The 132,860-nt window shown below is 40.9% G+C and overlaps 1 long non-coding RNA gene across 1 annotated transcript; it reads right to left on the bottom strand.

Annotated features, from left to right (window-relative positions):
* Positions 1 to 11,941: 11,941 nt before the first annotated feature.
* On the bottom strand, positions 11,942 to 78,704 carry LOC110743273. Its single transcript, XR_002522061.2, has 2 exons — positions 78,249 to 78,704; positions 11,942 to 18,041 (listed from the first exon to the last, which is right to left on the bottom strand). It is a non-coding gene; the product is annotated as an uncharacterized LOC110743273 (long non-coding RNA).
* Between the last annotated feature and the right edge of the window lie 54,156 nt (positions 78,705 to 132,860).

Below are 132,860 nucleotides of genomic sequence, written 5' to 3'. Positions count from 1 at the left end.
GACTGAGCCCTTTAAGGGACTATTCAAATGATTGGACCAGGTGAGCTTTTAACTTGGCTAGGAATAAAAATAATAATAATAATTATTATTATTATTATTATTATTGCCAACCAGTAGAAGTGGGTTTTTAAAGAAGACAAGGAACCTACATTTTTTCTATACATCTATATTGTCCTGTGACTAGATTTGGTAGATAAAATTGGGTACTTATTTTGACTAAAATAAATTCATTCATTATCAGAAATTCAAATTTAACAGGACATCTATATTTTTAAGTGTTAAATCTGGCCTTGCTGTGCCTGTTGAGGGCAAGTAACAGATCTAAATCTCAATTTTATTGGGTTTCAAGCTTGTGTTCATATTTCTTTTCTTTTTTCTTTTTCTTTTCTTTTTTTTTTTTTTTTTTTTGAGGCAGTGTCTTGCTCTGTCACCCAAGCTGGAGTGCAGTGGTGCCATCTCAGCTCACTGCAACCTCTCCTCTTGGGTTCAAGCAATTCTCCTGCCTCAGCCTCCCAAGCAGCTGGGACTACAGGTGTGTGCCACCATGCCCGGCTAAGTTTTTGTATTTTTAGTAGAGACAGGGTTTAACCGTGTTGACCAGGCTGGTCTTGAACTCCTGACCTCAAGTGATCCACCCGCTTTGGCCTCCCAAAGCGCTGGGATTGCAGGCGTGAGCCACTGAGGTCAGCCTGTGTTCATATTTCATAAACAGTTGGGTAGCAGAGAACACTAGTTCAGAATAAAACTCTTCCTACCCACAATCCATAAAGGGGCAAACCCATACACTGTTATACTGCTAGAGCTGCCCCTGAAACATGCCAATCACTTTTTTTCCAGTATATTCAAGATGCAGATATCTACATTTGAATGATCACAATATCCCTAGAAAACAACTTCCAAAATTATGAAATGAGCCTTTAAACTATATATACTATTAGGATATCTGATGTATCCTCTGTCCCTCACCTCTCTGGCCCACCATCATTGACCACTAAGGTTTCCTACCGACTGTACTGGGAAGAGTCCTCAGGGGAAGTGTCAGTCACACAGGGAGACCTCAGGATGTCCCAGAACATGCAGGCTGCAGTGGCCAAGGTCAGCTTTTAAGATTACTTTCTGCCCATGACCTGAAGGTCCTGTCACCTATCAGGGTATACAGTGGTCCACCTATCTATACATACATAGTTCCAACCAATTTGTCACTGAGATTACACCACGGGGAACTCACTCTTTTATGGTAAGATGTTGACAACCTGCAAAATTGCCTTTTAAAATATGAATAGTAGCTTTATTATTCCCATCGTATGTTAGTGTAAGATTGTATTGTTCTCAAAGGACATTTACTATGCTTAGCCATGTCAAAGATTAGTAAATCATCTCCGAGCAAGGCTCCAAGGGAGTAAGAAATGCAAAGGCAAGTTTGGATGAGGAGCCAGGAAAGAGGCAGATGTGGAGAAACAATTCTCAGGAAGGAAAGATTTTAGGGAGACTAGGCTGGGGGGGGGCGTAGTATGGAGGAAGCAGAGAGAAGATGGGAGTAGCCTGAGTGCTTCATTAGGGTGCTATTAATAGCAGAGCACAAAGACAAATCTCAACTTCTTCAGAAGCTATATTTGACCCACACAGAACCCATCCCACAATGGACACAGAGACTTCTAGATCTGTGAATAAGTACTAGTAAGACTAGTACAGAATCTCACCATCAGTTATCAAGCTTCCACTATTTGGAAGAGAAATGATAAAATCTTATTGGAAGTCTCAACTATTCTCTTACAAAATAATGAATGTTCCAACATTTCAATATTAATCAGGCATTTCAACCACTTATAAAATCACAGGACAAACTGTGATTGGAATCAAGCTGTGGGGTTTTGCTTTGTTTTGTTTTGAAAGGAGTGTAGAAAATGATGAGCTTGTGTTCATGTCTTGGTGCACTCTAAAGCCTCTGTCACTTCTCTCTTCTTGCAGTATTGTTTCTCCCATTTCTATTTTTATTGGCATGTAAACTTGCTAATGTCAAATGAGTGAGACAAGACGGGAAGGTTAATTTATTTAGGGAATGTGAATCAACACTACTGGGAAAACAAAAGGCCCCAGTGTGTGCTTTCTTTAAAGCAAAACAAATAAAAGCATTGGCTAAGCCCAACTCCTGTTCTCCCAGAGGCTGAAGAACACATATTGGTTCAGGGATTTCAGCAATCACTGAAAACCAGCTCATCTGAACTAGTTTTTACTGACATAAAAGTTTGGGCTTTTGCATCAGATAGACTGGAGTTTAAATCCACATTTATACATGTATCCCCCTGAGAAGACTGCCCTCTTGCAAGTCTATCTCCTCATCTGTAAAATATAGTAGTAATAATCCCTATTACTGGGGTTGTGAGAAAAAAATCAAAGAATGAAAATGCGTAGACACCCAAAGCTAACATTTTGAGAGCTTACTAGAATTATTTATTTAAAGATAGCAGGCTAAGTTTGCAAATCAAAATTGTTTCCTGTAAGTAGGATCCTGAATTGACACCAATAGGTCCACTTCTTCAGAACTTACTAGGAATCTTATGAATGTGAATGCCCAGTGATCCAGTCCAATCACCTCATGTATATTTAATGTCAAGTGCCCCCATTCTTTTACCCCATTTCTTAATTTTAGAATGTTAATCCCAAGAAATTGTAATTCTAATACCACCCACGTAGTCTGCTCACTTAGGGACTGGGACGGGAACGTGCATGAATTATTACACAAAAGGAAAAGACCTCTCACTGTTGTAGGGCTATCCTGAAAATAGCAAAGATAAGTTTGCTTTTTCTCAGCATTATCTTGAAAGATCCTAAAATTAAATTTGCAGCTAGATGATGCTTTGTAACCCACAAGTTTGCAAAGAGGAGAAATGCAAGACAGATTAAACAAAACGAAAGAAAACACGGTGAGTCTTAAATTCCTGAACATGAGCTCATGTTTCTATTCATTGCTATCTTGTGGAGTGACTCCGAGTTTTTGACTTCTGCCCCTGACTTTGAGACAGTGATGGAAAGGTGACGAGGAATCGTGAAGCAAATATTGAAAGGGCCTTGAATCCAAACACGGCTGGATTTGGTGGGGATGCCACCGAATGCACACCAGCCGCAGCCCCAGGTTGCATTTTTTCAGGAATTCCCACAGACTGATGTTGGTCCTCATGCCTCATCAAGTCAGCACTATTGTTATGAAGGTGTCAGATGTGAAACTCTAAACAGAGTGACATGGAGGCCATTCCTGTTTAGTGACCTGTAGCAGAAAGGCCTATTTTTAGAAACTGCTGCAGGTTGCTCTGCCCTTGGAAAGGTGGCAGGCTGAGAAGTACTGGTGTGTGTGTGTGTGTGTGCATGTGTGTGTGTGTGTGTTAACATTTCTGAGCATTTGGGTTGTGTTCTAAAATGTTTCTGAAGTTCACAGAAATAAAAACCATCCCCAAACTTTATTTGAAGTAGAAAATTTGAATTTTGAACTTTACTTATGTATCAAGGCCAAGAAAAGGCACGATGCTAGAGACTTTCAAGAATAACCATGGAGTTGCTCAAATGGACACTGATCTCATCCTTTTGTCTCTTACATGGGCCAATGAGACAGGGAAGATTCATGGGGTTGACCTCACCCTGCCAGAGAAGAGCCTATCCACTCCCTTAGGGCTAGAGACTGCAAGTTTCAGTGGGTGTTAGAATCACTTGGCATCTATGTTAAAAGGCGGGCCCCCCTCAAGACAGTCTTATGTAGGAAGAAGTACAAAGGATTTGCAAGTTAAATAGACACCACAGCCGTTTTGATGCAAGTTGTCTGAAGTCCACACTTTGAGGAAAGAAAAAAAACTGTTGTAGGAAGAAGCTAGGAAAACTGGAAAGATGTACCAGAGAGATAAGGGAGAATCATTCAACAAAACATGAACATCTCAAATTATCCGTTTCCTGCCATCAGTAAGAGAGAAAATATCATAAGATTAAAGCAAAAAGGAGCTCTGGCTTTTGGAGTTTTACATATTCATGTAAGCCCTGAGAGAGCAGGCTTGGCTGGTGCTAGAAAGCCTGACTTCTCTTCCTCATTCCGCGGTTTACTAGACCTGTGACCTAAGGCTAAGTCCTTTCATTTCTGGGTGCTTTGACCTTCATAAAGCAGGCAGCAGTTTCTCCAAAATGACCTCTCTGGAGGTCAGGAGAGAAGCTTTGCCAGTCACCTCTCACCCATCCACCCCATGCTAAAGTTTTATATCCATTGTTATTAGCAAGTCACCTTTTCCCATTGCTTTTCTCTCCCCTCTGACAAAGTGGATTTCGGTCTAATTTTAGTTTAACTTTCACTGGTGAGAAACATAAGCCCCAAACCCTCCTTGGCTGGATCTGCTCTTTTACTCCATAAAACAACTAACAGTATGAAAAAGCCACTTAGTGAAAAATAGAAAGGCCTCCATTTAGCACATATTTGCTGAGAACTGGTGCCAGCACCTGCTCAATAACTATGGTTGAACTTATGAATGAAATGATTGATAACAGTGTGTCAAACCTAAGGCTGAGTTTTTTTCTATACATAGGTTGTCTTTATAGCTACAACCTCCATATGAAGTGTGGATGGTTGTTTTTACTTCCCAGACAAAAAAAGTGAGAGGTGAAGTCGTTGGCCAAGATCTCACAGAACGGTCAGGGTTGTAAATCAAGTTCTATCAGATTCAAAGCCAGTGCTCCTAACCACTGCACAGCACTGCCCCCTGAGGGGTAGGAGGTAGGAGTATTAGAAACAAATCCAAACCTCCAAATAACAAGGTGACTGCAAAGAGTGCCTATTCCAGTGAGACTTGAGGAAGCTGAGGACACAGAGAAGGGTGGGTCCTGCTACAAGAAGCACCCCTGAAGCCAGGCTCCTGGGGACCTCACTCCCGAACAAGGGCTGGGGACAGGCTACCTTACTAAGAAGAGACACAGGAGCATTAAGGCAGGAGGAAATCAGATCGATCTCATTTCACAGAGGGAAAAACAAACTTCAAATATGATCCTTCTTTGGTAGGGGATACAGGAGAAAAGTGTGGTCAGTTAAGTGATGAAACTATTGATCATATTCCATAGGGAATAGAAGGGAAAATAAGTGCAGACTGCCTGTCCAGCAGCTCTTAATGCAGGAAAAATAACTAACCCTGTTGGATGATGTAATTAAAAACAGCCAAGATTTAGACAGCAATTTATTATACCCATGAAGGGGAAACTGTTACTACCCCCACTTTACAAGTCATGAAACAATGGCAGAGGGCAATTAACTTGTCCAAGGGCCCTCAATAGTAGATGTTGTAAAGCTGAGAGGCGATGTCAGGCAGCCTGGCTCGGAGCTGGCTCACCAACATTCAGTGAGCACATTTGTGTGCCAGGAACCATTCCAAGCACTGGGGATACCACACCGAACAAAATCCCTGCCATCGAAGAACCTATATTCTAGTGTGTGTGAGAGAGAGACAGGTAAAAAATAAAGATTAGGAGGGTGTGAGGATACAGGAGAAAGGGGACTGAGATTTAAAATGGGCTGTGCAGGGGATGCTAACATTTGAGCAAATACCTGAAGGAAGTGAGGGAGCAAGTCAAAGGGGATAATTGAGGAAATTTTTAATTTAGTTAAAAAAAACCCCAAAATCCTTCAGTACCATGTAACCAGCAGTAAAAAACAATGGGTCTCTTAATTATTTGCTTCTTTAAGTTACGAGGGTGAAGGACATATAAAATGTCTCCCGAGAAAATTCCATGAAAGATTGTTTTAGGTGTCCAGGGCTTGTGGGCCCCTACTTATTTACAATGAAAAAGTAATAGTGGCTCATCCCTAAGACACACCTTTAAAGAAAGACTCCAGAGAATCTTTTGAGTTACTTATTTACTTTTTTGAGATGGAGTCTCACTCTGTTGCCTAGGCTGGAGTGCAGTGGCAGGATCATGGCTCACTGTAACCTCTGCCTCCTGGATTCAAGCGAGTCTCTTGCCTCAGCCTCCCAAGTAGCTGGGACTACAGGCACCCACCACCATGCCTGGCTAATTTTTGTATTTTTAGTAGAGAGGGGGTTTCACCATGTTGGCCAGGCTAGTCTCGAACTCCTGACCTCAAATGACCTACCCACCTCGGTCTCCCAAAGTGCTGGAATTACAAGTGTGAGCCACCGCACCCAGCCCCCAAAGAATCTTTTAAAAATGCTCCTTAGCATCACAGTCTTCATGAAAACAACATAGCAACCTTCCTACATAAACAATAAACACACTAACCAAGCAACCGTCCCCGCATTATAATTTTACACATCCCACCCACTAAGCAAACACAGCATCAGACTCAAGTTTGACAGCAGAATATGAGGGGAGTAGAAAAATTGCATTTTTCAAATGCACTGACAAACTGTACTAAGTAATCTGGCAGCTAGTCTACAGACAGCGGCACAGGCCTCTAGACTAGGTAATACAATTAGACAAACATTTTAGCTACTGGCAAAAGCACAAAGATGCTAGTCTTAGAGATATAATTTTGCCAAAGACTAGCGAGGCTCTTTAGCACTGCCACGTGCGAAGATGCCCGAAGCAACAGAACCATGAGGAGACAGGTGGTAACAAATACATATTTGAGGTAGCCATCTTAATAAACAACGATCAAAAGAAAAAGAACCCACAGTTCATCGCAAGTCAGATGGAACCAGGTGTTTCCCTTTGCCTAATGAAGGCTAAGAGCCTGCTTACTGCTCTCAGTAACCCGCAAACCTATACTTTAAGATTCTTCTCCAGGACCTTCATAGGACACTTGTGATCTTAGAGCAGTTAAATTAAATAAAACAGAAAAACAGAACAGGACGCAGCTTGCCAGGACCTTCGAAGATCTGATTTTCCATTAAGGATATGTGGAGGGGGTGGTATTTAACAATCCTTTATGGAAACCATTTCTCTACCCCTTATTCTCAAGAAATGGGGGATTTACGCTAACGCTATGCAAAGTGTGGTTTTTGAAACACAGGGGGCTGATGACATAAATGAATACAGTTGTAGCTCTGTATTCATGGGGGAATTGGTTCCAGGACCCCCTCATAGGTATCAAAATCCATGGATGCTTAAGTCCCTTGTATAAAATGATGTCATATTTGCATATAACCTATATATATCCTCCTGTATACTTTAAATCATCTCTGGATTACTTATCATACCTAATACAATGTAAATGCTATGTAAATCACTGTTGCATTGTTTAGGGAATATGATAAGAAAAAAAGCTGTACATTTTCAGTACAGATGCAACCATCCATTTTTTGTTTGTTTGTTTGTTTGTTTTTGAGACAGGGTTTTGCTCTGCTGCCCAGGCTGGAGTGCAGTGGCCCAATCACGGCTCAATGCAGCTTCAATCTCCTGGCTCAAGCAGTCCTCCTGTCTCAGCCTCTTGAGTAGCTGGGACTACAGGCACGCACTACCATGCCCAGCTAATTTTTGTAGAGACAGGGTCTTGCCATGTTGACCAGGCTGGTTTTGAGGCAGACATGGGCTCAAGGGATCCTCCTGCCTCGGCCTTTCGCTGGGATTACAGGCATTACTGTACCCAGCCCTTTTCTTGAGGAGCTTTTAAAGTTTCCAATACAGGGCCACACCCCCACATCTATTAAATTAGAATCTCTGAGGCTGGGCTTGGTGGTTCACACCTGTAATCCCAACACTTTGGGAGGTCCAAGGTGGGAGAATCATTTGAGACCAGTCTGGGCAACAAAGCGAGTCTCCATCTACAAAAAAATTTTAAAAAATTATCTGGGTGTGGTGGTGTGCATCTGCAGTCCCAGCTACTCTGGAGGCTGAAGTGGGAGGATCTCTTGATCCCAGAAGGTCGAGGCTGTGTTCTTGCCACTGCACTCCAGCCTGGGCAACAAGTAAGATCTCGTCTCAAAAAATAAAGTAAAATAAAATAAATTAGAATTTCTGGAGGTAGGAGTCAGGAATTAGTTTGTTGTTGTTATTGCTGTTTTAAAACTCCCTTCATAATTCCAATGTATAGCCCAATTTAAGAAGCAGTAGCTTTAAGCCATTTTGATTTAAGGATTCAGAGTTCCAAATATTTGGTTCATCTTCTAAATGGGAATCATCCAAACTTACTTGTTCCAGCTAATGCATCCAAATTTAAAATTGGGGGGAAAGATTCCACCACAACTTTTATGTGATCTCAGAACTCAGACCTCATATCCTAAAGGCTCAGACAGATATTTGAGTGCCATTTTTTTTTTTTTTTTTTTGAGACGGAGTCTCGCTCTGTTGCCCAGACTAGAGTGCAGTGGTGCAATCTCAGCTCACTGCAACCTCTGTCTCCCAGGTTCAAGTAATTCTCCTGCCTCAGCCTCCCAAGTAGCTGGGACTACAGGCACCCACCACACCCGGCTAATTTTTTGTATCTTTAGTAGAGACAGGGTTTCACTATGTTGGCCAGACTGGTCTCGAACTCCTGACCTCATAATCTGCCAGTCTTGGCCTCCCAAAGTGCTGGAATTACAGGCGTGAGCCACTGTACCCAGCCTTGAGTGTCACTCTTTAGTGGTTGGGTATAGAGGGTTGGCTTCTGTCTGGAATACATTTGTCTGAAGTAAAGCTGTGCTAGCCCAAGAATGAAACCTCCTTCACTAGGAACAATAGAGCATTCCTTTGTATGAAGCTAGTGTTTAGTGCATAGCCAGTAAGCATACGTAACCCACTGAATAAAAATAGTGGTTATCATTATGGGCTACAGGGGAAAAAAATGTCCCCTTCCTCATTACAGTAAGGGAGTCTCATTGCATACCTCTCCGGAAACCTAATAATGTGTTACATGAATTTTCCATGGGAAGGAACAACTGGTTAGGAAATAAAATACTTACTTCTATACAGTGACATTCAAGCCTAGAACTCCAAAGAAGCCAAAAACTGCTCTGAGAATGGTCCCAGCAGGATTGAAATACCTCCTCAAAGCATACTGAGCAAATTCCCATGATGCCAGGCCTCTTGGAAAAGTTTCTGGGGGTCAGAGGCCACTGCAGCTGCCTCCTTCGTCTCCTCTCAACCACTTGCTCAAGTGGAAAAAATGTTTAGAAGGGTAAGTTACCACAGTTCTCAGTTATACTGATCTCCCCTCTAGGGAAGTCTAATCCCGGATGCAAACTGTACTGCAGTTTGGGATTTGTACTCACGACCCAGGTATCTGCCAGCCCTTTGCCCACATTAAGAACTTCAAAGAGCAGATGACCAGGATGAGTGAAGTAATGATGGGAGAGCAGAGTGGGGCATGGGAGGGTGGTCACAGCTCTTCAGGAGACATGTGGAGGTGAAGGTAACATTTGAGACATGAGACGCTCCCAACACAGAACCACAGAGTGATACTGCCTGCCACGCTGGCTGCCACTTCAGCTCCTGTGCTTTCCTCCTGTGGCATGTGGTGGGGACACACTGCCTTCCTGCCCCTTCATACAAGAGTTAACCACAGAGCACAGCATCGGGCCTTTTTTTATGTCTTGAAAGTCAGTTATTGGAACTCACCATGGCACAAATATATTTCTCATCCGTCTTCTGTGTCCAGGAGAGGTAGAGGAGGCCACACTTTTATGCACAGAGGTGAGTTCCTTGAGCTTCAAGACCAGTTTTGCAATTGCCTATAAAAAGGTCACTGCACCTTTTCTGTTTGTCCTCACCTCCCACTGCCCACCCACTTGATAGTTATCTTTTGATGTCATAACTTTCCCAGAGGCAGCATATTGTGCTGTCTAAAGAACATTATGTTTTCAAATTGCTCAGCCTGGGTCACATGTGCCTGTATAACCTGACCAGTCCTTGGGACAAAAAAAACACCAGAAGGTGCAAATACACTTGTGTAGAGAGCCCCTTCCTGCAATCTGAGCTTCCTCTCCTGGAGCTCAGCCTTCCACCAATGAGCTTCAACATGGTTCAGCATTAGAACTCTTTCAACTTAAATTCTCCAGATAATATGGCCTTTTTTCCAAAATCCCATTGTGAACTTGGGCCTAGTTGGTACTGTCCTTTAAAGCCATATTTCCTCTTAGCAAAAAGGTTATAATCAGAAGCTTTAAAACCTATTTGTTCTCATTTACAAAAATGAGTCACATCAGTGACATTAAATAGAGCAATCATAAGAGAATGTGGTCAGGTAATTTTCATGAGACTGTACAACAGAAGCTCCTCGTGGAATAAAGATTAATATTTTAGTACAATGAAACATTTTTATATACACTATCTTATTTCATCCTTATAGCAACTCAGTATGGAACTGTTCTCCTCCATTTTAGAAGAAATTTAGTCTTAGAGGGATTGAGTAATACCGTAGTACCATGGCCAGACCATAGCAGAACTGAGACTGGAATCCAGATGATAGAGTGTCTTCCTCATGCTGTTTGCAATCTCATATCTGAGAATTGGCACCTTCGTGCTACACAATCTGGCTTGCAGATTGTCAATTTATAAGAAAAAATATGCTTTTTATGTTCTAGAAAAGTTTCAACCCTTCCTTTCAACTTTATTGCCTTAAAAATAGGGAGTTCTGGCCGGGCGCGGTGGCTCAAGCCTGTAATCCCAGCACTTTGGGAGGCCGAGATGGGCGGATCACGAGGTCCGGAGATCGAGACCATCCTGGCTAACACGGTGAAACCCCGTCTCTACTAAGAAATACAAAAAATAGCCGGGCGAGGTGGCGGGCGCCTGTAGTCCCAGCTACTCGGGAGGCTGAGGCCGGAGAATGGCGTGAACCCGGGAGGCGGAGCTTGCAGTGAGCTGAGATCCGGCCACTGCACTCCAGCCTGGGCTACAGAGCGAGACTCCGTCTCAAAAAAAAAAAAAAAAAAAAAAAAATAGGGAGTTCTGTTCCATTTGCTTTTAAAGCTTTTAATAAATTGATTCTTTAAACTGCTTTAAAATAGTCAGAAAGAGACATCAGGTGGTTAACCTCAAACTGCTTTAAGAATGTAGATGCTTTTTCAGGAAATAGAGTCAGGCAGGTGAGGGGGTGGAGAGGTGGCAAAACAGTGTGAAGGAAATGAGAAGGTGGTAGTGAAAATATTCCAAAAAATTATTTTGTTTTATAAACTGTAACCGTGAGCTGGAAAAGGCACTGATTTGCACAACCCTTTTTACTAATGGCTAATGGAGTTAATTTTGTATCCTTTCAGAGGACTTAAAAAAGTTCATTGGATCATTGACTTGCAAATCCTGGGTGAGTTACAGTCTTGCAATTCAATCTAGAAATATAAGGTCACAGAAATCTGACACGGAGGTAGCAAGTGTGTGAGCCAACCGTCCCATTCCATTGTAATAATGTCATCTCACTAGTTTATAAAAAGAAACTATTCTGTTAACCCTCAGAAATGTGGGAGGGTGAATTCAGGGGAGTGTGGGCCCAAGGGTCGTGGTGAACTTAATTTCGTCACCATTTTTGTTAGGAGGGAGGAAGCAGCCACTAATGCAGCACATAGTTTTATTTCCAGAGGCTGATGCAGAGACTCAAGTCAGCTGGGTATCCAGAGCAGTGTAGTGCATTTCCTTCCCAAAGAAAGTTCAAGGTCAGTGGGGAATCACCTCTTCATTCGAAATGTTTTCTTAGATGAATCAAACATAAGCTTCTTTGTTTTTTATTGTTTTGTGGTTTTGTTTGTTTGTTTGTTTGAGACAGAGTTTCACTCATGTTGCCCAAACTGGAGTGCAATGGCGTGATCTCAGGTCACTGCAACCTCCACCTCCCAGGTTCAAGCGATTCTCCTGCCTCAGCTTCCTGAGTAGCTGGAATTACAGGGGCACACCACCACTCCTGGCTAATTTTTTGTATTTTTAGTAGAAACAGGGTTTCACCATGTTAGCCAGGCTGGTCTTGAACTCCTGACTTCAGGTGACCCGCCCACCTCGGCCTCCCAAAGTGCTGGGATTACAGGCATGAGCCACCAGGCCTGGTCTTGCCTTTTTTTTTTTTTTTTTTTTTTTTTTTTATAGCATCGCAGATATTTCTAAAAGGAGGAGGCAGTGGAATAGAAAGCACTAGTTCATGATTTCACTGTTTGAGGGGCCAGAAGTCCCCAAGACTTACATCCTCAAAGACCTAGACTCTCATTTTGGCCACTAGCATGTGGCCTTGGACAAGCCCTTACCTATTCCTCATTTCTACCTCCAGGCAGAGACCCATGGGCTGAAAGTCGTAAGACCTAGATTCTCACTCTAGCCACCTCTACATGGGCAAGTCATATAGCCTGGCATACACATATTTTAGGCAGATGCTTATTGTTTTTTACTTTTTCAATGCTGCTTTCTCCTCAAGCTCTCTTTTCCCAGTAACATATGATCTACCACTACTACTACTACACACGTGTATTCAGTCAAATAAAAGATAAACGTTTCCTTCCAACACATCAACTCATAGAATAAATTGATGGGAAGGGGAAAGACTACATCAAACTTGCAGAGGTGATGGAAAGGTTTGGGAGTAAGAGTCCACTTTGAAAAGGGGCTCAATTTTCCCCACCTTCTGCTCTCTCTGATGCCCAGAAAGATAATTTCCCCATCAAAGTCTTCCCATTAAACTAGGACTGCCCCATTTCATAAGGTGGAACTTAATCTCTAGAACATATCTCTAGTCAAAGAGATAATTTACTTAACAAATATGCAATTTGTTTTCAGTAGATTCATAATTTGATAACTGTACTAAATACCATACCCACATAGTTCTCATTTAATCCTCACAACAATTTTGTGAGGCAAAAATCAGACAGATTAAATTACGTGCCCAAGGTCACAAAGCTGGTATCTATGCCATGAGACTTCAAACCCAGGCCATCTCAAATCTGGTAGTGCTGGACACCACTATCTCATATACCCTCTCTGACTTTTGCCTGGCTTGCACAGCCTTATAAAAAAGTATGAAATATTTAAAATGAAATATACTCAAGCTTTTCTTTGCCAACTACAAGTAAAAACACAAAAAATACATTTATAACAAATTCAGAAGTAGGATAGTATTTGGCAAAAATAGCACCTCCAGCTTTCTTTTGATTAATGAAAGATAAATAAGTAAATAAATAAATAAATAAAATAGCACCTTAATGCAGAAGGCTGGAAGGTTAAATTTGCCAAGGAAATTGGGGAAAAGATCAGAATTGGGATTAAGGATTCATTTATTCTAAGGCCATTCTGATAATCCAATTCAGGATAGGAGTCTGCATCTAAACTCAGGGTAAAAATATGTGTTTAGATGAATACACAGCAATTAACCCCAACAATCTGTTCTGGAGGTCAAATATAGCCTCCTTTTTTTTTTAATTCAAGTTTTAGGTTATCTACAAACAGCAGTGAGCATTCCTTATACTAAACGCACCTTCCATTACTCTCAGGGATGATAAATCTGAAGACCCTTTCCTTTGTCAGTTTCTATTTAAAGGTTACCGGATTCCTGGACAACTATTTTACACATATCTGCCAGATAAAGTCTCTGTTGATTTCAGGGAGGATTTGGAGTATGACTCTCATTTGTGTCCATGTCTGCTTTCCTAATTAACATCCTTTGCACTGTCCTTGCATTCCACAAGGGTTTTCCTGCAACTGGGAGCTGTTTGTTTTCCTTTGGGAATGTTTTTTTCTCTGACCCATTTATTATTTTATCATTTCTTCTCCATTTATCCACTACTAGCTGTTAACCTTCACTCTTCATGTATCAAGCAGCAGACACATGCTCTGTTCTTGCAGCATCCACACCGCCCCCTTCACGCCCTCTTCCCAGAAAGGGCTAAACTCTGCCTTCTTTATGGGTCAGCAGATCTTTGAAAGTCTTTGACCCACAACTTACTTGAGGCTTTGCATTTCTCTTGTCACTGTAGCCTTTTAAGAAGGTGTTTCTACTTTTGATTGTTTTTGGTCACTGGGTAAGACAATCCCAAAACTTATATAAACACTACTACTCTGCTCTGTGTTCTTGACATTTTTATGATGGATGTGAAAGCCTGACATGAGGTGCTGCCCTCGCCCACCCAAAATAACTTTAAGAGAAAAAGAGGCAGGTACAAGGCTGCCAAAATATACATTCTGACTACACAAATGATTTATCTATGAAACAGACCCTCCTTTCTATTATGTTTCCAGGAAGTCACCCCAATCTTTTTTAAAAGTATGGAGGTCACACAGAAAAAAAGAAAGCTAATAAATGAAATGTCCGTAGTCACTCTGTCATGAATAAATCAAAGGAAACACAATCTCAGGACGATGACGTGTGCCAGGGTATAAAGGTAAGACTTCTCAGGAAAGTGACGGCATCACGCAATACAAAGCCAGATTAATCCAGAGGAAAGAGGCTTCCGCCCAGATCTCTGCAACGTAGGGGAGAAATGTCCATCCATGTCTCCTGAGGCTTGTTGATAATCCCCATCTATAAGCATGTGTCAGGTGTAAAGGCATCCTCCTTTTCCTTTTAAAGTTCAACTATAAAAATCAACACATAATAGATGAGATAAGACATATTCAAAAGGCATCTTACGGACAAAATGTTTCCCACACCAGAAACAGAAAGTGCAAGAACTGCTCAGTAACCTTATCGATTGCATTAGCATACCTAAAGAAAGAATGTGTCAATCAGGAAGGGGATTTGGTGTTGATGAGAATGAAAACGGAGAGGAGAAAGTTGGCAGCATGATTCCCTGGGGACCAGAGGGGAAAGGGCCCTTGCTCCTGGATGTAAATCTCCGGTGGCCTGGCAGCCAAGCCCCTAATAGGAAGATGGACCATCTGGCCATCAGAGTGGATCCCAGCACATACTGGTGCCTACAGAACCATTCTCTTCATGGGGAGCTGGAGAGCACTATGCAAACTCCTGACCATAATTAGACTTCTCATTTAGTTTTCTTGTAGGGATAAAGTACTGTATACTGGTTTTTGGTCCATATGGCATACTTTTCCACTTATAGTTGTCTTTTCAAAATGAGTCAATGTAGTAGCATTCTGGTTCATATCCTTCAGTTTCTTGTGAGTTTGGATATTGTGAATTAATACTCCTAAATTCCACAAGCTCTGGGACAGTCGTGACCAGTTCTAGACCTGTAAGTCTGGGTAGCAGCCCTTAAATGGTTGTAAACTCACCAAGAGAATGAAAGGGGGGCCTCCAGATAACCAGGGAGTCAGCATATATGGTATTATGACAATACTTCTCCATATTACCACGTGTCTCTCTCTAGCCTAATCCAGAATAATAATAATCAAATATTGCATATCTACTATGTACTTACACTTAATTCACTAATGCCCTTTCAAGGCAGGAATGATTATTTCCATTTCACAAATGAGGAAACTGAGGCTTAGAGAGCCCAAAGTCACACAATTTGCAAGTAACTAAACCAGATTTTAACCCCATGACTATCTGTTTCCAAAGGTTCTGCTAGAAGAAGTAATTCAAATCTTATATCACCATCTATTAGAAGGCCTACCAGAAGCCACCATGATTATTCTTCATAGCAGGAAACAGAGCAGCCCTTTCCAGAGGCCAATCTATCACCACAGTTATGTTGAAACACATCAGGAGTGTGGATGCTGCCATTAGTACTCAACAGATCAATGCCCAGTGTTCCCAAACTGGGCTCCTGGGTTCCAATGCCAAGGTGAGTTCAAAACCTTCAGCACTCTCTGGAAACAAAGAATGGCCCCGTGGTTCTGAACCTGTCTACCCATCTGTTTGACACATCACCCCATGTTTGAGATGACTGCTTAATTTACTCAAATCTGGATCCACAAGGAATGAGCCTATGCCTAGAGTTGGCCAATAATAATAGAAATAATAGCAGCAACATCTCTTTTTACCTCAGAGTATTTCATCTAATCTTTCCAATCACTTTGTAAAGTATGTTGGATTGCCCAAATATGATTGCCAAAAATTGAATATATTCAAAATGTACAATGTGATGATTTGATATTTGTATACACTGTATCATGATTACCACAATCAAAAATCAAATTAATCAACACACAATTACCTGTGTGGGTGTGTGTGTGTGTAGTGAGGACACTTAAGATCTATTCTCATAGCAAATTTTAAGTAAGCAATACAGTATTACTAACTATAGTCACCATGTTTTACCTTAAGTCCCAGAACTTATTCATCTTATAACTAAAAGTTTGTACCCCTTGACCAAATCTCCCCATGCCCCAGTCCCTGGCAAACGCCATTCTACTCTCTGCTTCTGAGTTTGACTTTTTTATATACCATGTATAAGTGAGATGAAACAGTTTTTATGGTTCTGTGCCTGGCTTATTTCACTTAACAAAATGTCCTCCAGGTTCATCCACATTGTTGCAAATGGCAAGATTTCCTTCTTTTTGTATGGCTGGATAATATTCCTATTGTGTGTGTGTGTGTGTGTGTGTACATAAACATATACACACCACATTTTCTTTATACATTTGTCCTTCCGTGGATACTTAGATTGTTGCCATATTTTGGCATAAATACATATCTTTAAATCCTCATTTAAAAAACAAACAAACAAACATAAATAAATAAATAAATCCTCATTTAAAGATAAGGATATTGAATTTTCAGTAAGGTTAAGTAATTTGGCCAAGCTCACACAGCTAGCAGGTGACAGCCCTGGAATTTGAACCTGGGTCTGTCTGAATCCCGTGCCTATGCTTTGAGCCACTCTGTATCACTGACCACCAGAGAAGCAACTGTTGTTGATGGCCCTGAAGACAGACTGGACACAGCCCAGCACACTAAGGAGAGTCACTAGAGCCTGGAGACACAGTGGGACTGCAGTCATGACTGTGTTTTCTGTGGCTGGGAGGAGGTGCTATTCCCCTGAGCATGGGCTCACTTAGGAAACATTTGAGAAATGAATTAATGCGGATCTTTAAGAGACCATCTGTGGCATGATGAAAGATCAGCTTATTTTCTACAACCTGAAAATGGTGGGGCTTCGTTGATGACTCCTAAAGTCTCAGCCAACTGGAACATTCTCAAATACTGTAACATTAGCTGCTATGTGAGGCAGCTGAAATCTAAGGAAGAAATATTCAAATATGCAAAATATTTAGGCCTAACACTTAGCAGGTCAAGATAATGACGCTCAAGTGGCTTGAAATAGAATCAGGCAATCTAGATTCTATTCTGGCTTTTCAACTTATCAGCTTGGCTACCTCCAGTAACCTATTTAACCTCTTGCTTGTAAAATGGGGGTAGTGATTAGCTATCTCATGGGGTTCATGTGCAGATTAAATGAGCTAAGATATGTAAAGTATCTCAGGCAGTGCTTACTAATAGAGATCAAAAAAATAATTCAATTCCCTTCCCCTTTCCATAAATAATTTCCTCCACCAAGAGTTGGTTCCTGGGAATACAAAGCTTCTGACGCTAAGGCATTAAAATCAAACACAACCCAACACTTTCCCAACAGAGGAACCACTATTGAGACCAGAAAACAAAACATCAAAAGAGGGAATTTGCCTGTTTTGAAGAACCCTCTGGTGTAGCTGTGGTTCCCAAAATACCACTGAAAGTTCCAAGCCAATTGCTTTCTCTAGTCCCACCAGACAAAAAGCTTATTGGAGCTCTGACCACATCTGGGATCAGTGTCACTTTTTATCAGGCTCCAAAATTTAGGAAGTACAGTGAGGTCTATCCCCGACAAACCAATACTTACTGGGAAATGAGTGTTTCAAAGGAGAGCAGTGTCTGAAATGTCTTCACCCCACTTCCTCCCCACATCCCACAAGATAGGAAAGAAAAAAAAAGAAAAAAAAAAAGGCAGGATCCACACATGGAGGTTTAAAGCCAAGCTACCAACCCCGAGCTCTTTTCCTGGAGGTGGGGCAGGACAGGGAAAGAGGTGGGGTGAGGTGGTAGGAGGGACAGGGTGGAGGTCTGCCACCTACCTGCGCACTCCCAGCCTGAGGGTCTTGTAGGATCCTTTCACCAGGGAAACTGCCTCCTTTCTGGAGCTGCTCAGAGTCACCTCATTGATGTGCACGACCTCATCCCCAGCCTGCAGTTTGGAGCTCAGGGTGTCTGCTTTGCCCCCTTCTTCAACCTGCTTGGAGGGAGAGATGCGACGGCCACCAGTGAGCTTCCCCCTGGCCTGCGGTCTGTCGGGTTATCCCAAGCCCAGCTTGGACTCCTGCAGAGCCCAACAGACCAGCTAGGGCCATACTCCAGCAAGTGCAGCCCCAGGGAAAGTTGTGAGAAGTCAGGGACTGGCTCTGGTGTCCACACCCTCAAGCACCAGCACCGCGCCTGCCCAGGGAGGGCGCTCATAAACATCAGCTGAATGAATGAAGGAACTCAGTTTCCACCCAAAGGCCATTATCCCACCGTGTTCAGGATATCACCCCAGCCCTTACCTTACAGCTTCAAAAAGTCCTTTAGACTTTTTTATTCCTTTAGAACAACAGTCCCCAAACTTTTTGGCACCAGGGACCAGTTTTGTGGAAGACAGTTTTTCCAAGGATGGGGTGTAGGGGGATGGTTTCAGCATGGTTCAAGCACATTACATTTATCGTGTGCTTTATTTCTATTATTTTTTCATTACAATATATAATGAAATAATTATACAACTCAGCATAACATAGAATCAGTGGGAGCCCTGAGCTTGTTTCCTGCAACTAGATGGTCCCACTGGGGGTGATGGGAGACAGTGACAGATCATCAGGCATTAGATTCTCATAAGGAGTGTGCTGTCTAGATCCCTGGCATGTGAAGTTCACAATAGGTTTCGGGCTGGTATGAGAATCTAATGCTGCTAGTGATCTTATAGGAGGCAGAGCTCAGGTGGTTATGCAGGCGATGGGGAGCAGCTGTAAATACAGATGAAGCTTCACTTACTCGTCCACTCCTACTGTGCAACCTGGTTCCTAACAGACCACAGTAATGGTCCCTGGATTGGGGGTTGGGGACCCCTGCATTAGAAGTTGAGTTCCTCTGGCTGGGCGCGGTGGCTCACGCCTTTAATCCCAGCGCTTTGGGAGGCCCAGGCAGGTGAATCATTAGGTCAAGAGATGGAGACCATCCTGGCTAACACGGTGAAACCCCATCTCTACTGAAAATACAACAAAATTAGCCGGGCGTGGTGACGGGCGCGGTGACGGGCGCCTGTAGTCCCAGCTACTCGGGAGGCTGAGGCAGGAGAATGGCGTAAACCCGGGAGGCGGAGCTTACAGTGAGCCGAGATCACGCCACTGCACTCCAGCCTGGGTGACAGAGCTAGACTCCGTCTCAAAAAAAGAAACCAGGAGGTGGAGGTTGCAGTGGGCCCAGATTGCATCACTGCACTCCACTCCAGTTCAGCCTAGGCGACAGAGCGAGACTCCGTCTCAAAAAACAAAACAAAACAAAAATACCCCGCACTATTATTCAGTCAACAAAGTTATTCAACACCTGCTTTACACCAGAAGTTTTTCCAAGTGCTTGGGCTATAAAACTGGACAAAATAGACAAAAGCCTTTTGCTCTTCTGATGCTTAGGTTAATGGGCAGAGGAGGGGAAGCAAACAATAAACATAATAAACAAGTTAGTAATGTAGTATGTTAGAAATTAATCATATGCTTTGGAAACAGACGAAAATAAGGCTCGATCTGGGTCACATGCCAATGGATACTTATAGACGTCAATAACAATGAAAGGGAAGTAAAGAGGAAAGCAAAAACAAAAACTCAGTAAACAAAACCTCACCCATATTTTCCCTTTTTTTAGTAATTACTCTCCAGAATTGCCCACATGTTCAAAAACCTTCAATAGGTCTCAAGATACATAAAATAGACCAAACAATTATATATATACATATATTACATATATAAATTATATTATACAGATATATCTGCATACATAGATATATATGCATAGATATCTACATACATATATGTATATGTATATAGCAAACATAATGAGGAATGTATATGTATATAGACATATCTATATACATATATAATTGCTTGGTATATCTATATATGTATATTATATAATTGATATATCTATATACATATATAGATATTTTGGGAGACAGACTCTTGCTCTGGTGCACAGGCTAGAGTGCAGTGGCACAATCTCAGCTCACTGCAACCTCAGCCTCCTGGGTTCAAGCAATTCTCCCATCTCAGCCTTTTGAGTCGCTGGGACTATAGGCGTGTGCCAACAGGCCTGGCTAATTTTTGTATTTTTCTAGAGATGGGCTTTTGCTGTGTTGCCTGGGCTGGTCTTGAACTCCTGGGCTCAAGCGATCCTCCCACCTTGGCCTCCCAAAGTGCTGAGATTACAGGCATGAGCCACTGTGCCCGGCCTATATATATTATTTTAATATATATAAAATAGCTTTTATTTTATAAATAACAATTAAAAATTTTAAAGCCTAGATTTATTTTAAGTATTAAAAATATACGCTAAATCAATATGCACTAATTATTTTTTAATAACATTTATTAAGTTATACTTAAATTATTAAATATTAATTCATTATAAAGGATGAAGATAATGTAGAAAGTATGTAAAGGGAAAAGGGAAAGTCTTACCACTGCTTCCTCCATGTTACTCTCTAAAGGTAACCACTGTTTACTGTTTGGTTTATGAATTTCATATATATTTTTTTCTTTTTGGAAAAATAATATCACACTATCCATCTCTCTTCAAATGTCTTAACAGAGAGGCACTAAAGTGAAGTGGTTAAGAGTCTGAGGATTCAAATAGTAAACCAAATAAGAAGAAGTTATTTTCTCTAAGCCTCAGACTCATCATCTACGAAGTTGGATTAATAATATTACCCATCTCATAGAACTGCAGTGAGGATTAATGAGGTAAACCACAGGAATTGATAAACACACTTTCTGGTTTCTCATAAGATTTCAAAAATGCTGGCTAGTATTTCCATAAATCATGAAGATATTTCCATTCATAAAATATTCTACTAGAACATCTTGGTTATTTGTTGTCTAATATTCTGCAGTGTAAATGTAACATGGTGTATGTAACCATCTTGTATTGATGGTGATTCCCTCCTGCCTTTCTACCCATTTCATCCTCTTAAACTTCCTGCCAACCTTCTGCAAATTCATCATTTACCATACACACTGAGTACACTCTCTCCTCAAGGCCTTTACATCAGCTGCTCAGGCTTTCTTTCTACCTGGATTTCTCCCAAAAAAAGGTAGTTGCACTCTTGAACCACCTATAGAAACTACAAAATACTATAATGGTCAAGAGCATGTACTCTGAAGCCAGATTACATGACTCTGTCATTTACTAGACATGTGACTTTGAGCAAGTGCTGTGCCTCAGTTTCCTCTTCTGTAAAATTATAGTATTTATCACGTGGAATATTGTGAGGATTAAATGAGTTCATGCAAATAAAATGTTTAAACAGTGCTGGCACATAATGCTTATTATTAAATGAGTTCATGCAAATAAAATGCTTAAACAGTGCTGGCACATAATGCTTGTTCAATAGAGGTTAGCTACAATTACTACCCATCCTTTGAGGCCAAGTTCTTTCCTCATCAATACCCACCAGACTCCTTCACCCTTGAAATCTGTCGTTTAAGAAGTAATTCTTCTTTGTCCCATTTTTGAATAATCAAACGGACAAAATAATACATAAATGTAAAGTGACATCTAATAGTTTATTATTTTTATACTGCTTGAACATGCTGCTGTGGTTACACACCCTGACTTTCAGCAAAGCTATTTATGTCTATGTCTGTTCCTCACCCACAGTCCCACCCATCCCCACCTTGGACTGTGAAGTCTTTGAAAAGACTTCATAAGAAATCATGACTCCATCCTTACCTACCCCAGAATGCCTCTCCAGAGCTTTGCACACAGGACCTACCCAGAAAATATTGGTTCATTCATTGAATAAATATTTATGGACAGCCTCTACTGTGTTTAGATATGGTGCTAAAAGCCGGGAGTACAGTGATGAACACTGTAGACACAGTCTTGCTCACGTTGCAGTTTGTGAATTGCATCCCCTCAGTATTATTTGCCAACAATTTCAATGAAATGAGACCTAGGAAACAATCGATTTCTTATATTAAAAAAGGAAGTCAAGAAAGCTCATTTGTATAGTGTATATCATGTCCTCATGACTGATTTGATGTGAAAGCAAACATTATGAGGAAGACTGTCATAAAGAGATTCATTGTTGTTCACTGTTCTTATAAACTATTTCTATAACCTTTTGTATTTACAGAGTTCCTTACAATCTCTTCATTTTGCACTGAACTGTTAGAATTAGCCAGATGTGGTGGCACATGCCTGTGGTCTCAGCTACTCAGAAGGCTGAGGTAGGAGGATCGCTTGGGCCCAGAAGGTTGAGGTTGCAGTGAGCCAAGACTGCGCCACTGCACTCCAACCTGGGCAACAGAGGGAGACCCCGTCTCGGAAAAAAATTCATCCTAGCCCCCAAGTGACTCTCTCCCTGCTGCCCAAGCTGGAGTGCAGTGGTGCGATCTCAGCTCACTGTAGCCTCAAACTCCTGGACCCAAGCAATCCTCCCACCTCAGCTTCCTGAGTAGCTGGGACCACAGGCATGTGCCACTATGCCTGGGGAAATTTTTTTATTTTTTGTGGAGACAGGTCTCACTATGTTGCCCAGGCTGGTCTTGAACTCCTGGGCTCAAGCAAACCTCCCGCTTCAGCCTCCCAAAGTTCTGGGATTACAGATGAGAGCCACCGCACCGGGCCATGGGATGATGTTTTTGAAATGGCACTTATTTGTCAAACATTTGATGGGCCTCTACTTCATGTTGTGATTCTCACATCTCTCCATACTGTGTCTCAGAGATTCATGTTGTCTTGGGGTTTTAATTATTACCAAAGAAGATTTTTAGAACTTTTCTTTAACAGTGATCTTTTGTAGAAGGTCCATTCCATATTTCCAGTTTCCTGTTTCCTTTTCCTCCTTTTTTCCTCCAAATACTCTTCCATTATGAAATGTCTCCTTATCAACCCAGGCAGAATCTATTTCACCCTCTCCTCTTAATGGTTTCTGTCTTGAGACAAGCCTCAGTCACTACCTTTGTCATAGGTATTTCTGACCATGCCCTATCTGCTCTTCTAGGTCCTAAACTCTTTGAGGTCAGAAACTTGGTGAATACATTCATTCTTTCATTCATCTTACAAATATTTTTAAAGCATCTATCATTGGCAGGCATAGTTCTAGGGCTGGGAAAATGTCAACAAAGGAAACACTGTATTCTCTCCTTTCCTAGAGCTTACATTCTAGTATATTTTTAATATATTTCATATCATTGTGCTTAAAAACCATGCATATTCACTGGGACATTTCAGAGAGCCTATACTGATAAAATCTTAAAACACACACACACACAAATCAGGCTGGATTCTTTCTGTGCTTAAATTGATCTATTTAAACAACACTCCCTTGGAGGTCAGGCAATTTCCAGCAAGTCAAAGGAGCCCTGGGAAGTTTGCCTGGTGCTGGGATTCCTCCAGAGGAACCACTCCTAAAGGTGAAGTCCCAGTAGGTCCAAGGAAAGCCTTGAATTGAGCCAGCTGAAGGCCAAGTGTAGACTCTTAGTCTAACTCATTTCAGTTAACTGGATTAAAGGATGCTGCATCAGCCTGTGGATTCCTTAGGACCCTCACATTCCCCTCCTCTCCCTTTGTTGCTGCTGGCCCTTTCCTGACCTTTCTATTTGGTAGCATCAGTGTCAGTGGGTGTGATATTTGTTGGCCACTCCTACAATAAACTTGGTTGCCAAGAAAGTTGAAGCCATTGGCGGGCGCAGTGGCTCACACCTGTAATCCCAGCACTTTGGGAGGCCAAGGCAGGCAGATCACAAGGTCAGGAGTTCGAGACCAGCCTGACCAACACGGCGAAACCCTGTCTCTACTAAAATTACAATAATTAGGCAGGCATGGTGGCGCGCGCCTGTAATACCAGCTACTCAGGAGGCTGAGGTAGGAGAATCATTTGAACCCAAGAGGCACAGGTTGCAGTGAGCCGAGATCACACCACTGCACTCCAGCCCGGGCAACAGAGCGAGACGCCGTCTCACAAAAAAAAAGGAAAGAAAAGAAAGTTGAAGCCATTGACTAGAACAAGGCTGTGAATTACCTTAATCTACGGTGTTCTCTCCATTTATTATCACAAATGATAAATTAAGATATTGACGTGCGTTTGTTGATGCACTGGTAACAACACATTTGATTTCAATGTACTGAGGCTAACTAAATGCATACATCTTAAGTTTATATCAATTAGCCACACAATTTATCTTAAAACCATTATTATGACTAAAAAAACAACTTTGTTTACAAAAAGTTTAACAATAATTTTTTGAACTATTCATCAAAGAATAGCCTGCTGATAATGCCTGTCAACAAGATTCAGTGGAAAATGAAGCTTATTATTTTAAACTTTTGGACCAATTACTTCAGCAGCTAAAAAGGTTACTGGCATTGTTTGTCCAAGTTCACCTGCATGGAACTTACTTATTCCAAGAATGTGACTGTCAACAGGTTAAATGACTTCAGATAACACACCGTGTGCAACAGGGTGGGAAATCCCTAAGCTAACAAGCTAAGGAGAGGGTGTATATCCATACACTGGAGCCCGGAACCTAAGCACGCTTTTTCCCTTCTCAGATCCTAAATGTACCCACACCTATAGGAGAAGTTGATTTTGCTTTGATGACCCAGTGTTCCTTTTCTGACATGTGAGGGGTTGATTTTTGAATTGTTTACAGCCTTTTATGTTGCTGTACTATTTAGCACCTAACATAGTGCCTGCACGTAATGAGTGATCAGTAAACATTTATTGAACAAATCCTGGGGAAACTGACTTTGAAGAACAGCATGGTGATATACACTGTGACGAGAGTACATTCAAAAATACAGGTGTAGGCACAAAGGGAGAGTGTTGGATGCCTATGTCACAGCTTGATGTGGTGCTTGGAGGCACAGAAAGCCAGGCCCATCTTTTTTCCTCATGCTTAACCCCTCTAACCCAATGTAAATGAGAAAGGGTGGAGCTGCCGTTTTGGGGATTGGTCCTGTTTTGTGCTTCTCCAGGGTTTGTGCCCTCCCTGTGACCCTTCTCATCACACTCAAAAGAGAAACCACAGTCCTCCCTCTGTACCAAAGGCCCTGCTGGATTTGACCTCCCTGCTGCTCCACTTCTTAGTGCTCCCCACTGGATCACTCAATACCAGCCCCTGGCCTTCCAGCGGCACAGGGAGCATGGCAGGCACAGTCCTCCTTCAGGGGCCTTGGACTTGCTGTTCCTTCAACCTGGAATGCTTTTCCTCCAAGGAACCATTTGACTTTTTCCCTTAACTCCTCCAGGTCTTTAAACAAATTCGGCTTCCAGAGGGGGCCTTTCCTAGCTACCCCTTTAAAATTTCAGCCTCCCCTAATACTACTTATCTTCCTTCCCATTGTTATTTTCTCATTAACACTTAATTCATGACGTGGTGCGTGTGTGTGTGTGTGTGTGTGTGTGTGTTTTGAGACAGGGCCTCGCACTGTCACCCAGGCTGGAGTGCAGTGATAGGATCTTGGGTCACTGCAACCTCTGCCTCCCGGGTTCAAACGATTCTCCTGCCTCAGTGTTTCGAGTAGCTGGGACTACAGTCAAGTAGCTGGGACTACGGGCGCACACTACCACACTCAGCTAATTTTTGTATCTTTAGTAAAGACAAGGTTTCACCATGTTGGCCAGGCTGGTCTCGAACTTCTGACCTCAAGTGATCCACCCACTTCAGCCTCCCAAAGTGCAGGGATTACAGGCGTGAGCCACCGTGCCTGGCCATGAACTCTATTTTTTACTTACGTGTCTTGCTTATTGTCTGTCCTCTACTGGAATGTCAGCCCCATGAGGGCAGGGATTTGTGTCTGTCTTGTTTACTGCTGTATCCCCAATGCCCAGAACAGTGTGGGGCACATAGCAGTGCCCACTATTTATTGCATGGATAAATTAATTATCATCATAATTGCAACCAGTTGTTGAGAGCTTCTTGTGTTCCAGTAACTTTATTGCATCAAACTAATTGTCACAACAACACAATAAGGTTTTATAATTGTCTTTTTATAGAAATGAGAATACCAAGGCTCAGAAGAAGAAAATGACTTGCTCCATGTTGCACAGTCAGTAAAACAATAGAGCTGGGATTACAATTGAAGACTCTAACCTCAAAGCCCACAGTCTCCAGCCTGCTGCCTCTGAGAATCTCCCAGATATTTGTCCCTAAAGCAACACTTCACTTGTCCTGCCTAATCCTTCAAGTGCCCGAGAAACCTGACACTCAACACTGCTGTGTTCTGATCCTTCTCTTTCAGGGATCCTAAAGTCTCTGAACCTATTATAGTGGTTTACAGGCTCAACAGCGTTCACAGCTTACACATGAGAAAAAGAGCTGGCACGCACTGCCAGTGGAGCGGAGAGCTGACCCTGCTACGTAAAACTGAACATAGAATGATTCATTTACATACAATTCCACTTGGAGTTTTAATTAACATTAAACTCATCCAGTAGAAGTCTACCACAGCTGGATTTCACCAGCATTTTATGTTTAAATTATTGAATGATTTATTTGCCTTTCCCGGCTACTTTCGTTCCTGGATAAAGATAAAGGCAGGGGTATGGGAGGGAGGGGCACTTCAGTCACTCACAGTTGATGCAACATAACCTACAAATCATTTGCTGTTTGTGAAGTTGGTAGTTTGAGGAAAAATATGCTCTCTATAAGTGTGATAATTGTATGGAAGCAATGAGCAAAATATAAAAAGATAAAAAGGCAAGTGGATAACAAAAGACATCAAGAATCTCTCAAAGCTATTTGGGCATTATTTTCTATTCTCTGGAAATTGTCATTACTCACAACCCAGTGGGCATTCTTGGTTTTGAATAGAACATAAAGTGAGGGCAATGAAATAAAGTCAAATAAATAAAAGTTCCTCCCAGGATCCTTCTCTGGTTCTCAGGTTCTATGAAATGAATCAGCATTGTTTTGGAACCCAGAACTAAATGCTGAACTTGAAAACAGAGAAACATTTCCATGGGTTGCAATGAGTGCCACAGGGTACGGAAGTGATTCCTCCTGTTCTTCCCACCTTCCTCTCATCTCATCCTAAATCATTACATTTATACTGTTGAACATTCCTTTTTGGGGTCATAAATGGGGTGTATTGTAGTAGAAGAAAGTAAACTGGGTTAGGAGTCAGGAATCCTGTGCTCTAATCCCAACTGTGGCCCTTTTATCTGTAGGACCCTGGATGGGTCTCTCATCTATAAAATACAGATAATGTTGTTTGCTCTGCGTTACAATGAGACGACCCTGACAAGTGAAAATGTGTGTTTCTCACACTTAAGATGACCATCAGGGAAAATTCCATAGTTTTATTTAAATTAAAATACATCTGCAACACTTAGTATTATTTAGAAATTACAGAATGACTTTCTTTTGTTATTTTTTAGATAGGAGGTATGCTGTTCTTTTCCAAGTTTTATAACCTGGCTGGGAAGCATAAGAAAAGAGGTGAGACAGTGGTGAGGTGTATAAAGACAGGCAGCTCTGGAGTCAGACCAGCATAGGTATAAATCCCACTTCCAACACTAAATGATCCTGGGCAAAATTTGCATCTTCTTTGAGCATCCATCTCCTTCAACTAAATATCGGAACAATAAGACTAACCACACAGGGTTGGTGTGAGGATTGCATGAACAAACACGGAAAGTCCCTTACAAAGAGCAAAGACTCCATAGAGGTTTGTTTTGTGAATTGCAAGGTTTTGTGGCTTTATTTTAAAGGTTTAATATTTTTCTACTGTTTCCACCACAAGAATACATGTGTTAGCAACAGCATGCATGAGACCAAGAGGAAGAAATTTGCCAAGGGGAGGAGATAGGTTATTTTCTTCAAGTCAAAGAACCAGAGTTAACTTGATTTATTAATGAAATAGGAGACAGTCTCTCCATTGGAGGGAAGTTTCCATTTCAGAGAGAGGTCCCAGAGCAGGAAGTTACCCAGTGACACCCTGTGGACCATCCAAATGATCTGCTGCCCCGGAAAATCAAGAAACACCCACAGTTCTTGATTTACAGCTCCCTGGGAGGAAGGAGCTGACCACAAGTGTAGGATAAACATCAAGCTTCAGTGAAGCATCGTCAGCCACTCAACTCTGCTCAGTGCCTTAAGAAGAGTTCACAGACCCCCATCTCCCCCAAGGTGGCTGATTCTGAAAAAACAAGTTTGGGGGTAATTAAAAAGTTGAGTAGTCAATATTCATGTCCATTGTGTGTTTATACCCTGCCTCCTCTTACAAAAGATCTGAGGCAACTCCTTAAAAATACAAAAAAATAAAGAAAATAGTTGAGGGAATCTGACAAAAAAGGAAAAAAGTAATAAAATAAAAGCCAAGGACAAGATTAATTCCAAGAAATGCATTCCACACACGGTGATTCTCATTCTCTATCTAGGTATTTATTATCCAGGTCTCCACAGTTACAGGGTTTCAGAGGGAGGCAAAGTCTTCCTAACTCAGAAATATTCACTAGTGAAGAGACCAGCTATAAAACAAGGCCCCACTCTAACAGCTTCTGCAGTTTAGCACCAGCTCCAATCTCCTGCTGTTCCATCAACGACTGTGCAGTCTAGCTGGCTGTGGGATTGCAAACAACCAATACAACTAGCAAATAGAATGCAAATCCATTGCATAGTTAACTAGAATATCTCTCAAAAGAGTCAACATATAAAGAATAAGCCGGCCAGGTGCAGTGGCTCACGCCTGTAATCCTAGCACTTTGGGAGGCTGAGGTGGGCAGATCACTTGAGGCCAGAAGTTCAACACCAGCCTGGCCAACATGGTGAAACCCTATCTTTACTAAAAATACAAAAAAAAAAAAAAAAAAAAAAAAAGCCAGGAAGCTGAGGCAGGAGGATGGCTTGAACCTGGGAGCTAGAGGCTGCAGTGAATCGAGATTGTGCCACTGTACTCCAGCCTGGGCCACAGAGTGAGACTATGTGTCCAAAAAAAAAAAAGAATGAGCCATTGAGCTATCTTAAAATTTTATGAGGAAGCTAGGACCCAAAAAGTCAACAAGGTTAATTTTTCATGCTGAGAATTAGCACGTAGTTGCAATGTGATGTGTTTTAAAAGTAAAATTAAGTAAACTTATTTTCATACTCATTTGTTTTGTTTTTCAACTCTGCATAATCTAACATCATATTTTGCTCCCTGTTTTACAGTGGATTCCCTTAGACAGACTTTTTCTGGTACCAACTGTTTGCAGATAATAAGGGTTACCTGGAACGTACTATAGTGCAAATTTGACTTTAAGCTTCTTGATGGCAAAAGCAAACTGGAAACATGCTTTCTTAGAAAAGTCATGGGTGCATAGTACCAAAACAGGAAGTCATTGTAGAACAGCGAGGATAATGGTATTGAAATTCATGATTAGAGAAGACTTAGGGCACTAGCGGCTAGTAAGAAGTCTAAGAAGGTGGATACCAGTCTTTCTAAATTGCTTGGTGTTTGGTTGAACAGTGTTGCACGCTAAATGACTAACAAACACAGTGGTGGTCATTAATTCTGTTCAACAAGTATTCCTGGCTCTCTACCTTGGCTGCAGAGGAAATGCTCTTTTTCACTGAGTTCTAGACTGGGACCCTTGCAGCTGGGTAGAGTCATGAAACAATTTCTTGTCAGTATATTTTGAGCAGAAAAAACATGTCATCTCCAGGCAGAGATCCTTTAGATCCTTTCCCTCTGGCATGGTGACTGATAATGTTTGAGATGATGACTGCTCTGTCAGCTAGGGTCACTGGGAAACTAAAATGAGCTGCTGCCCTGCAGACACACCACGGACATGTAGAATGAGCAAGAAATAAACCTGTGGTTTAAGCCATGAGATTTGGGGTTGTTTGTTACTGTAGCCTAACTTGGTCTCTTCTGACTGATACAAATATTGTGTTACCAGTGATAGGATGAAACAAACAAATAAAAAATAAATTAGTCCTGTGAAATCCATGTGCAACTTTTGGGTAAGCCACACTCTAGTATACCTCCAGGACTTTCCAGGTGCAGCTTCCTCCTCTACCACCCTCAGCCTCACAACCCCCAAACTCACCTTTAAGACTCAGTTCAGTGATCACCTTCCCTAGGAGCCATCCTGAAGCCCCTGAGACTGGTAGCATGCCTCTCCTATGCTTTTCCATAAACTCTATCATAGCACTATCCCACGGAAAGGTACTTATCTGGTTTACCTTGACTGTGCCCCCGACTAGTCTGTTACCTCCCTAAAGGACCAGACAGAATGAAAGCGATCAGTGGGGAAATACCATGGTCCCAAGGATTCAGTGTTTTGAAGAGAAGTTGCTCACCCCACCCCACCATTCCCTGGCTGGATGAGGACAGAATGTCTGCCATTTCTGGAGTGTTCAAGATCTGTTTGATGTCTCTTAGGCCTGGGCCTGTCTGGTGGAGCTGTTTGGCAGAGTGGTCTATTCCTTTCCACCAAGGCCTGCACTGTAAGGAGCAAGGCACAGCTCCGCACCAGAAGGTCTAGGGCCAGACTTCAGGCCTCAGCTTTACCACTGTATTAGTTTCCTCTGGTTGCTGTAACGAATCACTGCAAACTTAGTGGCTTAAAGCAACACAAATTTAGTATTTTACAGTTCTGGAGGTCAGAAGTGCAAAATGGGACTTACTATGCTAAAACCAAGGTGTCAGCCAGCTCTGTTCTTTTCTGGAGATTCCAGGGGAGAATTGGTTTCCTTTCCTTTTCTAGCTTCCAGAGCCTTCCACAGACCTGGCTTATGGCTTCTTTCATCTTCAAAGCCAGCAATGGCCATCAAGTCTCTCTCACTCTGCGCCATTTTAACACTGACTCTCCTGCTTCTTTCATTTATGAAGATCTTTGTGACTATATTTGGCCCGATAAGATAATCCAGGAGAATCTCCCAAATCTAGAGGTCAGCTGATTAACAACCTTAATTCCATCTGTAACCTTTATTTCCCATGGCACGTAACACAACGTAGTCACAGTGACTAGGATGTGGACGTCTCTGTGGATTATTCTATCTACCATAATCACTTACTAGCTGTGTGATCTTAAGCAAGTTAATTCTTTCCTCTAAGCCTCAGTTTATTTTCCTGAGAAACAGGGAAGGTGAGGATAATGGCACCTACTGCTGGGGACTGTTCAGAGAATGAAAGTAGATTATGGTGATGAATGTAAAGCTTAGCATAATACCCAACAGTCAGGGATCAATAAATGCTGTTGGCCTTTATCACCATCGTCGTCCTCCTCCTCATCACGATTGTTTGTAGGGGGAGGTAGGAAACGAAATCACACATCCTCAAAAGAAGTAACATCTCCTCTTTATGCAAGGAGAATGAGCACCATCATAGAGGCCTCCTGTCCTTATTCCCAGTCCTTCCTCTGCTCCATCCCGTTTTAGGACACTGAAGGAGGAGCAGGTTCAGCAAACAGGATTGACAGACAAGAGGCTGCTGCACTCCAAATTGAGTCTTTTGTTTTCCTGGTGTTTGAACTCTCCTAAATTGGGCACTGGTCTCTCAGATCTTAGAAAGAGGCATGAGAAACAGTTCCAGCCCCAAACCAGTTTCTCAAAGTCTCTTGAAATGTGCGGAGGGGCCATGAGAATGCCTATTCTGTGACAAGGGCAAAACTCTCCATTTCCTGGTTGGGGTGTGTGTGTGTGTGTGTGTGTGTGTCTGTGCCCACATGTGTGAATCCTGGCCTTCTCAGAAAATGCAGTGCGACTTTTTTCCCTCTCATGAATACCCCAAGCCCCTGCCACTATAGTGCGCCTCAGCCCAGTGAACTCTACTCAACTTCAAAGGGGGGATGAACCAGGGCCATTCAGAGAGCAAGAGGCCAAGGCTAGCTGGCCCCCAGCCATGCCTCAATCCCCTTTTTCTGCTGCATTCAGATCAAGGCCTAAGGCATTCATCTATATTTTATTTAATTTTAAAAATTTTCTTTAAATGTAAAGGAATTCATGTATATTTTACTTAATTCCTTAAATAATTTCAGCCATCTTAGTTAGCACGTTTATTCCATGTTCTTAAGAAAGACCCTTTGAATTGCTCCAGTTTGTTTATGTTTAAGTCATAATCTTTTCATCCCTTAGAGTGAAATTCTGCTGTATTTATTCACGGAAACATAATATGTATATGCAATATGCATATCTGTGTAGAACATCTATTATAACATACATATAGGGGATGAATATGTAAAACGTTTTACAAATAAGGAAAAGAGAACTTCTTTTAAGTAACTAACATCAGTGGAGAGACTGAGTCTTTAGAAAGTAAATAAATAAACAAATTGCATATGCATTTCATGCATTTTATAAGTATGTAAGGTAAGCCCACTTTTTATTGCCAATTCAAATAGGAATAGGACTCACAGGACAATAGTTAAATATACACATAGGCACACACATGCCCTATCTCATTTTAGCTAACAATTTTCAACTCTTTCTTCATCAGATTCATATCAAAGTTATTAACATACTAAAATAGTTAGGCTTTAGTTTTCTCTTCTGTTTTTTTCCCTACTCCTGGTCTGGGAGAAATTCTAGTGGTTAGAAACTAAATCAGTGCCAGCAAGAAGAAAAAAAACAAATCTCTTCATATTTTAAATATTTGACCATGTACTCCTGATGAAATGTTTTAACTATGAGATTTCTAGCACTTAGTAAATAATCCACAATGTGACTGACTAGATAGTCCCATTCTTCTAAGTTAAGTTTCATGAGTGCCCAATGGTTCGATCTTAGGCCAGATATTCTTCTGCTTCCAAAGAAAAAAATCTACTTGATCATTATGAGATTGATTTTGACCTCATGAATTGTTTCCTGAAGTTTTCCAAAGCTTCCCCTATGTGTTTAGATTTATGATATTGAGAGTGTTTATGATTTTGTAGTACTGACTTTAATATTAGAACTTGGCTTGCAACAAGCAGGACTAAAATAGGACAAGAGTGGCAATTATTGCTACTATCTCAGAGGGACTGTCTTGTTTGTCTCAGCAAAACAATTCTCAGGGGTGGCTGAGCTAGAAGGAAACAGCGTAATAAAACTCATGCAGGAGGTATGGAAGTCTTCCTCCTGTTGAAGATAACAATAGTATTCTATTAGTTATCACAGTGAGCTACCAATATTTTCCATTTCCATAAGATTCCAGAGGCCAGGCCGGGCACTGTGACTCACGCTTGTAATGCCAACATTTTGGGAGGCTGAGGTGGGTGGATCACCTGAGGTCAGGAGCTCAAGACCAGCTGGGCCAACATGGCGAAACCCTGTCTCTGCTAAAAATACAAAAATTAGCCAGGCATGGTGATGCACCCCTGTAATACCAGCTACTCAGAAGGCTGAGGCAGGAGAATGGCTTGAACACGGAGGTTGCAGTGAGCTGAGATCGCGCCACTGCACTCCAGCCTGGGTGAAAGAGCGAAACTCCATCTCAGAGGCCAGAAAGATACCTGAACAGTAACTGGCAAAAGGATTTCTTCACTTACAAGCTCCACACAATTTGTTTACTTGTCTTATATTAGAGGCCATATCTTGGTTAAGTTTTGTAACCAGACTGCCTGGGTTCAAATCCGGCTCCCACGCTTAGAAGTTAGCGACCCTCAACACATTATTTAACCTCTCTGTGCCTGTGTCCCTTCCTGGGAGACAAAGTTAATAATACCTATTTCATAGGATTGCTGTGAGAATAAAGTTACTGTATGTAAAACATTTAGAAAAATGATATTTAATAAATGCCCAATAAATGTTAGTTACTTTCAGTATCTTATATTCTCTTCCATAAATTAGGAATACTAATGCCTCGCTTATACACCTCACAGTATTAAGGAGTAAGATTAGAAACTTTTTTTTTTTTTTTTTTTTTTGAGACAGAGTCTTGCTCTGTCCCCCAGGCTGGAGTGCAGTGGCCGGATCTCGGCTCACTGCAAGCTCCGCCTCCCGGGTTTACTCCATTCTCCTGCCTCAGCCTCCCGAGTAGCTGGGACTACAGGCACCGCCACCTCGCCCGGCTAATTTTTTTGTATTTTAAGTACAGACGGGGTTTCACCGTGTTAGCCAGGATGGTCTCGATCTTCTGACCTCGTGATCCGCCCGTCTCGGCCTCCCAAAGTGCTAGGATTACAGGCTTGAGCCACCGCGCCCGGCCAAGATTAGAAACATTTTATAAAACACCTTGAGAAGCATAACATGGCACACTAAGTAAACAGAGTGACTCTATGCTAATCTGGAAGCTGGCTTGATAATTTCAACCATCCCTAGAGGAAGGCTTCTGATCAAAAGCCAGACCCTGGACGTGATAGAAGCTGGAAATAAAATAGCAGAAGCAACATTAACATAAAGGTGAAGGAAGGAAAACAAGGGGAAGAAAAGAGAACTAACATCTCTGGTTGTGCCTACTATCTGTTAGGAGTTTGACACACATATGTTATTTAATTGTCACCAACACTTATGAGGTAGATATTTTGTAGATTAGAAACTAAGGCTCAGCAAGATTAAGTTTCCCAAAGTTATGAAGTTATAAATAGCAGAGCTAAGATTTAAACCCAGATCTGTCCAAAGACAAAGCTTATCACCCATTCTTCCATCTAATTCTAAAACAGGCAGCTCCCTACTGCTTAAGAAACATAATGCCATATACTATATTAGTGAAACTGAACAATGACGGTCAATATGATGACAGTGATCAAGGAAAGGTTGCATACTGATCAGAACAACCCTCCACTGTACTAGTGGGTAATAGGTCCTGGGGGAACTCATTAAACGGAGATTATTATAACAGAATCTGGGACTCTGACCATCAAAAGCCAGCTCCACCACGTTTGGGAGCATCTGCAGATATGACCAAATGAGTAGATAATGGTGTCCCCAAAAGAACAAATACATGTTGCATGAATTAATTAATTAATTAATTAATTAAGGAAAAGTACAGTAGGCCCTTAATACTTAAAGATTTTTTAAGTCCTTCACCAATACTCAAATTCCAGAACATTTTTTTCTAACCACACCCAGTTGGAACATCTTGCTATCAGATTCCCACCTGCCATGCTTCCTTGTTGTAGTCATCTGCAAACCCTCAGGTCACTCCTGACTTGGTGAAGATTTCCCTCCAGCTCACTGTCAGACCTCTCACCAACATGACTCTTGCCACCATTCTCAGTGACACCCACATCCTCACAGATGTTATTCCAGTACCTGGGCCTCTGTGTTCCTTGACTCCTCCTCCAAGCTATCTTGGCTACTCAACTTCCATGGTCAGACTCTAGCTTTTGTCATTGCCAATGTGGATATCTTCCCTACTCTCAATTTTAAGCATCTCACTCTCTGACCACCTCCTCCTCTTTTTTTTTCCCAACAGTTTTATTGAGGTGTAATTTACATACCATAAAGTTTACCCTTTTAAAATGTACAATACAGGCTGGGCGCAGTGGCTCACTCCTGTAATCCCAGCACTTTGGGAGGCTGAGGCGGGCAGATCACCTGAGGTCAGGAGTTTGAGACCAGCCTGGCCAACATGGTCAAACCCTGTCTCTACTAAAAATATGAAAATTAGCTGGGAGTGGTGGCGCATGCCTGTAATCCCAGCTACTCAGGAGGCTAAGGCAGGAGAATTGCTTGAATCTGGGAGGCAGAGGTTGCAGTGAGCAGAGATCATGCCACTGCACTCCAGCCTGGGCAACAGAGGGAGACTCCTTCTCAAAAATAAAATAAGATAAAATGTACAATTCAATGGCTTTTAGGATATTCACAGAGTTGTAGAACCATCACCATAATCATCTTTAGAATACTCAATTTATCATGCCCTAAAAGAACACTGCTGACTTGGGGTGTAGCAAGATGGCAGAATAGAAGGCTCCACCCGTCATCCCTCAATGCCCCCTGCAAGGGCACCAATTTAACAACTACCTGCACAAAAAAGCACCTTCATAAGCACCAAAAATCTTAAAGAGATCTCTCTCACATTATATATTGAACCCGTCAGCAAAGCCTAAATTGCTCTACCTTTTCTAATGACTTCTCATGACCTACACTGCTACTGACCTACTCTGACCTCCTGCCTGGGTTATTTAGTGAGATCCTAACTGGTGTCCCTGCTTCTGCCTATGTGCCCCTCTCCTCCTCATTCCACATCCTTGCCCTATAGCATATTCTCAACATAGCAGTCAGGAGAATCATTTCAAAACACATAACTTATCAGCTTAGAACCACTAGCAGCTCCCCAAGCCACTTCTAGTAAAAGCTCAAGTACTTTTACTGGCCTTCAAGGCCCTAGGCAATCATACACTCTACCCCTCTGGATCTCCTAGACCTCTTCTCCTGCCGTACTTCCTCGGGATTGGTCTCCTTCGGCCACCCTGGCTTCCTTGATATTTTCTGAAATGTCCACGTATACATCTACTGTGTGATCTTTGCACTTGATGAGCTCTTTCTTTGAAATACCTCCCTCTCAGTAGCTACATGGCTCACTCCCTTTTCTACTTCATGTTGCTTGTGTTATTATTATTATTTTGAGATGGAGTCTCACTCTGTCACCCAGGCTGCAGTACAGTGGTGCGATCTTGGCTCACTGCAACCTCTGCCTCCCGGGTTCAAGCGATTCTCCTGCCTCAGCCTCCCAAGTAGCTGGGATTACAGGCTCCTGCCACCACACCCGGGTAATTTTTGTATTTTTAGTAGAGCTGGGGTTTCACCATGTTTGCCAGGGTGGTCTCAAACTCCTGACCTCGGGTGATCCGCCCACCTCAGCCTCCCAAAGTGCTGGGATTACAGGCGTGAGCCATCATGCCCAGCCTTGCCTGCATTATTTATAAGTTCAGCAAAGGCTGTTTCTGTCAGATACACAGAAGATCAGAGAAAATTCCTGGGGTTGGATAGGAATGAGATTGAAATAAGAGAGAGAAGGGAAAAGAAAAATGACATTTAAACTTTGAGGGTCTCCTAAGGCCAGGGGCTACTTCCTTTATAATTTGCTTTAATTCTTACAACCTTTGGGATGATGATTATTATATTTATTTTACAGATGAGACAACAGGGGCATGGAGGGATTAAAGTTATGATCTTGTATAAACCTCCAGTGTTAGCTGTCTAACTAAAAAAATCCTACCCTTAAAACCTAACTTTGGTCCACTACGTCACAGATTTCCAGCCTCCTATTTAGTTAAGATTATGCTGGGAATGAATGCCTATTACAAAATTCAAATACTTGCAAAGAAAAAAAAAATCAATACAGCTTAGTTTTATAAGTTCTTGTCCTTGACACCACCTTAAAATGAAACCTCTATATACTCAACTGAGGGTTAGATTCCAGACATTCCTGGCAATCTCTCAACCCATCATCCGAGACTATTTTTGCATGATAAAAATTCCATCAAGTGTCCCTGCACATGGATACTTGTCAGCAAATTTACTCCTTCCAGTTTTGCATCTCAGGAGGCATAAACAGAAGGTCCTGCCAGTGAAGGAAAAGAAAGGAAAGTAATTTGTCAATGGCTTTATTCAACAGTGCCATTTGCCCAAATTCCATACTGGGTGGCCCAAATATTTTGAAATCCATGCTTCATAGATCTTGTAAGATGAGTTGTAACCCTGGGTCTCGCTCAGATGCCTGAGAAAACTCGGGGTCTGGATCCCCCTCCCACTGTGTTGCTGTAACCCACCCCCACATCCATTGTCTTTCAATTATCAGCTCCGCATTTCTTCCTCCGTCTCTGGCTTATTCTTCTCCTTTGACCTCCTGACACACTTATTTGCTTTTCCCTGTCTGGAATTCTTGCCCAAACTAACTTCAATCACTCAAAACTGTGCTGTAGGAGAGAGATGGGTGTGGGGATGCAGTGACAACCAAGTCATTCCAATAAAATGGTTGTGGCATGCCTCCCAGCCAGCCTTCCTGCTTATTTTACGATGACGGGCCATTCATCAAATGACCACGAACCGTCAGCGAGGGGCTGATTTCTATTGCGGGCTGCTTTTCTATAAACATGAAATCACTTCAGTAAAATAGCTATTTTAAAGTGTTTTGGCACATCTGGTTTCTACTTCCTACAGTGGAAATTTGGGATGAAATGTTGGTCAGGATATTATACAACAGCCCCTCAAGCATTATTATTGTCATCAGGATCACTATAACTTCCAGTTGGGATTGTTACCCAGGTGCTAATCAGTCTGAAGTTAATACATTTTATCCAAATAATCCTAAGAGAGTATTGCTCCCATTTTCAAAGAAGCAATGGAAAGAATTTGTCCCAAGTTAAATATCAAATATGGTGGAAGAATCAGAATTCAGGCTCAGGTTAACTTCAAAGTCCATTAGGCACAGCCTTCCCAATGGCTAAAAACATCCAGTGGGAATGGTAATTTTTTTCATCAGTACCATTATAAAAAACTGGTATTTTCAGTACCTATTGTATGTTAGGCGTAGAGGATACAAAACATGTAGTTAATGGAGTCTACTCTCCTATAGTCTAGATGAAAATGAAAGGCCTACAAAAAAGATAAATGGCAATGCAAGGTAGTAGATTTCAAGTATTAAACAGGAATTAGAAACTCGAAGTGCTATGTGTGTTCAGACTAGAGAGTAACCACTGGGGCCAGGCAGGAATAGGATGATCTTTTGGAAGGAAGGGGTATTAAGCTGGACCTGGGAAGCTCTTAGTCCATTTGCTACAAGGGCCCTTTAATTATCATACAAAAATGGATCTGGGAGGAGTAAATCTTTTCCATGGTCCTTAAGGAGGAAGTCAAAAAGAAGACAGCAGAGAGTGTGTCATGTTAAGCGCCAGTTTCTCCTTTTAGAAGTCAGTTGACTAGGGAGACTGAGAGTGTAGCCTGCAGCGGTTAGCCTTCTGGGAAAGGTGCAGGAATAGATTTGTGGATAGGTAGGCCTAGGACAACAGGTAGAGTACCCCTCAGAGATTGCATTTCTCTTGTGACCATGATGAGAAACTGTGGGCTAAGGATGTTGATTACCCTGAAGGACTGGGTGACAATGGCAAGTGCTTGCCCTTATGTGTCCCATTTTAACCAGGACACCACTCTTCTGGTAACTTATTATTTCTTCACATAAGTCTAAATTCAATTCAATCAGACTACATTTCTTTGTATGTTTCAATGGTCAATGACAACAATAAACATATATCGAGCCACTGCTTTGCATCAGATGTTGTGCTAGGTCTTGGAGATACAGAGCTCAAAAAGTGGGAGTCCCTGTATGTCAAGAAATTCTTTGTCAAGGGACATAAACAACTAAACAGACAATTTATCTGCCACATAGTAGCACTGTGACCATGGTAAGCACATATATTTGGACTTGGGGGCTTCAGTGAAGGTCCTATCTACCCCCAATAGCTTAGAAATGCAGAAAATGAGGTTGTTTTATGAGAGTTTAATCTCTAAAATCAATGCACAATGGATCCGAATGGAAACATACAAAGACAAAGAGAAAATATGGAATAATCCGTAAGGCTCCACTCAGCCCTGAAATCTTGGGGCTATGTGCTTTACACACACACCAGGAGGCTACCTCATGGCACGCCTACTGCATACCAGGCACTGGGCCAGGTCTTTTCATGCATAATCTCTTTATTGGACCCCTGAGTCTCTGAATTTCATGCCATAGACTCTTGAACCCTATAAATAATAATTTTACAGGTGTAGAATGATGCATCAAGATTGTCTTTGTCCTACCCAGGGTCATAGAGCTAAAAATTTGCAAAGCAGTTATTGGAAACCCAGTTTTCAGATTCCCATTTCTGTGCTCTCAGATACTACTCCAGACATGGGAGTGTGTTCTGCAGTTACAAAAACAAAACTCAGCTTGAGTGAGACTTCCTTAATTTCTATTTCGTTAATAGCTTCCCGGCATACTCCTTTTAAAAAATTAAGTGTATGTAATATTTGGTTATTATTTTTTACATCCAAACAGCTGATTTGGTTTAGGAGAGAAGGTAGCATTTTACATGCTTATTACTTTGTTATTTAAATATGAAACATTTTCATAGTGTGTTGCTTTCAAACATCCTGCACCCACTGTAGGTTCATTCTCTGCTTTGCCACATGAGTGTTCTCTAAGGTCATGTCTAATAAGCCCAGAGATTCTTCACCTCTGTCCTCTTCCCACTGTTGCCAAGATGCTGAGCTACTGGAGCAGCTGATCCCTTGGCAGAAAAAGGGAACATTTTGGAAACAGGTTTTCCAGGCATGAGAGCAACGGTTCTTGATTCTAGTGACATCTGCCATTGAGTTTCTCTGGGAAATCACTGATCTTCCTTTAGGTTTTTAAATGTCTTTTCAATTTCCTTTTACAGATGATCTTGCCACCTCTGACCCTAATATACGTGTCCCCAGAGTAGGCACAGAATAGGGAACTGTGCCCAGGGTCCCCAGAGGTAAAACAAAATAAAACGATAGCTCATCAAGACCCAGCTATATGAGGACAAATAATCTGGGCCCTGATTTCCCCTTATTAATGGTTTCGCATTCTGTAGTTTTAATTATCCTCAGTCAACCATGGTCCAAAAATATTCTATGGAAAATTCCAGAAATAAACAATTCATCAGTTTTAAATTGTGCACTATTCTGAGTAGAATTATGAAGTCTTGCACTGTCCAACTCCACTGGGCCCAGGGAAGCGAATCCTCCCTTTGTCCAGTGTATCCACACTATAGATGCCACCTGTCCATTAGTCAGCAGCTGTCACAGTTATCGGATTGACTGTTGCAGTATCACAGTGCTTGTGTTCAAGTACCCCTTATTTCACTTAATAATGGTTCTAAAGTACAGGAGTAGTGATGCTGGCAATCACCAGAGCATTGGTGATGCTCTCAGATACACCAGAGAGAAACCATACATAAAGTTTGGCTAAGTGAAAAAGTGGAAGTTCTTGATTTTAGAAAAAAAAAATGTATGCTAAGGTTGCTAAAATCTACAGTAAGAATAAATCTATCCATGAAATTGGGAAGAGGGAAAAACAAATTCATGCTAGTTTTGCTATCACACCTCAAACTGCAAAAGTTATGGCCACAGTGTGTGATAAGTGCTCAGTTAAGATGGAAAAGGCATTAAGTTTGTGGGTGAAAGACACGAACAGAAATGTGTTCCACTTGATGACAATTGGATTCGGTACTGTCCATGGTTTCTGGCATCCAATGGGGGTCTTGGAATGTCTCCCCTGTGGATCAGGGGTACTATTGTATATTGGAAACAAATTGTAACAGCTCTCAAATTTGAGGAAATCATTTTATTTTCAGTGGAATAGGGAACTGAAGCATTCATACTTTTCTAGCTACTTACTGTGAAAGAAGGATGCCTTAAAGAGCAAGTTGGCAGGCAAAGCTAGAATGTGTTCCAATGGCCATCATTATATTAAATCTAGGATGGCCTGACTTTCCTGGAGAGGAATTACTTGTTGGATGGCCTTGCTCATGACTTTCAGGATTCTCTTTGTGCAGTAGTTTGGAAGTAATTATCTTTCAGACATTTTCCAAATGCTGGCTAAAGTGAATGGTTGGCTGAGGACTGTATAGACTAGACATGCTGTCATTTGGTAATCACTTACTAAGTGTTGTACTGAACACCTTGCAGAGATCTATAGTTAATCCTTATAGCAACCCCATGATAAAAATACAATTATGACTGACAGATGAAGAAACTAAGATGATGACGATGTTTCTAGTCTTTTTCACATCACAGCAAGTACCTCCTCAAGAACTGAGAGGACCAGTCTCTCAGCACATCTGTAAACCCTTCATGGTGCACTGGATGGAAAGCTCTGGTTTGGATAGGGTTAATTACCTTGCCAGGGTTAAGATAGTGACCAGTGTGAGGCTTAAACCCAAGGCTGTGCCTACAAAGACTGTGCTCTTTATACTGAGGGGTACCATCAATTTATGTAGTGGAAAATTCTCACACACAGCTCGCAGGATGAACTATATTTGTTTTTATTTGAAGAGTGACTATGGCTGAGTCGCTTTGTGATGCTGGTGTTGCGACACAGGACAAATGCTCATGTTACTGGGTTATCCTATTGGATTGTATTTTCAATGTTCAGTGCTTTTAGGGTCACCATTTGACTAATGTATTAATATAAATCCTATAATCTTATTGGTTATACTGTAAGAAGGTTCTGCTATATGTACACTGAGTGGAAGGGTTTTAAGGGTAGAAATCACAGAGCCAAGCAAACAGCACAGCTATTATTATTACACTAGGAAGATAGAGAGTTGCCATTTTAGGCTAATGTAATGTACCTAGGACAATCTGGGAAAACAAGTACATTCCTTGGCAACTTTTTCTTTTTATACATCTGAGTCCACTGAGAAACTAGTTAGGAGGATATTCCTCCAAACACCCACTCCTCAGCACCCAGCCTCCCGTGTGTGGTGGTCCCCAGCCACCCACAGGATGGAGGCACAGCCTTCTCTTCTGAGTGCTACTCATCAATCTGGTCCTCTCTGCAAAACGTTCCATTTACGGAAGCTTGTACAAGCATGGGAATTAAAGATCTTATGTGATCTGTCCATTTACCTGGAGACAAAACCTTTCCCTGGGGTTTCTTCCTCCAAGTTATACTTTTCTTCTTATGAGTGTTTATTGCTTCTTCACCTAGAAGCTTAGATCCAGTATCTGCTTAGAAGAGAGGAAAGGCAATGAAATAGACTAAAGACAGCAGACTGATACACATAGGAGTTTTAATCCTAAGGGAACTCCAACCCATTTCAATGGAATTACTCTCGGTTAAGCACTGAAGAAGATTAACAAGACCCTGGAGGATGAAAAATGAAGCTGTGGCTGTGACCTGGCCATCACAGCAGCTGATCAAGGCCTTGTTCTACAAGCTCTGAACTTGTAGGTACCACCTCACAAAGCAGATACCCCACAGAAAAAGCGAAATGAACGTGAAGTTCCAAAACCGTGCCCTAAAAGTTTACAGCTGGGCTTTACCAATGTTTATCCAACATGTTGTTAATCTCTGTGTTATCACAGTAACCCATTGCCAAAACAGCAGAAGCAGTAGTCATTTATTCCTAAATGCTTTTCCATATGCTTCACAAGCAAAAGCTTTTCAGACAAGACCATTTCTTTTCAATGTTAAAAATGAGAATCTCTGAAGAAAAGTGAATATTAGATCTCCGCATATTACTGAACACCTCAAGAAAACTAGATCAGGAGCTCCAGCACAAATTGTGCCCAGTGTATTTCTACAAACAAAATTAATAACAAGCAAAGCTTGAACGTACCATACTATTCAATTTCTGTATTGCTAAAGCTGAGAAAATCACTCCAAATCACATGACTGGAGTTCAGACCTAGAATAAATCCTACTAAATAGTAGGATTTATGCCATAACTAAGAGATTCAAAAGAATGCAAAATTCAAGATGTCACAGTTGCCCACCCATTAATGTCAAGACCATATGTAAGAACCACAGGAACCAAGATCATTCTTCAGGTGAAGATTTAAAGAATAGGGAGAGGAAGACCAGGCACAGTGGCCCATGCCTGTAATCCCAGCACTTTGGGAGGCCAAGGTGGGTGGATCACCTGAGGTCAGGAGTTCAAGACCAGCCTGACCAACATGGTGAAACCCCATCTCTACTAATAAATACAAAAATTAGCCAGGCGTGGTGGTGCATGCCTGTAATCCCAGCTACTGAGGAGACTGAGGCAGGAGAATTGCTTGAACCCGGGAGATGGAGGTTGCAGTGAGCCGAGATCGTGCCGTTGCACTCCAGCCTGGGCAACAAGAGTGAAACCCTGTCTCAAAAAAAAAAAAAAAGGAAAAGAAAAAGAAAAAGAAAAGAAAAGAAAAGAAAAAAGGAGAGGAGAAAAGTCCTGTATTGACTATGAATTTACTCAAGGAAGACTGACTTTTGCTGGGCATGAGCAAGCCTATAGTCCCAAGCTACTTAGGAAGCTGTGGCAGGATGATTTGCTTGAGCCCAGGAGTTCAAGTACAGTCTGGGCAACATAGCAAGACCCTGTCTCTAAAAAATAAAAATGAAGAAGAAGGAGGAGGAGGAGGAGGAGGAAGAAGAAGAAGAGGAGGAGGAGGAGGAGGAAAGAAAGACTGAGTTCTAAACAAGTAATTGGATTTATCTTGAATTAGAAAGATATAGTTTTCTATTACCAAAAAGAAATTGGGGTTAATAAGTTAATCTAATTCAATTATAGAGAAATAAAATTACTCCTTGACTCACTTGACAAATGTTATTGTAAAAATTTATTCCTGCAACATGTTTCCATGTAAATTAATTCACTGTTGCTATTTCGATTTTATCTCAAGTTTCAGAATGAGAGGCTTGTTGCTCTCTTAAAGGATTTTAATCATCAGTGCAGAAATTAGAATAGCTTTTTAAGAAGATGTAGTAGTAGGCATTGCAGTTGTTGCCCCAATATCCATTCACCCTCCCTTGTGAAGAACCATGGCGTCTAAATCAACAGGGCCCTTCCACCACCAGCTGTGGGGATTGGTTCAGGAAAGCCAAGCCTCAGCCAATCCGCACGTGACACTTCTCTTGCCAGTGGGGCTGGTCATGGGCGATCCACCCAGTAGTAAGAACAAGTCTCCTCATCAGGAGTTGTGAAAAGGACTTGCCTGTTTTTGGAAATGAACCCTGTAGCATGGAGCCAGCCTTCCTTTGAAATCGACACCATAAAATGTAAAGAAAAAATGACAAGTTACTAAATCAAAGCAACACTGAAACCACTACTTCTAAACTTTGCAGTGCTGAGTTGATCAATCTTTTTTTGTTTTACCCAGTTGGAGTTAGTTTTCTGTTACATGCAAAGAAAAGCACTCCTGTAGCGTTACAGGCTGGAGTGCAGTGGCGCGATCTCGGCTCACTGCAACCTCCACCTCCCGGGTTCAAGTGATTCTCCTGCTTCAGCCTCCCAAGTAGCTGGGATTATAGGCATGCCCCACACGCCAAACTAATTTTTGTATTTTTAGCAGAGACGGTGTTTCACCATGTTGGCCAGGTTGGTCTCAAGCTCCCGACCTCAGGCAATCCCGCCGTCTTGGCCTCTCAAAGTGCTGGGATTATAGGCATGAGCAACCGCGCCCAGCCTGATGCCTTTTTCTAGAAGGTTATTCACTGAGGAAGAATCAATAAATAAATAAGAGCAAATTCTACGAATGGAAAACCACGGAGTACCCCTTATTTTCCATATTTCATATTTATCTTCCCTCCAACCTGTGGTGTCACTCTTCTAGTGAACTCTACATAATGGATCTTTTTTCCTTCCCTCCCTGCCCCCTTCTTTCTTCCTTCAGAGAGGAGAAGGAGAAAGGGAAAGTGAGAAAGAAGGAAAGCAAGTAGGCAAGCATCAGCAACAGCTCCCTGCCTCCGATCGGGTGGCTGGAATATTCCTTATTTGCTCTTATATAAAACTAAGAATGTATGCTCCCATTTTCAGGGATATTGGGTGACTCCGCGAGAACAATCCATTCCACAAATTCCACTGACAACTCATGACCAGGTGATGCAAGCAGTGAAACACAATGCAAGCGGATTGTTTGATCTGTCATAGACATCAAGGCTGGCAGCTAAACAATTATTATACTTCACTCATCCAGGCTCTCTCTCTTGCATACCACTCCTAGGCTCTTCTGGTAAGCTCCCAGACCAGAGTTTAGAACAACCCAGTGGACAGGACACTTATCAAAGTGCAAACATTTACTTGACAATGTGGCAGTTAAAAATAACCTGCCAGAGACTCTGAGTACATTAGGGAAGGCTATTGTCCCATATGGTGTACAGTGTACCCAAGACTTCCTCCTGTAGACATTCTCTTCCACATTCTTTTATTTCCTTCCTGTGCCTGCAAATTAGTGATGCTCAAAGGGGGACCCACTGTCTTTAGGGGGTCACATTTTCAAGTTTCTACTCTTTCCCGTTTACTCTTTGCCTTTTGAGATAGGAGACAAATTACAAACTGGCTGGTGCACAGGGGAACAAGTACACAGGAACACACTGACATTTATTTTTTATGTTTTTCTTTTGAGATGGAGTCTCACCATATTGCCCAGGCTGGAGTGCAGTGCACGATCTCAGTTCACTGCAACTTCTGCTTCCCAGGTTCAAGTGATTCTCCTGCCTCAGCCTCTCGAGTAGCTGGGATTACAGGCACCTGCCACCACGCCTGGCTAATTTTTGTATTTTTAGTAGAGACAGGGTTTCACCATCTTGGCCAGGCTGGTCTTGAATCTTGACCTCAGGTGATCCACCTGCCTCGGCCTCCCAAAGTGCTGGGATTAGAGACGTGAGCCACAGTGTCTGGCCGACATTTGTTTTTATATCACAGGGCATGTGGATCCAGCAAAAGAGGTATAATTCCCAAAGCTTGGTTTCAACTCTTGGTTTCAGCTTAGTGGTGCAATAGCAAATTACGAGGTCAGGAGCAACTCTAGAGGCTAAAGTTGAAGCTGCTCTGGAGATTCTAGCTCAGGGGTAAGGTTCAGGTAATGGCTGGGGAAGAGATGAGGATGTAGCAGGGTTTTTTTGAATGTGATATGTGCGGAAAATGCCCGTGTTGAATAACAGAGGATTGGGTCCTGCATCCATGCTGAGGCAATGATGGGTTTAGAGTTAACACTCTGTTAGTGACAGCTAAATGGAAATATATTCTGTACTTAGAAGAATGATTTTTAAAAGCCTCTAAGAATGTTACTAAAAGTCTTTAAAAATCTCTGCATTAAGAAAAAAAAAATCTAATTTGAAAATGGGCAAAAGACATGAGGAGACATCCAGCTGCAGAGGTTACATCATGGTAAATAAGTGCATGAAAAGATGTTCAACATCACTAGCCATTAGGGAAATGCAAATTGACACCATATTGAGATGTCATTACATACCTATTAGAATAACTACGATTTAAAAAATACTAATAATACTGATATGGATTGGCTGTGTCCCCACCCAAAATCTCATTTTGAATTGTAATCCCCATAATCCCCATGTGTCAAGGGCAGGACCAGGTGGAGATAATTAGATCATGGGGATGGTTTCCCCCATGGTGTTCTCGTGATAATGAGTGAGTCCCATGAAATCTGATGGTTTTATAAGTGTCTGGCATTTCCCTTGCTTGCACTCACTGTGTCCTGCCACCCTGTGAAGAAGGTGCCTGCTTCTCCTTTGCCTTCCACCATGATTGTAAGTTTCCTGAGGCCTCCCCAGCAATGTGGAACTGTGAGTCAATTAAACCTCTTTCCTTTATAAATTACCCAGTCTTGGGCAGTTCTTTAGAGCAGCATAAGAACAGACTAATACAAATACCAAATGCTAGCAAGATACGGAGAAACTTGATCTCTCATACATTGCTGGTGGGAATGAAAAATGTTATAGACACTCTGGAAGATAGTTTGGTAGTTTGTTTAAAAACATATGATCTAGCACTCTCCTGGGCATTTATTCCAGAAAAATGGAAACTTATGTCCACATAATAACATGTGCACAACTGTTCATAGCAGCACTATTTTAATAGCTAAAAACTGGAAACAACCAAAATGCCCCTTGAAAGGTGAGTGGTTAAACAAACTGTTTTACATCCATCCATACCATGGAATATTACTCTGCAATTAAAAGGAATGATATTTTTGTAACATTCTCAAAATGACAAACTTAGAAGTAGGAAACAGAATAATGGTTGCCAGAGGTTAGGGATGGTGGGGTGGAGGGAAATGAGTATGACTAGGCAGGGGTCGCATGAGGGAGATCTTTGTGGTGGTGCAATAGTCCCATATGTTCATTGCACTGCTGGCTACAGAGTCTACATAAGTGACAAAATGGCAAGGAACCCTACACATGCATTGTACCAATGTCAAATTCCTCTCCCTGTACTATTTTTTCAAACTTCCTGTGAATCTCTCATTTTACAAAAGCATTTAAAAGCCCTACTGAGGCTCTCTGGAACTAAACCCAATGCTACAAGCTTCTGTGATTCTGCTTATTTCCTGTTAACTGTGCCTACACCTCTTTCAGTGGGGACCCCTCTTTGCCACCCTTACCCCAGGTAGTTCCAATGAAAATACCTGACCTGGCCCAAGCAGTCAGCACATCACTTGCCCCTATGCTCATTTAGGCTGGACTTGGCAGAAATGCTGGGATAGAGATGATTGTTCTTTTGTACTGGATTCAACTCTAGAAGGAGGGAAGTCTGGGAACCACATGAAGGACTGCAAATGGCACTCTCACCAAGGAAGCAGAAGTGAGAAAAGGAGAAAGAAATCCATTTTAGAGAAAATCATTTCAGCTCTAGGTCCTGGCATGCCTACCTTTGGCCTGCTCTGTTTTTGAGCCTACACATCTCATCAGCCTTGTGTGTTACTGTAACCCCTGGATAGTTAACAGTTAAATGGAATGGCATGATGGACGTCCTTCCCTTTCATAAACAAACTAACATAAAAAGCTCTTGGGGGCAGGGTGAAGGGCTATCCACTAACCCAACTCTCTGTATCAGTTGCTTTCATGGAAACCTGTTTTCTGGGAATCCTGGGCACAAATCGATTGAAGCAGCCCTTGTAAGGGTTGATGGTGAAACCTAACATGCCCCATCCAGGTGTGCCTGGAGGATGCAGCAGGGAGAAACTCTGTTTTGTTAATTAAAGCAGGATACTGATCCCTGAGTCGATAACATTCCAACCAAGACTCATCATTTTGCTTCCCAATTCCCTCACCAGTAACCCTGTTTTCGCCTCCTTTGGGCACACTCTCTTCCTTTCTCCTGTCCACCCCAGTCAGTCTTCCACGGTTCTGCCCCTGACTGGTCTCTGTTTCCCTCTCCCTTGTTCTTTATGAGGTCCTGAGAAGATCTGAGGCCCACGCCTCCCCTCTCCCCAGTCCCTGCCTCACTGTACCAGTGGAAACAGGGCTCTTTCCCGTTGTGCTCTGGGTCCCATGTCCCAGGACTTGCTTCCTTCATCATCTCTGCTCTCCTGGATCTGCAGCCTGCCCCAATCTGCTGTCTCTTCTTCCTCGGCATATACACATGCTTACGTTTCTCTCTTCTTACAAAAACAAACATTTGCCCGAACCCTGTACCTCTTGCTATTGCCCTCACTCTCTCTACTCTTCTTAGCCTTGTTTCTCATCTGGCTTGTCCCCTTGTCCCACCAGTCTTCCAATTAGTTTGTATTCAAGCTTCTTCGTAGCCCCAGCCCTCAAACAAAACTTTGCTCAGGTTACACCTTGCTTAAAGTTCTGCCACAGCTCCCCCAGTCTTCAGGGTGCAGCATCCTGGATGACAGGCTTCCTGCCTCTCTCCAGCCTCGGCACCACCATTGTCACACATATGCCCCTTGTTCCAACCATTCGGGTCAACTGGCAGCTCCCCAGATGCACCTTCACCCCGATTCTGACTCTGACAGCATCCTTCAAAACTCTGTTCAACTGGCTGTCACTTCTCATGGAAATGCTTCCTAACATTTCCAAGCACAGCTGGCACTGTCTGCTGTCTTCCCTGTTGCTGCAGGGCCCTGCAGTGCTATCATCATGAGGCATTCGCTCCAGTGTCCTCCATAACATCGACATAGCCTGAAGAACAAAGGCAATGTCTTTTTTGATACAGTATATTTTCCCCACATTTTAATTTATTTGGAAATATTTCAAACTTTGGAATCATTGAAAGAAGGGCAAAATGAACACTCACTTACCTTTCACCAAAATTCATCATCTATTAATATTTTGCTACATTGTACCTGCTCCCATCCTATAACCCCACCCTCTCCCTCTGTAATATCTTTATATACCTTATTGGGTTGAACAGTGTCCCCCAAATTCAGGTCTACTCAGTACCTGGGAATATGGCCTTACTTGGAAATTGGGTCTTTGCAGATACAATCAAGTTAATATGAGGTCATATAGAACTAGGATGGGCCTTAATCCAATAAATGGGGTCCTTATAAAAAGAAAGTTTAGACAGAGACACACAGAGAGAATGTCCCATGAAGATGGAAGCAAAGCTTGGAGTGATGCAACTACAAGCTGAGGAATGACAAGGAGTGCTGGCAACTACCAGAAGCTGGAGGAGACTAGGGAGGGTCCTCCCTCTAGGTTTTGCAGGGAGCACGGCCCTGCCACCACCCTGATTTCAGACTTCAAGCCTCCAGAACTGTGAGAGAATAACTTCTTTTGTTTTTAGCTACCCAGTGTGTGAGAATGTGTTCTGGTAGCCCTAGGAAACTAATATAATAACCATACATAGTGAGATATACTAGACATGTAATATAGATGTTCATATAGATGTTAATAGAAAATACATGTACAATGTGAAAAATAAAAGATATATGAATATAGCTATTACTATAGCCATATATATAATCTCTTTTTTACTAAACCATTTATTTTTATTTTTATTTGAGACAGAGTCTCACTCTGTTGCCCAGGCTGGAGTGCAGTGGCACAATATTAGCTCACTGCAACCTCCGCCTCCCAGGTTAAAGTGGTTCTCCTGTCTCAGCTTCCTGAGTAGCTGGGATTACAGGCACCACGCCTGGCTAATTTTTTGTATTTTTAGTAGAGATGGGATTTTGCCATGTTGGCCAGGCTGGTCTTGAACTCCTGACCTCAGGTGATCTGCCTGCCTCAGGCTCCCAAAGTACTGGGATTACAGGCATGAGCCACTGCCCCAAACAAGAATTCTGAGAAGCAACCTGGTTAGAGCTTAGACCAGCAGAGCTGAAAACAGTGCCCTAGGTACTGTTCTGGCCTACAGAACCATTTAAAAGTAAGCTTTAGGCATGACATTTTACCTCTTAATGCCTTATTATGTATCTCCTAAGAATAAAGATATTCTCATATAATTATATCATTATCACACTAAAAAAAGCTACACTGGTACTTTTTAGTATATAATATATACTTAATCATAAGTATATAATATATAGCATATAATAAAGTACTTATTCATATATAATATAGACTATATATTCAAACTTCTCAATTGTCCTAATAATGACATTAAAAAAAAAAAAAAACAAGATCCAATCAGGGATCATTCGCTGTAGTTAATTATCATGTTTCTACCCTCCAACAGTTCCCTACCTTTTTTTTGTTATTTTTTCTTTCAAGACACTGACATTTTAAAAGAGTTTAATTGTTTCATATGTTGCTCCAAAATTTGGATTTGTCTGATTGTTTCCTCATGATTAGATTGAGGTTAAGCATGTTTGGCAGGAACCACAGGGTGATATCGTGTCCTTCCCAGTGCATCACATCAGGAGGCACATTATGACACTGATTTGCTTACCAATCCCCATTATTGGTAATATTAAGTTGATCACATGGTGAAAGTATAGGATTATGTTTTATTGTATTCCCAGTACTTAATGGGCCTGTGAACCTTTAAATGTTTATTGAATGAATGAATGAGAGGTTTATAAAGTACAGTGATCTAGACTGAAATCCACAAGTTTGTAAATTTGGCAACATGTACAACTTCTGATTAATCACCTACGTCACCTTTATTAATCATGGGCATCACTGGGGCACAATGACTTTGCCGTCCCCACTTCTACAATGTCATTGTTCTGTGTGAAACTATGAAACTATTGTGCAAGCAGAGTGGTATTGGCGTGCATAGAATGCAATGTGAGCTTAACAGCTTTGGAATATTGTTATCAGGATGGCTGTATAGAACACTTAAAAACAAAGCAAATGATGTCTTACTGACTTGAATGCCATAATTGTTTTCTAAGATGTTTTATTTAGGTCCCAGCAATTTAGACCAGTTTCCAGAGTTAGCTAATATGTTTGTAATAGCAACATCATAAAATAATTCTGAAAACTATCTTTCAACACACATACATGTGCACACACACACACATACACATACACACAGGCCCTACATCTCTTGAAACCCCAGGCCTTATTGGCTTATTGACTGTAAATAGATTTCTGGCCACCATATTTAATCACGTCAGTGTTTTTTCAAAGGTACTCAACTTTAATCAAACGCTTAAAGGGAATATTAAAGATTAGGTCTTGAATGATTTTTTTAAAAAAGACTCCTGTTACAGAATCAACTAGTAATGAAGGCATATGATTGGCTAACTCTCCTGAGCTTAGCAGCAGCCACAGAAAGCTATTCCACAGCCAAAGATGGGAATAGTAGCCCCTTGTTACCACAACAGAAGTCTATGATTCTCATACACAGTGAGAATTCTCTGCTATGATAGCGGTCCCTAGTTTTAGCTGCCCAAATATTGGGGGAAAAGCTGCAGTTATTGATCTGATTGCCTTGGTGCAAGTTAACTCCACACACTGAAAATGGCATAGGTATAACCACATTTGTTAAGGAAGTGGATGAGCTCCTCTTTGCTTCAGTGTTTAGAAGGAGGTGTAGTATATAGCTAATGAAAACTTGAGTGGCATTAATAGTTCATGGCAGACAGATCCTGTAGGATTGTATCCACTTCTGGACATTATTTTAAGAGAAATGGGGACAACCTGCATCACACTCAGAGTAGTGTCGCCTAGCAAAGGAAGACCCAGGAGCCTAATTGCCTGAGCTCAAAGTTAGGCTTTGTTACTCACTAGCTGTATAACTTTGGGCACATTATCTAATCTCTCTGGGCCTCTCTGAGCCACATTATTCAACCTCTCTGGGCCTTAGTTTCTTCATCTGTAAAATGGGGATAATACCTTCTAGGATTGTTATGAGATTTGTATGAGTATATATATATATATATATATATATAGCTTAGAACACCTGGCACATAATATGCACCCAATTATTGTTAATTGTTATTACTAGTGTTGTTATCATCATCATCATCATCATCATCATCATCATCAGGAGCACTTGGTGAAAATAAAGCAAGGGAAGATAACAGAGACTTGTTGGGACATGACTGGTCTCTTCAAAGTCTTGAAATGCTGCCAAGAGGCAGAGGGATTAGATGATTTCTGTTTGACCCTGGAAAGAGATATATTATCAAAGAGTATAAATTATAGGAATTCAGATTTGGGCTTAATGTACAGGGGACATCATTTTAATGGTCAGAGTTATCTGAAGATCAAAGGCTTGCTTTAAATGGGAGGTGTCCCTGATTACTGGAGTATTCAGTTCCCCTCTGGATAATTCTTTGGGATGTAAGGATTAGCTGGACAATGGAATTAGATGACCTAAAAGAAGACAGTCTTGTGTCTATAATCAAATATATCCATTAAAGCATCAAGCAGAATTTTAAGAAATGATTAAAATACAAGAAGCTCAACACAAAATCTTCTGTTATAATATTGTCACACCTCACACCTCACAAATCCATTCATTAGTTATCCTGCTCATTTCCACCCAATTCTCATAAATAGGAAAGATTCAGTAAAGAGATTTCATTCTGAATAATACACCCAGATACACATACAAAAAGCCTAAAAGGCACCGCATTTTATGGACGTTTAAATTATAAAATTCATCAGTGCATACAGCGAAAATCACATACAGTCAAGACTGTCCTGAAAAATCTTCTAGGAAGGCACTATTTTGGCACCTGCCTCTTCATAAGCCCAGCACAGTTTCCCTCCGGCATTGGAATGGCCCTCTGCTTTTCCGGTTCAGTGCTAGATAAAGGAAAAGATGTTTGTTCTGTCGGGAAATGAGACCAAATGTGATTCATGATGTCCCTGATTCTCGCTTTAGGATATATACTCAGGGTGTAGAATATCAGACTGAATTGATTGCATCATTTATATTGCTATATTTCTATTTTGTCTATTTCTTCTCCTTTTTTCTGTTTACCAAAATTTACAGAATTGATTGAAGTCACTGAAGTTAAATGCGCCCTCTTAACATTTAGGAGTAAACTGGGGCCTCTTGGTCAGCAAGTGCTATCTTTTGGTCCATAGTTTCTATGACTACTCCTTGGCCCCTAGAGATGCACTTTGTTTATCCAGCACTCTCCTTTCTGGGAAAGGCATCCCTGTCTGTTAATGAGACGCCCTGCTTTTTGCCTCTGTCTTTCAAAGACATGTGGGGAAATGCTCTCATTCAACCACAACAAATATTTATGGAGTGCGTATTAGGTACCAGATGCTGACATGGAGTGGAGGATACTACAAATGAATAAATGTAGTCCCTGTTCTTGGGGGGTTAAATGCCTAAAGAATTATAGAAGTTTGAACCTCCCCAAAACGTCTCTCTTTCCCCCTATTTATCAGAAGTTGAGAAAAATTTGATATTTCATATGATTCTAAAGAGGCAAGCTCCCACCCTCCACTAGGATTACGCACACACAGACACACACACAAAACCAAAATAATCATCTTGCCATTTCTGAGGGTTGATAGATATTTCCTTATAACTGAAATAAATTTCTCATTTTAAAAGCTGTCCCTCTGGACTAAAAAAAATCTGAATTAGAAACTTTACCACAGTCAATTCACATCATTTACTTTGTAAGGAAAAAGTCTTCATGTTCCACTTCTATATGCAGCCCTTGTTCTGCTGTAGCCACAATATCCCGGTGAGGCTGCCGGGAGGTCATTCAATCCACCTCCTTTCCATGGGGAACGGCTGGGAAGCTTTGGTTAAATGAGTGGTCCAAGGTCACATGGTAACAAGTTCTGGTCCAGGGTCCTGATCTGAAAACCCTAGCCTTTTCCTCTCTCTGCTAGCATTCACAGGCCCTCACTGGTCTGAGAATTAGCAGAACAGAACCCATGCTGAAGAAATTTTCAAATCATCAGCCACTGACTACAGCCTCAACATCCCCTTAATATATTTAAAAGAAAAAAAAAAAACCCTAAGCAACTCAATCAGGAGAAATTCTTTAAGTTTCATTTGTATGGATAAGAATCCTAAATCTTATCTATCTAGCACATCATGTCAAAAAATTACAAGTTAGCCAAGCAAGAATTCTGTGAAGCTACTTGGTCAGACCAGCAGAGCTGAGAACAGTACCCTGGGCATGCAGGGTTAGGGATGTTCTGTACTCGGGATGCAGCGTTACCACCTGGGATGGGGAGGAAGTGAGCCTTTTTAGACACTCTATCTTTGATAGTCCAGGTGATTTGCCTACACCCATCCAATGCCAACTGCATGTAAACTGGGGTGACTTGTTAGTTCCTGGATGACAAGTGTATGATCCAGGATGGGCAGACACACGGACTCTTTCCCACCAGGGCCCCTGGCGGACATTTTCCATTTATCAAAGCTCAGAGCAAAGTTCTTTTACAACAGAGAAGACCAAGCAGTTGTCACTGAGAAGAAACCTGATTGCTATCCTTGCAATGATCCTTTCAGTACTAAATATCTAATCCCATTGTAAGATGGAGAAAGTCACCAAGTGTGTTGTATCGGAGCAGGAAATCTATTGGAAGACAGTTTTAATAACAAGATAAATAGAAGTTCCAAAGGGTAGGAAAGGATTTCCTTAAGTGAGAACATAAATAACTCATCATTAAAATCTGGGTATGATGGAAGTTTGGCTGAAAGCAAGACTCTGGATTGGCTAGCTCGGAGGGAGTTCTCAAACTTCCCTGTAAAACTTTTTCACAGATTTCCTGTTCGTGAGACTTGAGCTGGGATTGGAGGTAGCAGCTGTAGTTTATGAAAGGATGCAGGATCAGAAACTTAGAAAATCAGATCTGGAGACCCAACTCAAGTGTAGTTATTGGCTAGACTGTTCTCAGGGACTGCACTGTTTGTGTACACCAGGACTTTGTGTTTCTGTAATGTGCTTATTGCATAATATCTATTAGCTGGTGATTTTGGTTGCTTTTTTTTTTTTTTTTAAATCATGCTCCTGTTTTCATATATTATTAGCAAAGTGCTGTTACCTGAGAGTATCAGCTGACTCAGACCATTCAGTTCAGCGATTCCTCCAGGCTCCTGAGTAGGGGCTCAGATAAGGTAAATTCTAATGGTCTTGCAAGGGAACCCCAGTCCTTCATGCCATAAGAGCATGTCTGCCTATAGCTTCATCTGATCTCAACACAGAGAACTAATAGGGTAGGGACATGGCATGATTTGGACTTCAGAAATATTACTTTCCTAGTTGGAAGGATGGATAATAGGGGCAATATTACAGTCTAGAAAACATGTTACAAAGATACTGCAATCGACCAGGCTAGAGAGGAAGAGGAACTGAACAGGAGAAATGATGGAGAAGAGATATACATTTGAGTAATAATAGGAGGTAAAGTCAGTATCCTTGGTGATTGACTAACCATAGTAGGTGAAGGAGCAGAAAGACTCTGTGGTGACTTCAAAGAAGGACCACAACCCACTTTCCCTCTAAGTCTACTGCTAGTTTCACACACTAACCAGACTCCCAATCTCTCTCATTATCTTTGTTTTATTATGAAGTATCATTTCTGGTTATTAGATATGGCTTCCCATGTAATCACTTCCCATGCCAGGCCTTGTGTCGACAGTTGAGCTTTCTACCCACCTGGAGTTTGAGAACAGATCAAGACCAGCTTATGCCTAATATCTCAAATTAATTACTTACCTCATAAAATAGTAACAGGCAAGTGAGACTGGTAAGTCTATCCTAACTTAGAAGAAAGACCACCTACTTGACTTCTCAACATGACTTTAAATAATAAAATTAAATTTGGCAATGGGAAGTCTACACCCAGACAAGTCTCAGCTTGAGTTTATATAGTTTTTAGACGTAAAATCCAACTCTGGTCACTGACTGATACTGCAAACCGAGAAACATTAACCAAGAAATCTTTCATATCCTCTGCTCTATTGGAATAAAACCCAAGCCACTGAGGAGTTTAAGGGCAAAGGACAATTAGAAAACCTGGAAGCAATGGTCAATGTGTTCATTAGAAGTTCTAAAGGAAATAATAATAATAATAATAATAATAACAATAACATTCTGAACACCAGAGCCCAAGGGAGCCTCAGAGAACAATGGAAATTTCTACTGTGTTGAAAATCATGGAATCAGCCTCTCTTCTCTTGTTCGGTTTTCATTTTCTTCCTTCCTTCCTTCTTTTCTTTTTTTCAGACAACTCATTATGTCATCCAGGCTGGAGTGCAGTGGCACCATCTTGGCTCACTGTAGCCTCAACTTCCTGGACTCAACTGATCCTTCTGCCTCAGGCTCCTGAGTAGTTAGGACTACAGGTACATGTCACAATATCCAGCTAAATTTTTTTTTTTTTTTTTGAGACAGAGTCTTGTTCTGTCACCAAGGCTGGAGTGCAGAGGCATGATCTTGGCTCACTGCAACTTCTACGTCTTGGATTCAAGCAATTCTCCTGCCTCAGCCTCCCGAGTAGTTGGGATTACAGGCTTCCGGCACCATGCCTGGCTAATTTTTGTATTTGTAGTAGAGACAGGGTTTGACCATGTTGGCCAGGCTGGTCTCAAACTCCTGACCTCAAGCAATCTGCCCACCTCAGCTTCCCAAAGTGTTGGAATTACAGGTGTGAGTCACCGCATCTGAACTTTTTTAACAAATGGGGTCTCACTATGTTTCCCAGGCTGGTCTTGAACTCCTGGGTTTAAGTGATACTCCTGCTTTGGCCTTCCAATGTGCTGGGATTACAGATGGGAGTCTCTGCACCCAGCTTATTTCCTTTCTTGAGCCAAGTATTTTCTCTTCTATCTTCCTTCATTGTCCTCTTCTCCTTCCCTATATTTCATTTTTAATTTTAATTGAATTTTAATTGTTTAATATATTTATTGAATAAAGTTTCATGCTTCATATATTATTGAGATGTAATTCACATATCATAAAATTAAATCCACATACTATAAAATTCACCCTTTTTCATTGAATAGTTCATTGGCTTATAGTATATTTACAGAGTTGTGCAACTAGGACTGCTATCTAATTTCAGAACATTTTCATCATCCCAAAAGAGACCTTATATCCACTAGCAGTCCTACTCCATTCTCTCCTATACCAAACCAGCCCCCGGCAGCCACTGATCTACTTTATATTTCCATGGATTTCCCTGTTCTGGGCATTTCATATAAATGGAATCATGCAATATGTGGCCTTTGGTGTCTGCCTTCTTTCAGTGAGCATGTTTTTCAAGGTTTCTCCACATTGCAGCATGTATCAGTACGTCATTCTTTTTTGTGGCTAAATAATATTCCATTATATTGATATACCACATTTAATTTATTCACCATCAATTAACAAAAATGTGGGTTCTCCACTTTTTGGCTATCATGAAAAATGCTACTATGAACATTTGTTTGGATGTATGTTTTCATTTTTCTTGGGTATTTACCTAGGACTGCAATTCCTGGCCACACGGTAAGTTCATGTTTAACTTTTTGAGAAACTTCCAAACCATTTTCCAGAGTGGCTGAAAATTGTTACTATGCTTCATATTTTTTACTTAAACCAGTGAATGGCTTAAAATTTTTTAAGTCAATTAAGTTGCTTTTTGCTTCCCTTTAGGCTTTGATTTATTTTAATGTAGGTCATTGGTCCTCAATAAACTCAAGAGTTCTACCCTTACTCCAGGAACTGTAGCAGCAGAACATTTTAAGTGATAAGTTAATAACTATAAAACGTACGTCATTTTTTAAAGATCAATGTCTGACCCAGATAAGAAAAATCAAAGTCCCAAGTCCTCCAGCCTCCTCCTCTGTCCTCAGAATTTTCTCAGTGCCTACCAGCTAAGGTCAGAGATATTATCTCTGTGGGCATTTGCTAATGACAATGACGTTATTTTCTTTTAAAGGCTTTTCTGCCACAATTACCCAGTTCTTGTTTCCTGCTTAAAGCTTAATACCAGTAAATGGGATCAGTGAGATAGAAGTATTATTTTCTGGCCAGGCACAGTGCCTCACGCCTGTAATCCCAGTGCTTTGGGAGGCTGAGACGGGTGGGTCATCTGAGGTCAGGAGTTCGAGACCAGCCTGACCAACATGGTAAAACCCCGTCTCTACTAAAAATACAAAAATTAGCTGGATGTGGTGGCAGGTGCCTGTAGTCCCAGCTACGCGGGAGGCTGAGACGTGAGAATTGCTTGAACCTGGGAGGCAGAGGTTGCAGTGAGCCAATATCATGCAAGCCTGGGTGACAGAGCAATACTCTGTCTCAAAAAAAAAAAAAAAAAAAGTATTATTTCCCCCTCAAACATTAGAATTGGAACCAGCAACCAGCTTCCCCTTCTCCCACACTCAGCCTGAACAGCTTTCCTTGTGTTTAGCTGGCATTGTCTCCCTTTCAGAGTCTAAAGCATACATGCAAAACCTCTGATAGGGAGTCATGAAAGGCCCAACAGTAGAACAGTTCCACGGAGGGACCTTTGAAGTCAAAGGAAAGGAAGGATGAGTCTTTGACACAAAGTTAACCTGCTGCTCCCGCTCCCAGATGGAAGCTGGAAGCCCTGTATCCATGGAGGGTAACTGAGCACCATGGCAGGCCTGAGATGGGTGGCACGGGGCAAGCATCAAAGCATTTCACAAGACTTGTTCGTGCAGATGTGGGTGCATTCCACAGTTTGGGTACTTTTATGACATTGTCAAGGAAGCTAGTTATGATCCAATCCACCTTGTTTCTTCCCTGTATTTCAGCAAAACACTATTTTCTACCCTAGTTCTTCCTTAAGGCTCACCCCAGTTGGTCATATCTTGGGTCTGTGATAAGGCCTTTACCAAATTTTCTGCTAACTGTCCCTCTGTGGGAGCACCTCATGAAGTTGAAAAGAAATGTGTGATTCCACACTCACTGCAGTATCTGATCCCTACCCCAAGTCCCTTAGGGCCAGGTTAGGGTTTCTTTCCCCTTCCCATCCCCAATCATTTTGGAGGTAATTTAGATAGTAATCACCAAAAAGGCCACCAGTTTAAAGGTTAAAACATTTTCCCTCCTTGTGCCTTGATCCCCAAGCACCCCGCAGAGGGTATGACCCCTAAAGCAGGTAGAATCCTGGGGAAGTAAAGAAGCCCACATTGTGGTAAGAAAATGGCCCACATTCCAGATCTGCCAGTTTCTTCTGCTGCTTTCTTTAATGATTTTCTGCTCTTACCACTTAGCAGGAAGAAAAGAAAAGAAGGAAGAGGATCCTCTCGAAAAGCAAGGCTCCGTTTATAACCTGCCCTCCTTCCTCTCCTCCGGAGATCCCCTCTACTTTGGAATCTCAGGATATGAGCCCAGTGCCATTGTGGGGGTTGCAAGGTCAGTTTCCAGTTGCTCAAGTCATGTGGCATCATCAGAATCATTAAACAACTTCTTCCTGGTACTTGTGTCAATTTCCTTCTAGTCTACATGTCAATCCTTTAACTTGACCTTTGGCCCTATCTTTTTTACCCCTTCCATTCTACTCCCACTGCCTCAGGTAGGTCAACTTCTGCCTGGAAATCCCCAAGGTCCCTGAAGAAAGAGTATCTTTCTATTTAGGCCTCATGCCCACTCCCTCTGGCCTCAGGTTGAAAATCTCCTGAGGGTTGCCTCACCTGTATCTCAACTAGGCCCGTGGCCTCTTCCCTAGGGATCTTCAGAACAACCTTCTTTAGATTCTGACGACAGACCCCTCACTCCGTTTCTGCAATGGGGTTTCCCATCTCACTTCATGGTTTGTCTCCCACTTTCTCACCACCCTTTTCCAGCCCCACCTGGCCAGGAGTGACCAGCTCCAACCAAGGATCACAGAGACCAAATCCACAGATCATCAAGATTTCCTACTATTGTTTATAACTGGAACATATTTGAATAGACTGGCAACACATGGGTGTTTTATTTGAAATTTATTCCCTGGGACAGCACTACCAAGCCCCCATACTGCAAATCCTCCCCAATCCTGGAAGACAGAAGTTGTTTTTATTTTGTAAAGCACATAGCTGTCATTCTGCCAGCCAGACCCCTGCTTATCACAGGTGAAAACTTGAAGGGTATTTTTCCAAGAAGTAGAAGTGATAGAAAGAACCTTGGAGAAATCGTAGGCGGAGGTGTTGTTGAGTGGTGGCTTCAGTGGATATATTGAAAGAGTAGGGCAATTCCGATTATAGCGATAGAAGCATACTTCTAGGGACATTAAACCTTGGCCTCACAGAAACCACTAAGAGCAGGTAGTGATCTTAAGTCATCTAGATCTTTTACTTTATAACGTAGTGTAAATTAAAGAATACCGTCTTATCCTACTGGTTTTAGCAAATGGAGCAAATGGCAGCCAAGAGCCTTGTCTTTTGCTGCCACCTTGTGTTTAGGAGAAGAAAGTCTAAAATCACGGTTGCTTTGGCATTGATAATTTTTTTTTTTGAGATGGAGTTTCCCTCTTGTTGCCCAAGCTGGAGCAGGCTGGAGTGCAGTGGCATGATCTCGGCTCACTGCAACCTCCACCTCCCAGGTTCAAGCAATTCTCCTACCTCAGCCTCCTGAGTAGCTGGGATTACAGGCGCCAACTACCACACCTGGCTAATTTTTTGTATTTTCAGTAGAGATGGGGTTTCACCATGTTGGCCAGGCTGGTCTTGAACTCCTGACCTCAGGTGATCCACCTGCCTCGGCCTACCAAAGTGCTGGGATTACAGGGGTGAGCCACCGTGCCTGGCGAGAAATGAACATTTTAGAGCCAGAAGAGATCTTAGAAATTCTCTAGTCCAGCTCCCTTCACTTCACTGATGAGGGAACCAAGACCTAGATTGGGACCAAAGTCTCCTTGTTCTTTCCCCTGTGCCACACTACCTCTCTGGTCAATCACACTCACATCATATGCACATATCGAGTCCTCAGCAACTAACACCATTGATGTACATGGCAGCAAAAGCAAGTCTGTCCAAATCCATACGTGTCTCATTCAGTGGAACCATTTCCAAGGGATTGTGCGGTTGTATATGACAAGGCCAGGTGACCAATGACAATAAAGCTAACACTTAGCACTCACTGTGGATCAACTACTGTGCTAAACACTTTGTGTATATCTCACTCAATTCTTTCAGTAACCCTATAAGGCAATAACTACTATTATTATCGCTGTCTTACATTTAAGGAAATTGAGGCTTAGAGATGTTAAGTAACTTGCCCAAGGTCATTCGGCTACATCTGGCAGAATGAGAACTCAAACTCAAGTCTGTAACTCATGCAGTGTGTGCTCTTGCCCGTTTTTCCATTACTCATTGTACTGACTTTACCTCATCCCATTCTTCAGAGATAACGTTATTACAATTTGGTATATTTCCTTTCAGCCTTTTTTAATGCATAGATAAATATTTTTATGGCACATTTAAATTGATTTCAACACTTTTGTACTATAAAATAATACCGATGAGGTCTTATATATAAATCTTGGTCTAGATATCAGTATTTTAATGATAGATTTATAGAAGGAAAAGTATAGAGTCTAAAATTACAGTCTTTACTGAGGATTTTGGTATTGGCAAACTTATTTTCAGAGTGCCCGCACCATTTCACAGTCCCACCAATAGCACATGGAAGTACTCACTTTAACACTTCCTCACTGACATTGAAAGAGTTCATATTTGCCCAATTTTGCCAAAAATAATATAAATTTTGGCAAATTTCAAGGATCTGGGAGATGAGAGCAACACATATCTGAGAATTTCAGACCTAAGGTAACCTAAATGATCCAATAAGAAAAGGACTCTTAGCTCACTTCTGAATATGTGTTATTCTATATGGTAAAAATTAGGTAAATGTCCAAAAATTCCAAATAAAGTATTTAAAGAGTCTGAGAGTGCTCACGTTCTGGACATGGCTGAGTAGGAGGCACCATCATGGGAGTCCACACCTGCCAAAAGGAACCCAGTGCCAGGAACTCAAGAGCCAGGAAGTTAACCTAAAGCTGTTGCTCAAGTGATACATGTTTCTGGCCAGAGTAACCAACTCCACCTTCTACCAAGTTGTGCTGTAGAGGATGTTCATGAGTGGCACCAACAGGCCAGATGACCAAGAAAATGAAGTTTCCTGGTCAAGAACACAAAATGGATGGTTGTGGGGATCATAATTGGAGGGCAAGGTCCTGATCTGGATGCCCCCAAGGTCTATGCATTGTCCTGCTCTTTCATCCTCACAAGGACCAAGAAATATATAAGCATTTCAGTAAAGCCCCAGGTACCTGCACAGCTACTCCAAACCCTACACCAGAGGCCAAGAGGCCAGCTGTACTACAAAAACTAACCGGATCCTGTCATTATTAAAAAGATTTTGGATGCTGGATTTTGGGGGGGATCTGTATATACTGGCGATGAACAATCTGAAAATGAAATTTAAAAAAAAATTCCATTTATAATAACTCCAAAAAGAAGAACATACTTAGAAATAAATCAAACAAAAGAAATGCAAAACATATTGCTATGGTTTGAATGTGTGTGTCTCTCCAAAATTCATGTTAGAACCTAATAGTCAGTATGATAGTATTAACAGGTGCGTCTTTTGGGAAGTGATTAAGTCATGAATGCTCCAACCTCATGAATGGGATAAGTGCTGTCATGAAAGAAGTTGAAAGAAGGGCTCTATTCCTTTGCTCTTCCGCCTTCCACCATGTAAAGTCAAGCAACAAGGTGCCATTTTGGAAGCAGAAGGCAAGCCCTCACCAGATACTGAATCTGCTGGTGCTCTGATCCTGGACTTCCCAGACTCCATAACTATGAGCAACAAATTTATACTATTTATAAATTACTTGGTCTAAGGTATTTTGTTATGGCAGCAAAAATGTACTATGACACATACACATTGAAAACTATGAAACACTGTTGAAAGAAAATTTAAAAGACCTAAATAAATGAAGGACATCCTATGCCCATGAATTGGAAGGCTTTATATTGTGAAGATAGCAATATTCCCCAATTTGATCTATAGATTAAATGTAATCCCTATTAAAATCTGACTTGGCTTCTTTGCAGCAACTGAAAAGCTGACCCAGAATATCCAAACAATCTTGAAAAAGAAGAAAGAAGTTGGAAGACATACTTTCAAATTCAAAACTTACTTACAAAGCCACAGTCATCAAGACAGCATGGTACCGGCAGAAGAACAGACATAAATAGAATATAATAGAATTGTGAGTTCAGAAATAAACCCTCATACTTATGGTCAACTGACTTTCAACAAGGGAACCAAGAAAATTAAATGGGGAAAAGAATAATCTTTTCAACAAATGATGTCAGGACAGCTGGATATCCACAGATCAAAGAAAAAGCTGGACCCTTAGCTCATACCACAGACAAAAAGTTAAAACATCAAAAAAACCTGAATGTAAGAGCTAAAGGTATAAACTTACAGAGGAAAATATTGGCATAAATCTTCATGGCCTGGAATTAGACAATGGTTTCTTGAATATGATTACAAAAGCACAAGTAATAAAAGAAAAAAAATTGGACATCATCAAAATTAAAAACTGTGTTTCAAATGACAACATAAAGAGAATACAAAAAACAACCCTGATAATAGGAGAAAATTATTGTAAAGCATATATCTGATAGGGGCTTGCATCTAGAATACAAGTCTTAGAATTCAATAATAATTCAACAATAAAAAGACAACTCAATTTTTTAAATGAGCAAAGAATGTATATAGACATTTCTGATAAGAAGATATGCAAATGACCAAAAGTGCATGAAAAGATGCTCATATCATTAACTATTAAATAAGTGCAAGTCAAAATCACAATAAGATACCACTTCATACCTACTAGGGCAGCTATGATCAAAAGACATAATAACGAGCATTGGTGAAGATATGGAGAAATTGGCCCTGCTGATTAGAATGTAAAATGGCGCAGTTGCTTTGGAAAACAGTTTTCTTATAACTTGATATAAGGTCAATGTTCGCATGTGTTATTTGGTCAGATGAGTGTATCTGGAGACACATTTGAATTTATTTATTAAATTGTTTAGATATTTTATGTCCTTTTTAGTTTTCCTCTGCTTGATCAGACATGGACCAACAAAGGTGACTAAAACCTTCTCCTTTTATTTCTTCTTCCTTGTTGCATAAAGTTATGTGATAACTCCATTATCATTGTAAATTATAAACTTTTTCATTATAAATTTTTTCTTTGCTTCATTTAAGATGAGTTCAGTCTTATTTGACATTAATAATGTGAAACAAGTTTCCTTTTTTTAGTATTCACCTTTTATGCCTTGGTCCATATTTTTGGTTATTATGGAGAGGACCAAATACACAAAATAGAATAAATTATTTTTACATACATGAGATCATAAATGGGGGAAAGGAAGTATGGAGGGAGTACTATAAGAGAGCTAAACATTCATTTTCCATAATAGAAAGTCAATAGGTAATACCTACATATGGACAAAAACAATTAAGAAAATCCATAAAACAAGTTATTAAAAATATGATGATAAATACAAAATGAAATAGTGGAGAGTTGAGTGGTTGCTGCAGGGAATCAGGAATGAGATAGAATGGGATTGGGGAGGAGAGGGTACTAATATCTGCAGCCACTCTGTTTTGGGATACTACATCCTTCATACCCTTCCCTTTCCTTTGGCTTCACCATTAAGATGATTGATTCTAAGCACGGATAACATTTATTGAGAGTCCACTATGTGCCAGGCTAAGATACATCCTGCAGTATCTCCAAGGGATTGGTTCCAGGCCCCCTCATCCATAGACGCCAAAATCCAAGGATGCTCAAGTCCCTTATATAAAATGGTGTAGTATTTGCATATGACATACACACATCCTTCTGTATACTTTATTTTATTTTTTAATTTTTAATTTTTTATCATACTTTAAGTCCTGAGGTACAGGACATGCAGAACGTGCAGGTTTGTTACATAGGTATGCACGTGCTATGGTGGTTTGCTGCACCCATCAACCCATCATCTACATTAGGTATTTCTCCTAATGTTATCCCTCCCTCAGCCCCCCACTACCTGACAGGCCCCAGTGTATGATGCCCGCCCCTCAACCTGTGTCCATGTGTTCTCATTGTCCACCTCCCGCTTATGAGTGAGAACATGTGGTATTTGGTTTTCTGTTCTTGTGTTAGTTTGCTGAGAATGATGGTTTCCAGCTTCATCCATGTCCCTGCAAGGGACATGGACTAATCCTTTTTTATGGCTACGTACTATTCCATGGTGTATATGTGCCACATTTTCTTTATCCAGTTCATCATTGATGACATCCTTCCATATACTTTAAATCATCTCTAGGCTGAGCATGGTGGCTCACACCTGTAATCCCAAGCACTTTGGGAGGAGGAGGCAGAAGGATCACTTGAGGCCAGGAGTTGGAGACATAGTGAGACCCTATCTCTACAAAAACTAATAATAATAATAAATTAACCAGGCATGGTGGCATGAGCCTGCAGTCTCAGCTACTTGGAAGGCTGAAGTGGAAGGATTATTTGAGCCCAAGAGTTCAAGATTGCAGTGAGCTATGATCATGCCACTGTACTCCAGCCTGGGCAACAGAGCTAGACCCTGTTTCAAAAAATAAATAAATAAATAGTCACAAGACCTAATGCAAGGTAAATGCTTTGTAAATAGTTGTTATACTGTATCATTTTAAAATCTGTATTATTTTTATTGTTGTATTATTTGTTATTATTTTTTCCCAGATATTTTCAGTTAGTGGTTGGTTGAATCCACAGATGTGGAACCCACAGATACAGAGGGCCAATTGTATGTATGGATGTATAAAGTAGGGGTACAGCCAGGAGAAGGGTTGTAGTTTTGGGTCCCAGAGCTAAGTCAAAACAGAAGTGTACATCTTTAAAAATGCAGAAAAAACATGATAAAATTCAATACCTATTCATGGTTTCAAACAAAATCTTAGGAAAGTAGGAATGGAAGGGAATTTCCTTAAACCTTTAATCTTCTCAAGAACCTTAGTGAGGTGGGTACTATTGTTACTGCCATTTATCAGATAAGGAATCTTAAGTTCACGGGGCTTATAATTGGCAACATTGTGCTTGGCTGTGTGACTTGAGATCTTCTACCTATTGGGTTACCTTAGGTTAATGAGACATGGGTACACAAAGTAATCCTTAAAATGAAAAGAACTCAAAGCTATACTCTTTGTACATTCTCTCACGTCCACAAGAGGGCACCAGGATTCATTAAATTCAAGCCCAATAGTCAAATGTTGAAGTAATTGTAGAGTATCAAACTGCTTAAATATTAGTAAATTTGAAAACCCACAAGTGTGTATTCTCCCAGGTACACCTGCAACTTGGGTCGGAATTGACCAGCTCTGCGCTTTTCAATGATAAAATCCCATTGCCAGTTAGAGTCTTCACACAATTCTACCTACCCCAACCATCCTGGGACATCCAGATGACAGTAATGATAGATTGCATAACCAGCTTATCTGTTCTTCCATCATGCAGTGGTGTTGTATGCAGATGCTATTTCAATGAATTTCAATTAGGAGAAAGTGGGGGAGAAGAGTACCCTTTCAGGGAGGATGTATCGGACTTTAGGGGTGGGGGATTATAAAATGTGTAATTTGCTTTTACACATACTACATTATTAATCTATAATAAGGGTAATCTATATTTACAAGTTCAAAAAGCTTAATCAATATTAAAATTTCTATTTGGAAAATAGCTTATTGGTTCCATAATACATATATTAAACAAAAGTTTGATGTGGATTTTTTATGTTTATCAAAAGGAGGCAGAAGTTTAAAAAATTGGTAAGTCGGCTGGGCATTGTGGTGCACACCTGTAACTCCAGCACTTTGGGAGGCTGAGGGAGGTGGATTACCTGAGGTCAGGTGTTCACGACCAGCCTAACATGGTGAAACCCTGTCCCCACTAAATACAAAAAAATTAGCCGGGCATGGTGGCACATGACTGTAAACCAAGCTACTTGGGAGGCTGAGACAGAAGAATCGCTTGTACCTGGGAGGCGCAGGTTGTAGTGAGCCGAGATCGTGCCATTGCACTCCAGCCTGGGCAACAAGAGTAAAACTCCATCTCAAAAAAAAAAAAAAAAAAAAAAAAATTGAGAAGTCGGCTTCTCTCTCAACACATCTGGGACTGTACAAAACATTTATATTGCAGAGCATCAAAATCTCTTACAGTTGTCTCTTCCTTTCCAAGTTTACTGGCACTTCTTTGGTTCAGGTCCTTGTTTGTCCCTTTTTGTTCATGCAGTTTTTGTGAATGTGGGGATAAAGCCAAGACCAGGGAAAGGGCTGGAGAATTGGGTCCTAGAGCTGAGTCAAAACAGGATTGGACATCTTGAGAGATGGAAAAGCCTTTAATAAAAGTCAGCACACATTCATGGTTTTAAACAAAAGTGTAGAAAAACAGGAATAGAAGATAATTTTCTTAAACTAATAAAGGATCTACCAAATGCCTTCCACAGATATACTTTGCTGAATTTACAAGATCACTAGGCAAAGGGTGAACATACAAAAATCAATTATATGGCCAATCACTGTGGCTCATGCCTGTAATCCCAGCACTTTGGGAGGCCAAGGTAGGGAGATCACCTGAAGTCAGGAGTTTGAGACCAGCATGGCCAACATGGTGAAACCCTGTCTCCACTGAAGATACAAAACTTAGCTGGGCATGGTGGTCCAGGTCTATAATCCCAGCTACTTGGGAGGCTGAGGCATGAGAATTGTTTGAACCTGGGAGGCAGAGGTTGCAGTGAGCTGAGATCCTGCCACTGTACTCCAGCCTGGGTGACAGAGTGAGACTGTCTCAAAAATATATATATAATGCAACAAACAAAAGACAACATTTTAAAAAGAATACTATTTACTATAGCAAATCTAACACAAAGGAATAAATCTAATGGAATATGTATAAGAACTTTACACCGATAACCACAAAATATTACTGGGCAAAATTAAAGAAGACCTAAACAAAGGGAGAGGTACATAATGTTCATGAATTGAAATGTTAAGATGTTAATTTTCCATGAATTTATAGATTCATCACAATCTTCACCAAAGTCCAGGGGTGTATGTATGTAAATCTTGTGTGTGTGTGTGTGTGTGTGTGTGGAAGTTAACAAACTATGTCTAAAATACATATGAAAACGCAAAGGACCAAGAACAGCTGAGGCAATCTTAAAGAACAAAGCTGGAAGACTTCCACTTCCAGTTATCGACAGTCATTATAAAGCCATCATAATCAAGATTGTATAACACTGGCACGAGGACAGACAAGGTGACCAGTGGGATAGAACATAGCATACAAAAAAAGAACCATATGTATACAGTCACCTGATTCATGAAAAGGATGACACTGCAGTGAACTGATGGAAAAGAGAATCTTTTAAATAAAAGGTTCTAGGTACACTGGATAGCCATGTGAGGAAAAAAAATGTATCAGGACTCTGATCACATCACACACAAAAATCAATTCCAAATGAATTGCAGATCCAAATATAAAAGATAAAACCAGAAAGCTTTTAGAATAAAGCAGAGGAAAACATTCTTGTGATATTGTAGTAGCAAACATGCCTTTTTTTTTTTTTTGAGACGGAGTCTCGCTCTGTCACCCAGGCTGGAGTGCAGTGGTGCGATCTCGGCTCACTGCAAGCTCTGCCTCCCGGGCTTACGCCATTCTCCTGCCTCAGCCTCCAGAGTAGCTGGGACCACAGGCGCCCGCCACCTCGCCCGGCTAGTTTTTTGTATTTTTTAGTAGAGACGGGGTTTCACCGTGTTCGCCAGGATGGTCTCGATCTCCTGACCTCGTGATCCGCCCGTCTCGGCCTCCCAAAGTGCTGGGATTACAGGCTTGAGCCACCGCGCCCGGCCGCAAACATGCCTTTTTAAAAACCATACAAAGCCATGTAAGGATATAGGTAAAACCAATGGTTCTTCAAATCTCTACTCTGACACAGTCGTTCAACACTTCTGATGCCAGAGTGTGGGGGATTTTCCCCACACACCAAGCAATTCTCTGGCACATTCCACAGTGGACGCGAGCTAAGTGTCCTCTAATTCAATTTAATTCTGTCACTATCTGCGTGGAGATAGTGTCAGGTCCCACAAGTTGAGGGTTCAGTCCCACAAGACTGTCCTGTCTTCAGATGCCAGTCACAAGCACAGGATGTGGCCTCTGCTTCTGAACAACCAGCTATCCATCGGATTTCCATGACTGCCACTTTGGTTTGATTAATTTGCTAGAGTGCCTCACAGAACTCAGGTGTCTTAGTGCATTTTCTGTTGCTTATCACAGAATATCTGAAACTGCATAATTTATAAAGAAAGGAGATTATTTCTTACAGTTATGGAAGCTAAGGAGCCCAAGGTGTAGGGGCTGCATCTGGTGAGGGCTTTCTTGCTGGTGGGGACTCTGGAGAGTTCCGAGACGGCACAGGGCATCACGTGCCAGAGAGCTGAGTCTCTTTTCCTCTTCTTATAAAGCCACCAGTTTCAGTACCGTGATAACCCATTAATCCATTGACCTATTAATCTATCAATGGATTAATTCATTCACAAGGGTAGAGCCCTCAAGACCTCTTAAAGACCCCACTTCTCAATACTGCCACATTGGGGATTAAGTTTTAACATAAGGTTTGGAGGGGATAAACATTCAACCCATAGCATCAGAGAAATACTTTACTTATGTTTACTGGGTATAATAAAGGATACAGAAGACCAGCCAGATGAAAAGATACATAGGGCAAGGTCTGAAAGGATCCCATGTGCAGGAGCTCCTATGCCCATGAAGTTGGGGTGTACCACCCAGCTGGCATGCAGATGTGTTTGCCAACCCAGAAGCTCTCTGCATCCCATAGTTTAGGAATTTTTATGGAGGCTTTATCATGGAGACATAATCAATGATTAACTTTATTTCTAGCTCCTTTCCCTTCTCTGGAGAACTGTGGCAAGTTGGGGGTAAGGGCTGAAAGACCCCAGCCTATAATTATGGCTTAGTCTTTATGGTGACCAGTTCCCATCCAGGAGTCCACCAAGAGCTACCTTATTAAAAGATGCTCCTACCGCCCAGGAAATTCCTAAGGACCTTAAAAGCTCTAAAATTCCTAAGGACTTTAAAAGTCAGGAACCAGAGTCAAAGGTCGAATATTAGAACAAAACGTTCTCCCAGCATCCTTATTGCTTAGGAAATTACAAGTGTTTTAAGATCTCTGTATCAGGGACTGTGGGCCAAGAGCAATATGTGTATTTCTTATTATTTTTACAAATAGTAACATAAAAAAACAAAATTATAGAGTACATTAAAATTAAGAACATCCCTTCATCAAAAGATATAATATGATTAAGAGAATGAAAAGGCAAGCCTCAGAGTGAAGATATTTGTAATACATATCTCTGCCAGTGGACTTTACTCATAATCTATAAATAACTTCATAAACCAGTAAGAAAAGACTATCTAATTTAAAAATGGGCAAAAAAGGCAGGCACAGTTGCTCATACCTGTAATCCCAGCACTTTGGGAGGCTGAGGCAAGATGATTTCTGGAGGGCCAGGAGCTCAAGATTAGCCTGAGCAAGTAGCAAGACTCACCACCCCCCATCTCTACAAAATAATTTTAAAAATTAGCCAAGTGTGGTAGTGTGTGTTTGTAGTTCCAGCCACTACAGAGGCTGAGGTGGGAGGATCTCTTGAGCCAAGGAGTTTGAAGTTACAGTGAGCTGTGATCACTCCACTGCACTCCAGCCTGGGCAATAGAGAGACACTGTCTCAAAAACAAAAAAAGAGAGAGAGGGAGAAGAAAGAGAAAAGAAAAGAAAAAGAAAGAAAGAAAAAGGGCAAAAGATTTGGATACTTTACCAAAGATATTTAAATGGCCAAGAACACATGAAAAGGTATCCAACTTCCGTAGTTCTCAGAGAAATGAAAACTGAAATCACAAGTGAGATACTACTATATACCCACTAAAATGGCTAAAAAGAAAAGGACAGAAAATACCGAGAGTTGGCAAAAGGGGGAAGCAACTAGAACTTTCTTACACTGCTAGAACGAAAAAAAAAATGTTATAACCACTTTGGGAAACTACTTGGTAGGATCTACTAAAGCTGAACACAAGATTATCCCATAACACCCAAATTCCGATCTTCACTGAGACAGGGACAGGGTTAAAGGAACCAACAAGAGATGGTGAAACATTCTGAGGCTAGCATTAGCTGTCCTAGGACAAGGAGACAGAAGAATTTTGCAACACAGGGAGACCTGTAGTTGTAGGAGCGGCTGGCCAACAGGAGCTGTGTCCTCTAACAGAGGGATGCAGCCCTGGCAAACCTGAGGCCCCATCTCCCATTTCCCTCCATTATTATGACGGGAAACCAGGGCCAAGGCAGCATGCTGACAGAGCCCACACAGCTCAGCTCCCTGGGGCCCTGAGCGGCAGGGAGAAGAGGAGGGTATAGATCTGGAGCAGCTAGCGGAAAAAGTCAAGCTCACCGTCTAACGTCCCAACTGGAGCATGGACTCTGGAGTCAGATGACCTGAGTTGAAGTTTGGTACTGCTTATCATCTGTGAGGCCTTTAGGCAACACATTTAACCTGCCCATGCCTCAGTCTCCTCGTCGGCAAAATGGAGATAATAATCTATCTCACAGAGTTGTACAACAAGCAAAAGAGTGAATACAAGAGTGAATTTCACAAATGGTAGCTATCATTTTTATTTTAAGCTTTGCCCTTCACATATCCCATGCTCATTTGAACAGAGGAGTTGGTTAAATCTAAATATACTTTGTATTTGTGATTAAGGGGCCCCCTTCCACAAGAATGTCCCTCAATCTGTTTTTCTAGACCCTTCTAAAAACCTCTCGAATGTCACTTTCTCCATGAAGACTTCCCTGAGCTCCTCGTCCAGGAAGAACCTCTTCTGTGCACCCAGAGACCCACGTCCCCTCCTCCTCAGTGGCCAGTTCCACAGCCCTCACTGAAAGGCAGTCCAGTGTGTATGTCTACTCTCACTTCCTTGAAAGCAGAATCCAGATCTTGTTCTTATTTTTGAACTAACTCTAGTGTATAGCACAATATTTTATATGTTTGTTTCCCTGAATTATATTGAATTTCAGTATATTGAAAGTTACTTCAAACAAGTTTGCCATTGGTTGACATTTTAAAATCCTATTGTTATACTAAGTATTTGCTGAGATGGTTTTTATTCTGTATTGTCACTGGCAACAAAATGGAGCTAATCATTAGTACTATTTATTAACTATCTACTTTGTGTCAGGGCTTTATATTTTAAGTCATGTGATTCTTACAACCAGCCCATGAAGTAGGGACAGATGAGAGAAGGCTCAAAGAGATAATATAATTTGCCCAAAGGCCACAGCAGCTAGGAAGTGGCAGAGCTATGATTCCCACACAGACTTCCACAAGGCCTGTGGTATTTCTGTGATGCCATGTTGCTTTCCATAATTAGTATATACTCAAGTGTTGTGAACAGGTACCTCTGAGCTTTAGTTACTTCCTTTATTTATATAATGAGGGAGAACTGGATGCTCTCTCAGATGGCTTCCAGCTCTAGAATGTATGATTTTAAAGAAGCATCGCTGTCTGTTCCTATCATGTGCCTGTGCTGATTACTGCTGCGGACACTTCTTTTTTCCATGAAATTGGTTAGAAAAATACAGCTGTTCTCAGTTTCCATCACATAAATCCAAGAGGCAGGACTGGTGAAACTGCCTTCTATAGGACTCAAATTTCTCCTTCTTCAATTTCATGGGTTACAGTGAAATCAACGAGAGTGTAATTTGTGTTTGCATAAAACCAGAACACATAGGAAAAGAGCCAGACATTATTGAACATTCAGGAAAGAAAGAGTCCCACACCAAAAGGGCAAAGTTCAGTACTGTTAGCTACTCTCATTATTCAGCAAATATGCCTCTCATCTGCTCGTAATAGCACAGTGCCAGCTCTCTCTAGCCTTCCCATTGCCTTTGGGAGGTAAGAAGGGATTCAGTTTCTATTTTGTCAAAATAGAATATATTTGATGATTAAGGGGGCATTAATTAAGGTAGCATTAATGAAACCATACAACTTCTAAACTCTGTGATTCACAAAGAAAGAAAAAGTCAACCAGTCCTCCTTATACACTGCCTCAAAGAGGACGATCTCTCTCTCTTCCTCCTATCATCATCCATCTATTTGTCTGTTAATCTAACCATCCATCCATCCTTCCATCCATCCATTTAATCGATTCTTTCTCCCTCCCTCTCTCTGTTAATCTATCTTCCTTGAGCCATCTATCCATCTGAGCCTCAGTTCAGTTCTAGGAAAGCAGGCATACAGCATGACAATTGCAATCAGGACAAAGCAGTCAGTCACCCCATCTGTGCAAACTCCCTGGGAACTGAAAGTTCAAACTCTTAATCTACAAACATGAAATAAAAACCTGTCCAAAGCAACAGCCTATCTCTGATATATCTATGATATAGAATTAGATTTTTCTGTCTCACAACCCAGGGAAATACAACTTTGCATGACTAGAGGCAAGAGAACAAACTAGAATTGACACGGAAGGAGAGGGCTGATTACTTCAAATTGCATTGCTTCCCTGCTAAAACCATCCAGGGGTTTCCCATCATACTCAGAGGAAAAGCCAAAGTCCTCACATTGGCCAGGGGCTCAACATACTTTGGGTGCTCTGCTCCAGCCATGCACAACCTCTTTCCTGATTTTTATTTATTTTATCTTTTTATTATTTTATTTATTTATTTATTTTTGAGACGGAGTCTTGCTCTGTCACCCAGGCTAGAGCGCAGTGGCGCGATCTCAGCTCACTGCAACCTCCATCTCCCGGGTTCAACCGATTCTCCTGCCTCAGCCCTGCAAGTAGTTGGGATTACAGGCGCCTGCCATCACACCAGCTAATTTTTGTATTTTTAGTAGAGACAGGGTTTCCCCATGTTGGCCAGGCTGGTCTCAAATTCCTGACCTCAGGTGATCTGCCCACCTTGGCCTCCCAAAGTGCTGGGATTACAGGCGTGAGCCACCACGCCCAGCCTTCTTTCCTGATTTTAAAAAACATGTCAGGCATGCCCTGCGGTAGGACCTGTGGATTAGCAGTACCTCTGGCTTGAATATTCTTTTCCCAAACATTGCACAGTCTCTATGTCATGTTTCTCTGTTTTTATTTTTCAATTTTATTGATTTCCACTCTGATCTTTATTATTACTTTTTTCTTGTTTATTTGAGAGAGCAAATGATTGTTTTAAGCCACTAAATGTGGGAATTATTTTTTACTTAGCAAGAGATTACTGAAACACAAGGAAAAATAGTTTCTCTAGGAACAAGCGACTTTAAGAAGTTCCAGATGAATGCTTTTAGTTAGCCCAGACACACTGTTGGGGTTAAGAGTTGTTAAGGTGTTTGGCTGATAGACCGTGAAATCAGAAATCATACAATGTTAAAGTGAGTAAGAAGGCATTTTGCTCAAAGAGCTGAAGTGACTTGTCCAAGATCACACAGCTAAGTAGAAACATGTCTTAAAACAGAAATGGACTCTCAGTTCCATATACATCTCTTACTTGTTCTACAAATATTTATTGAGCACATTCTTTATGTAAGGCACCATGCCAACAGCTAGGGATAACACAGACAGCCCTTATCCTTATAAAGGTTACGTGCCATCAAGTCAAATAGACCTTAAGCAATGAAATAATTTTTGTATGTTTAATTACAATTGTGATAAGAGTCAAAAAGGGGAATGAGGTGCTTTGAGAGTATATAATACAGGAATGGACTCTGAAATACTCTGGGGAGAACAGACAGAGACATTTAAGTCAAATGGAAAGGATGAGTAAGAATTAACTGAGGTTGGGCACAGTGGCTCATGCCTGTAATCCCAGCACTTTGGGAGGCCGAGGCGGGCAGATCATGAGGTCAGGAGATCAAGACCACCCTGGCTAACACGGTGAAACCCCGTCTCTACTAAAAAACACAAAAAAATTAGTCGGGCGTGGTGGCGGACACCTGTAGTCCCAGTTACTCGGGAGGCTGGGGCAGGAGAATGGTGTGAACCCAGGAGGCGGAGCTTACAGTGAGCCAAGATCGTGCCACTGCACTCCAGCCTGGGCGACAGAGCGAGACTCCCTCTCAAAAAAAAAAAAAAAAAAAAAAAAAAAAAAGAATTAACTGAATGATGAAGGGAATAGGGAACAATCCAGGCAGAAGGAAAACATGACCCTGTCTACTACAACAAACTGCTTCTCTTACAATATCATGGTGCTCTTCATTCTTCAATGCCTGGGTCACTGAGATGATTAGGAGATAAGGACAGCAAGTCAAAACACATAGGAGGATAATGGAGCAAGATCCAATAAGGGTGGAGTTCTCCTGACTGGGAAATTTACCAGGAGGGTCAATGAGTCCAAGAACACCTACGTCAGCATGAAAACAGAAAGATGGGAAATATTTAACTTGCTAACAAGTGGTTTGGTTTCTATACCAAAAAAAAAAAGGAGTCTTTGGGAAATTCCATATCTCCAAATCATTTGTCTTTGCCCACTGCCTTCATTAGGGACACCTGCTCCACAAAGGCCTGACACAGGAAGTGATGGCATCTCTGGGACTTGGGGCAGGTAACAGCTGCATGTTCAGTGTGAATTCCTCGGGCCACTACTGCGGCTCAGTGCTGGCAGTGTCCAGGAGGATGGCCCATCCAGCTCCCTAATACTACAGTTCCCTGCCCTCCTCACCCCAGAAGCATCCCCTCCAATTCACTCAGGCACCTGTGCTGTGACATATCCTAGACCTGTCATTAGGCAGAAATACTCTAACCCTCAAATCTTAAGTTCTCCTGTTCCAAACTCTGAACACACTAGCCTAGCCTCCTAATCTTGACACATGTCATCTGTGTTTTGCTCATCACACATATCCTTCCATCATATGAACAGCTTTGGTCCATTGACACCTCCATTTTCTCTCAAACTAGTCAATTCCTTCCTATTGTCAAGTCCTTTCTTATCGTGCCTGCTTCCCTGACTTCCTGTGGCATCCACCTGCCAGAACTACAACCTTGTGTCATCTATGTCTGTGTTTTTATACCCCAGGCTGCTGAGTGCTGAAGAAAATGATACCACAATACAGACTGGTGCCATACACAAATGGTAGTCTCTCACCTAAGTTGATATCAAACACTGCTCCCATTCCCCACATTGCTCACATGCCTCACATCAGACCTTCACCAATGTTCTCAACCACTTCGTCTATTCCCTCTCCCCACATCAGGAAAAATGAGCCCTTAACACCAGGATAGCTCAACTTCTGCTTCTCTGCTATCAGGGGTTTCCTAGGAGCAGAATCAGAGACAGAGATTCATTATGAGTGATGTATTGAGGGATGTTCTTGGGAGAATCCTATAGGGCAATGAAGGAAGCAGGAAGGCACAGAAGTGAAAATGTGGTTCCAACTGAAGTCTGTTCTCAACCTGATCTCATCAGATCTCTGGAGCAGAAAGGGCACACAGAGTTGTCCACTTTGAGGCAAGAAGGCCAGATTTTTGTGCTTTCATATTGATCAGTCATTGGCTCTAGGCTCTAGACCATCCCTGGGGGGAAGGTACGTAACCTCATTTTTTGCTCCTTTCAACAGAACACAATTTTCCACAAGAGAGTGCAGCTGTGAGCCTCAGCAGCCAATACAGCAGCTTAGAGCTGGGGACACCAATCCAGTTAAGGGGACCTGGGCATGGCAACAACAGCAGCTTTTACAGTGTCCACGCTTACAATCTACCTGTGTCTACAGGCTTCTCTCTTTGCTGAAGTCCTCAGTGTACTGTACCCCTCCAGCAGGCTCTTAACCCAGTGTGATCTATCACCACACCTTGTTACACTGCATTTTAACCATCTGCTTAATTTTGTAAGTTCCTGGATGGTGGGGCCATCATTTTCTTTTTAGTAGCCTTCATGCCTAAATAGAAAAAAGCTGTTCTGAGTAAATGTTCTGCATTCACTCATGGTTCAAGTAGAAGAAATTTCAAGTCAGGTAGGTAAGAGTTTGTTTTTTAACAGAACAGGCCTTTGAATTACGTTGCATAGATGACAAACTTAGGCAGCCCCTTTAGAACCAACCTTGACAAACGACCTCTATTTGCCAAATTCTGTATTTTGCACATTGGACATCAAAGGCTACAACACAAGGACCACAGCAAGCACCATACAGAGGGCACCACAAATAAGAATTAACTGAGGTTGGGCGCGGTGGCTCACGCCTGTAATCCCAGCACTTTGGGAGGCCGAGGCGAGCAGATCACAAGGTCAGGAGATCGAGACCACCCTGGCTAACATGGTGAAACCCCGTCTCTACTGAAAAATACAAAAAAATTAGCTGCTCCCTCCCACTACTCACCCTCAGGATAAATAACTAAAATATCAGGTTTTGTGGCAGCTCTCAACTTGCCAATATTTGGAAGGGACATCCCCTTACAATCAGGCACCTACCTCAGCAATTTCTTGTGCCACGCATGTGTCAGTATCAGTATGTTCCGTCTGATTCCCGTTCATTCTCTTGCTACTTTTAATATAATGACCTTGTGCCCTAAAACACTTACCATCCGGGAGAGGTCTCCTCCATTGCTCAAGCTCAGAAGTCCTCTCGCTTCACGGGAAAGCACGGTTACCCAATGCAGAGGTGTTAAGTGATCTTGTTTGACAAACAGGAACAAAACTAGTAGCGCACAATGTTGACTCTGTTTCTGAAGTACTCCATACAACTACATACCAGGGTAAAACCCTACTGCAATTCTTTTACTTCCTAAAGATATGCTATGTGAGCGAAGAATGTACAAACACCTGAATGATGAGCATAAATAAAACCTGAAAATGTTCAGAAGTTTAGAAAAGAATTTCACAAATTTGGCAATCATTTTTCTGTTGAGAAATAACTAGTCCACAGAGGGCAAAAAAAAAAAAAAAAAAAAAAATCAATCTGGGGCACACAGCAGCAGATATTAATTGAATTAGCGACGGGTCCATTAGCAGGGAGAACGAGAAAAATAAGGCCCACCCACTCATCTCAAAATTAGGAACAAGGATGGTAAAAAGATGCCAAAACGACAGCCTATCATAGAAAGTTAATATTTTCACTTTATTTATCTATTTTGATTCTGAGTTTTACTCTTGTTGCCCAAACTGGAGTGCAGTGGCATAAACTCAGTTGACTGCAACCTCCGCCTTCCAGTTTCAAGCGATTCTCCTGCCTCAGTCTTCTGAGTAGCTGGGATTACAGGTGCCCGCCACCAGGCCCGGCTAATTTTTGTATTTTTAGTAGAGACAGGTTTTCACCATGTTGGCCAGGCTGGTCTCAAACTCCTGACCTCGTGATCTGCCCACCTCAGCCTCCCAAAAGGTTGGGATTACAGGCGTGAGCCACCGCACTCGGCCAATACTTTCACTTTACGTTGACGCTAATTAAGGGTTATAAAAGGAAAGTGGGTAGAAGAGATACTTTAAAATATGTGAGGAAGAAAGGAGGGAGGGTTCTTGTCCTAGCCAGGCTCCTAATATGTATCACAGTCCCTTCACTCCCCTCACTTTAGCTGAACCTACTCAGCCCCTCCCAGGACACCAGATCTGTCATCTGTCAAGACCTAAGAATCCTCTGCAGCTCCTCCTTTGCTTATTCTGAGCAATTTAGGCTCAGGCCATTACCATCGATTATTCCTCTCAGAATCAGGGTTGCCAGAGTTAGCCAATACAAATACAGGACTCCCAGCTAAATTCAAATTTCAACTAGACAATGAATAATGTTTTAGTATAAATATACCACATACAATGTTTGGGAATTCTTGTTTATTTGAAATTCAAATGTAACTAGGCATCCTTTTTTTTTTTTTTTTTTTTTTTATATGAGATAGAGTTTTGCTCTTGCTGCTGCCCAGGCTGGAGTGCAGTGGCATGATCTTGGCTCACTGCAACCTCCACCTTTTGGGTTCAAGTGATTCTCCTGCCTCAGTCTCCCGAGTAGCTGAGATTACAGGTGCCCACCACCATGTCCAGCTACTTTTTGTATTTTTAGTAGAGATGGGGTTTCACCATGTTGGTCAGGTTGGTCTCGAACTCCTGACCTCAGGTGATTCACCTGTCTCGGCCTCCCAAAGTGCTAGGATTACAGACGTGAGCCACCGTGCTTAGCTGCATCATCTTTTATCTAGCATCTCCACCCAGAATCCCATGATCAAAACAAAATTTTGTTGAGATTATGCCTCTAGCAAGAGGCTTCTTTGCCTGCTCTCTGTCTGCAGGAGTGTTTTCTCAGAGAGGAGTATAGGGAAGACCCCCAGCCCAACACCATGTCGAATATGAGAATCTGTGTCTTACCACAGAAAGTCTAAGTTCCCGTGTATAGGATCTCATGCATGATTTATTCAAACAATTTTATCAACCACAATGGGAGCTCAGAAAAGTTAAACAATTTGCCCGATTGAGTAGCAGTTATTAATGCTACAGTCAGGACTAGAATCTATGTAGCATATGTATTTTTTTGTTTTGTTTTGTTTTTCCTTCTCATGAGAATTTATCATAAACTTTGCATGTATATAATACACCAAGCTTCAGGAATCAGATGGTGAAGTTGATACTAAATTCTAAAATAATTTTGTAAACTTAAAAAGGACAAAATGAGCGAAAAGAAGAACATGGCAAAGAAAGCTGGTTTTTGTGAAATCTAGTTTGTAATGTACCTTTTGAATCTCATTTTGAAATTCTGCAATCAATTACTTTTCAATCGACCAGTCATTCAGCCCTTCAGAGTAGCATACTTGCTCTGATTCAAAAGCTCCACAAAGCAGGCTAATTCTGGTTAGTGCACATCCATCACTGAGCTGAACATGCCTTCCTGCCAGCAGACACTAGTAAATGGCAAGGACGGTGGGAGGAAGCAAATGAAAACAGCAGCAGTTCTGAAAGAAGAAAATACTTCTTTCACCCAGTTTGTATCTAGGGGCTATGGGAATGTTTCAATTTTACTAATCGGTGCGTTGTCATTTGAGAAGCACATTGCATTGCACTACTGAAACCTAACAGAGGCTCTCACCTAGCAGCAAAGTGGGCCTAAGATCTGGGCCAGGCTGTTTGGCCTTTACAGACTTTTGTTTAAACGCCCTCATTTTCGCTGGGCGCTGTGGCTCACGCCTGTTAATCCCAGCACTTTGGGAGGCCAAGGCGGGCAGATCACGAGGTCAGGAGATCGAGACGACGATGAAACCCGGTCTCTACTAAAAATACAAAAAAATTAGCCGGGCGCCGTGGTGGGGCCTGTAGTCCCAGCTACTCAGGAGGCTGAGGCAGGAGAATGGCATGAACCCGGGAGGCGGAGCTTGCAGTGAGCCGAGATCGCTGCCACTGCACTGCAGCCTGGGAGACAGAGGGAGACTCCATCTTTAAAAAAATAAAAGCCTTCATTTTCTAGAAATAGTATCCAAAGTGCATTCTTTCTCTCTCTCTGGAACTCCTACTATTTTGGAGGCTTCAGTGGACAATTGTGAGGATCATTTCCCACATGGTGTTTTTCCAACATTAATATCCAAAATAGATAACATAGCAAAGCTTGAATCAAGGTGATCTGTGACCTGCACAAAGTCTGCATCAATTTGGATGTTCTGGCTGCAAATCACAAAATACTCATCTAAAAATGGCTTGACCAGGGTTGGGGGGTGCTTTTTTCACATAAGAGAGGCAGATGGTCCTGGTGTTGTTTCAGTGGCTCCCCAATGTCAGGGCTCTGAGTCAGTTTCCCCTCATTTTTCCTGGTCTGTCCCTCAAGATTGCAAAAGGGTTGCAGCAGCTCCCTGCATGACATCATGGTATCCTTGCATTTGAAATCCAAAGCAGGAAGAGGTTTTTCTTGCTAGACTTTTTATTATCAGAGAGAAAAATCTTTCCAGTAAGTATCCACCTGTCCCTCATGACCAGAACTCAGTCACATGCAAGGGAGTCTGGGAAAGCAAGCATCCAGCATTTTAAGCTTCTGTGTAGTGAGACAAAGGCTCTGACAATGAAGAAAGAGCTGCCACATCTCCCACTAACCGGTATACTTTGTGGGGCAGTGCCCTGCCACCAGCACAGGCCAAGAAGTCTTTCCAAACTGGCTTAATCTCCTATTTTCCCATTTCTATTCATGGCACAAGCATTCTAACACTACTCTGGAGATCTTGGATTCATCTTTGACTCTCTCTTTTCCCTAATTCTCACATCTGGTCAGTGCCCATGTCTCAAGGATCACCCATTCCTTCTCAGGGAGTCTTCCATCTTGCCTCTCCTTTTGACTCTAATTGAGCACATTAATTCAGACCCTTATCACCTCACAGCCAGACCACAGTTCAAAAGCTGCCAAACCATCCTGCCTTCCAACAGAGATACCACTTTTCTGTGACTTTCCTGTTCAGAAAACTTTCAAGAATTCCCCCGTTAACCCCAGAAGATATTCCAAAGCCTTATTCCAACCCCAGTGGGCCACAGTGGTTGAGAAAGCTGACTCTGTAGTTAAAAGACTTGTGTAATATTGGGCTAGTGACTTCACCCTCCAGCACAGTTCTTTCCCGCATAAAATGGAGGTGATGCTAGTACAGGGCACACATGGTGTCAATAAGTTGTAATTATTGTTTTTTGCTATTGTTATTTTTATATATAGGCATTCTACGTATTAGGAAGGGTAGGTGGGTAACATATATGAGGTGTCTGTCCTCGATTAGCTGATTTCAATTGCTGAAATACAATTCAACTGAGGCAGGAGAATAGGGTCTGGAGGTAGGGAACCTAAGGCTGTTTCACGCCAACTTCCTAGAACTAAATTGAAAGGAAAACCCTAACTTTTCATGCCTAAGTAACAAAAGGAGCAGAGTACTCCCTTTGCAAACCCCCTGCCTTTTCTGCATGTCAGAAGGGAAACTGGCTGTCCACAACAAATCAGATTGATTTCCTGTCCAGTCTTCATTTGTAACTTTGTAACTTCACTCCAGCCTCTGAATGGTTGCTGTCCACAACCAGTCAGACTGATTGCGGGCTAAGTTTTCCTTTGCGTAGAAGTATACCTTTGTAACTTCACTCTAGCCTCTGATTGGTTGCTGTTTGCAACCAACCAGATGTTTGCACAGGACTGTGACCTTTGTAACTTCACTTCAGCCTCTGGTTGGCTTTCTGCAACCAATCAGACTGATTGTGGGCTACCACTTCATTTTCACGAAGTGAGCATGAAGTGGCCAATGGGAAACTTCTAGGGAGTATTTGGACCCAAGAGGATTCTGTATCCGTGCCCTTGAGCTGCTGTTCAGCCCACTCCCACACTGTGGAGTGTACTTTTGTTTTCAATAAATCCCTGCTTTTGTTCTTTTGTTGCCTTATTCTTTCTTTGCTTTGCTGGGTGTTTTATCCAGTTCTTTGTTCAAAACATCAAGAACCTGGACAACTTGCAGTTACGACCATCTACTGGTGACACAGCTATGCCTGTCTAATCTGCTACTTGATATCCATTTTATAAATAGGCCCTTTGTCTTTTCCTACTTGACAAAAGAGAGTCCCAAGTGTAGCACCATTTTTGGCTGTGCTCATTCTTTAAGAAAGCTTCCTCCAAAACCCTATGGCCTCATTTTGTCATCAGGAAAACCTCGACTTGCTCTAAGGCCATAAACCCTGGCTCGAGCCTTGACTCACTCTTTGAAAGCACATTATGCTTCCAGAAGCTGTTAACAGTATTTATTTGTCTTCATCTGACATCTGCGCAACTTCAAAAAGCAGAAAGAAAAAAGACCTGGTGGTCTTTGTTTCATTATGCCACAGTTAAGATTGCATCTGTAATTTTTAAGTAGCAGAGATTAAAGGTCATGCCAGGGATTAAACAGACACACAAATTACCTTCTTCTCACTCTACTTTGGTCTTGTGACTTAACTTTTTCATCTTTAAGATTTAGCTGCTCTTAATTTGACTTCTTTGTCAGTTTCTATGAACCAGCCATCATAAAGGACAATATTGTATACAGGAGCACTCATTCTGTTAAGAAAAGAAATCACACATCTTGAAAGATGAGCTAGATCTGTGCCTGTTGATATCTTCTAGCTACAAAGCAATTTCACATGACTGGGCTTCCTTTGCCCTCTGAAATTATTCAGGCAGCAAAGGTCATGACAGTGCCTCAGTTCACCAGTTCATTTTGGCAAAGTGTTGGCAGGGACCTGGGCGTTGCCCTGCTTGCTTCCTCCAGAGTCCTGGTTAGGCACCATAGGCAGGAGTTGGAGTGTCTCCAAGTTTCCAGTAATCTGCACATTTAGTGGTTAGTACTTACTCTGGAACTAGACCACCTGGGCTCACACTGTGGCTGTGTGACCTTGAGCAATTGCCTTAACCTATTTGTGCCCTAATTCCCTCATCTAAATTGGGGATAAAAACAAGCTGACCTCATAGGATTGTTGTGAGAATCACATGAGTTAGTACATGTAATGTGTTTAATGCAATGCCTGACATATGATTAAGAGCTATGTAAGGGTGAGCTGTTGTTATTACTAATGCTTTTTTCCTGGGCTTGGCCACCTGTCAACAGTCTTTATGGCTTCCTGGAACACTTCTTAAACATTTCGCCCAAAGCTCTCTTTTCAAACCCTCAGCCATGAATCAATCAATTTCATTCTGTGGAAAAGAGTCCAAGAAGAATTAAATGGAGGATGCTGGAAATGGTGGAGCTAATGCTTCATCACATTCTCGAGAAATCTGGCCAGCAGAAATGCAAACTGCCTTGCTTAAAGAGAAGTCCATATTTTATTCCTCTCCAATGAAACAATGTTCCCTTTAAGAGTCAAACAGCATCATTCTCATTGTCTACTCTTTATAACCTTCTACTCAAGTATACATGCCACTAAGAAAATTGTTAATGCATGTACAGTTTAAATAGCTTTGGCTCATTAAAAATCAGCCTTAAGTCCATTAATTCTAGGACCTCAATTCTAAGGTGATATTTATTTTGCAAAGTCATAACCACAACAACCATGTGTAACGTTGCTAAAAATATGGTCTATTTTAAAAAAATCTTTCTGATGGTCCTTATTCTCAGCCTCTTAGTGACCCCCCTTTAAAAAAAAAAGTTATAATTTACACACTTAAACAATTTGCCTCCAATACTATACACTCTTTTTATCATCCTCAATAATAACTCCAATAGCACAATACTAGAAGCTAAGATTAGGTGGAAGGAAGTCAACTGTAACTTCTTCATAGTTTCAGAGTAAATGACATAATTTACAAGGGACACAGAAACCAAGATGACACACATATTAAAAGTTCTTTTCACCTAAAGACTATAAAAATACTTTGGCTGAACTATATGTGTTCTCTTAGCTCTGTAAGTGACACTAATGAAATGCAAAAAGGCCAAAAGGAAGAAGGATGGCAAGCATCTAAGAGAGCAAGAGTCCTAGAATAGTCTGAAATTGGTTCCATCCATCCTTTGAGAGTTGACTAATGAAAACAGGGAACCTCTGTTTCTAGTCTATAGTTCCAATTCTTAGTGAATACTGTCTGTGTTCCAAGTGCAGTAGCAAAATAATAAATCAGAGTGAATTCAATGTAAGTATGACCCTGTTCAAAGAGACTAACCCAGTATAGTACATTTCAATTTTCTGTGGTTCACCTACCAGCTCACAACATGGATGGGGATTGCGGAGTGGAGGTTTGGTGCAGGACCCAGAATTACCCGCCAAGCCAGATATATACCATTAATAAGATGACTTTAAATATAAAAGCTAATAATGTAGAGATTTCTAAATTAAAATTGCCTTTCTCTACAGCAATTTCACTCCTACATATATGCCCAAGAGAATTAAAAGCTTATGTCCACACAAACAAATGCACATGAAATTCACAACAGCACTATTCATAATAGCCAAGAAAAGTAGAAGCAACTCAGATGTCCACCAACTAATGAATGAATAAATAAAATGTGGTATAGCCATACAATGGAATATAACTTGGCAATAAAAAGAAATGAAGTACTGATATATGCTACTTCAACATGGATAAATCTTGAAAACACTATGCTAAGTGCAAAAGGCTGGCCACCAAAGACCACACAGTATATGATTCTATTTACATGAAATGTCCAGAATCAGCAAATCTGTAGGGACAAAAAGTAGATAAGTGGTTGCCAGGAGCTGGGGCAAGGGAGGAACAGAGAATGACTGTTAATGGGTATGAGGTTTATTTTTCTGGGGGTGGGGTGGTGATGACATGTTTCAAAATTGATCGTGGTGATAGTTGCACTACTCCAGGAATATGCCAAAAATCACCGTACACTATAGGCAGGTAAATTTTATAATATGTGAATTATATCTCAAAAAGGTTTTTTTTTAAAGTTGTTTTTCTCTTATTTTAGCACTGAATAGATATTAAGTAGTTATTCAGCACAAGTTACAGGGTTAATAATGAAATATGCAAGATACACAGTAGACCTTTGTCCTTCACAAGGGATACTTCTGGAAACATTTCCAGATTGCCAAATAAATGATTACCACTAGGGTTGAGATTGTACAACTATAGAGAGCCTCATTCCTTTGGGAATCTATGTGAATGATGGCCCCAGAAGTCATGCAGAGTACAAACTACATGTTCACAGAGGGTGGTCCTGGCTGCCACTAAGACACCAGCATGTAGCTTTCTTTCCTGGGACACTTTGTCCCTCCACCATCAAACAAACAGTTTCCTCTCCCTCTTTTTCTTTTTACTTTATAAAAATTATTGATGTGCCAGTGGATTGGGATATAGATATCAGTTGGCCAGCCAGGCTACAGGGTTTATTCCCAACAGGTATCACCAACACTCATGAGGAATGACAAGGTAAAGCTCCATGATCAACTTTACTGCCTTGACCCCATCTTATTCAAATATTTATGAAAGAGATTCAATCCATCATGTGATTATAAATTATCAATCTTGTTTATAGGCAAATAATCTTTTGTCTGAATATTTTAAACATTCTTTTCAAACTATATTAGCTGTCATCTACTGTTTGGCCTTTCTGAACTTTCAATTAAATATACAACTTTCTGTGTTTTTGAAATCGGGATGGTTAGCATTGCAAATATCTGTGCTTATTGACCAAATACATTGCATTCACTTCCTTCCTGACCTGCAGAGATGGAAACTGACAATCTTTAAGCAAATGGCAGCACGCACTTATTTTTTTCTGTATCTCAAAAAAGATGGGAAGCAACTAGTCCTATCCAAGATTGAAAAAGGCAAAAAAAAAAAAAAAAAAAAAAGAATAAAATTATTTCCACTTGTGTTTAAGAAGTAGAAAAACAGAAACAATGGAAATGGCCAAGCTATGACCATATTAGGATCTATGCAAATGAGTCATATGACTATGTGGGACTAATTCCCAAAACTATTTGTTCTGTTTAGTTTTTTAAAGTATCATTTAATTATTATGACACATTTCAGATGTGCAAGACATAAAGAATAAAGAAACATCCCTGTATCTACTACAACCCTACATAAGCAATAAATACAATTAGAGCCCCTGATCACATTATTCTCTCTTCTATTTATTTTCAAATGACTAGGGAAAGGACAAAGAGGCGGTGCACAAAGCCTCTTTAGGGAGTGCAAAGCAAAGCATGAGTCACAGCCCAGCCAACATTCTGTAAAGGCGCTGCCTTTAATAGTCTGATGTGCAGAGATCACCTGGCCAAAGCTAACTCCACCCTCCCAAATCCATACTGCCACTGCTACTACTTCCTGTTTTATGCAAAAGGATCAAAGCCTCTATAAAGAGGTGAATGAACACATCAAATGCATTCATAAGGGATAAGTTCATGAAAACACCATGAATGGCTGTATCCCTAAATATTTATTTCTAAAATAAAATGTTCTAAGCAACTAAACATGTAACTCTTCTCTCATAAATGTTCCATGAGTTTTTCTATTTGTATTTAGAGACAGGGAGAGAACCTCAATTAGGAACTAAGGTACTTTCTAATCCTTCTTATCAACTTTAGCCAAAAGAGCTCAAAATCCTTCCTTTCACATGAAAAAAAGTACCCAGAGTCCAGGTTATTTGCAGACAGTAAGTATCAATGAGAGACAGGAAGGTGAGGACACAAGGGAGAGGGAGCAAGAGACATCTGACCCCTAATTTATCATCTCAGCTTCTGAATCCTGAGATAATCTGAATTGTTTAAACAGGATGGAAAGGCAATGACTGTGTGTTTCCCATGTGATCTGAGAAGAGTGAGTTCTTCTATTATCTGACATCTACTGTGAATGTATTACAGGTATCTCACTGGATTCCATCTCCGAACAGAGACTGTGAGTGGTTATATTTTGGTGGGCAAAGCAGAAAGAGTCAGCGGCTTCAGTGCCTTCTCAAGACGACAGGCTTGGCTGGGCAGCAAGAGAGCTTGGGTCCCAGAGAGGGAAGCGGGTGGGGGCAGAGGGAGACAAAGGGCTGGCCCTATCCATTTTCTCAAATGTCAGAGCTCCGAAGCTTAGATTGTAATTACAATCCTCTTACTTTTTTGAGACCTGCTGTTGACATCACATCCAGGTTTGGCACCCAAGCAGTAAACCCTTGGTATTAGAAAGAAGGGAAAGTCAAAAGGCTGCTTCTGCTAAATTGTAATCAGCTCTCATAAGACCTTTTGCTTGTTTGTTTGTTTTAGAGTCAGGGTCTCAGGCTGTAGCCCAGGCTAGAGTGCAATGGTGAAACCATAGCTCACTGTGGCTCCCAACTCCTGCCAAAACGATCCTCCCAGCTCAGCCTCCCAAGTAGCTGGGACTACAGGTGTGAGACACCATGCCTGGCAGATTTTTTTTTTTTTTAAGAGATGAGGTCACATTATGTTGCCCAGGCTGATCTCGAACTCCTGGCCTCAAGCAATCCTTCCCGCCTCAGCCTCCCAAAGTGCGGGGATGACAGGCATGAACCACCACATCTGGCCAAGACCTATTTTTTAATTTGCTTTGTTTTGTGTCATCTTTCTATCTTTCCTGTTCATAATGAGCTTTAGCACTGCCTTGATAGAAATTGCAACTAAAGGTTATAGAAAGAAAAAAAAATCATTCTGCATACATCATCTGTTCCTTTTTATTATTATTATACTTTAAGTTCTAGGATACATGTGCAGAATGTGCAGGTTTGTTACATAGATATACATGTTTCATGGTGGTTTGCTGCACCCATCGACTTGTCATCTACATTAGGTATTTCTCCTAATGCTATCCCTCCCCTAGCCCCCCACCCCAGTATGTAATAGTCCCCTTCCTGTGTCTATGTGTTCTCATTGTTCAACTCCCACTTATGAGTGAGAACATGCGGTGTTTGGTTTTCTGTTCCTGTGTTAGTTTGCTGAGAATGATGGTTTCCAGCTTCATCCATGCCCCTGCAAAGGACATGAACTCATCCTTTTTTAATGCCTGCATATTATTCCATGGTGTATATGTGCCACATTTTTTTAATCCAGTCTATCATTGATGAGCATTTGGGTCGGTTCCAAGTCTTTGCTATTGTGAATAGTGCTGTAATAAACATAGGTGTGCATGTGTCTTTATAGAATGATTTATTATCCTTTGGGTATATACCCAGTAATAGGATTGCTGGATCAAATTGTATTTCTGGTTCTAGATCTTGAGGAATTGCCACACTGTCTTCTAAAATGGTTGAACTAATTTACACTCCCACCAACAGTGTAAAAGTGTTCCTATTTCTCCACAGCCTCTCCAGCACCTGTTGTTTCCTGACTTTTTAATGATCGCCATTCTAACCGGCAAGACATGGTAGCTCATTGTGGTTTTGATTTGCATTTATCTAATGACCAATGTTGATGAGCTTTTTTTCATATGTTTGTTGGTCACATAAATATCTTCTTTTGAGAAGTGTCTGTTCATATGCTTCACTCACTTTTTGATGGGGTTGTTTGTTTTTTTCTTATAAATTTGTTTAAGTTCTTTGTATATTCTGGATATTAACCCTTTGTCAGGTAAATAGATTGCAAACATTTTCTCTCATTCTGTAGGTTGCCTGTTCACTCTGATAATAGTTTCTTTTGCTGTGCAGAAGCTCTTTAGTTTAATTAGATCTCATTTGTCAATTTTGGTTTTTGTTGCCATTGCTTTTGGTGTTTTAGTCATGAAATCTTTGCCCATGCCTATGTCCTGAATGGTCTTGCCTAGGTTTTCTTTTAGGCTTTTTATACTTTTAGATTTTACATTTAAGTCTTTAATCCATCTTGAGTTAAATTCTGTATAAGGTGTAAGGAAGAGGTCTAGTTTCAGTTTTCTGCATATGGTTAGCCAGTTTTCCCAATACCATTTATTAAATAGGGAATCCTTTCCCCATTGCTTGTTTTTGTCAGGTTTGTCAAAGATCAGATGGTTGTAGATGTGTGGCCTTACTTCTGAGGCCTCTGTTCTGTTCCATTGGTCTATATCTCTGTTTTGGTACCAGTACCATGCTGTTTTGGTTACTGTAGCCTTATAATATAGTTTGAAGTTAGGTAGCATGATGTCTCCAGCTTTGTTCTTTTTGCTTAGGATTGTCTTGGCTATATGGGCTCTTTTTGGGTTCCATATGAAATTTAAAGTAGTTTTTTTCTAGTTCTGTGAAGAAAGTCAATGGTAGATTGATGGGGATAGCATTGAATCTATAAATTACTTTGGGCAGTATGGCCATTTTCACGATATTCATTCTTCCTATCCATGAGCATGGAATGTTTTTCCATTTGTCCTCTCTTATTTCCTTGAGCAGTGGTTTGTAGTTCTCCTTGAAGAGGTCCTTCACATCCCTTGTAAGTTGTATTCTTAGGTATTGTATTCTCTTTGTAGCAATTGTGAATGAGATTTGGCTCATGATTTGGCTCTCTGTTGTCTATTATTGGTATATAGGGATGCCTGTGATTTTTGCACATTGATTTTGTATCCTGAGACTTTGCTGAAGTTGCTTATCAGCTTAAGGAAATTGTGGACTGAGATGATGGGGTTTTCTAAATATACAATCATGTCATCTCCAAATGGAGACAATTTGACTTCCTCTCTTCTTATTTGAATACCCTTTATTTATTTCTCTTGCCTGATTGCCCTGGCCAGAGCTTCCAATACTATGTTGAATAAGAGTGGTGAGAGAGGGTGTCCTTGTCTTCTGCCAGTTTTCAAAGGGAATGCTTCTAGCTTTTGCCCATTGGGTACGATATTGGCTGTGGGTCTGTCATAAATCTCTCTTAATATTTTGAGATATGTTCCATCAATACATAGTTTATTGAGAGTTTTTATCATGAAGGGTGTTGAATTTTATTGAAGGCCTTTTCTGTATCTATTGAGATAATCATGTGGTTTTTGTCATTGGTTCTGTTTATGCGATGGACTACGTTTATTGATTTGTGCATGTTAAACCAGGCTTGCATACCAGTGATGAAGCTGACTTTATCTTGGTAGATAAGCTTTTTGATGTGCCACTGGATTCAGGGGTTGTCAGTCTTTTATTAAGGATTTCGCATCGATGTTCATCAGGGATATTGGCCTGAAATTTTCTTTTGTTTGTTGTGTCTCTGCCAGGCTTTGGTATCAGGATGATGCTGGGAAGAGTAAAATGAGTTAAACATGAATTAAGGAGAAATCCCTTTTTTTCTATTGTCTGGAATAGTTTCAGAAGGAATGGTACCAGCTCCTCTTTGTACCTCTGGTAGAATTTGGCTGTGAATCTGGTCCTGGGCTTTTTTTTGGTTGGTAGGCTATTAATTATTGCCTCAATTTCAGAACTTGTTACTGGTCTATTAAGGGATTCAACTTCTTCCTGGTTTAGTCTTGGGAGGGTGTTTGTGTCCAGGAATTTATCCATTTCTTTTAGATTTTCTAGTTTATTTGTGTAGAGGTGTTTATGGTATTCTCTGATGGTAGTTTGTATTTCTGTGGGATCACTGGTGATATCCCCTTTATCATTTTTATTGTGTCTATTTGATTCTTCTCTCTCTTCTTCATTAGTCTGGCTAGCAGTCTATTTTGTTAATCTTTTCAAAAAACTAGCTTCTGGATTAATTGATTTTTTGAAGGGTTTTTCGTGTCTCTATCTCCTTCACTTCTGCTCTGATGTTAGTTATTTCTTGTCTTCTAGCTTTTGAATTTGTTTGCTCTTACTTCTCTAGTTCTTTTAATTCTAATGTTAGGGTGTCGATTTCAGATCTTTCCTGCTTTCTCCTGTGGGCATTTAGTACTATAAATTTCCTTCTAAACATGGCTTTAGCTGTGTCCCAGAGATTCTGATACATTGTATCTTTGTTCTCATTGGTTTCAAAGAACTTTGTTGTTTCTACCTTAATTTCATTATTTACCCAGCAGTCATTCAGGACCAGGTTGTTCAGTTTTTTCATGTAGCTGTGCAGTTTTGAGTGAGTTTCTTAATCCTGAGCTCTAGTTTGATTGTGCTGTGGTCTGAGAGATTGTTTGTTATGATTTCCATTCTTTTGCATTTGCTGAGGAGTGTTTTGCTTCCAATTATGTAGTTAATTTTAGAGTAAGTGTGATGTGCTGAAAGAAGAATGTATATTCTGTTCATTTGGGATGGAGAGTTCCGTAGATGTCTATTAGGTCCGCTTGGTCCAGAGCTGAGTTCAAGTCCTGAATATCCTTGTAATTTTCTGTTTCATTGCTCTGTCTAACATTGACAGTGGGGTGTTAAAGTCTCCCACTATTATTGTATGGGAGTCTGAGTCTCTTTGTAGGTCTCTAAGAACTTGCTTTATGAATCTGGGTGCTCCTGTATTGGGTGCATATGTATTTAGGATAGTTCGCTCTTCTTGTTGCATTGATCCCTTTACCATTATGTAATGCCCTTCTTTGTCTTTTTTGATCTTTGTTGGTTTAAAGTCTGTTTTATCAGACACGAGGATTGCAACCCCTGCTTTTCTTTATTTGCTTTCCATTTGCTTGGTAAATCTTCCTCCATCCCTTTATTTTGAGCCTATCTGTGTCTTTGCACATGAAATGGGTCTCCTGAATACAGCACACCAATGGGTCTTGACTCTATCCAATTTGCCAGTCTGTGTCTTTTAATTGGGGCATTTAGCTCATTTACATTTAAGGTTAATATTTTATGTGTGAATTTGATCCTGTCAGTATGATGCTATGATGCTATCTGGTTATTTTGCCCGTTCGTTGATGCAGTTTCTTCATAGTGTTGATGGTTTTTACAATTTGCCATGTTTTTGCAGTGGCTGGTACTGGGTTTTCCTTTCCATATTTAGTGCTTCCTTCAGAAGCTCTTGTAAGGCAGGCCTGGTGATGACAAAATCTCTCAGCAGTTGCTTGTCTGTAAAGAATTTTATTTCTCCTTAGCTTATGAAGCTTAGTTTGGCTGGATATGAAATTCTGGGTTGAAAATTATTTTCTTTAAGTTTGTTGAATATTGGCCCCTACTCTCTTCTGGCTTGTAGGGTTTCTGCAGAGAGATCTACTGTTAGCCTGATGGGCTCTCCTTTGTGAGTAACCTGACCTTTCTCTCTGGCTGCCCTTAACATATTTTCCTTCATTTCAACCTTGGTGAATCTGACGATTATGTGTCTTGGGGTTGCTCTTCTTGAGGACTATCTTTGTGGTATTCTCTGTATTTCCTGAATTTGAACGTTGGCCTGTCTTGCTAGGTTGGGGAAGTTCTCCTGGATAATATCCTGAAGAGTGTTTTCCAACTGGGTTCCATTCTCCCCATCACTTTCAGGTACACCAATCAAATGTAGGTTTGGTCTTTTCACATGGTCCCATATTTTTTGAAGACTTTCTTCGTTCCTTTTCATTCTTTTTTCTCTAATCTTGTCTTCATGCTTTATTTCATTAAGCTAATCTTCAATCTCTGATACCCTTTCTTCTGCTGATTGATTCAGCTATTGATACTTGTGTATATGTTTCACAACATTCTTGTGCTGTGCGTTTCAGCTCCATCAGGTCATTTATGTTCTTCTCTAAACTGGGTGTTCTAGTTAGCAATTCCTGTAACCCTTTTTCAAGGTTCTTAGCTTCCTTGCATTGGGTTAGGATATGCTCCTTTAGCTCAGAGGAGTTTATTACCTACCTTCTGTACCCTACCTCTGTCAATTTGTCAAACTCATTCTCCATCCAGTTTTGTTCCCTTGCTGGCAAGGAGTTGTGATCCTTTGGAGGAGAAGAGGCATTCTGGTTTTTGGAATTTTCAGCCTTTTTGAGCTGTTTTTTTTTTCTCATCTTCATGGATTTATCTACCTTTGGTCTTTGATGCTGGTGACCTTCAGATGGGGTTTCTGAGTGGACGTCCTTTTTGTTGATGTTTATGTTATTCCTTTCTGTTTGTTAGTTTTCCTTCTAATAGTCAGGCCCCTCTGCTGCAGGTCTGCTAGAGTTTGCTGCAGGTCCACTCCAGAACCCTGTTTGCCTGGGTATCACCAGCAGAGGCTGCAGAACAGCAAAGATTGCTGCCTGTTCCTTCCTCTGGAAGCTTCATCCCAGAGGGGCACCTGTCAGATGCCAGCTGGAGCTCTCCTGTATGAGGTGTCTGTCATTCCCTACTGGGAGGCGTCTCCCAGTCAGGAGGCAAGGGGGTCAGGAACCCACTTGAGGAGGCAGTCTATCCCTTAGCAGGGCTCGAGTGCCGTGCTGGGAGATCCGCTACTCTCTTCAGAACTGTCAAGCAGGAATGTTTAAGCTTGCTGAAGCTGCGCGCATAGCTCCCCTTCCCCCAGGTGCTCTGTCCCAGGGAGATGGGAGTTTTATTTATAAGCCCCTGCCTGGGGCTTCTGCCCTTCCTTCAGAAATGTCCTGCCCAAAGAGGCAGAATCTAGAGAGGCAGTCTGGCTACAGTGGCTTTGTGAAACTGCAGTGGGCTCTGCCCAGTTCAAACTTCCCAGCGGCTTTGTTTACACTGTAAGAGGAAAACCGCCTACTCAAGCCTCAGTAATGGTGGATGCCCCTCCCCGCCAACAAACTCAAGTGTCCCAGATGGAGCTCAGACCACTGTGCTCGCAGTGAGAATTTCAAGCAAGTGGATCTTAGCTTGCTGGGCTCCACGGGGGTGGGATCCGCTGAACTAGACTACTTGGCTCCCTGGCTTTAGCCCCCTTTTCAGGTGAGTTAATGGTTCTGTTTCACTGGTGTTCCAGGCGCCACTGGGGTATGAAAAATAAACTCCTGCAGCTAGCTCAGTGTCTGCCCAAACAACCGCCCAGTTTTGTGCTTCAAATCTGGGGCCCTGGTGGCACAGGCACCCAAGAGAGTCTCTTGGTCTGTGGATTGCAAAGACCGTGGGAAAAGCGTAGTGTCTGGGACAGAATGCACTATTCCTCACAGCACAGTCCCTCATGACTTCCCTTGGCTAGGGGAGGGAGTTCCCCATCCCCTTGCCCTTTTCAGGTGAGGTGACACCCCACCCTGCTTCTGCTCACCCTCCATGGGCTGCACCCACTGTCTAACCAGTCCCAATGAGATGAGCTGGGTACCTCAGTTGGAAATGCAGAAATCACCTGTCTTCTGCATTGATCTCACTGGGAGCTGCAGACCGGAGCTGTTCCTATCTGGCCATCTTGCCAGCCACAAAATCACATCATCTGTTCTTTACCATGTTCTTTATATCTCACTTGATTCCAAAAGCAATATAGGTAAATATATATATTTTCTATATATACGCACACACATATATCACCTATACAAACAATATGTATGTATATATGATAAAAAATCATGACAATAATTCCAAAATTTAAAAATTAATATAGTCACTGTGAACATTATGAATGGCTTTGAGCATCTGGGCAATTCAGGCAAAAACAGAAAGAGGATTATGTTATGTGCAGTCTTGAGGCAAGGGGCAATGGTATGAGTTTCCTAAGGGGGTCTGTCCTTTCTCTTACCACATACAAAGTTGAACCAAATCCTGTTTTGGTTAGGAAATGTTGTTTCCAGTTTCTCTGTCTTATTTCAGCCATAAGAACTAGTTAAGATATAGTTCATGAACATTCTCTTATATCCTTTAATATGTATTGCTCCACACTCATAGGAATTCCAGCCTTAGAGAAATCATAGCCGAGCCTATCCCAGCTCATTAGCAGTCACACACATTGTTGAAACCCATAGCACACTCCCAAAAGCATTATCTTAATGCAACAGGTTATATGAGGGATTAAGAGAGGAAAGGAGAGACTGCACATTCTAATTCTTAGTCATTTGCTATTTCTGCTTAAGCAAAAGGAAAATGTTTCAGTAGACAAAAAATGAAATAAATTACACACAGCAAATATCTAAGAACAAAGGTTATACAGTCAGATCTTTTGACAGTAAGTAAAACTGATAACCAAATAGCTCCACAGACCCATTTGCAGCTCTTCTTTAACCAAGGGACAGAAAAATAGAAGAGCTCATCTAAGAAAACCCAATGTCTAGAGATGAATTGGATTTTGTTGCCACTAAGCTGATTTACAAGAAATGCAGTAATCTGATGCTCTGAAGCCAAGTCTCTTAATAATGAATGGATCAGCATTTGGAAGAGTACAGAAAACATATCATAGACCAGACCTTGAGTGCTTAGTGGAGGTCATATAATTAACATAAATGGCTTTGAGAGTCTAGGAAAAGCACAGAGATCATCTCTCCTTGTGTACAAAGCACACAAGCTTCTCTAACCTAATTAGGTAACCAAATCCTTCAAAACAAAGGATTTTCAAATTATTCTAAAAAATTGCTGGTGCCTCCAGATTCATTCCCCATAGTCCCCCAAGTCTCATTTTCTCTCATCTGCCAGTTCTCAGCATATTGTCTGATTGTAGACATATTCTGCTGGCACAATTGCCCTCATATTGTGTTGTATGCTCATGCAGTTCATCAGATTTAAATAAAATAAAATACAATTGCAGTTACAGATAGGATTGTTTCATGTGATTTCTAGAACAGAATTTTTTTTAAAAAACAGTATTGTTTTGTGATCCACACAGATCTCTTGCAATATTGTAGACAACACCAGGAGAATTAATTACAGAGTGTTTTCTCACTCATTGCAAAATTTTTTTACCTACTGTGGAATGTTACATTAATGAAAGCTATTATAAACAATGAATCTGCGGTTAATACAATTTACTGAAACTGTCTTCTGAAGAACTGTGTTGAAAAAATTGAGTGCTTGGTATAAATCAAGTGATTTGCTTTGGATTTCCTTAATATTCTTTTTTAGCTTGTAGTTTTCAATCCAAAGAGCCAACATTTGCTATAGGCTCTCAAATGTCCCTTAAGCGTGTATTCAAAGAGCAACGTGAGAAACAGGTTTTATGTAACAGGTTTTACAATACATTTATTGGAGCTTTCAAGTACTAATTTGATTACATTTCTAAAAATTATATAACTAGCTAACTCTTCCAATAACTAAAGCAGAAATCAACTGTGATAAAACGCAAAAGCCCTTTATCTCTGACCCAAAAGTCTTGTGTCTTCTACCAGCATTCATGAAACTATAGCAGGTTAATTTCTTAGCTTGCTGTTAAGGTCAATTCTTAGATTGTTCACAGTCCTTGACAACCCTTGGTGAATTATTCTAATATAGCATCCCGTTGAGACTTAGACTGATACAGTTTTGTTTTCCCTTCCCAGTTCTCCAAATCAGGAATGTGTATTAGTAAACACAACCTAAATCTCACTTTTTCTCATTTTATCTATCACCTCTTTCCTATGAAATGAGGTAATGCTTGTATATAGTCATATACTTTGTATTATTACAAAAGGACAAAAAATTCAATTTACCAGTCTAATATGATCCAGTTCTTTGGGGAAAAATTTCTAAAATCGTATGTATTCCCTAAGACAAAACTAAGCTACAAAGTACATAATCACCGTCCTCTCTAGTATAAAGGCTAGGAAAGATGGAGAGATGTGCAGAGGTGAATCAAAATGATGCTAGACTAAATTTCTTTTTTTTTTTTTTAGACGGAGTCTCGCTCTGTCGCCCAGGCTGGAGTGCAGTGGCCGGATCTCAGCTCACTGCAAGCTCCGCCTCCTGGGTTTACGCCATTCTCCTGCCTCAGCCTCCCGAATAGCTGGGACTACAGGTGCCCGCCACCTCGCCCGGCTATTTTTTTGTATGTTTTAGTAGAGACGGGGTTTCACCATGTTAGCCAGGATGGTCTCGATCTCCTGACCTTGTGATCCGCCCGTCTCGGCCTCCCAAAGTGCTGGGATTACAGGCTTGAGCCACCGTGCCCGGCCTAGACTAAATTTCTTGAACCACACTCTAATCACATTCCTCACTTTCTCAAAAGCCTTTTTTTTTGAGCCAGAGTCTCACTCTGTCACCCAGGCAGGAGTGCAGTGGCATGATCTCAGCTCACTGCAACCTCTGCCTCCCAGGTTCAAGGGATTCTCCTGCCTCAGCCTCTCAAGTAGCTTGGATTACAGGCATATACCACCATGTCCAGCTTTTCTTGTTGTTGTTTTTTGTATTTTTAGTAGAGACGGGCTTTCACCATGTTGACCAGACTTGTCTCAAACTCCCAACCTCAGTTGATCCATCTGCCTCAACCTCCTAAAGTGCTGGGATTACAGGTGTGAGCCACCACGCCTAGCCTCAGAAATCTTTAATGGTTCTCTACTGACAGCTTCCCACTAATAAAGCCCTTTATAATGTGATTTCAATTTATATTTTAAAATTTATTTCCTATTACTCTCTTTGTACAATCTATAATTTAGTCAAATATAACCATTACAAAACATGGAACTATCCCATACATTGTATTTTATTTATTTGAGATAATAATTCACCTACCAGACTATTTAGCTTTTTAGAGTATACAAGTCAGTGGTTTTTAACATATTCAGTCTTACAACCATTACCACTATCTAATTTCATAACATTTTTTAATCACACTAAAATTAAGTCCTGTACCCTCTAGTAGTCACTCTCCCATCCCTCCTCCCCCATAGTCCCTGACAACCACTAACACACTCTCTGTGTTTACGGATTTGCCTATTCTGAACATTTCTTATAAATGGAATTATACAATGTGTGGCCTTTTATGGTTCTTTCACATAGCATGATGTTTTTAATGTTCCTCTGTGCTGTAGCATGAATCAGTACTTCATTCTTTTATATGACTGAATAATATTTCATCAATGAGTACACCATATTTTATTTTTCCATCAGTTGATGAAAATTTTTTTCTACTTTTGTGTTATTGCTATAAACATTAATGTACAAGTTTTTGTGTGGACTTATGTTTTTATTTTTCCTGGATAGAAATGGAATTGCTACAACATATGGTAATTCTATGTTTAACTTTTTGAGGAAATAGCCAATCGTTTTCCAAAGTGGCTATACCATTTTACATTCACACCTGCAATGTATGAGGGTTCTAATTTCTTCACATCCTGGCCAACACTTTTTATTGTCTGTCCTTTTGAGTAGAGCCATCCTAGAGGGTATAAAGTGATACTTCATTGTATTTTTGATTTGCATTTCCCTGGTGATTAATGATACTGAGTATCTTTTCATGTGCTTATTGACCATTTATGTATCTTTTTTGGAAAAATGTTCATTCAAACCTCTTGCCCATTTTAAAATGCAGTTGTCTTTTCTTTTTCTTTCTTTTTTTTTTTTTTTTTGGAGGCAGTCTTGCTCTGTTGCCCAGGCTGGAGTGCAATGGCATAATCACAGCTCACTGCAACCTTAAACTGCTGGGCTTAAGCAATCCTCTCACCTCAGCTTCCAGAGTAGTTAGGACTACAGGTACATGCCACCATGTCCAGCTAAGTTTTAAAATTTTTCATAGAGATGAGGTCTCACTATGTTGCCCAGACTGGTCTCAAATTCCTGGCCTCAAGCAATCCTTCCACCTCAGTCTCCCAAAGCCCTGGGATTAAAGGCATGAGCCACCACACCCAGCCTTGTCTTTTCATTGTTGAGTCATAATAATTCTTCATATAGTCTAGATACCAGACTCTTATCAGATAGATAATTTGCAAATATTCCATTCTGTAGGTTATATTTTTACTTTCTCAATAGTATCCTTTGAAGCACAAGTCTTTAATTTTAATAAAGTCCAATTTGTCTGTTTTTTTCCTTTGATTGCTTGTGCTTTTTTTTTTTTTAACTGATAAATAAAAATCGTATATATTGTACAACTTGTTGCTTTCAATATGTATACATTGCGGAATGGCTAAATCAAGCTAATTAACATATGCTGGTTGCTTGTGCTTTTGGTGCTTTGTCTAAGAAACATTCCTGGCCAGGCGCGGTGGCTCACACCTGTAATCCCAACATTTTGGGAAGCCGAGATGGGCGGATCACAGGACTTTGAGACCAGCCTGGCCAATATGGTGAAACCCTGTCTCTACTAAAAATACAAAAATTAGCTGGGCGTGGTGGCGCGTGTCTGTAATCCCAGCTACTTGGGAAGCTGAAGCAGAATAATCGCTTGAACCCAGGAGGCAGAGGTTGTAGTGAGCTGATATCGCACCACTGCACTCTTCCTGGGCGACAGAGTTAGACTCCATCACAAAAAAAAAAAAAAGAAAAAAGAAACATTCCCCAAGGTTTATTCAGGAATATCCCATGTAATTTTTTAAAATTGAGATACAAATCACTCACATACCACAATTAAAGACATTTTTATTGTGACTATAACACATACACTAAAAAGTGCATATAATATAGATGCATAACTTTATTATGATTGAACTGCCACCCAGGTCAAGAAATAGAATTTTGTCAGATCTCCAGAAGACCCACGCCTTCCAGTGCCCACCACTGCTTCCCAATCACAACATCCTCTCCTCTCCATGACAAGACTGTGGTTCTTGAAGGCCAATCACAAATCAGATTTGTATTTGGGCTCAAACAGCATTGTTATAATATTTGATAACAAATATCATTGAATTAATAAAGAATGAAAAGTCAGAACATTTTACTAATAGCAACTTCTCTACATTTTTTATTTAAGAGATTTAAATTGTTGCACAAAACTCTGTTTCTCAATCTGTTTTTGGTTTTTGTTTGTTTTGCCCTAATACACATGAGGTTATATAACACATTCTGATCAATTACTGTCTCACTCTGGGTAGGAGAAGAAACATAATAATACTACTAATAATAAATGAGCTAATGTTTATTTATTGCATGCTCACCATATGCCTGAAACTGTATCAAGCATTATATCAGTCCATCTTTACTTAATAAGATAGGTCTATTTGTATCCATTCCCCCTTTCATTTTCACAAACAGAAGCACTAGACTTACTGAGGCTGAGTAACACCCTTGATCATACCACTAACAAACAGCAGAGACAGGATGTAAAACCAGGTAGTCTGACTCCAGAGCCTGCAAAATACAACCCCCAACTCTTCCTAGGTAACTCCGATGCCCAAAAGAACTGAGAGCTGCTCTTACATCTAATGAGTAAAAAGATTCTCGCTGCATCCTTGGTGTCTCTCAGATGTTTCTTCAGATTTTCGGAGCCTAGGAACAGTAAGAGTTCAAAAAATGGTGTTTAGGGAAACACATTTTTCTTTTGTTAGATGTTGGGCCCATTCTTAATACATTCATATGTCACTTTCTGACTGGGATGTCAGACTCCCTGAGTGGTAGGGCTAAATTCCCTCCCACTTTGAGTATCATTGCAAACGTCCCTGCTTTTAGATTTGCTACATTAGGGAAAGTATGTGGCCTTAAAGAAAGAACAAACTGGCCGGGCGCGGTGGCTCATGCCTGTAATCCCAGCACTTTGGGAAGCCAAGGTGGGTGGATCACAAGGTCAGGAGATGGAGACTATCCTGGCTAACATGGTGAAACCCTGTCTCTACTAAAAATAAAAAAATTAGCCGGGCGTGGTGGCATGCACCTGTAGTCCCAGCTACTCAGGAGGCTACAGGCAGGCGTCTTGAAGTTGGGAGGCGAAAGGTTGTAGTGAGCTGAGATCACGCCACTGCACTCCAGCCTGGGCGAGACAGTGAGACTCCATCTCAAAAAAGAAAGAAAGAAAGAGAGAGAGAGAGAGAGAGAGAGAGAGAGAGAGAGAGAGAGAAAGAGAAAGAAAGAAAGAAGAAAGAAAGAAAGAAAGAAAGAAAGAAAGAAAGAAAGAAAAAGCAGGAGTTGTTGAAAGAAAGAAAGCAGAAAGAAAGAGAAAGCAAAGGAAGGAAGGAAGGAAGGAAGGAAGGAAGGAAGGAAGGAAGGAAGGAAGGAAGAAAGGAAGGAAGGAACTAGTCCTTATAAGCAACAGCTATCTTCAGAGCTAAGCAATTCCATAAAAAGACATACATTTCCAGACAAAGGGTAACTCAGAGGTACTTTCTTTCATCAAGAAATGTACCTGTTCTTTTTTGGTATGAAAATAAGTGAGGTTTTATGACAAAAGTGGAGTTGAGTATCATAAAGTAATCAGACTATTTTATGCATGCCTTTCCTCACAATCTCTCTCTCTCTCACATACACACAGCCCCTAATTTTTGGACCAGCTTTTAATAGGGGTATGATTAAGAGGAATTCACCATTAACATTAATACTTTCTGTTTATGGCATTACTGACAGCTGTCACCTGATCACAGGGTATTTGTCTCATTTATGGCACACAGAGATGAATTAAATTCGGCTTGAAATGTGGCATGCTAAATTGCCCATGGTTGGCTTTGTGGCAATACTCGAACAAAATAATGAATTCAGCCTGAGCCTACAGAACACGTCCTTGGCAAAAGGCTTCTTGGCATTTTAAGCCTCATTCGTTAAGTGGGGATACATTTTCCAAGGGCTTCATTAGCCGTTGAAGGTAGGGACAATCTATTAGGCCATGTAATTATCCTTTGATAGCCAGGTCAATCCTGTTCCAGAGACTGTTCTGTAAAATGTGGCAATGCAATCACAGCTTTCAGCTTTGTGAAAAACTCTCACCCCATCAAAAAAGGCCATTTTAAAAATTACAATTAGTTTTGTATCTTGATTGTATGTCATTTTTTTCTTTTTATTGTTGTATTTTCTTAGTACTTATTTTGTCACCTAAAAGTGCTCCTCTAATTTGAGGTTAATTTTATTTTAGTTTTGACAGTAGCTTGCTTTCCAAGTCCTGTTTTTAAAGAATTGTTCCACAGAGTAGAGTGAATAACATTTTCTATCTCTTGAGAACTGGTTTTCAAGTATCAAATGCTTTGTGGTTTTCAAAGTACTTTCACACACAAAACTCACTTGATTATCACAGAAACCCTATGAGGTAGACAGAGAGATACAGTATAGTGAATAGCTGTGCATCTGGGGTCAAATCACTTAGTGTACAGGCCTCGTTCCTCAACTTTATGTTAAATGGGGATTACAATAGGACCTACTTGGTAGAGGTGTAAGAAATAAGTGAGTTAATGCATATAAAGCATTAAGTTTGGGCACATATTAAGTACTTATTAAGAGTTAGCTATAATTTTTGTTTAAATTGTTTTTTAAAATCTGTCTGTATGTCAATGAAGAGTGAAGCTTTAAAGAAGGAGATCTGATCTACCAGGTAGAACTTCACTGACCCATTCTTGACATATTTCATCTCAAATCTCAATCTTCCTCCCTATAAAGCTCTATCTCTTCAACATTATCTTGTCTCTTCAAATCAAACCCAGCTCTATTCTTTGATTTACCAGATATTTTTCCTGACCCCAATCCTCTCATCCATCTAGAGTACTACATTAAGACATTGGGGGCTGGGCCCGGTGGCTCACGCCTGTAATCCCAGCACTTTGGGAGGCTGAGGCGGGTGGATTGCCTGAGCTCAGGAGTTCGCGACCTGAGCAACCCGCAGCCTGGGCAACCCGGTAAAACCCGGTCTCTACCAAAATACAAAAAATTAGCTGGGCGTGGCAACATGCGCCTGGAGTCCCAGCTACTCAGGAGGCTGAGGCAGGAGAACTGCTTGAACCCGGGAGGCGGAGGTTGCAGTGAGCCGAGATCGAGCCACTGCACTCCCGCCTGGGCAACAGAGTGAGACTCTGTCTCACAAAAAGAAAAAAAAAAAGACATTGGGAACAAAAAGGAAAAAAGGGAAATGAAACGACTGGAAATTTAAGTGGGGGGACTTAGGTGGTCTTGCTCCTAACAGCTTACTATGCACCCCTTAACCTGTAGCCCTCACTGGCTCCCCATCTTCTAACATCCACATTACTCAACAGAGGTTGGCCATATCACTTACGGAAAGAGTTGACTAAGACCTATAGTCAAAACCAAACTTTCCTTAATTTTAAAAATTGAAATGCTTATTAAATGCTTTTCTTTTCTTTCTTTTTTTTTTTTTTTTTTTTGAGACGGAGTCTTGCTCTGTGGCCTAGGCTGGAGTGCCGTGGTGTGATCTTGGTTCACTGCAATTCCGCCTCCCAGGTTCAAGCGATTCTCCTGCCTCAGCACCCTGAGTAACTGGGTTTACAAGTGTGCACCACCATGTCCGGCTAATGTGTTGTGTTTTTTTTTTTTTTTGGATACGGAGTCTTGCTCTGTCACCCAGGCTGGAGTGCAGTGGCGCCACCTCAGCTCACTGCAAGCTCCACCTCCCAAGTTCACGCCATTCTCCTGCCTCAGCCTCCCGAGTAGCTGGGGCTACAGGCGCCTGCCACCACTCCCGGCTAATTTTTTTTTTTTTGTATTTTCAGTAGAGATGGGGTTTCACAGTGTCGGCCAGGCTGGTATCAAACTCCTGACCTCAGGTGATCCACCTGCCTTGGCCTCCCAAAGTGCTGGGATTACAGGCATGAGCTACCATGCCAGGCCATCAAATGCTTTTGATATGGCTATATGCCTTAACTTAATCACTATAACAAACAAAATACTGTACCACATTAAACTGAAAATAGCTTTAACAATATAATCTTGCTTACACTAATGTGTAAATATTTAGATATGTGTATATATATTTATATATAATACAATTTTTTGGCTTTAATTACCATAATAATTGTGAATTAACTTAGTAATTTACAAATGAACTCATTAATTATAAAAATAATAGCTAAGTGGTAACTACTGAAAGCCCTACGAGGGAATTATAAAACCTATACAAAAATCCTAGTCAAGAGACAAGGAGTGTCTATAATTTGTTTGCCCTTTTCAAGAATGCTGCAGTAATGTCTTTGTATATACATGACTGTGTACATTGAGTATTTCTACAAGTTCAAAACCTAAAAGTGGTCTTGTTGGGTTAAAGAAAATGTGATTTTGTAATTCCAACAGATAATGCCAAGATACTCTCTCTGTAGGTACTGTATTAATTTACATTTCCACTAGCAATACGTAGGAATGTCCCCTACATGTAGAATGTTACCCCCTCCCTCACTCTTGTCAAATCTTGGTCAAGAGGATAGGCAAAAATTAGTTCCAGCCTTTTTGATGAAGTCCTATTACTCTGACTTGTAGTTGACAGCACACTTTCTCAGTGGGCTGAATCTTGTCTTTTAGCTCTTAACCGGTCTAGCTCCCAACAGGCTGCTTGCCATTCTATGCCTCTTGCATTAATTCAAATGTCATCTGCTGTCTATATTTCCTTATGTCCCACCTCCTAGAATAATGAAGGTAGTTTAAATCAAGACTGAACTCTTCATTCCCATTTCCAGTATCAGATACTAGAAAGTTTTATGCACTCCTTGGAATCAGCCTTATAACCAAGGCCTTTCTCTGAGTTCTGATACTAACTTCCCTCAAGCCCAGGCAACTGAGGGCTCAATCTGTCTCAAAGGCAACAGAAATTATTGAAGTTATACCCAGGTTTATGAAAGTTGGGACTACTTATCTTCATCTTGAGTCTTTCCGTGCTTCCTCCTTTTCCTCACTTAGTTCCTGAAAGATCACCAATTGCAGTTTCAGTGACTTCATTTATAAGGGGCTCTCAGACTCTGGTTAGGATTGGGAAAGTACATAGGGAGTGATTACCACCAGCCTGGGTCTTTGCTTGCCCTAGACTGTATGTACCTCATTATTTAGCTGTCTCATGTGTGAGTTAGTCCCTCTCACCAGTATTTGCTTATCTTTCACAGTTCCAAAATCATTCTTTATCTACAACTTAAAGTCAGACAGAACTTGGTTTGAATCCCAGAGGAACCACGAACACATCATGTGATTTCAGGCAACTTATTTAACTTATCTAAGCCTCAGTTTACTCACTGATAAAATGACATGGGAGCTGGCTATGGTAGCTCATGCCTGTAATCTCAACACTTTAGGAGGCAGAGGCAGGCAGATTGCTTGAGCCTAGGAGTTCAAAAGTAGCCTAGGCAACATGGTGAAACCTCATCTCTACCAAAAATTAAAAAAAAAAAATTAGCTGGGTGTGATGACATGTACCTGAAGTCCCAGCTACTCAGGAGGCTGAGGTGGGAGGATCACTTGAGCCCAGAGGGTTGAGGTTGCAGTGAGCCGTGACTGAGTCACTGCACTCTGACCTGGGTGACAGAGTGAGACCCTGTCAAAGAAAAAATGGTAACATACCTTTCTGGGTTCTGGGTTCTGGGTTCTGGGGAGGGCCAAGATAATATATATAAAAAGCATGTAGCACAAGGGTTAGCACATAGCATAAATGCAAGAAATATTAGTTTCCTTCACTTACTCCCCCAGCAGAGAAGCAAAATACTATTTTATTAGTATTTTACTTTCTCATAAGCCTATTTTTTCATTGCATCTTCAGCCCAAACCTAAACTTATTCCTTCCTTGTGTTTTAATTTTGCTAAAATGTAAAATTAAACACATACAAAAAAAGGATTCCTTTATGGCCCTTAGGATTTGGTTTTTGTCATTGTTCTTGGTAGTTTTGTGTAGTCTGAGTATTTTTTGCCAGGTTTCTATTGATTTGGGGCTTAAACTTATTGTTACTATTATAAAGTAAATGTTTTAAATTCTCCCATGATTAAATGCATTACACTGAATGAAAGGCTAAAGAATCCAGAAAACAGCAGGGCCCCTACTTCTGCATTAGGTTAAAAAGTATTACAGAGTTGGCAGTGACTTGTTACCCGAGGCTTACAGACACTACTCTTAGTTCCTGAGAAAGTCTCTCTACAAGGCAGAAGACATTTGGTTTATACAACAGTTTCTGTAACCAACCTCTCTATCTCAGTAATAACAATAAAATCATATTATGTCTTGAAAATTCACAGGGCAAGTTAGAAAAGAATATAAAAGAGGAAGAAAATGGAGGAGCAGATTTTGTGGGAGAGAGAAAAACAATTTTGCTTTCAGTTTATCTCATTAGGCTGTGATAATGTCCTCTACAGAACTGTCCATCATGGCTTCACTTAGGTCAGACAAGAGTGACCCAAATGCCTAGGCAACAAAGGGAAAACAATGCCAAATTCAATTTTAGCTGATTCTTGAGAGAAGAAAAAACTATTTTTCAAGAAGCCTGTAGAGAACATCACACCAACCCTACATTTTTTATTTTTGACACATTAACACTTTATAACATAAAGCAGGAAGCAAAGAGGGCAAGATAAAGAAAGCAGAGACCAACAAACATGTAAATGCTGTTCAGGTTCTTAGTTATTGCCCTCAATCCTGGGAATTTAATATCTTCCCTGGATTCACTTTAAAATTTTATATTTAAAAGTGATACTTTCCCATTAGGGCACAGATGTTTTTCTAGGGAAAAACCTAAATCTTAGGCCCTTTATGCATGGCCTATTTAATTTTTTAAAAAGTATTTTCAATGATTAGGAAAAAGTGAAATTATGCTTCCCCAAGGCCCAGCAATCTTGTATTTGTCAACAATCTAATAGTCAGTGAACTTCAGGCTTTTGTACATTATTACTTGATTTCTGTGTCTGTTTAGGTCCTCAAAGATACAGATGCCAAGGTTGAACCAGATGTACAAGAGATGTATTAGAAGAAACACCTATGGAGGATAAACAAGCGAGGCATCAGAAATAGGAGAAGAGAGCTCTTTGACCACAATGTGGATCTGACACCTGTGAAAGGGGAGAGTGAAAGTCAGGAGGGACAGCAGGAGGACTCAGGAAAAGGAACTTTGGCCTGCAGTGTGATTCTGAGGAAGTCTTGGCTAGGCTGATGGGAAGTCCTGGAACAAAGACTGCCTACTGTAAGAGGCATCAGGCAGGATGGCATGGCTTTCATACCCCAATATGTTCAGCTATTGGCTAGTAGTATCCTGGGGTGAACATGGCCTTGGCATAAACACTGCAGCAGATCCAAAGGTGTAACAGCTGGAAACTGTCTGACAATTACCTTCCTTGAAGCAGTTTCTCCTGAAGTAAGATCTGAGCAGTGTACCACCTTGGCTACTACAACTTCTTAGATAAGTGTACACTTTAAATCAGTTTTGGAATAAAATAGGTATGCATACATACATATGTACACATATGCTAGCTCCCCAGATAAACAAATAATGTGGATTAACCTTGCTAATATGATTCAAGTGAAGTCTTAACCTTTTTATTGAGAGAAATTAAAGATTCTATAGATCCTTGAAGAATTCTAGATAATGGTTCTGAATGAATGCTACTTCAGGCACTCAAAACATCACTGGAGATCAGTAGTCAAAGAGAACATTTATGGTACTCAGGTGGGGTATTAGTCCATTTTCACACTGCTATAAATAACTACTTGAGACTGGGTAATTTATGAAGAAAAGAGGTTTAGTTGACTCACAGTCCAGCAGGCTGTACAGGAAGCACAGCTGGGAGGCCTCAGGAAACTTACAATCATGGCAAAGGTGAAGGGGAAACAAGCACATCTTAACATGGTGGAGCAGGAGAGAGCAAGAAGGTGAAGAGGGAAGTGCTACACACTTTCAACAACCAGATCTCATGAGAACTCACTCACTATCATGAGAATAGAAAGGGGGAAATCTGCCCCCATGATCCAATCACCTCCCATTAGGTTCCTCCCCCAACACTGGGAATTACAATAGGACATGAGATTTGGGTGAGGACACAAATACAAACAATATCATTCTGCCCTGCCCTCTCCAAAATCTCATGTCCTTCTCATATTAAAACACAATCATGCCTTCCCAACAGTACCCCAGAGGTTTAACTAATTCCAGCATTAACTCAAAAGTCTAGTCCAAAGTCTCATCTGAGACTAGGAAGTCCCTTCTGCCTATGAGCCTGTAAAATAAAAAAACAAGTTAGTTACTTCCAAGATACAATGGGGGTACAGGCATTGGGTAAATGCTCCCTTTCCAAATGGGAGAAATTGGCCAAAACAAAGAAGCTACAGGTCCCATGCAAGTCCAAAACCCAGCAGGGCAGTCATTAAATCTTAAAGCCCCAAAATAATCTCCTTTGACTCCACGTATCACATCCAAGGCATGCTGATGCAAGATGTGAACTCTAGAGGCCTTGGGTAGCTCCACCCCTGTGGCTCTGCAGGTTATGGCCCCACAGCTGCTTTCACAGACTGGTGTTGAGTGACTGTGGCTTTTCTGGGCACACATTGCAGACTGTTGGTGGATCTACCATTCTGAGGTATGAAGGACACTGACTTTCTTTTCACAGCTCCACTGGGCAGTGCACCAGTGGGGACTGTGTGTGGGGACTCTGATGCCACATTTCCCCTCTGCACTGCCCTAGTAGAGATTCTCCATAAGGGCTCTGCCCCTGCAGCAGACTTCTACCTGGACAGCCAGGCATTTCCATACATGCTCTGAAATCTAGGTGGAAGCTTTCAAGCTTCAACTCTTGCCCTCTGCGCACCCACAGGTCAAACACTATATAGAAGCTGCCAAGGCTTGGGGCTTGCACTTTCTGAAATAATGGCCTGAGCTGTACCCTCGCCCCATTTAGCCTTGGCTGCAGCTAGAGCAGCCACGATGCAAGGTGCCAGGTTCCAAGGCTTCACAGAGCAGTGGGGCTTTGGACCTGGCCCATGAAACCATTTTCTTCTTCTAGGCCTCTAGGCCTGTGATAAGAGGGGCTGATGCAAAGGTCTCTCAAATGTCTTGGAGACATTTTCCCCATTGTCTTGGCTATTAACATTGGGCTCCTCCTTACTTACGCAAATTTCTGCAGCTGGCTTGAATTCCTTCCTAGAAAATGGGTTTTTCTTTCCTACCACATGATCAGGTTGCAAATTTTCCAATCTTTCGTGCTCTGCTTCCATTTTAAATATAAGTTCTAATTTCAGACCATCTCTTTGTGAATACATATGAGCCTAAGCTGTTAGAAGCAACCAGGCCACTTCCTGAATGCTTTGCTGCTTAGAAATTTCTTCGCCAGATACCCTAAGTCATCTCTCTCAAGTTAAGAGTTCCACCCATCTCTAGGGCAGGGGCACAATGCCACCAGCCTCTTTGCTAAAGCATAGAAAGAGTGACCTTTACTTCAGTCCCCAATAAGTTGTTCATTTCCATCTGAGACCTCCTCAGCCTGGACTTCATTGTCCATATCACATATCACTATCAGCATTTTGGTCAAAACCATTCACCAAGTCTCTAGGAAGTTCCAAACTTTCTCTCATCTTACTGTCTTTTGAGCCCTACAAACTGTTCCAACCTATGCCCATTACCCAGTTCCAAAGTCAATTCCACATTTTCAGGCATTTTTATAGGAATGCCGCCCTTCTCTACCAATTTTCCATATTAGTCCATTCTCACACTGCTATAAAGAACTACCTGAGACTGGGTAATTTATGAAGAGAAGAGGTTTAATTGATCCACAGTTCTGCAGGCTACACGGGAAGTGTGGCTGGGAGCCCTCATGAAACTTAAAATCATAGTGGCAGGCAAAAGGGAAGCAAGCATGACTTACCATGGCAGAGCAGGAGAGGGACAGAGGAAGAGAGGGAGAGAGGGAGAGGAAGAAGGAGAGAGACAGAGAGAGAGAGAGAGCGAGAGAGAGAACAAACAAGGAAGTGCTACACTTTCAAACAACCAGATCTCATGAGCACTCATTCACTATCATGAAAATAGCAATGGGAAATCCACCCCCATAATCCAGTTGCATCTCACCAGCCCCTCCCCCAATATTGGGGATTATACTTCAACATGAGATTTGGGTGGGGACACAAATCCAAACCATATCAAGTGGTAAATTAAGTTTGGGCTCAAGTCTATCTTATAGGATCTACCCTATAGTTATTTCTGTAGTTTTAATGTATTCTATATGTAGACTATATGTAGACATGCGTTTTTTTTTTTTTTGAGACTGAGTCTCACTCTGTCACCCAGGCTGGAGTGCAGTGGCATGATCTCAGCTCACTGCAACCCTCCGCCTCCTGGGTTCAAGCAATTCTCCTAACTCAGCCTCCCAAGTAACTGGGACTACAGGTGCACATTACCATGCCTGGCTAATATTTTGTATGTTTAGTAGAGACAGGGTTTCACCATGTTGGCCAGGCTTGTTTTGAACTCCTGACCTCAAGTGATCTGCCCTCCTTGGCCTCCCAAAGTGCTGAGATTACAGGTGTGAGTCACTCTGCCCAGCCAACATGCTTTAAAAATGGTCTAATTTCCACACTGAGATGTACAGAAAGAGCTAATACTGTAGGAGGGCCAAGTGGAAGCCCTTGGAACTCCTTTTGTCCTACCCTAATGGTAAACTAAAAGCAATTATCATATCCTTGGACGAATTGTCAAGATTAATGCCACTACCAAAGACTTAAAAGATACAGGTGTGATTCCTAACATTCCCATTTAATTTGGCCTGTGCAGATTTATTCATCTTGGATAGTGTGTATGGATATTTGTAAACTTAATAAGGTAATGCCAATTGCAACTGTTGTTCCAGATGTGATAACTTGAGCAAATCAATACAAGTATCTGGCATGTAGTATTTAGCTACTGATCTTAAAAATTTTTTCCCCTTCAAAAAATTCTCAAGAATTACCATAAGCCTTTTGCTTTCACCTAATGGGGACAACAGCATACCTTCACACTGCTGTCTCAGAACTATGTCAACTCCTGCCCTGTCATATTCTTGATCATCTTGACATGCCACAAACTATCATGTGTCTACTTCATTTAGAATATCATGCAAAATTGCATCTGGTAAGCAGGTAGTAGTAAATATCTTTATACTTATTCTCTGTATTAAATTTCCTCTGCTGAAACGACTATTGTGAATTCTGTTTTCATATTCTGACACAACCCCAAATTCTAATTTCCAAACTCTTTATGGACTAAGCCAAAAATTATTGCTGAATATCTATGATTTTCCATGAAAGTCTGAGTTTCTCCATAAGAGTCAGATGTCTTTTTTATGATTTATGTGAGTACCACATGAGATATTCAAATAAATTTTAATACTAGACTCACAATTGCCTTTGACTCTTTTGTATGATACTAGAGTCAATCCTGGTCCCTTGGCTAATTTTGCATTATCTGTGGAGTAGAGAGCATTATGTCAGGAGATGAAATGTGTTCTCCTAAAATTCATGTGTTGAAGCCCTAAATCCCAGTACCTCAGATTGACTTTTTGGAGATAGGGCTTTTAAAGAGGTGATTAAGTTAAAATGAAGCCATTATGATGTGCCCTCATGCAATCTAATTGCTTTTTCTTCTTTTTTTTTTTTCTTCCTGAAACAGGGTCTCACTCCAACACCAAGGCTGGAGTGTAGTGGTGGCATGACTATGGCTCACTGCTGCCTTGACTTCCCAGAATCAGGTGATTCTCCTACCTCAGCTCTCAAGTAACTGGGACTACAGGTGCATAATACCATGCCTGGCTAATTTTTTTTTTTTTTTTTTTTTTTTTTGTAGAGATGGGTTTTCACTATGTTACCCAGGCTGGCCTTGACTCCTGGACTTAAACTATCCACCAGCCTCAGCCTCCCAAGGTGCTGGGATTACAGGTGTGAGCTACCACTCGTGGCCTCGTCTCCTCTTATAAGAGGAAATTTGGATACACAGAGAGACACGAGAGATGTGTGGGCACAGAGGAAAGACCTGCTAGGATACAGAAAGAAGGCAGCCATCTGCAAACTCAGGACAAAGTCCTCAGGAAAAACCAAACCTGCTCACACCTTGATCTTGGACTTCTAGCCTCCAGAACTGTGAAAAAATATTCTGTTGTTTAAGCTACCTAGTCTGCGGCATTTTGTTTTGCCAGCTATGATAAACTAATAAATAACCGATGGTGTAAAGATGTAATATGGATTTAAAAACCTTAGGTAGTAAGATACATAAAGGTCGCAACAGTGGCAGTGTCTTTGTCTTTGTGCTATTTTGTTGTGTTTGTGCATCTGGCTCTACAGCTTGCGCTTTTAATCACTATGCTATACCAGATTATACATAAGAGGGAAGGATGCCTGTTGACGTAGCCAATCACAAATATGCTGTTTTTACTGAATTGAAGGCAAATGGGGAGAGCATTTTATATCTAATGCCTAAGTTAAAGTCACTTTTAAACTTATATAGCCCTCAACACTTTCCTTTGGGCAAACAATATTAAAAAAGTAATCTCTTTTGGTAATATCTGAAGTCCACACACACATAATCCAGAAGCGATCACATATATACAACTTTTAAATTCAAATATAAAAACTCTGATGACAAGGAATAAGAATCATGCCTGGATAATGTAACAAACGTTTTCATATGCATTAAACCTATTTGATCCTCACAAGAATCTTGTAAATAAGAAGCAGCACATTATCCATACTTTGTAGACAAGGAAACTGAGGCTAGGAAAAACTGAGAAGTAGGAAGATTGTAAGGCCTTGGGAGGTTATTTTGGTATCAACTGCAGGGCTCCCAGCTCTTTTGTGCCACTCTCGCTGCTTCTCAGAGAAGTCAAGTAAGCTGCAATACTAATGCTAGCATTTTCTTGACTGTTGTAGCATTACTTTAGCAAAGGCACCAAGAATCCTGAGGGACAACAATGCAGTTAGGACCAGAAATTTACAGTTTTCTGTGCCTTAGCTTAGACTGCATCATGACTCAGCATTAGTGAAAGGAAAAAGTGACCCATGGCGCCATATCTGGCTGTGCGAGATTTTCCTCTGTTGATTTGTTTTTTCTCCATGTACTGCTCCAACTTGATCCTGTTTCGTGAATGAGGCCTGACGGCAAATCGAAGACTGAATAAAAAGCTCCCTGCCGAAGTGCTGTCACAGCGGCTCAACCTAGGCTCCCTGGAACTTTGGCAAGCGGAAGAATCCTTTGTCTTCAGACTATGACAAGAGGGGGAAAAAATCCCAACTATTCGGCTGTGTAGCATCATTCAAGCATGCCTTAATGGGGAAGGTCTAATGAGGAATGTAGTCTTTGAAAAACCTAGCGTTAAAAACTCACAAAGCATTCTCACTGTACAATTCTACACAATTATAATTAATAGGATTCAAACTACAATCAGAGATTATGTTACCATTTTACCCAGTTTGATGGCCACGGATGCTTCTTTCCTTTACGGGTTATGTTCAAAGAGATTTTGGCCTGTTATAATCGAATGTAGGAAAAAACATCCCTATTCTTCCTGGATTCTATGGAGGTAGCAGGAATAAGAGAATAAAAGAAAAGCCAATTTTAAACTCCCAAATGAACCGCAGCTGCTCCAGGCCCTTTCCAATCCCCACCCCCCTGCTGCTGTTGACCTATTAATGGATTCCTGCTCTTTAGCTTAACTCAACTTTCACAGGGAGCTGGACCTAAAACCAGTTTTGAACGGTTTTTGAAGGTACACAGAGCTCCTGTCCAAATACAGGATGCAGGTTTATGGTAGGTTAAATTCACATATCATTATTCTTCTATAATTTGTCTCCAATAAATTTAAGAACATTCACTTCCAACGTTGTACTTTCTGCCTGGTAAAAATGCTTCCCTCAAACAAACTACAAAGAGGGTCACAGAACTTCCAAATTGTATGTGTGATGGGATAATTGTATGGCATTTGATTTATATCTCAATAAAACTGTTCTTTTCTTAAAAAGTATATGTGTAGTTGGAAAGGGGAAAAAAGATAAAATTATTAAATGTAGAATTTTCTTGATTTAAAACAATTATCACTAGAGGAGGGGGCAAAGGGGAATTACTGTTTAATGAGTACAGAGTTTCAGTATGGGAAGATGAAAAAGTTCTGGAAACGGATAGTGGTGATGGTTGCACAACAATGTACTTAATGCTACTGAAAAAGTAATATTATTGTTTTACAAAAAACATTACTCTAACAAGATTACATGTTCATTGTAGAGACTTCAGAAAAAGATACAAAAGAGGAAAATATGAATCACTTAAAATCCCACTACTGAGATACAATCAGTTTTAATACTTTTATATACATATTCTCCCAAATTTTGTCAAAAATAAATATTTAAACATGTAAGTAAATAAAACTGGGATTGTACTAGGCGTGTTACTTGGCAACCTACTTCTCTTACTCAAAAATATGTGACTATGAATGTATAATATCTTTCCATGTTGTATTAGTCCGTTCTTGCACTGCTATGAAGAAATGCCAGAAACTGAGTAACATATAAAGAAAAGCTGGGCACAGCCGGGCGTGGTGGCTCACGCCTGTAATCCCAACACTTTGGGAGGCCAAGGCAGGCAGATCACGAGGTCAGGAGATCGAGACCATCCTGCCTAACACGGTGAAACCCGGTCTCTACTAAAAATACAAAAAATTAGCCAGGCTTGGTGGCAGGCGCCTGTAGTCCCAGCTACTTGGGAGAATGGTGTGAACCTGAGAGGCGGAGCTTGCAGTGAACCTAGATCGCGCCACTGCATTCCAGCCTGGGCGATACAGTGAGACTCCGTTCTCAAAAAAAGAAAAGAAAAGCTGGGTGCGGTGGCTCATGCCTGTAATCCCAGCATTTTGGGAGGCCAAGGCGGGCAGATCATGAGGTCAGGAGATGGAGACCATCCTGGCCAACATGGTGAAACCCCGTCTCCACTAAAATGACAAAAATTAGCTGGGTGTGGTGGTGCATGCCTGTAATTCTAGCTACTCAGGAGGCTGAGGCCGGAGAATCGTTTGAACCCAGGAGGCAGAGGCTGCAGTGAGTCGAGATCCTGCCACTGCACTTCAGTTTGGCGACACAGCGAAACTCCATCTCAAAAAAAAAAAAAAAAAAAATATATATATATATATATATACACACACACACATAGAGAAAAGAGGTTTAATTGGCTCATGATTCTGCAGGCTGTACAGGAGGCATAGCAGCTTTTGCTTCTGTGGAGGCCTCAGGAAGCTTCTAATCATGGTGGAAGGCAAAAAGGGAATGAGGCATCTCACATGGAAGGAGCAGGAGAAGGAGAGAGTGAGGGAGGAGGTGCTGCACACTTTTAAACAACCAGATCTCACGAGCGCTCACTCACTCCCTATCATGAGAACAGCACCAAGGGAGTGGTGCTAAACCATTCATGAGAAGTCCATTCCTGTGATCTAACCACCTCCCTCTACCTCCAACAGTGGAGAATACAATTTGACATGAAATTTGGTGGGGACCGAGATCCAAAGCATATCACATGTATATATATAAATCAATAATCTGCATCATTATTTTCAGTGCCCCCATAGTTGATAGACATAGTTGATAGAGTTTTTGAAGTTTTTGCTTTTTCAGATATATTGCTAAACATCCTTGTACATATCTCTTGCGCAATTATTTCCTTAGCATAAACCCAGAGGTACACACAGTATGTTCTTCATGTGCATCAGTCCTGCATCCATGGATTCAACCAACCTCAAATCAAAAACATTCAGAAAAAAAATTCCACAAATTTCTGAAAAGTAAAACTTGAATTTGTTGTTTGTACTATGTGTACAAGTACTATGTTGAATCCAAGCAAATGAAGTGATGTGTGTGCATTGTATTAGTATCATGAGTAATCTAGAGAAGATTTAAAGTATACAAAAGGGCTGAGCACGGTGGCTTATGCCTATAATCCCAACACTTTGGGAGGCTGAGGCGGGTGGATCACGAGGTCAGGAGATCAAGACCATCCTAGCCAACATGGTGAAACCCAGTCTCTACTAAAAATACAAAAATTAGCTGGGCGTGGTGACACATGCCTGTAATTCCATTTACTCAGGAGGCTGAGGCAGGAGAATCGCTTGAACCAGAGAGTTGGAGGTTGCAGTGAGCCGAGATTGCACCACTGTACTCCAGCCTGGCGACAAAGTGAGACTCTGTCTCAAAAAAAAAATAAAATAAAATAAAAAATAAGGTATACACAAGAATATGTGTAGATTATATGCAAATACTATACCATTTTATATAAGAGACTTAAGCATCCATGGGTTTCGGTACCTGTGGGGTACCAAATGGAACCAATTCCTCACTGATACTGAGGGACAACTGTAATTGCTGGGTATGCACATTTTCAAGAGTTAATACTTGGTGCCTTCCAAAAAAGACTGAACCAATTTTTATTCCTACTGAAAGGATATGAAATTACTACATTGAGTGTATTTTATCACTCTTCCTCATCTTTGTCAGTCTTATAGGTTAAAAAAATCTAATTTCATTTTTTTTTGTAATCACTAGAGAAGATAAACTCTTTTCCTATATATTCCTTGACCCTTGGTTATTCTTTTTTGTGAATTTCATGTTCATGTCCTTTGCCAATGTAGCTTTTGTGTGTGGATTTTTCCTTATGTATATATGAGTTCTTTTTTTTACAGTATTAAGGATCTTATCCCTATTTATTATATCATTTTAGTTAATGAAGCTTTTGCTATGTAGATATTTTCAGTTTTGTACAGAGTTAAATCTATCATCCTTTTCTTTCCCTTATAATTTTTGACTTCGGTTATTAAGATTCTCATCCCCCAAATGATATAAATGTTTATTTATATTTATCTGTAAATATGTAAATATTTATCCATCTTTTGATACTTTTACAGATTTTTTTAAAGTGTGACATAATAAAGATCATATATAAAAAATCCAGACCTATTATCAGACTCAATGGCTAAAGACTAAAAGCTTTTCCTCTGAAATCAAGAATAAAACAAGGATATCCACTTTTACCACTTGTATTCAACATAGAACTGAAAGTTCTAGTCAGAGCAATTGGCAAGGAAAAGAAATAAAAGTCATCCAAACTGGAAAGGAAGAAGTAAAATTATCTCCGTTGACATTATACGTAGAAACCTCCAAAGATCCCACCAAAAAAAGCTGTTAGAATTAATAAACAAATTCAGTGATGTTGCAAGTTGCAAAATCAACACACAAAAATTAGCATTTCTATACACTAACAATGAACAATCCAAAAAAGAAATCAAAAAACAATTCCATGTACAACAGCATCAAAAAGAATAAAATGCTTAGAAATAAACTTAACCAAGGGGGCAAAAAGCATGCATGAAAACTGTAAATGATTGCTGAAAGAAAGCAGACACAAATTGAAAGGCACCCTGCATTTATGGATTAGAAGACAATATTGTTAAGATGTCAATAGTAACCAAAACAATCTACAGATTCAATGTAATCTCCATGAAAATCCCAATGACATTTACTGCAAAAATAAAAAACCTATCCTAAAATTCATGTGGAAACTCAAAGGACCCCAAGTACTAAGAAAAAAAATCTTTAAAAAGCCAAATGTGTAGGTTTCACACTTCCTTGTGTCAAAATTTACTTAGTACAAAGCTACAGTAATCCAAACAGTGTTATAACGGCATACAGACAGATATTTAGACCAATACAATAGAATAGAGTCCAGAAATCAACTCTGGCTATAAATGGCCAAATAATTTTCTACAAGCGTGCCAAACTATTCAGTAGGAAATATGTGTTGAAAAAACTGGATATCCACATACCAAATAATAAAGTTGGATCCTTACCTTATACCATATAAAAAAATTAGGCCGGGTGCAGTGGCTCACACCTGTAATCCCAGCACTTTGTGACGCCGAGGCGGGTGGATCATCTGAGGTCAGAAGTCTGAGACCAGCGTGGCCAATATGGTGAAACCCTGTCTCTACTAAAAATACAAAAATTAGCCAGGCATGGTGGTAGATGCCTATAATCCCAGCCACTCAGGAGGCTGAGGCAGGAGAATTGCTTGAACCCAGGAGGCGGAGGTTACAGTGAGCCGAGATGGCGCCACTGCACTCCGGCCTGGGCAACAAGAGTGAAACTCCATCTCATAAAGAAAACACACAAACACACACAAACACAAAAATTAAAACTAGACCAAAGTCCTAAATGTCAAAGCTAAAACTAGAAAACTCTTAGAAAAAAATAGAGGAAAGTTTCATGACACTGGACGTGGCAATGATTTCTTGAATCTAACATCAAAAGCACAGACAACAAAAGAAAAAGTAGTGTGCTTTATCCAAATTTAAAACTTTCATGCATCAATAGACACTATCCACAGAGTAAAAAGGCAGCCCACAGAATGGGAGAGAACATTTGCAAATCACACGTCTGATAGGGGGTTAATATCAAGGATACATAAAAAACTACAATACAACAACCAAAAGCAAACATTCCAATTTAAAAAATGAACAAAGGGCTGAAACAGACATTTCACCAAAGAAGATAGATGGCCAATAAGCACAAGAAAAGATACTCAGCAACACTAAATATTAGGGAAATGCAAATCAAAATCACAAAATGAGATACCACATCATATCTGTTAAGAATGCTATTATTGGTTGGGCACAGTGGCTCATCCCAGCACTTTGGGAGGATTACTTAAGGCCAGGAGTTCAAGATCAGCCTGGGAAACATAGTGAGACCCCATCAATACAAAAAATGAAAACAAATAGCCAGGCATTGTGGTATGCATCTGTAGTCCCAGCTACTCTGGAGGCTGAGGCAGGAGGATCACTTGAGCCCAGGAGGTCAAGACTACAGTGAACCATGATCATGTGACACCACTCTAGCCTGGGCAACAGAGCAAGACCCTGTCTCTTAAAAAAAAAAAAAAGAAGAAAAATAATTAGAGAAAAATTAAGATAGAAAATATCAAGCTTTTGCAAGGATGTGTATAAATTAGAACCCTTGCACATTGCTGGTTGGAAAGTAAAATGGTGCAGCCACTGTGGAAAACAGCATGGCAGGTCTTTACAAAATTAAACTTAGAATTACCATATGATTCATCAATGCCTCTTACAGGTATAGACCCCATGAAATTGAAAGAAGGAACTCACCGAAATATCTGTACACACAAGTTCTTATTATTATTAAAAACATGTATCTAGGCTGGGCACGGTGGCTCATGCCTGTAATCCTAGCACTTTGGGAGGCCGAGGCAGGTGGATCACCTGAGGTCAAGAGTTCGAGACCAGCCTGGCCAAAATGGCGAAAACTTGTCTCTACTAAAAATACAAAAATTAGCCGGGTGTGGTGGCAGGCACCTGTAATCCCAGTTACTCGGGAGGCTGAGGCAGGAGAATTGCTTGAACCCGGGAGGTGGAGGTTGCAGTGAGCTGAGATCGTGCCATTGCACTCCAGCCTGGATGACAAGAGCGAAACTCTGTCTCAAAAACAAAAACATATCTATATGATGACTTAAACGTACATAGCTCACTATTCACAATAGCTAAAAGGCAGAGACAACTTACATATCCATCAATGGATAAATAAACAACATATTGTATACGGATACAATGGAATATTATTCAACCTTAAAATAAATGAAGTTCTGACACACGCTACAATGTGAATGAATCTTGAAAAACACTGTGCTAAGTAAAATAGGCCAATCTCAAAAGAACAAATATTGTATGATTCCACTCATATGAAGCACCTAGAGTAATCAAGTTTATGAAGACAGAAAGTAGAATGGCGGTTGCCAGGGGCTAAGGGCTAGGGACTGGAAGGAATGGGGAATTAGTTTTTAATGGGTACAGAGTTTCAGTTTGGGAAGATGAAAACTTTCTGGAGGTGGATGTTGGTGATAAGTGCAAACAATGTGAATGTAATCGATGCCACTGAACTGTATACTTTAAAATGGCAAAAACGGTTAATTTTATGTTATGTATATTTTACCACAAAAAAATTAAAATGTATTTGCTATAAAAGTCTCCAAACAATACAAAAATATATGAAGTAAACTTATTTCACTTTTTCTATCTGAATCTTTTATTCATCTGACCTAATTTTGGTGTTAGGAATGAAATGACTCCAGCTTTTATCCTTCCTGGCCCCAGTATTATTATTTAAAAATCCCTTTTTGCCCTCACTGATTTAAAATTTCTGCTAGACATGGTGGTGCACGCCTCTAGTCCCAGCTACTCAGAGGCTGAGGCAGGAGGATGGCTTGAGCCCAAGAGTTCAAGGCTGCAGTGTACCACGATTGTGCCTGGGAATAACCACCGCACTCTAGCCTGGGCAACATAGTGAGACCCTGTTTCTAAAAAAACCTTTAAAAATTCTTCTTTCATCCTATACTAAATTATTATATATCTAATGGGTCCATTTCTAAACTTTCAATTCTGTTTTGTGCTACCAATGGCCAATTTCTTCCTGTCTCTCACTTTATTTAAGGTATCAGATTTTATTTAAGGTATAACTTACGTGCAGTAAAATGTGCAGAGCTTAAAGAAACAGTTCAATTAGTTTTTGACAAATGCATGTATCCACATAGCACATATCACTATTAAGATATAGAACATTTCCATCATCCCAGAAATTTAAAACTTTCATGCATCAAAAGGGCACTAGTGCACATCATCCCTTGTACTCTAGTCAGTCTCCAACCACAGGGGCAATGATTGGTCTGATTTCTTTCACCAATGACTAGTTTTAAAATTTTACACAAATGAAATAATTAAGAATATACATTGTTGTGCCTGCTTTCTTTGATTTGGCACAATTTTTTTGCAGTTTATCTATTGAATGGTGTAAATCACATCTTTATGATTCTTTGAATAATTAGGACTCTGTGACATTTTTTGGAGCTTTATTTTGCTTATTTTCCTCTACATTAAATTTCAGTTAATTAAATCAATACTGGCGGGTGCAGTGGCTCACGTCTGTAATCCTAGCACTTTGGGAGGCTGAGGCAGGTGGATCACCTGAGGTCAGAAGTTCAAGACCAGTCTGGCCAACATGGCGAAGCCCCGTCTTTACTAAAAATACAAAAATTAGCCAGGCATGGTGACAGGTGCCTGTAATCCCAGCTACTCAAGAAGCTGAGGCAGGAGAATGGCGTGAACCTGGGGGCAGAGGTTGCAGTGAGCCAAGATCATGCCACTTCACTCCAGCCTGTGCAAAAGAGCGAAACTCCATTGCAAAAAAAAAAAAAAAAAAAATCAATACTAAATGGTTATCGTGGTGGGTAATAATTTACTTTGTGGTTTACTATAATTTGTCTTTTTTTGCTCTTTCTAATTTTTGTTACCAGAATAGAAGTAGCGTTTTTCTTTATGATTCATTGATTTTTACTATATTTACAGAGTTGGCAACTATCTACTTTCAGAACACCTAGTTTCAGAACATTTCCATTATCTCAGAAAGAAACCTTGTACCCATTTATAGTCACTCTCTATTCCTATCCACAGCCTTAGGCAATCTTTCATCGACTTTCTGTCCCTTTAGAATAACCTTTTCTGGGTATCTCATATATGTGGAGTTATATAATATGTGTTCCTTTGTGTCTGTTGTCTTTCACTGAGCATAATATTTTCGAAGTTCCTACATGTTGTAACTCAGTTCCTTCTTATTGCCAAATAGTATTCCATTATATGGCTATACCATATTTTGTTTATTCAGTTGATGGGCATTTGGATTTTTCTATTTACGGCTATTGTGAATAATGAGGCTATGAACATTTGAATATGAGTCTTTGTACAGATATATGTTTTTATTTCTCCTGGGTATATACTTCGGAGCAGAACTGTTGGGTGACATGGTAACTCTATGTTTAACATTTTAAGCCATGGCCAGTTGTTTCTCCAAAGTGGCTGCACCATTTTACATTCCCACTTGCAATGTATGAAAAGGTGTACTTTTAATCTCTCTGAAATGACAGCATAAATAGGACAAACCAAGGAATTTTAACCAAAAAGAAAGCATATTTTCCTCTGCCTGGGAGATGGAAGGAGAGGACATGATTTTCTTCTGTGCTGCTTTTTGAATCTCTTATTTCCTGTTTCACAGCCTCCCTGCAGCTAGAGCAGGCATGAATGTGTTCAGCAATCAATGGAGTTAAAACGAACACTAAGTTGCCAAGGCCTCCCTCATTATGATGAAATACCCCTCCCTGTGCTCACACACACATACAAGCTCAATTTTTTAAACCACTTGTTAATTCTCATTAATACAAAGAGTCAAACACTTATCTTCCTCACCTTCTATTTTTTAATAAAGCATATGTTTATTATTCACAGTTCAGACTGCTACAAAAATGCTTTAACTAAAAGAAGGAACAATGTCTTTTGCATTATTATATTCAAATATGAATTTAGAAAAGAGAGGACTGGAAGCATATTTAGTTTCTCTTTAACTGCCAATTTCATATAACTGACAACATGAATTATATGACACAAAATCTATTCATTATTCTATCCATTCAAGATCAAGTTGAGGTTTAAAGCAGACTAATGGCTGTCACATGAAGCTACTCTTTGTCAGTCTTCAGTGAACTCAAGCAAAAAACAAGGAAATTGGAAATGGACAACATAGTGAGTCAAAGAATATTCACATTGCAGGGAAGCAGCCCCTGAAGAAAAGAAGCTTCTTGTGTGGAATTTGGCAGTGCTACAAGTTATTCAAGGAAATGCATGTTAGTGTTAAAAAGTTATTCTGTTATTTCAAGGGCAGGGTAGTTTGGAAACTATGTCATATTCTATTGCCTGCTTAGGTGCAAAACTTCACACCACTACCACATTATATTGTCAAATATTCTGGACTTTAAAAACAGTATGTATCCACTTTTCTTTTTAGTCTATGTTGTAGTATGAATTGAGTAAGAAAATAAGTAACATAAATAAAATTCTAGAAAAGAATTTCTCTCCTCAGAGAGCCCCAAATGAATAATTTTCTTTATCTATTCTGTTCAGGGGGGTCACATTTTCCTTAACCATTAACCTATAGAACCAAAGAGAACCTATGGAACAAGAGAGTGGATCCTACTCTCAGAGGGGAGGGAGAAAATCTTGATTTCATTCAGAGATGCTTGATTCATTCAGTGAAACGAAGTGATGATAAAAGCAGAATGAGACTTTTCAGTCAATTCCATGGCGAAAAGAGAAGACACACCCATCCCACGAGAGGGTGAAGGCCTGAATACAGAAATACAAAATACCCTGTCTGGGGATGGATTTCCACTTTTCTTAGCACCCAAAAAAGATTAGGCGTAAGATTCTATGGGATTCCTTCCGCTTGAAGTTCATAGTACAGTGCAATGGTCCAAAGATCACAGATTTTGGAAACAGATAGATGTACGTTAGTCTTTAGGGTCTGGCTGTCCCTTAGTAAGCATTCTCTAAATGGCGGTCATCTTAGTTTGCATTTCCTCAGAAACAGACCCTGAGACAAGACTTCAAATGCAAGTAGTTTACCTGGGGGGTAAAGAAAGCTGACAGGGAAGTGGGAACATGAGGTAGAAAAGGGAAGGCAGCTGACATAGATGTTTGATCAAGCCAGCTACAACTGTGGGCAACTGGAGCTGGACTCTGAAGAAACTCTAGGTGATAGTGGAAAACATACACATGAGAGTCATCCCATTTGAGAGATGAAAGGACTAAGCTGCTTACGTACCAACTCCAGTTGGTCATGGAGGGTTGCTCTTGGTGTCATTACTGTGGCAAAGGGCTTCAAGCAAAGAACTGCAGATGGCGACAGCTGGAAGTGCAGCCAATGTGCACAGAAATGAAGGTGAGGAAATGTGGATGGGTTAGTTGCAGTGGTATAAGAAGAAAAAAGGAGAACATGCTCCTTTGGGGTGCAGTGACCTCATCTTCTGTTGTTTCCCAGTGCTGTCAGATTTTAGGCACTCAATAAATGATGTGTTGACTAAATATGACAACTAATGAGTGAAATGAGTTAGCCTTAAATCTTGGCTCCATCTTTTATGAAAAACCTCTTTCCTCGTATGTAAAAACAAATCTCATTCTAGAAAATAATAAATAAAAGAACCTAACATAGTACCTGACCCACAGCAGAGACTGAGTACATATAAGTAATGTTCTGTAAATAATTTTATTTGTTTAAATATAAATAATGCATTTTTTTCTTTTTTATACCACGGAATCCTCCTCTGTTTATTTTGCCTTCTCTGTTAAAGAAGCAAGGTGGCAGTAGTACTTTGCAGTGCCTGAGTTCAGAAATTTGCAGTATGTGTTGGCCCACTGGAGGGGGTCTACACCCACTGTCCTTCTTAAAGGTCAAATTTATTGACTTACATATGTAGGGAAAACTGTGATAGTAATGCTTTCAAGGGAGTGCCAACAACGGATTTAATTGTAGACTTTGAGCCAAGAGCACCACCATGCAACTATGAATGTAGTCCTAAAGAATAACACTCATTCTCTTAACCTTCCTCCTGCTGTCTTATACTTAGATCAATGGCTGCCTTGTTTTTGCCCTGCTACTCACTAGCTGATACTCAAAAGTAAAAATATAAAAAACAAACAAAAGCAAAAGCAAGGCATGAGAAAAAAGAGTCTATTTTCTGCCTTCTCATTCTCAAAAGTTTGCTCATTCTCCTATTCTTTTAATTATCTGTCTCACCACCCAACATGTATATTTATTTCTGCAATGCAGCCAGATCCTGGGTCTGAATTCCAGAAGTTCATTTCCCAGTTTCTATGAGACAAGGTCTAAAAAATGTGAAACTCTCAGAGGACACATGCAAGATGATAAAAAGCTTACATTGTACCCATACAACTTCTTTCATTAAAAATTTTAACTTTTCAAAGGAAAAGAGAAAGGCAATTGATTCCAGAGTCCAATTTTTCTTCTTACCTTCTAGCAAATATGTGGCTTGGGATTACACTTTAATATACAAAGTACTAGGCACATTGACTAACCTGAAGAATGTTTATTTCTACTTAAATTGCCTGGGTTTTGACTTCAAATTCATGTCACAAGGATTTTTAAATTGTGAGATCTTTAGAATGCTAGGATCTGTCTGTACCAGGTTTCCAGGAACGAAGAATGAGTGAGAGATGAGGCCAATTGAGCCAAGACCCTAGCAGGTAGCAGTGGCTTTGAGGGTAACAACTGTGCGTGGAGTTCCCAGGATCGTGCCAAGAGAGTGTACTATTAGGAAAGCCAGAAAGTAGACCTTGCAGGGAAAGTGAATGCTAGTGACCATCATGAAACCAGAGCAGACAGATTGAGCGTGGACACAGCCAACTCAGCAGTAGATGAAGCTGGACTAGCAGAGCAGATGCACTACACTGTGAGCTAAGCAAGGGCTAGAAAGGGACAATCAAAATGAGATAAAGTTTGGTGTAACTAGCACTCCTTCATAAAAGACCATCAGTTGTGTTGACCAGCTCAGAACAGGGGCTCATCAGCATGTCAGGAGGCATGAACCTAATGTGCCCCAGCAGATCATTGTTCTCTCAGTTTGCAACTCATGTCTGATTTCCTCTTTTAACTGGTTTCAGTCCGTGTCAGCTTTAAACCATCTAATGTTCGTCGAATGTTTCTCCTTGAGTACCAGGCCTTGGGGGTTGAGGTTTTGTCATGGCCTATGCATGCGATGGGATATACCCCGCCCAAACAATCAGAGTGGTCAGAGCCTGGGAGAAGTAAAAAGCAGCAGGAAGCAGCCCCTGGGAAGATGCGGAGAGTCTCGTTAAACTCCCAGTGTTAACAGAAGTAGATGTGCCCCCTATTTCACCAAGCAGGGCACCTTAAGGATGCCACCAAGTTGCCTGACGATTGCACACAGTTCACGCATTCCACTTTTTTTTTTTACCAGTTTATCAAGATACGGGGCAACAGAGATGGAAGGGTTCATTGGCATCACAAAGTGACAATACAGTTTTTACTTTAAAAGAAATTTTTCAGGCTGAAAGTTAAAAGGTCTTAGATGTGTACCTTACTAGTTTTGTGACCTTCAGCAAGCTTCCAGTCTCTCCATCTATAAAACGGAAATAGTAGTACGACTTCCGAGAATTTTGTAATGCTTACGTTAGCTAGCATGCCTGTTACAGAGCAGGACCTCAGTCAAGCTACTCACAGTACGGTGATAAAAGCAACCCAGCAAGTCTTGTCAATTGAGAGTGAAAAATAACCCAAGAGATCAAGAGTCATGGGGTGGAGGAGGAAAATTCTCCCAAGAGCAAAGAGAGTATTTGCGGTTTCTTTGCGCGCCATTCCATAAGTTACAATGATGTAGACAGTTGTCTTTTGGTTGACAGTTGTCTTTTGGAAAGCCCTGTCCTGTTGTAGACCCAGGAAGTGCCTTAGAAATGTACATGAGAGGGAGGACGAAGGTGGCTTTAAGAGCCAGTACTAAAAACCTCCCAGGGTATAAGTACCTGCCATGGGTCTGTCCACTTCACCATGAATAGAGAAAGTCTCTTGGTGCAATCTACCCTCACACTCTGCATTGAGATCCAGTCCAAGGTCCTTTCCACAGCCTGCAAGGCCTTTTGTGATCTGATCTCGGCCTACCTTTCCATTTCTCATACTACTCTCTTGCTTACTGTACTCCAATAACACTGACTTTCTTTTTGTTTCTAGAACTTTCTAAGATTCTCCTGCCTCAGCCCAACTTAAAACCTCCTTGTGTGTCTGGCTTCTTATTTCTTATTAGGTCTTGGCTCAAATGTCATCTCCTCAGAAAACCCTTCTCTAATCACCATGTTGCATACCTCTACCTCATAGACACTATCACTCTGGAACATATCGTATCGGGTTTTTTTTTTCTTAATAATACTTACCACACCCTGAAATTATCATATACAAACATATTTACTGCCAGTCCCCTTCTGTTGGAATATAAACTCTGTGATGGCAGGGAATGAGCTGTTCAATGTTTCAGTGTGAGGTAGCAGCTGCTGGTCATGATACAGAAAATCAGCCAAGTATCATCTTTGCCATATGAGTTGCCTACTTATGCTGGATACCTGCAAAGCACTATTGCATAGCTTATACTATGTTGGATACTTACAACAACTTCATTAGGTATTGTTTTTTTTTTTTTTTTTTTGAGTCAGTGTCTGGCTCTGTCACCTGGCTACAGTGCAGTAGCACAATCTTGGCTCACTGTAACCTCTGCCTCCTGGGCTCAAGCGATCCTCCCACCTCAGCCCCCTGAGTAGCTGGGACCACAGGCACACACCACCATGCCTGGCAAAGTTTTGAATTTTTTGAAGAGACGGGGTTTTGCCATGTTGCCCAAGCTGGTCTTAAACTCCTGGACTCAAATGATCCACCTGACGCATCCTCCCAAAGTGCTAGATTACAGGTGTGAGCCACCATGCCTGCTGCCTTTGAAAGATGAGGAAACTGGCTGGGCACGGTGGCTCAAGCCTGTAGTCCCCGTATTTCGGGAGGCCAAGGCGGGCGGATCATGAAGTCAGGAGTTTAAGACCAGCCTGACCAATATGGTGAAAACCCATCTCTACTAAAAATACAAAAATTAGCCAGGCATGGTGGCCCATGCCTGTAGTCCCAGCTACTTGGGAGGCTGAGGCGGGAGAATCACTTGAATCCGGGTGGCGGAGGTTGCAGTGAGCCAAGATCATCATGCCACTGCACTCCAGCCTGGCAACAGAGCAAGACTCCGTCTCAAAAAAAAAAAAAAGAAAGAAAGATGAGGAAACTGGAAACTGAGGTTCAGGAAGGCTATTACTTGCCATGGTCACATAGCCAGTAAAAGCTACAGTAGAAATAAAACTTGTTTATTTCCACTCTGAGCCCTGTATTGTCTGGGATGTATGCTTTTTTCTATGCTGGAAAACCTCACCTAAAATGAAAAAAAATATATATACACACACACACACACACACACAGACACACATTCATATATACATATATGTGACATATATATAACATAGAAATTACAAATATAAATTAATATACATGTACCAAAGAGCATTCAAAAATAAAGGTTTAGGCCAGGCACGGTGGATCATTCCTGAAATCTCAGCACTTAGGGAGGTTGAGGTGGGCAGATTAGCTCAGGAGTTTGAGACCAGCCTGGGCAACATAGCAAAACTCCACCTCTACAAAAATTAGTTGGGTGCGGTGGTGTGCACCTTTAATCCCAGCTACTCAGGAGGCTGAGGTAAGAAGATCACCTGAGCCCAGGGAGGTCAAGGTTGCAATGAGTTGTGATCACACCACTGCACTCCAGCCTAGGTGACGGAATGAAGCCTCGTCTAAAAAACAAAAAAGAAAAATTAAATAATCTCAAAAATCTCCAAGAAAAAAATACAGCTCAAAATGGAGAAGAAGAAAACAAACAGATATTGAGGAATGAAAAAATGTAGTTGACATAAGAGCAAATTCAGGCTCAGATACCCAGGACACGAGTGTTCTGCACATCGGTCTGCCAAGTCAGGAAAGCTTCCTCTGAAGGCAGAAGAGAATCACTTCCATTCTACAAATCAAGATCCACAGTGTACCAATGTAGCCTTTGTGGAGAAAGTCAGCAGAAGAGGGGGAGAAACAGTGCTTAGATTTAGTAGAGAATCTTCGCCTCATTTTGTTTCATTGAGGAGTGCCTGGGATGTCAGAGCACAAGAGATGGATGGATTCCTGGGATGAACCAAGTCGGAGAACAAGGACTCTGCACCACAGCCCGTTGGATAAGATGTTCACTGTGTGGAACTACATCAAAGGGAGAGATGTGGAAGAGTCTGTGTATGGACTAGTTAAGATCCAGCATGTCCTTTGAGGTTTTGTTTTTTCAAAAATTGATAGAAAGTCTCTCATTATACCTCTCCAATCATACTGTGGGCTCACTAAAATGAGATGAATCTTTCCTAAATTAAATTGTGCCCCCTGCATAGGAGGCAAAGCCTTGGGAATCTATTAGCTGTGAGAGAAAGCAGAGTTCTTACCAATGCTGACACCCATTTGGTACAGCATGTCAGCATGCTACTTGAATAAAAGTTATTTCCAGCAACATTCATAGGAAATATCAAAATTAATTTGTCTAAAAACGTGTAAGACTTTAACTAAAATTTAGTTAATTCTTAAAGGTTTAAAAATTAAAGAAAAACATGAGTTTTCCTTTTTTCCCAATCTAATTCAATTCAACAGACATCACGTTACATATGTGCATATGAAAGACATGGTCAGACTCAGCCCAACTTAACCTGCTTGCCTTATGTTTTTAAACAGGTTTTTCTAGTAACCTGTGTGCACACTGGCCTAGATAGCGTCTAACAAAGATTTGTAAGAATATCCTCTCTAATACTTATCTTCCTCTTTATTCATCCACATTTTCATTTTCATAATTGTTATGCATAGTTTAAGCACCATGAATAATGAAAAGGAGGAAGGAAAGAAGGGTAGGGGGGAGAGAGAGAGAAAAGGAATCAATGAAGGGTTAACTTTAGCTTCTGAAAGGTAACACTCTAACAGGGGAGCTAGGATTCCTAGAAAAGTATAAAGGGCGGGGCTGGGCGCGGTGGCTCACGCCTGTAATCCCAACACTTTGGGAGGCTGAGGCAGGCAGATCACAAGGTCGGGACCATCCTGGCTAACTTTGTGAAACCCTGTCTCTACTAAAAATACAAAAAAATTAGCTGGGCGTGGTGGCGGGCGCCTGTAGTCCCAGCTATTCGAGAGGCTGAGGCAGGAGAATGGCGTGAACCTGGGAGGCGGAGCTTGCAGTGAGCCGAGATCGCGCCACTGCACTCCAGCCTGGGCAGCAGAGCAAGACTCCATCTCAAAAAACAAACCAAAAAAAAGTATAAAGGGCACAATCAGAGAAAGTAATTACTTCCTTACTAGTTGGGGCTTTACATACACACAGATACATACTCTCAATTTGCTAAGACTGAAACCATCTTGGCAAATAAGTAAACTTTTTTGCATCTCAGTTTTCTCTCCGTGTATGAAGAAAGTTATTACATGATTGCTAGTATTTCCTATAGCTGTACAATCCTATTAATCATTTAACATTTATTGAGCATTTGCTATGTGAAAATTAGAAAGATTTTGCTAAGAGAAGGATATACAGCATGAGTAAAACCCATCTGGCCTTAATGAGTACAATTTATTGGCAGGATGCCAAATGCAAACAACTACCTTTATAGGACCTTTATATACCTATATAATAAAAAGCCACTGGGGAGCCAGGTGGGGAGGCTCACATCTGTAATCTTGGAATTTTGGGAGGCCAAGGTGGGCAGATCACCTGAGGTTGGGAGTTCGAGACCAGCCTGACCCACATGGAGAAATGCCGTCTCTACTAAAAATACAAAATTAACGGGGTGTGGTGGTGCATGCCTGTAATCCCAGCTACTCGGGAGGCTGAGGCAGGAGAATCACTTGAACCCAGGAGGTGGAGGTTGTAATGAGCCGAGATTGTGCCATTGCTCTCCAGCCCAGGCAACAAGAGCGAAACTCCATCTCAAAATAAATAAATAAATAAATAAATAAAATTAAAATAAAAAATAAAGCCACTGGGGAGATAAGAAGAAAGAAGAATGAATGCAAAGGCAGGACAAAGATAGATTGAGCAATGAGGGAAGAAAGAAACAAACTAGCTGAAGAGGAGCAGAGAGATGAGGCTACCCTAGCAGGAAGGGCCAAGGATGTTAAAGGAAAAAGCAAGAAAGGGAAAATGTCAGAGAGGATTGTCTGTTTTAAAAGGTCAGAATAACAAGTTGATCTAATGTGGTAGTTGGAAGGAGATGGAAAAGATGACTTTGGGTCATCAACCAGATCCAGGTCTTGGGGAACTGCCTAAAAATCCATTTCAAATTGAACTCATAAGTGTGGCTGAAGAGTTGGTAAAATGAGCCTTAAGCACCTCCCCCTCACCTCCATAGATAAAGAATGGAAAGTTGTTGATGAAATAGAGTCAGTGAGTCAAGCCTTGGTGGACAAAGAGGCTAAGATTTGGATTGATAGGAAAAGGGTGGTGATATTGCAGGTGGAGGAAGCAGTTTTGGAGAAGCAGGGGTGACAGTGTGGAAGATGGAACCAATAAGATTTATAATGAGATGGCACAGAGATAGTCCAGCTAGAGCACAGATACCTTCCAGGGGAGTAGAAATCAGAAATATAAGCACTGATGGAGGAGTGCTTCTACCAGCACATTACTGAGTATTGATGATGTAAGAGACAAAAGAGACCAGGGCAGTGGCTTATCTTTAAATTCTGAAGTCCACGTTTGAAAAGCACAAAGAAATACCTCTACAGGTGGAGACACCATGAACATACTTGCCAAGAACAGCAGGTGTCCCCTTATTTTATGGGTCTTGAACTACTTAAAGGGGATGACTGAGCAGTAGTCAGACCTATTTTATGGAACCTTATTAGATTATGTATTTTTTAAAAAAAATTTCCCTGAATAGATTTAAAAACTTATATAATGAAATATCAATCCCATATTTCACTCAGATAATAATTCTAGAATCTAGAGAGAGTCAAATGTTCAGTAGGCAATGGAGACTGAATGGCATAGGGTGTGAAGCGCATGGACTCTGGAACCAGAATGCATGAGTTCAAATCCTGACTTTATCACTTAGTAGCTATGAGAGCTTCAGCAAGTTACTCAAATTAATTCTGGGTCCGTGTCTCACATATAACATTGGGATAAGAGTGTTACCCTCTCCGTGAAGTTGTGGAAATTAAATGGGTGAACATATGTAGATCTCTTGGAATAGAGCCTGGAACATCATAAGCACTAAGTAAGTACTGGCAGTTGCTGCTGTTGTTGTTTATTGTTGTTACCTGGCTTATGAGCCCTGGGAGCAGGTGCATCCACTCTGCAGGTGGAACTGCTTTTCTGAGCCACAATACAGAGTAAGTGAGTCATAATAAAATCATGCCACCAACTTCCTGGGCTATTGAATTACCTGAGCATCCACTTACAATGACATTTTTTTAAAAGGTACCCTTTCTTTTTGAAGTTCACAGATTACAGAGGCTCTTTCCACAACCCCACCTTTCCTTTCCAAGGATACTAAATCCCAAAGAAAGCAATTCAAAAACGATTTATTCTATTGTTACCCTTCGTAGATCCTTTATGCCCATTCATTCTCCTGCTTCATTTATATCTAAAGAAAAATGATATTTCATTTATTATTTGTCATTCATAACCTGGCAGTTTATAGCTGCTTTGTATAATGTGTCTGTGCC

Source organism: Papio anubis, chromosome 3, assembly GCF_008728515.1.
Source record: "Papio anubis isolate 15944 chromosome 3, Panubis1.0, whole genome shotgun sequence".
In the NCBI taxonomy this organism is placed as follows: Eukaryota; Metazoa; Chordata; class Mammalia; order Primates; family Cercopithecidae; genus Papio; species Papio anubis.
The sequence above is the reverse complement of the archived record's forward strand: the minus strand, read 5'-3'. Positions and strand labels throughout refer to the sequence as shown.